The sequence below is a fragment of the Tachysurus fulvidraco genome, chromosome 2 (assembly GCF_022655615.1).
Source record: "Tachysurus fulvidraco isolate hzauxx_2018 chromosome 2, HZAU_PFXX_2.0, whole genome shotgun sequence".
Classification (NCBI taxonomy): Eukaryota; Metazoa; Chordata; class Actinopteri; order Siluriformes; family Bagridae; genus Tachysurus; species Tachysurus fulvidraco.
The window spans coordinates 25,778,519-25,921,932 of NC_062519.1; the positions used below are offsets into that span (position 1 = coordinate 25,778,519).

Below are 143,414 nucleotides of genomic sequence, written 5' to 3' on the forward strand. Positions count from 1 at the left end.
ATTATTATTATTATTATTATTATTATTATTATTATTATTATTATTATTATTATTATTATTATTATTATTATTACTGTTCTGTATTGTTATTGTTGATTACTATCAAACATTATATCTCCACTAGATTTCGGCTAAAATAAAAACAATCATTTTTAGGCAAAGAAAACAGTTTCTTTAGACGATATAGAAAATCTGTTTCAAATGATTTCTGCATGGTTAAATTGGTAATAGAATTATTAATGGGTGAACTGTGCAGTTAACAAAAGAAATGAAACTGTGATTATCTGTAGCAGAAGTTATTTGGCAGGAATATTATAATTCAGGAGGTAATTACTTTATTTACTAATTACATTCATATTTAATCTTTAAACTGAGCTTTTCAATATCAGTGAAATGAATTGAAATTGTTCCTTCCTTCCCACCTTTCTTCCTTGTGATTATTATGCTAGTCAGTGACGAACAGTGGATACAAAACGTGATTATTTAAGGGTTTAACCATTTAATTCCTATGCAGAATGTCAAAATATGACTAAATATGACTTAAAACTTTCCAGATGTGTATAGGAAGAAAGAAGGTTTCTTCTGGGTTTGGCAGTTGGTTCATTGGCGGCTGTGTGTGTGTGTGTGTGTGTGTGTGTGTGTGTGTGTGTGTGGGTGTGTGTGTGTGTGTGTGTGTGTGTGTGTGTGTGTGTGTGTGCGTGTGTGTGTGTGTGTGTGTGTGTGTGTGTGTGTGTGTGTGTGTGTGTGTGTGTGTGTGTGTGTGTGTGTGTGTTTGTAGTACCCTGGCAGGTAAAGGCTACAAATATATATAATACAAAAAAAAAAAAAACACATAAAATGCCAACCAGGTTTAATGCATTTTCATTTAGCATATCATGAAACATAAAGACATCAAAAAGGTGATGCAAATAGTTACAGCTGATCCTAATATATCTCTTATTGCCTTTCTAAACTGATGCAAAGTTATTAAGTTACTCATATTCACATGACAAGCTTTTTTTTTCCAACCTATTATGATATTAATAAATATGTACATCACAGTTTATGTTGCATTTGTCATTTCAAAACCACAGAACAAGACAAATAGTCCAATATTTATTTTACACCATAGGTTTGTGCTTCTTTATCTTTTATTTATGGTCCTTCACATAATATTATTAGATAAACAATGTACCTGCTTTAAAATTGTAAACGCAGTGTCTGACAAAATGTTTCTGTAAAGGTTCATTTTTAATGTTCTGAATGTGCTCAAGATTCTAAAAGTGCTTTTATATAATGTATTGCTAAAGCAATGGCATTAAATATTTAGAGGATATATACACACTAAATAAAGAAAAAAAAACATGAACTTTACAAGGGTATTCAATACAAATGCGATTAATACACATTTAGATTTCACGCACAGGTTAAATGTTTTAGTTAGTTTAATGATTAATGCATATTTTGCGTGCCACCAACATCGGGAAAAAAACTGCTTTCAATATTTAAATCTGCTTTGCTGTGCTTTGTTTTAAGTAAAGCTCTGTATTTGATGACAACTCTATTATCACAATGAGTAGGAAGGTACTGTAGGTCTATATGATCAAATGTGCATCATTCACTATTAATGTTTGCTAGTTCAAATCTGTTATTACTATTACGAAGCAAAAGAAAAGTCTGTGAACCCAAATCTTTTAATTTCTAACATGCTTTTGTACTGTTGTAATGTCTAATTTGGAAGAGCTGGATAATGCGGTCACCTTGTTTTCGCCCATTGAGAACATGATAAAGTGCATAACCGGTTCAAGACGTTTTTCTTTTTGAGTTTTAAACAAAATCCTTTAACGAGACACAAAGCCCTATCAATGATTGTGATGATGATCAGGGTTGTTTTTTTTTTGTTTTGTTTTTTGTTTTTTTTTACAGCTTGAAAACAAACCTTGTTGAGGAAAGCTGTGCATGAGCAGGCAGAGAGGGGAGAAGAAGAACAAGTTAATACTGAAGATGTCCACGTCAACTCAATCGGATGGTAGAGGGATTTGGGTGAAGTCAAAATTAAGTCTTCATTTAAATTTAGTGGTTGGTACAGGAACCAAATAAATCATTTTACGAGAAATAAATGAAAGGAGAAGAGAGTCTGGTTGGTCAACCGTGCACCGAAGAATACCTGATTCAGATCCAAAGAAATGGGACAAATGTGATGAGTGACTTTTGTACATTTTCATCCAGTCATGTCATTGATGAAATGACTCTGCTCCACCTTTCTGCACCACTCGAACCCTCTCTACATGATGCTGCACTTGGCCTTTAGCTTGTCGGCCCTGCGTTGCTTACTTGAACGCATGTTGAGGCTCATGTCGCGCTTCTTGTCAAGGTTGAGCAGCTCCTGGAAGAGCTCAGTGACATTGTGGTTGGTCTTGGCCGACGTCTCCATAAAGGCACACTTCCAGCTGTTGGCCTGTGCCTCCCCTTCCTTGGTCTCGACCTCACGTTGGCTCTCATCACTCTTATTGCCCACCAGCATGATTGGGATGCCCTCCACATTGCCCTTAATAGCTAGTACCTGCTGATAGATAGGTTTGAGCTCCTCCAGTGACTGGCGGCTCGTGATGGAGTACACCAGGATGAATGCGTGACCCTTGGAGATGGACAAGCGCTGCATTGCTGGGAACTGGTGGCTGCCTGTTGTATCAGTGATCTCAAGCGTGCACACACTTTTGTCACAGCTTATCACCTGCCGGTATGTATCTTCCACCGTGGGGATGTATGTGTCCCTGAACGTGCCCTTCACGAAACGAAGAACCAGGGAGCTCTTGCCAACACCTCCAGCCCCAAACACCACCACACGGTAGTCATTGCTCTGCTCAGGCATGCTGGTACGGTCCACTCAGGGTGCAGTCAGTGCTAAAACTTGATGTATTCCCTGAGATCTAGAAAAATACAAATTGAAGAAAAAAAAAACATGCGTTTAAATATTTAAATATTAAATGTAATAGAATCACTCATGATAATGTTATTAATATCTAATGCATATTTTGTTTGCACAGGTCCAAACAACCACACATGATCCACAAAATCCCAGGTTGAACGTCTCCCAATGTTCAATTGTGTCTGGCTAACAATGTAGGCATGCGTTTATCCTTGGAGCTCATTCAAAGGTAAAATATAACTGTGTATAAACAATGGATGATAAAGCAGCGCTCATCAGGAATGTAGAAGAATGATATCCTCTAAGGCCAAAAGTAATTGGACACCTGATCTTCACACGCATATACGGTTCTTCCCTGGTCTGTTGCCACAAAGTTAGAAACATGGAATTGTCTAGAATGTTATTGTGTGCTGCAGTATTACATTTTCCCTTCCCTTTCATTGTGACAAAGTCACAAAGCATGCTCCATGAAGCCATGGACTATGAGAGATGGACTGAAAGATCTTGAGTGTCCTGTGTTCCAAGCAGTGACTAACTCAACCTGATTGAACACATGTAGGATGAACCGAAACATCTACTGGACCCCAGACAACCTCTATTTATTGCTATTAATGTATCTAAAACAATGTCAATGCACTTAAACAAACACAGTAAATAAAGCATTATAATTGTCCTGTGCTTGCATGAGTAATGTTCTATAAATATATTGTATTTAGCTGTATGACAAGGATGAGTCAGTATACTTATATATGTCACAGAATATATAAATATATAATACAGAATATATATGCCGCTCTCAGCTGTTTTGTGTCAAATCAGTTTGAAGGCAAAATCGTTTTAATTGTTTGTTAATTGTTCTTATAAGAACTGAAACCACACACACACACACACACACACACACACACACACACACACACACACACACACACACACACACACACACACACACATCAACCTCAAAATACTTCCAGTGCATTGGACCGTTTGCTCCATAAAAGGTTCTACAATGCACCCCAAAAAGCAGGGAACATCTATGTTCAATTATTAGAAAGGACATCATGTTTTCTAAAACCTTTCAGTCTGAGAAAAAAGAAATAAAAAATGCCGGACTAAACTTTACAGGACCAACTTTGTCTAGAAATGAGAGTAGCTTGTTATCATTGCTGCTCTCATATGATTACTTGCATTAATAATTTTTAACTTTATTTGCTTTTCTATACACCGTTAGTTTGAATCTATCTGTTTTTGCTGACATTTGTGTTAAAAAATCTGCAAGTTAGAAACATCGCAAGGATATGTACCAGAACAATAACATTTTTCATTATGTACTTTAAGCAACATAAAACTATATATCAGTCCTGTCTGTTGTAAATAATGCCAGAAGTCACGTTTTACCATGTACGGAATGAATCAGGTCATCGGTGTCCCAGTGTGTAGTGAACCAGTCTTTGTGCCTGAACTCGTTTAAACGATATACCTATTTACAAAGTGCTAGTGAACTGATCAAAAAAAGTTGTAATTTGTGCTTTCTTGTTTTTAAGGTGCTTGGAAAGCGCCAAGCCGGACCACAGGAGGTGTTTCAGTATCCTATGCTTTGTCATGTTTATGTAGGCGGTGATACCTGTCCATGTTTCCTGCCATTGCACCTGATCCGTGTAGACTTTAATTAGATGCCTTATATATGTTCATGCCATTGTGATTGTTTGTAGCTGTTGTTACTGTTGTTGTAATATCGTTAGCACGCTTTCATGTTATGTCAGTAAGTTTTATGTTATTACAGTAGGATTGCCAAGTGATGTCAGGTTATAGATTACTAAATCATGTCCAGGTCTCATGTTTATTGTAACTGTATGTAGCTGTAGTTTCAGGTTTTGTTTATTGGACGGTCGCCGGCTCCGATCCACCCGTGGACGTTACAGGCTTCTTGGTATAATTAGCTGCATTTCTTTGTTGTTGTTGTTATTGCTTAGTTATTTTAGCATTTGTTTTTCTTTCTAGGTTAAAGACACTATCCCTGTGTGGTATGTGGTATACAATTTTTTGGAATAAAAAGAATAAACCAGTGCACCCTAACATGAAGCATTGTTGACTATTTCCTGTTTTCCTTTTCCAGCACACCTACGGTACTTTATTCCTTACATAAAACCTGTTAATGTAATCTACTACGCCTTAAAGTGTGACACAGGATAAACTGACTATATACAAAGTTTGGGAACAGGTACAGTTCATTTTAGAACAATACTCCACTTCTGAATACTACTGTACCTTGGCCTATTGCACCGTACATTTTCCATGGACTGTTTAGCCTCTACTTGTGGGTGAATGTGCAAATAGAAAATAGTGCATTTCTCTGCATCCATCAGCACCAAGGTCAGAATATATTAATGACTCACTCATCACACTCTGGAGCAGATGTAGCCATTGGTCTCCTGTGTATAGCAAGATCAAACTGGCTATTTCCAGTACTTAGAATACATTTCTCTTGAGCGTAGAACCTTATCCTTATCCTCTCTCCCTCACCTGAGCACCGTGTTTGTTAAAGTGCACTGTGGTTACTTTGCTCATGCATCTGATTATCATGAAAAGTGTGATTAACAACGCAAGTCTCTCTGGTTTGAAGAGCTGGTAGTGCAAAGTAGGTCATGTGTTCAAATCAGCCAAGATAAGGGTGTGATTATAATAATTAGAACTATGCCATAATAAATGATGCTAAATAAATATCAAGCCTATTAAAGCACTCCTGAGGAAGTTGATGTAACAAAAAAAAGAAAAAGAAAAAAAATACACAAAACTGAAATACTCTTTCCTAATAACTAAGCTCGTTATTTTTCATGATCTTCAAATCACACTTTAAAATCTTACTAACTGCACAGAATTAGAAACATCTGTATTTTTTTATTTATTTATATTTTTTTCATTCTAATTTTATATTCCACTTATTTTGTACTGAAGGATAGTCATAAAGCATTTCCCTGTGTATGTTGTGTATTTGACTAATCAAATCTATAATGCTGAATTGAACCAATTTTTAGTAAATTAGTACACATTTTTTGAACCATTGCATATAGGTCACCAGTTGATGTATAAAACAATATACTGCATGTGGCTTTATGCAAATTTCAAAAACGTTGAAGTTTCCAATGTAGATGTTTCCAAATATTACAACTGGCAAAAACAGTGCAATTTCATGACATGAACTTTGAAGAATTGCTTTTTATATGCCAGTCGTCCCATGTGTCCATGTTCAGGGATCCTAGTAAAACACGACGAGAAGGATGATATAATTGTGTTCTTTCCCATCACTAAGCAACATATCAACAGAGAATGGAGTTTTCCGTGTTGTCCCATGAGAAGCCTGTTATTGTTGCAGGACTGGCAACTTAAAAATGCTCCAGTGTTGCATGCAATTAACTGGAATGTTTACTGTATATAAAGTAGTATATATAACCAATACATGACATTAAAAAAACACAATGGTATGAAAAAGATGGCAAAGGAGGCAGGGAGACTAGAGGAGTATCAGAGGCGACTGGACTGAGGCTATGAATTCCAATTTGAGAAAATTAAGAAAAAGATATAGTACAGGAGTATGATGCATATCATTCTCCTGTAAGCGCACTCAAATACGTATCTTATGAGAGGGAGGGAAAGAGAAACGCTGCAGTGCAGAATCACCAGAGGAGAAAGATGAAGAGGGTGGGCCTCTGGTGTCATACGGATGCCCGAAGCACCTCTGCTGCAGTGCTTGACTAAAAAACTTTTTTCCTTTGTAATCATTTTGCATATTTACAACACTTGCAAGGGATATTTCTTGTTTCCATCTGTATTCTTGGTAAAATAGTGATCTCTCCTAAAACAGTAAATCATAGCACGATGCCAATAAGTACATTCAAGAATCAGCTATTCTTCCTTCATCCGCATCCTCGTGACGTCTCAGTTGTGCTTCTTTTCTGGAACTCTGGGAGTTCGCTGGTTACTGTGGAAACATACCACAAGGGCAGGCGTGATATAGAAGAAAGACCATGTGTGAGAGAGGATGTAAGCTGGGATATTGATGAAGCTTAAATGATAATGAGCAAAAAAATAAACTCCTCACTGACACGCGGAGACAAAAAATAAAGCCATTTCTCTGTTTTAACCCTGATAGTCAGTCAACAAATGCTGGGTTTAATTCATATCACAGAAACTTTATATATGCTTATATAAGTAGTCTATTTCAGCTACTGTCTATCAACTTGGTCATGATTCATCCCAAATTGCTGAACCTTACGAAATTCTCTCCTGCGGTGAAAGATGGCAATATGCAATCATTTCAGAAACTGCAAAAATAAGCATCGTGTTACATCCTAACCAGCACTACACCATAATGCTGAGCAAATTTCTATGATAATCTCAGCATCACATCCAAACCAACAAAGAAATCCGCCCACTTTAGATTAATAGGCATGAGAAAATATATATGATATGTAACTAAAGAAATAAATCCTCACTAGGTTCTAATTCAGCTGTAGCAGAGTGCATATGGCACACCACTAGACCTACAAGATGGTCCTGCTGTGCTTCCAAAAACAAACCTGCCGTTTCATAATCCTTACCAGCATCCCCACGATGATCCTTGTAATCAGCACTTAATAATTTATGCTAAACTGTTTGAATGAATATCCAAAAAATGTCACCTACAAAAATATCCACAGAGGATGACATTTCATTAAAAAAAGCCAAACATCATCAACTTAAAAACTACACATTTTTGTTTTAACCTCAAATTAAATACCCCTAATGCCACAACAGGCACTTTGTACAGGTGTGATCTCTACCACGACCTGATCATCAAATGTGATGCATCACTCCAACAAATGAATGGGTTTTATTTTAAAGATATGCAGTGATCATGACGTTCCTTCTGATATCTCGCAGTTGCCGATGTGGGTGTTTCTGTGGGTGATTTATTTGTTGTTGATGAATCACACTATCCAGGAAAGATGATAAACGAGAACCTTTACGCATCACGTGATTTTCTCTATTTTAATGCAACACGGTTTACGTTGACGATGCTCATAATAATGCGCGCGCGTTAGAAGTGAATCATCCACCGTCCGGTTCACTACAGCGCGTCACGGGCAAGGCGTTAGATAACGCGCATTAGAAACAAGACTCGATCCTACCAATAAAAACAAACAAATAACAAAAGAAAAAACCTACAAGGCTGTGTTACACTATCGCTTAACTGTTACAGCACGGATACCGTCCTGAAACGGGCGTATTTAGATGCAGGGTCCGAATAGATATCGAACAAAAAAGGCCATGTCGGGTTTAAACGGTGAAAAAAAAACAATACATATTGTTTCTCACATCTCGTGTCCTTGCGTTTACATTTCTGCACTGTGATATTTTTCTTTTGTTCAGCTGCGTGACCGTCGCGCTCCATCACACCAAATAAGGCTTTAAGGCTCAAGGACGCGCAGAAGATGCTCGTTACCGACCGCGCGAATGCGCATCCTTTCCCTTACAAACAGCCCATACACGCGTCCGCTTACCTCGACGTTGTGCTGCAGTGTCCCGAAGACGTCAGCAGTAGACTATACGAAGCGGCGAGGAAGCACACAAGCGACGGATGTCTTAGATTCTACGCCATACCAGTCACGTAGCATTTTGCCTGGCGGTTTGCATGGCGTTAAAACGGAAAGATGTCGCGGAGAGCTAAAGGTGCCGTTATTGCTGTTGGAAGGCGCGCGCGCGCGGCTACGCTCCTGTGTGGTGTGACGCACGCGGACACCCCCGCTTCCTAAGCGCGCACTGTGACGGTGCGTTTCGCGCAGCTCAGCACTGCCGCTATCAGGACCATGAGCGCAACAAAAAAAAAAACCCACAACGTTTCATTCAGTTTATCCTCGGAAGATGAGGGCGTGGATGCATACGGCCCGTGAAAACTACACGAACGTTAATTCTATAATAGTGTTTATGTACTATTATCACATGTTCTATCATCACATGATACACCGGAAACGGAATTTAAACGTGGGATCTTTTATTCCACACGTTAAGTAGTGCAGCGTTAATTATGCAAATCTTAGGAAACTGGGGTAGGAAGGGTAAAGCTTATATGTTGAGAAAATCAATAAAGTCTGTCTAAGCTCAGAATGGGTCTGTCTCCTTTCCCCAGTCACAACAGTAATAAATAAATAAATAAATAAGCTAACAACGGTAGCAGCCCCTGATGTGGAACATTTGACAACCCAGAAAACCAAATATGGCTGCTTAAGTAAGACAAAAACAAGTTCTTCATAACATGTGACATTCCAGAGTATGAGTAAGATATCTCAACACAACACAAGTTATCATTACACAACACAACGCTTTATCTTACACAGAAAATGAAGTGATTTGAAATGATTCAAACATACTATTTATTACCAATTTGGCACAAAGTTCAGTTTGATGACAGTATGACATGTAGTGAAATGCTTTGTGCGACTGTCCTAAAAACAACCAATATTAGTGAAAAGTACAGAATAAAGGAATAAGGCACAGATTAATACAATATAAGAAGAAATAAATCTATATATCAAGTAAACACATTTAAGTATATATACATATATTTTCTTTTTTTCTTTCGGCTGCTCACTGTTCTGGGTCGCCACCGCAGATCACATGGTCTGCATATTAGACCTGGCACAGGTTTTATGCCAGATGCCCTTCCTAACACAACCCTCCCATTTTACAGGCTTGGGGATGGCACTGAGAGTTAACTCTTCAGTGGCTGGGTTAGCTCCCTGAATCGATCTCGATCTTGATCAGAGTACGTGATCCTGCCCCTGGACCACCCAGAGGCTTTATAGATAACACGTTTCTTTTCTGCATCCAGTAAACAAACAAAATACAAAACCTGAAGAATCACATTATGATTGTAATTGTTTCAATAAACATGCATCCTCATGACAAATGAAACTCTCCTATGGAATTAATAAAAGAGAACATAATTCTCATTCTGACGATCCACACTTGCCAAAAACACACAGGGGGCCTAGAAACCACTTTTCATGACTCTTGATTAAACAAGATACCTACATGTCAATAACACTGTTCTCCAGAGAACAGTCACTAAATATATCAGTCCATGAGTCTGTAACAACTGTCTGTAGGTTCATGTTTACTGGAATCCATAAATAAAGGGGGGCTAAGTATAGTATTGCTTTAAGAGTGGTAGCCATGGAGTCAATTCTTTAGGATATACAGGAAACAGCTGTGGTGTGGTCTGGACATTAAAGCAGGAGGGAATGCCAAGTTTATCGTGCCAAGTTGATCGTGCCTCTCTTTTGGTGGCAGCTGGTAAGATTGCTCATCAGCTCCATCACAGGCACTTGATGAGAAAGAGCCAGTACTGTGGTACTTGGTACTGTGGTGCAGGCTGGCATTTCTTTTTCTGTCTGGTTTTATCAGTATGAATTGTATCTGATTCTGACTCAAAATGCAGGTGGTCACAAGACATGAGCGGGTTCATGTGCAAAACCCTGGAGGGTCCTCTTTCTCTGGTTTCACTTCATTAATAAGACCCTATTTGCCTCACTACAGTGTGAACAGTGTACTCCCAATAATTACAAAGTCTCCTTTCAGTGTCAGGCTCTTGATTAGGGCTTGCTCACCCGGCTGCAGCACAAAACCCCTAGCAGAGCCCCTATGTTTGGCATAGTACTTTTTTACTCCGTTCAGTGACTTTCTGAGCATTTTTGTCTGTGATGGTGTATGCTTCTTCCATGTATTGTCTCCATTTATTCACATACACTCTGTGGTCACTGGAACCTGACTCAAAAAGCAGAATAAGAAAATAACCTGTTACTTCACACCTTGTGCAATTGTAGGCATACATCAGTTTCTTCTGGGACTTCTTCCAGTTGGATTTCTGTATCTCATTCAGTTTCTTCAGCATTTGCAGCAATGTCCTGTTCATATGCTCCACCTGACCATTCCCTATCGGATGATAGGGTGTCGTTCTGGAACCACCAACTCCACTTAGTCTCTTTAATTGACTGAACAGCTGATTTTCAAATCCTCCTCCACATGATGAATGTGGGAGAGAAAACCAAACCTCAGGGCAAAGTCAATGAAGAAGATGTTTGCAGCACTTTTCCCTAACTTTGATTTAGTGGCATATGCTTGTGCAAAGCTTGTAAAATGATCAACAATGACGAGGATATAATCATATTCTCCTTTACACCTGTAAAGATGGGAAAAAATCAATGGAGACTACTGTAGTTCAGATAATCAGGGGAGCTCTTGTGTCATGGTATGGCTTTTTCTGTTTAATACAGGTGCATGCTTTGGACACATAGTGTTCAATCTCAGTTTTCAAATAAGGGCAGAAGAAGTGGTCACGTATTAGAGAAACTGTACTGTCTACACTTTGTGTCCCATGTTGTTGTGTCATTCTTCCAAAACCTTCCTCTTGTATTTATCTGACATTGTGTTTTTGGACTGAAAATTTTCATTTCTTTTTACTGGTGGCCTGGAACCTGACAGTTTGCAAATTAACACAGGGCATATGACTGGATCTGATTCTTCTGTGCTGCTTAATTGTCCCTTGGGTATAGGCCAGAGTGATGCAGCAGTTGGCTCCACTGTTTGCTTCACTGAAACTGACAGGGATGCAGCTGTTTACAGTCTGTTGTAAGAAATAAAAATGCGTAGTGTAAAAATAAGATGATGATGTTGAAGATCTTAATAAAGAACAAGAAGTTTATTCCAGCATAGCAGTGACAAAATACATGGTGTACTTTGGGTTCGTCTGAGTTGGTCAGAACCTAGAGCAAATTCTGCTCAAGCCTTATATACAGTTTTCCCTTTTGGTCATTTAAATGAAGTTCCGCTTTGAATGTGTATTGAGTGTAAAAACTGAATGTCTCCCAAATGGCTGGGCTACACCTTGTTGTCTAGCTGATGTCTTTAAATGTTAATCATGGTCACGTACACCTTGTCTTGGTATTGGTACAATTGCTAGCACCCAAGTGGTCACTTTAAATGGTAATCGCAGCCACGTAGACCCTTTGTTCGTGGTGATCCTTAATGTCCTGCTGCCGTACCCATATTTATAATTGAATCACATTTCTACATTTTGAGTCCTAAATGTATTACCTTATAATACTTCTTAGGAATGAGCTCTTTTAGATGTGTACCTTGGAGTGGAATTTGGGTGCAATTTCTGTAATTTGTGGTATGGTATCAGTTAATGCTCTGCCTCAAAATCAGCAGGATCCACTCTACTGCCTTTGAAAGAGACTACCCTGCTTAAATAATGCACTTCTGATTGATACAGATCACACTTGCTAGGTTTGAGTTTAAATCCATACTCTCTGAGCTGCTGCAATGCTCTCTGTACATCATTCACATGGTCATCAAAAGTCTTTTAGAAAACATCATGTAATCTAGGTATGGTACAAAGATGTTATTACTCCTCCAGACTCCCCTCCGTACACCACTGAAATGCTACAGGGCGTTTATGAGACCAAAGAGAATCTGTAGCCACTATGAGGTAACAAAAGCTGTCAATGACCTGCTTTCTTCAGAGATAAATCCCTGATGGTATGCCTTTCCCTGATCTAGTAGGGAACCAGGAATTACCACCAAAACTGATCTATTATGTCCTGTACCCGAGGACTCAGTTGGTGATCTGGGCGGGTCTTCCAATTCAGGCCTCTATAATCTATGCACAAATCATCATTTCATTACCAGCATTGGGATGATCAGTCCTTCCTCATGGTCAGTTGCTGAGAGTAGCTGGAATGTTGTTTTGATCTATTATAGATAAGGCATTTCAGTTCCATTTGCTGCAGTCAGTGTAAGACCATCAGGTGAATCCAACTCAATATCACATGTTGTCTTGTCCTGCCATGTATTGTTCAAACTCTTGTACCATGAGATTTTGATTCCATACAGAGATTCAGGCTGTGGTCCAAACCGTGGACTAGGGTACTAAATAGTATCTTTGACAAATAATACTGTCCGATTTCTATAGTAACACTATATTATTTGCAATAATGTTTGGTTTTGGTTGTGATCTAACTTTAGATGTAATAGCCAATTGCAAGCCGGGGCAAGTTGTGGCCTAATGGTTAGAGAGTTTAACTCGTAATCCTAAGGTTGTGGGTTCGAGTCTCGGGCCGGCCACGACTGAGGTGCCCTTGAGCAAGGCACTGAACCCCCCAACTGCTCCCCGGGCGCTGCAGCATAAATAGCTGCCCACTGCTCCGGGTGTGTGTTCACGGTGTGTGTGTGTCCACTTTGGATGGGTCAAATTCAGAGAACGAATTCTGAGTATGGCTCACCATACTTAGCCGACTTTGTCTCTTAGTGGTTGAGGCAAGTAACTTTAATAAAAAATGGACTCCATTACGATTAAATATGTACATAGCTATCCATTTATTTATCTAGCATTTCACAACTTATAGTTGCAATAACAAAAACAACAACAACAATAATGTTCTCTAGCATATCTAGGGGTGCGTGATTGTCAGAGTTTAAAACAAACATTTAAAAAAATTCAGTGTACCTGTATAATGTTTATTTTTATTTTATATTACATACTATGTTTATATTATATTATCAATTTGTTTATTAACTCTGTAGCCTATATATTTTACAATTATTTAGGAACGTGTATGATTCTTTCCCTCCCCTCACTACTAGGCCAAAATCAACAAGTGTTTTAAACAATAGAGTCCTGTATGAACAAGGGTAAAGTCAAACACCAGTTTTACTCAGTAATCTCAAGTGGGATTAGAATTCAGGTCTCTCTGGTCAGAATCCATCATGCTAACCATTATACCAGGAAAACTCCCCTTACTGTAAGTAAGATGGTATTATGCTTATTTTGAGTTATGTTTAGAATGATTTGAAATCAGGTTTTCATTATGCTTATCATTACACTAGGACAGACCCCCATTATTGTACTTGTATTATGTTTATTTTCAGTTGTGTTAATTAATTTGTAGCCTATATATCACAATGATTTTGGAACTTGTATGATTCTCTGCAGCCCAAAATCAAAGAGCATTTTGAATAGCAGAGTAAATTCAAACACCAATTTCACTCTGTAACCTTGAGTGGGATTTGAACCCTCCGATCTCCGTGTATGCAGTGTGACTGGAAGATGTCCTGGATAGAGGGAGGGAGACCCCTATAATCCTCTCAGATGTCTTCACTGTGTGCTCTAGGGCCTTGCAATCTAAGGTTTTGCAATTTCTAAACCACACAGTGAAGTTGGTGTTAGTAAACCAGGTCAGGTCATTAGAAATGTGTACCCCATGAAACTTGGTACTACTTACTCTCTCAACTATGGAGCCACTGATGAGCAGGGGAGGATGGTTAGCTGACCCTCTCTGAAGTCAACAAAGATTTTCACTATTTTCTAGTTTAAATTCCACCTGTGTCCCAATACAGTCATGTCATCAGCAAACTTGATGATGAGGTTGGATTCATGCAGTTGTGGGTGAGCAGCGTGAACATCAGAGGGCTGAGCACACAGCCTTGAGGAGCACCTGTGCTCAGTGTGATGGTGCCTGATGTTCTGCTACCAGTGTGCACTGCCTGCGGTCTCTCTGTCAGGAAGTCTAGAATCCTGTTACAGAGTGGTGTTGAGGCCGTGTAGAGAGAGTTTCCTCATCAGTTGTTGGGGAATGGTCATATTGAATACTGAGCTGAAGTGAAAGAACAGCATTCTGACCTATGTGTCCATTGTGTCCAGATGAAAAAGGACAGAGTGCAGAGTAGCACCATCAGTGGTGAGGTTGGGGTCAAATCGCAGTGGGTCCAGTGCTACTGGGTGGTAATCATTAAGAAACCTCTCCTTTGACTTCTTTGGTACTGATAAGATAGTGAGCTTTAAAAAGACCATTATTTTCTCAGTGCCAAAGAAGTCAAAGCTGACCAGCTGGCAGGTCAGCACGGTCCCTGTGCACTCTCCCTGGTATGTTATCTGGGCCAGCAGCTTTCCATGGGTTGACTCTAGATAGTGTCTTCCTCAAGTGGGCTGTGGCCAGGCAGAGCACCTGCTCCTCAGGGTAGGCATAGATTTGATTGCTCGTGTGGTGTTCAGAGTTTCAATTCATACACAGAAGTCTTTTAACATGTCAGGGAGATGGCTGTCACTGTTGTTGGCATGTGATGTGATTTTGTAGTTAGTTAGGGCTTGTATGCCCCATGTGTCTGGGATCCATAGTGTCACAGAAGTGATTGTTTCTTTTCTGTGCAAAACGGTATTTTGCTTTCTTGATGGCTTTTGAAAGCAGAGCCCTTAGTGAACTTCTTGAAGGCAGTATTCTTCTGTCTGAGCAGGACATGGACCTCACCTATCAACCACAGTTTCTGTTTAGTTTCTTGCACGGTTATGGTTTTTTCAACAGTGACGTCCTCAATGTACCCGGTTACAGTCAGTGTATTCTTCTAGACAAATGTGCTGGTCATATGTGGCAGCTTTGCTGAACCTGTTACAGTTCGTACTTTCAAAACAGTCCTGTAGGGGTGAAATGGCTCCTTCCGGCCAGTGGGTAACAATACACCAATATCAATATTGTTGCTGGAATTGGAATCCATTGTCTTAACCGTTACATCTTGAAATTTCTGCTTGTTTTAATGGTGCTAATTTGCTATTCTTATTGAGCTGTGGCATTTATATATTAAAACTTTTTTTTTTTTTTAGAATATTTAAGATAATTTTTTTCTGTCATTGGGAACCGGGATTTGAACTCAGGTTGCTGGAGACATTCAACTAACCATTACACCAGAAAAATTCCATGTTTGTTTTTTGGGTGGTAATTTGCTATGTTTATTGTGCTGTAGCATTTTTTCATTATAACATAAATGATAGTTCTATTATGTGACTGCTAGCTCAATATTATAAAGTGTTTTGTATGGCTGGGTCACATTGAGGTAAGAGCTCTGGCCAAACATGTCATACACCAATTCAACTCTGAACGTTGTTAGCAATGAAACCTCTGCTTTTGTTTATTGGTGCTAATTTTCTAATTTGCTGTGGCATTTATACATTAAAATGATTTCAAGATGCTTAATCCTGTCACTGCTGATTGAATTTGATTTCAGGTTGTTGGAGGCAGAGGCCAGTGTGCTAACCATTACACCATAAGTGCTTGGCTTTTATACCCTGGCACTAATTTGCTATTTGTATTGCATTGTGGCAAATACGTAACTATAATTATGGAATGTGTAAGATTTCTTTCTGTTAAGGCTGTTTTTTACAGCAGGGCCACAGTCCAACAAAGGCAAGCACATGCTCTAATATACTATATACAGTATAAATTATGAGCAATTAGGTCAGAGGAGAGAATAATGTATAATAATAATAATAATAATAATAATAATAATAATAATAATAATAATAATAATAATAATAATAATAATAATGAATAACAATAATATCACAACACATGAGAATATGTTTTAAAATCATAAAAAAATTTATTCAAATTATTATTATCATTTTTTTATAGCACACACAGGAACTAGTGAAAACTAGTAAAAAACAAAAGGAAGCATGGCCACAGTTAATTACCAAGTCATTTTCATTATGCTGGTGTAATTGTTGTAGAAACGCCCAAAACTCAACATTTGTCATCAAAGAAGAACAGAAAACATGTTCTTGTCTCACCGTTTCGTGAATATCCTATCCTGGGTACTACAAATTCGTCAATCCTGTGCACATACCAGGATTCTTTTTCCCCATAAACTCACACTTTCACATAATTTTAATTGATTACAAATATAAACAGACCATATACTACTCTGCCGGACACTCACTGACATTGACAGAACCGAAAACACTGCTGATGGATTTAAATGGAAGCGCAGCCAGGTTTATTTGCACGTTTCTCAAACATCCCATGTAGGAGCTCCACACAGGCACTCTTTTCCTCTTGGACTCTGCATTGACATTATAAATAAAAATCCATTAACAAATACTAGTGTACAGATGTTATTACCACCAAACATTTAAAAAAAAAAGCATTTAATCTCTCCCTACATATAGGTAATAAATAAAATGGACACGTATTAATAATACATATTGTGATACAGTTTATATTTAAAGGGTACTTGAGCAAATAGCAAATCTATTTGCTTGAGTTTACCTGGTACGCCTCCGATGTAAAGTGTGTGATGAGTTTTAAGAGTGAAGCCCAACACTTGAGGCCCAACGGCACTGTTGGATTTGCGTCCCATCTTCAGCTTAATTACGTTTCTTTTTTTTGTCACTAATGAAAAAAAGGGTGTTAAAAAAAGATTCTTGTCCTATCATTCCTATACTACCTCCACCAATTACTAACCCAAAAGCCCTATTCGGACGGGATTAGTTTTACGTGGGGACGTGGAGTAATGCAATTTTACCTCAGGACGTCTGTAATATTAATTGGCCATTTCGCACGGGACAAGACAACTCAGTAAAACTAGCAGAAGTGGGAGGGGTAACTCACTTTACGCACCATAGTAACCTCCTTGTCGTCATGTGCGTATGACATTGCTTCCTATTATCATGTGCACAATGCAACCGAATGCTTCTTCAAGCGCCTCCATGCTTGCAAAACGCACCAAAAACTACTTTTAAACAGGAAATGATGGAATTTTACCGTACATATTTACAGCGGGTCTATTCGGACGGGATTAGGACCTTTTTACAGAAGGTAAAAGTCGTCGTAATCTTTACTGACATTGTCCATAATGATTACCGAGATGGCACATTCGGACGGGACTAAAATCACCAAGAAGCTCTGGTAATAATTACTTTACCCCCACGTCCCCACATAAAACTAATCCCATCCGAATAGGGCTTTAGTCTCAGTACTCTAACTGCCCTCTTCCACTGACAAAGTGGTGGCATCAGTGTCAGCCTAATCCCAGGTCACTCTATGTTGTTCTATCACAAAATATTCAGTTCTGAAGTTACTTAGGTTGTTAATAATAGATTGCAAAATCAACCTGATTCTAGTGCAGCTCATCTGAAACTCTATAGGTTAGAACAGCATTTGCCAAATGAGTAAAAGGTGCCTAGTGTAGTGCTAAAACTGACACTTTGTACCAATATACACCATTTAATACCAGAAACTATTAATAATTTGGGCCCATTTCAATTCAATTATATACTAACCTGGCTGAGATCAATGTACAATGGAACATTTAGAAATCAGTCCTCTGGGATGAAAAATGTCACCTGTCACGTGATGGAAGGACTTTGCACAGAGCGGTAATGGCGGTTTCACCGAGGTGCTGTAGTCTCCTGCACCATCATTCATTTGGACCACCATCTATTATCACACATGCAGGTCAGCACAGTAAAATAACAAGCTCTTGTCATTATTCAAAGAAAGCAATTCTAAAGGCATAAAACCATATTATACATAACGGGACACATTTTAGCTGTAAAAGTTGCATAAATCTTGTTATAATTATTTCCCATAATACCCTCAACAATTTCTAACCAGGGACTCACAGTGCCTTTCTTCAGGAAAACACTGAGGCTGTGACCATGGTGACTTTGACAGTGAAAAAGTAAACCTGTCATGCTTCTGGGACGAACTTCAAAAGTTAAATTGAACTCAGCACCCAACCTTATGTGTTTCTCTGGAAAAAAAAAAAGTTGTTCCATTAAACAGTGAGTGAAAATGTCATTCTGGTAAAGACATAAAGTGTGACATTGGTATATGTATTTAATGAGGTATGTCTAATAAATCATAACTATTAAAGTGTACTACATGTTTATATAACACATTTATATTTTAAAATCGGGGGATGAGAGCATTTCATGCTTTCCCTTATGTTGGTTTTCCTGTCATTTTTCTATCATTAATTTCCATCACAGTATAATTTAACTCTTGCATTTAAAGTTTTAAACAAAAATTAAGAATTGTGACAGGTTTCATGATACTGCTCCATATGAAATGCTCCTTAAATAAATTGAAATAGAATTTTGTAAACAAAGTCTTAACCTAAAATCATGTAAGAGCCACCACCAGCAAAGTACACCCCTTCCTCAGCTATCCCATCAAAACAGGGAGCTCCTCCATGATTAATAGCTGGTGCTCCAATATGGACATCATGAAACCTGATGTTGCGGATACATCCTATCGCACTCTTCTGTGGAAAACGTTTGCCCTGGAAAAGAAAGACAAGCAAAATATGTTAGAAAAAAAATTTGTATAGTTCAATGTACGGTGTATTTTTAATAACATAGTATAATATCATACCTGTGTGCCAGTGAGCAATTTAATCTTTCCAGCTCCAAAGTAAACAAGAGGATAAAGCTCCACTGAGATCCCTTCATCTTTCTGCAGCTGTCCATCCGGCACCCGAAAACCATCCACCACCAGATGTGTGACGTGCTGTTCGATACTTAACCTGATCTGTCAAAAAATGACAAAATCCGGATGACTAAATATCCTTTTTGTTTAAAGCTTATAGTTGCCAGCAACAAGCTTTACACAAACTATAGAGTACAACTTCTAATTCTTAGAAACACGGCATTTAATATTTTGGGTTTGTTTTTTTTTCAATCAAAGGAACTTGTGCTTAAGAGTGAAACATCAAATCTAAATCACATGCTCTACAAGGTTACAATCCCATAATGTCATTCTGTACTCAAAGATCATGGAGTCGGTGACGTACTTTGTGCCAGGCACCATTATTAATCTTCTTTTGATAGTAGATCGGTGTTCTGTTGCCGACAACGAGTTTGACTCTGCCGCTTCTAACAAACAGGATGACACGAGCAAATCCTTGCTTATCCCTGATGTGAAGCAGCAGGCCATCGGCTGACCTCGTTCGCATTTCCAAGAAAATATGAAGCCTTGGAGACATGAGACAGTTTAAAATGGGTGTTAATAAACTACTAAACTAGAGCAGTATGGAAAAAAGTGTTGTCTAAGGTTTATGCTTTATTTTGTTTACTCTGGTAGAGCAAATGTGTGAAAAATATGATAGATAATCATAGATAGATAAAAGATATGAGAAATATGATAGATAATCACTAGTGCTGTAGCAATGGATGTTTCACATCATGGGTAGAAATCTATGATGTATGCAATAATCTAAGCCCAGAGGTCTTAGAGTTGTGTCCATAATATAATGTATTTTTACGATATTTTTGGTCCTCAAAAAAAAAAAATCTGTCAGTAGTCTCTGTTGCTGAATTCTGGCAAAAAGCTGAAAATTAAAAACTCTTTCCAAACTCTGTCTTTTATTCTTAAAATGACAGTCACGTTCCTGTGCCAAACCAGAATGAAGTTTTTAGTATAAAATGATTTGTTCTGTCCTTTTTCCTTGGAGATTCAATCAACACGTGCTGAAACATTTTATAATATGCTCTCTACAATAAATATTCAAAACTAACTCACCTGCTCAGTGTGACTCACCTGTAAATCTGCTCTTCTGGAGATATGATGTACTGCAGTTGACTGTTCATGTTGAGCTGATAGGCCAGGATGTGACCGACTGGCTCACTACAGTTTTCCTGAGAGTAAATAGCACAAAACAACACTTCACAACACTTGCACGGGCATCCAGCTCTTTTCAAGAGGTCATTTCCTAAGACATTTTCAGGACATTTTCCATGAGTGATACCCAGATGGTAGGTCATCTTATAATATCTGCTAACAATATGTACAGCATACTTTACATAAGTAGTCAAAAATTGCAAAATGTTTGCAAAAGTTAATATATTACATAATTTACATAAAGTGTCCATGTTTAAATATGCATTTGAACTCTCCGTTCACATATGATTTCCATGACTGTGACAGCCATAAACTTGCACTGGGCTATCAGAAAAAACTGCAGATGACAAATAAAATATAAGTAACACTTTACCAATACAGTACATTATTTATTATTACTTAATGAGCAATGACCCAGCAGGTTACTAAAGTATTACTATGGTGTGGGGCAGTGGCGGCTCAACTGGTTAAGGCAGTAGATTGGTTGTTGATCGGAGGACCGCGGTTCAAGGCCCAGCACAGCCAAGCTACCACTGTTGGGCCCTTGAGCAAAACCCTCCCTGCTCCAGAGGTGCTGTATCATAACTGCCCCTGCACTCTGACCCCAACCTCCTCAGTTGGGGTATGTGAAGAAAAGAATTCTACTGTGCTGTAATGTATATGTAGTGATAATAAAGGCTTCTATGCCCTGTTGTTCTTCTTCTAAATAATACTAAAATAAAGTTACCAAGGTGTTACTAAAGTATTATCCTTTCATACCTAAACCCATCACCATCACCTATAAGCTATTAAACAATGTTGTAAAATGTTACTGAATTTGACACAGAATTTGAGTTGTGTGCATTTATGTGTACATGATTCTTATATTGTTTTGTATTCTTGGTTATACCTTTCTGAAATTGGACTTATCATGCCATCTTCGTTTTAAACCTCTTTTCGCAATGATGGACAGAGGCTGTTGCTGAGTGTTACAAAGCCCAAAAGACACATCTCCCATCTGAGTAAAATTACTCAGATCAACTGGGATGTATCTGTTTTCCATTCTAGACACAGAGGAATCATTAAAACACGTTAGACCTTCTCAACAGTCTTGTTTTGATTAAAGAGTTATGAAACGAACTAAACATGTGGACACAAACTGGTAAATGTTTATGATCCGCACTATTAATGCTATTTATACATATTTATTTTTAATGTTACTATCTAGCTAACTTCAGGTAACCTGTCATGTATCTGGAAAAAAACTATCCCAAAGACATGCCCATCAGTGTCCAGTGTTGTGGCTACAGGCCGACCGTAGCTGTCCACAGGAAGTTTGTAGTCTCATACCGCTGCTCTACCTGGCTGCAAGGCGGGGCGTGGACAACCACAGCGTTGGACAAGTTCTGTTTCTTCATTTTTTTTTTTATTGTTTCCCCCATCCCCTCTCTTTCTCTCCCACAAAGATTTCTCCTCTTTCTCAGCTATTTCTTTCTTTCTCTAATTGTAAGTAAAAATGCATATGTTTGTGCACTAATCCTTGCCCCTGTGTGTTTGTGCTCAGACCTCCCAGCTGGTGCGTTACAAATATGTACACAGAACACACTCTTCATACATGATTGCTACACACAAATCTGACAATGCAAGAAAAGATACAGTGTTTACCCCCTCATGTAAAAGTTCCTTAGACAGCCTCTGAATGTCTCTTTTCCTAAAATCACATTAGTTTCTTGGACTAAAGATCCCGTTGCTGTCGTCTGTGAATTTCCTCGGTCTGTAATGTCAACATTTAGTTCCATTCTGGAAATAAACACAAATGGTTTTAAATAAAGATTTATGCTGGGAATGACTAGACACTAAATACTTATTTAAATGACTTATTCTGAAAATGCTTATTTCATTCATTACCCGGTGCTGTTTCTAAATGCTGTCACATAGTGCCACATTCCCTCATCGTATCTGTGTTTGGACTTTATATTGGTTGTACTGTCTGTCATCTCGACATGACCGTCAACAAGTGACAGTTCAAATCCACTGATCAAATCCTGTTGATCAGAGGCAAACACCCTGAGTAACTGTATATGAGCTTGATCTGTACTGATTTTATGCATTGACATGAATGGCGTTACACATATTCACAGAAGCTCTAATCACTCCTGTTCATCCAGAGATGGACAATGGTTAGAGATGGCTGTACACTCACCATGTCCCCGGTGTGCAGTAAGACACCGCTGCTCTGTGTTGATCTGAAGCCCAGTGAAACCATTATGGCTGAATTTGGCATTGTCATATTAGCAGTAAGTGCCAGCGAGCTTCCTGTCTCCAGAGTAACTTCGTGTACACCCTGAACAAAAACAGTTATCACTGTTCAATTAACATAATAAATTTAACCTAAGATATTTAATTTAAGGTTTCTATTGTAGGTCAGAAGTCACAAGACTTTTCAAATTCAGTAAAACAAAGCTCTTGTTTTGAAACTTCTATATAAGAAACTGTTCACTCTGTACACTCCAGGGCCACTGCGGTGACAGGATATATATTTATTAATAAGTAATTAATATACTGAATGCAAAAGACAATAATTTGAGACCACAAGCTAAGTTATTTTGAGTGAAAGAGAGAAGAACACACTGGATTACAGTATATGAAGTTTATTTAACTCATTCTTGGTGATTTCTGCACAAAAAGGCAGATGTCAGACTGTAACGCAGTGATTTTGAAATAATGCTTTAAATACATAAATTTGAATTCTTAAGAATAAGCCTTACCAATAAATCTAGTGGACAACCAGGATGAATTCCAATTGCTTCTGAAAATTTTATGGAAATGTCCACCTCAAGCCCTTTAAGACATCCTCTGAGTGCTGGATGGTTAATATTTAGTCTGGAATAAAAAGATGTTCAGTTCAATCAAAATTAATGTATGACCATTCGTTCAATTTATTAAAGGAAGTCTTTTAAGAGTGTGAAAGAGTACCCAGTGCTTCAGTGTACTACTGGGAACAGTGCTGAAAACCTTGTAATCCAAATGTTTTTAACATGTATAATGTTTTGCTGATCATTTATGATTGGCGTCTTTGTTCACTCTACTCAGAGCATGTTCAGATGATTTTCAGATGACACTGAGTACAATTTCTATGAAAACATTGAGAACCATTCTTCTTATAAATAAAAAAAATTCTCTTTAATTTATGTTATATAAGTGGAATAAAACACTTCAGGATATGCTGTTAGGGAAATGAATTAACATTGAAGAGGTAACAGATCACACTGTCATATCATCCTGCCAAGGGTAATGTTCCTATTAATAGCCTCAGGTTTTTGTATTCCTTAAATAGCAATAAATCTGACAGTAGCTCTGGATTCAATATATTATATTAATGTACTATATAATAGCCTTTTAATAGTAACAACTTACATAGAGACTTGTTAGCTGGATGCTCTATATAAATGGATTAAAAGTGTGTTCATGTGTATGTAATAATGATATGAATATTTCTGTAAGGAAACAGGATATTTAGCATCCATAGCAGACTCCCACCCCTCCAGATCCCACATCCCCAGGTACTTCCACCCCCCTTCCCCTCCTTCCACTTTATCTGCCATGTGCCTTGCGCTGCTTTATTTAATTTCTATTTTTTAGTATTATCTGTATGCACCTTGGGACTGAGAGTAACGCAATTTCAATTCTCTGTTTGTATATACTGTACATGTGGAAGATTTGACAATAAAGTAAAACTTGAACTTGAGACTCCAGTGTTAACATCAGGTTTTTGGACACAAGAGAGCCTTCGGCACATGATTATGTCCCGAAGGCTCTCTTGTGTCCAAAAATAATATATAATGTACGTGATAATATAACATCCACAGCATTAAATATACGCCACTCAGTCGTTGATTATTTTCCCTTTCATTTGACTCATAATAAAATAATATTATAGGATATATCATGTATAATATTGGCCATGTTAGTTTGTCATTTTCCACCAGTTCAGTCCCATTTTCTATTCTATGGGGTAGAAGTGCATGTCAGAGTGTGATATTTAAAATGTTTTACATGGGATTTCTGTCATTCTGACATTTTAACAGTAGGTGGCAGTAGTTGACTATTAAAACTCTGGTTTACATCACAAAAAAAGTGATGTAATTTTAATAAATAATAAAAATAAATAAAATAAAAGTGACTGGATCAGAATGAACATGCAATCAGAGCTGTGGTAGAGAAGTAAAGACTTCTCCAAAGAAAATTCACAATTCACAGCCAAAATGGGGCAGGAAGTGTCTACAGTCATACGTGTGGGGGCAGTTGTGGTTAAGGCCCGAGTGGTTAAGGTTCTGGTTTGATTGGAGGACTGGGGTTCAAGCCCCAGTGCTGCAAAGTGGCCACTGTTGGGCCCTTGATCAAGGCTCATAACCCTCTCTGCTCCAGGGATGCTGTATCATGGCTGTTCCTGTGTTCTGAACCCAACCTCCAAAGTTGGGATGTGTGAAGAAAGACTTTCACTGTGCTGTAATGTATATGTGACAAAAAATAAAGGCTTTTTTCTTCATGAATGGCAACCAGTGTTGTCTACCTTTTTAGATCTCCAGCAAGGTGGGTTTAGGAAGAGCAGCATATACCCAATGCTGGTGTTGACTGAAATCAACTTAAGGAGACTATCTGATGCTGCTAAACACTGCTCATCTGTGTAGAAATCCATTCAAAAGCGCTCCTTTTGTTTGCCCACAAAATGAGAGGGTGTTACTTTAATACTTGCTACGTATTAAACATGTTTTAATTGTTCTAGTGTGATGCCTTATTTATTTGTTATGGTTTGTACTTGTAGAAAATGTGCAGCTGGTATAATGCCATCCAGGTTACTCATATTACAATTATTGATTATCTTATAGATTTTAGGTCAATAAAGCAGTGTAAATTGACCTATTTAATGTATAAATGGGGTAACAAAACTATGTATTAAAAATAGGTTTTAAAGTATTCAAATTTGGAAGTCAGACTTCTATCTCAGTCTGTATGCCTCAAGAGACAGTAAATTAAGTGAAATGTTGGTCTGCAATGGGTGCAAAAATAATACTGTACCAGCAAATTTCTTGAAGGTCATGCCTCTCTCCTACAGCACTCCCACCTGAGCACTGATATTATTATTTTTGGCCATAACAGTAGAAGCTAAGTTAAGACAGTGACTGGTTTACATCGAACTATATTACAAATGTATTAGCATTATACCACTAGGGCACAACTGCCCCTGCACAAATATACAGCTGTTCACAGATGTTACAAATACTGATGTTCTCTTTTATGATCATGCAAACAAATGTATTTATTGCTTTTTACAATGAGACATTTCTATAGAAGAAATCTTGATTTTGACTTATGTGTAGAATTCATACTTGAACAGCCATTACCTTTCTGCAATCGCTTCTGGGACTCCTCCTATAAACGCTTGTGTATAGACCCTGTAGTTGATCAGAATATTGACCCAAAACCTAGAAACATTCATCTCAATTTGTTTTGCCGACTGGAGGATTTTAATGTTCTGGAAATATGCCTGCAAAAGAATAAGATAAATAAAAATTTAAGTGTGTAAATGTTATTTATAAAGATTCTAAATTTATTCAAAACAAAACAGTTGACAAAAATGCAGAATATAGAATGAGATATTAATAAATACATAGAACTTTATATATTATAGAATATAACAGTAAGCCAAAAAGTTAATTTTTTGTGTTTTTTTATTTTTTTTAAGCTGTAACAGATGGAGTACATCTGATGTTTAGTAGGAGGGTGTTCCACAATTTCGGCACAGCCAATGCAAAGATCTGGTTAAGGTAAGCATTTAGCCGAGATGGTGGAACAGCGAACAGTGACTGCTCTCAAGACCTCAAAGAGCCGGGAGCAGAGTATTGGCACAGTAGGTCTGAGATGTAGGGTGAAGCTACACTATGAAGAGCTTTAAAAACAAGCAGTTAAACTTTAAACCGGACAGAGCCAATGCAGCGCTGTGTTCTGATGATGGTGCTTTTGAAATAGAGAGAAATACAGTAATGACTGTAACATTAGTGATTTTTAGATCAAATTTGAAGTGACTGTCATAAAACACAAAGGTTCTTAACTTGTGCTATAACGTATTTTGCCAATACTTTACAAACAAAATGAGACTAAATGGAATAAACTGGGTGTCATCTGCATACCAGTAAAAGGAGAAATGGAGGAATGAAAATGACCAATATTAATGACAATGTCCTGTGCCTGCGACAGGATCTAATCCCTTTCAACACATTAAACTGCAAGCCAAAAATTTGCTCAAGGCGTGCAATAAGGTATATCACGATGTATATCATGATGAAGGGGTAAAAATTAATATTGAGGAATTTCTATACAATAAATGAAATAATAATATGTAATGTTTCACTTCAGTCGTTAGGAAATGACATTTTTTACTAAAGCAACTACTTACCACAGGAAAAACTTTTCCTTTACTCCTTAGAATTTGAGTTCGGTTATTCTCTGTGTGCCGCAAAACGACAAAGCCTCTTTCAACAGTTAGAGTGAAATGAGATTCCTGAAAAAACAAACAAACAAACAAAAAAAAAGCATTCTTTCATTTGCTAGTTCACTAAAATGAATATATACACTCACATTCACTTTAGTAGGATCACCTGAACACCTCAGCATCCATAAAATTATGCAGTCAGCCAATCATGTGGCAGGAGTGTAATGGAAAAAATCATACAGAACCAGGGTCAAAAAGTTTAGAATAAGGAAAGTGTAATACATCTACATTTATATTTATGACATTTGGCAGAGGCTCTAATCCAGAGTGACATATAAAAGTGTGTTGAAGTCTCAACCAGTGAATAAAGGAATACATTAACATGGGTTCACTAGGTCACAGACTTAGGAAACCGTCATCGTGTAATCTCTGTGATTATACCAGTGGCATGATTGTTGGTGACAGCTGGGTTGGTTTCATATACTGCTAATCTCCTGAGATTTTTAAACAAAACAATCTAGTCTTTACACAGAATGGTGCCAATAAACAAAATCATATAGTCGGCAAAAACTGGGCAGAAATGGCTAGACCTACTGTACGTAAGAAATTTACAACCATGGTGAGCAGAACACAATGTAAGCAACTTAAAAGCATAATAAAATGCCTGTTAGGGTTCGACCTATTTTATTATATGTCACTACATTCAGCAAATTTCACCCTAATAGCCATGTAAATGCTGTAAAGTCATTCTTTGTAAAAACATTCATCCCTTACATCTACACGTTGCATATACTTCTCCAAAAAAAAATAGAATAAATGCAGTTAGGAATAATCTTTAGATTCTCAGGATCCTAATAAAAATTCTCTAATTAACATTCTAACATTTACTAGCTCACCTCATTTCCCATAAAAATCAGCAAAGCATTCTCTTGTCGACTTAAGACAAAGAACCTGACAGATCTGCTGCTGATCACATCAATCTTGCCATAGCCCGTACCATCGAAGTATTTTGTCACTTCTCGGGTCTCGCCTCTAAAAGATCAAACAGTATTATTACATCACAGCATTTGAACTGAAACATTAAAATCAGAGTGATGTGGCAAGGATAGTTCCAGTTACCTTAGACATCGGTCTGTATTTTTGATGTTCACAGCACGCTGGAAGTTGTATAGGCTAACAATATATTGATTTAACGTGTTAAACTCGATGCATCCCTTAAATTTGGGATACTGGAGTTCCTTTGGTGGCTGATATCAGAAATGAATAATGAGAAAAGAAAAAAACGGGAGAGAATAAAAGTAAAAATAGATTTGTGCAGCCTAACCGTGAGATAAATTTCTTAATCAAATTTGAGGTAAAATGGACTTACAGTAAAGTCATTTGGATAACCTCCCACATAGAATACAACCTCATCACCATCCAGATCCAGCAAGTTTACAGTTGTATTAGGTTGATTCGTGAGTGTTGGCAGCTTCTTAGGTTCTGATGAGGTGTAATGCTGGGTAAAGGTGACTTCAGCATCTTGGTAAATTCTAATTAGGGCATATGACCAAAAAGTAACACAAGATTCTCGTGAACAAATACACTGCAAACTGTAATTGAAATGGACATTATCCAAATATTCCCAGATTGTCTATAGGCAAACTGATTTTACCTACGGAAGTCCACTCTGTCCATAAAGGAGCTGTCAATGCTGGATTTGGTAAGTTCTTGAGTCTTTATTTTGTAGGTTATACCCCCCAATTGGTAAACACAATAAAGGACACCATCAATAACTACCATTCCAATAAAGTCTCTCTTCATCTGAATGGAAAAAGATTACAAAAACAACAGCAGATGTAACTGTTGCCAATCAAGAGTCACTAAAATTAGTTCTTATAAACAACAAACAACATAATACAACAAGATGATATATCTTATGGGACATGCTGACACTGGAGACTCAATTATATATCATTATTCTACAGTTTCTAATTAAAAAAAGAGCTAGATGTACATTCTTGTTTCCCAGATAAAGGACAAAAAGATTTTCTTCCTCTTCACTCTGGCGTTGACTGCGTCTTCCTTTTTTGGGACGATGGAGCATCAGATCCATGGCAATGAATGCTTGTAGATCAAGCTGGTTTTTAGGAGGACGGAGCTCTATATGGCTTTCACCAGAGAATAAAATGGGTCCCCTAATCTGAAAATACAGAAAAGATGTGGAGTCAGAAGAGCATGAGTTTAAATCTCAACAATGCCTGAGTCATTTAGGGGGAAATAATTGTACAGACGTTTGAGAGTCGTGGGATAATAAAATTTGAATCTACATTCTGAGATAGAAAGAAATCAGCCCCAGCCTCACTTCATCATTCTGTATATTTCTTTATATTCTTTTTCTCTTCCAAAAAAGTCCAAATTCCAAAAGGCCAGAACTGTACAGCATACAAATTAGGTACTTACTGTGTTTGCTAGTTCTCTGGTTCTCTCAATCATGTCTTTGATTCTCATAATGCTATCAGACATGTTGGCTCTGCTGGGCAGCCAGCTGCTCTGATTCTCCACTTTAGCCAAAGTATCAGTCAGGTTTGGGAAGGAATAGTTCAGTTCATCCACTGAGACAAAACACAAAGAATTTTGGTCTAAATACAGACCCCTTAATAGTGTTATCTCCGACTGACTACATGAACATAGTACCAACTGCAGTGACACTCAGTTGAATATCTCAAAACTAGATCTCAGATCTTTTACGTCTCAATGATTTATGTAGACTTAATTAATCCTTTCTAGCACACGATGAGCTGAATCATTACTGTAATAAACAATAATTAGGAACTGTAAAGCAAGATTGAAGCCAATAATACAAAGTCAGTGCATTGTCGAGGAACAAATAACGAAGTTCTGGATATGCAACTTTATCCTAGACAGTATCATTAGATACACACCCTTTAGTCATTTTACTATAAGATTACAATAAGCTATTTTGTATATATTTTATATTCCTATATTTTTGGAATCTCACATGTTTTGTTGACACCATTGAGTATGTTGTCCACGCTTGAATCACCGCCACTGGGTATTTTCATCATGTCCAACTCCTTATTAATCGCCCTTAAATGTGCTGTATCATTGTTGACTGCTTTGTTGGCAGCTTGGACAGCATCCTTAGTTTGTTGTAGAAGGGCACCAATATCATCTGAAGCAAACAGTCAATCCAAAAGCATGTTAAACCATCAGAAATAATTTTGTAGTATGTAAATGGTTAAACTGAAATAAACATACAGCCAGACATCTCACCTCGATTAATTATGTTCAGCTCCTCCTTGAGAGTTTGGATATGTTTTTTCATATTCCTTTTTTTGCCCTTTGCCTTGCTCAACTTCTCTTTAATGGTATCATACTTTTCTGTAGCCTCTAAAGGCCAAAATGAAAAACATTAAATAAAGATGTCTACGGTTAGATTTGTTAGCTGAGAAGAGAATGCTTAACTGAGGTTTGAATATTGCGTTAATAAGTAAGGATTAAAACATGATAGGAACAGCTCACCATAAATTGTTTTACTCATCTTATCCCAGTGCAATTAACGATTATATATTTTTTATTAGTTATTAAAGAGCAACACATTGAAATTTGTATTTGTTTATAGTTAGATTTAATACAGTAGTTTTTGTTATATAGCATGTAGAGCATATTTGTTTTACATGAAAGTTTCTATGTAGACACATGTTTATGTGAAACATCCCTAATAAAAGTCTCTATTTAAGCTTTTGACATAGAAAAGATAAAGTATAATGTAGAATGAGTGGGTTTAATATAAACCTGTGATCTGTTTAGAAAATTAATCAACAACCTCTGAACAATTTGAGAAAACATCACTGATGCAGTATAAAAAATATTAGGTTCACCATTAACCTTATACAACAATAATCATTATAACAGTCATCAATAGCAAATTAAATAAATTGCATTTATCACAAATTATCTACAAAATTACCTTTTAGATTATTTTCTGCTTCCTTAGCTTTTTCATCTAGGCTGTTTGTAGACTGTTTTAGTTCCTCCGCCTTTCTGGTAAGGTCTTGTGCTTCTACATCCTAAGCAAAGAATAAAGACCATCAAATTGACCACATTTTAAACATATTCTTTTAAATTTACCATATTTACTGATAGAAATTTTGCAGCACTTACCAATAAGGCATGGTCTGCAGCTTTGTTTGCTTTATTAGCTGCTGTCTCAGCTTCTTTAATAGCTCTAACTATGTCTTCAAAAGTAATAATGATATCTATTGCCTTATGAACAGCTGAAATGTTGGTGAAATTTAGAAGAGACCTATAACAAAATATCTGGGTAATAGTGTTTCTGAACAACAGATATTATTCACACATGATTTGTGTAATCAAACTTACATTTGAAAATGCACTGCAAGTTTCATGAGCTCCTGTGCATGCTCTTCAGCCTTTCTGACAATAAAGTCCATGGCTGTGGCATTAGAAAGCTCAAAAAGTCTCTGATTCAGTTGTGACTTTGCTCCATCTAGTTCAGCTGCAAGATTTGCATAGTTCTAATAAAGAAAAATATAAAAAAGGTATGTACAGTAATAACTCATGCACTTACTAATGAACATGTTCTATAAAAACATATGATGCATTGCAATGGCAGAATCCTACATTTTTTAGGTTGTTCATCATCCTCTGAAGTTTCTCTGTGTCTCTCAGTGTTCCTCTAATAATTGCTAGATAAGACAAGATGTCACCCTGCTTGTTCTCCAACATCATGCGGTAATTCTGAGGACATGATAAAGTGAACTGCAGCTTACTGAATAAATGTATGTAACCATCGTTATACAAAACCTTACGAAGAACAAATAGAAATACCATAGTATCAGCCAGAAGCTCTTCATTACCGACATTCATGAGAATTGTTTTGTTTACAGCTTTCTCTGCCTGGTTCAGTGTTTCCTTTAGCTCTTTAAGTCCAGTGTTCCAGGACATCAGGGTTTGAGCAATTTGTTCTGCAGTAGTCCCTGTACTATCCAGAAGATTGGAGAGATTGCTCATGATGTAGTCTAAGACTGTAGAAAAGACAAACATTCACCATAAGAATTAGAAGAACTTTAAACCTTAAGGTTGTTGAGGGTATCGTAGTGCTAATATAATAATCTAATTTTATAAAATATAAATTCCTTTAAATTACTAATTATGGATGTTATTTGAAAGTCCAAACCTTTTAAAATGTTGAGCAATCAAATGGAAGCATGCTCACTGTCTTAATTAGTTATTTTTGCACCAAGTGGTCATTAATGAGAAGGCTAACAGGTTCAGAGCCAAATTGGTAAAAAAACAAACAAACAAACAAACAAACAAACAATAATAATATTAATAATAATAATACACAGCCATATTTTATTTTATAGCATATATGTTAGGGATCAGCGCGGATCCGTTAGGGATCAGCTCAGACTTGGTGCCATGTGCGTTTGTTGTTTGTTTGTGTCACGTGAATGCCCCGTCCACGTCTGCTCCTCCCCGGTCATCACACCTGTTTCCCGTTGTGTGTGATTGTCCGTGTCACTATATATGTGATGAACAATATATGTGAAAAAATATATGTGAAAATATGTGAACAATATTGATGATATTGTTAGTGCCCCGTGTGTTGTGGTTTATGTTTGTCTTCCTAATGTATTAAACCCCTTTCATTTTGAAGCTATCCTGCGTACGGGTCTGTCTCCAAGCCACCTCTGCCAGGGTCCTGACAATATAGTCTAATTCTGATATTTAATCTGTTAAATGTAATTATATGTAATATGTCATCATCTCTCTGGAGTATACAGGTGAAATAAAATAGTTTGCAAATGTGAACCATAGGTTTACTGTTACTATGTGTGCTATACAGTATGTCCCCATACTATCTTAAATTTCTGTTTCTAATTGCCATCAGGAAAAAGGTATTTTTTCAGTTATATTATATAAACAAATGTTACAACTGTGTTAAGTTTAGTGTGAACAATTCCAGTAGGTGAAGGAACATTTTTATTATATATATATATATACATTTATTTATTTATACAGCGGATCAAATGGTCCGCATGTTAGATTTGGCACAGGTTTTACACCGGATGCCCTTCCTGACACAACCCTCCCTGAGAGTTAACTCCACAGTGGATGGGTTAGCACCCTGCCTGGGAATCGTATCCAGGCCACAACAACGAGCGTGGGATCCTGCTGCTGGACATAAGTCATGCCTATTAATTTCTAATAAGAATAGAATCCTAAATCAAGGACAAAACATCTTAACTTCAAAATACACCTGTACAACATCAGGACAAACCTGAACCAAAATGAATGAAATGATTACGTTTCTGTGTTTCCGAGAGTTCATTGTCAGCCAACCTCCTCTGCACCTTACAATTTTGCTTCTGCATCTTGACCACCATCCATTGTGCCTCCTCCAGCATGCCAGCTAGCATCTTGCCAGACAGTGGGGAGTCGAAACCATTTGAAATCCTCAGATGTTGCAGGAATTCTAAACAATCACCAGGTCAGTCATAAACATGAGTTTAAAACCTAAGTAACACTTCAATACAACAGAGTCACCTTGATTTGCTACTGCATGATATAAGTGGAGTTTTTCAATAATCAGTGAGAGTAACATAATGGGGGCTCAAAATAATTCCAGTATGCCACTTCTAAATGTATATAAACATAAAGGTCAAATAATTCAAAGTCTTCTGACTTACCTTTTATTCTTTTCAAAAGTTCTTTAGTATCAGTAAGCAGGTTTTTTCCCTTTTTGTATGTTTTTTTCAAATCCTTTAATAAATCCTTACTGGTTAAAGAGGTTAGATCTGCCTAATGAACAATGAACAAAATTTAAATTCAATTAAAACCATTCAGTGCAAATCACTACTGACATATAAAACTTCATTTAAATCCATAAATCCACATAAAGTATAAGTCATAATATCTATTTAAAGTAGTAGATTTTACTACTATAATAGAGAAACAGTTCTGGTTTTGTTTTAAGCTGAATAAACAGGCTGGTGAGGGAACACATGTTCCCAGATATGGATTCAGAATTACAGGAATTTAAATGGGAAAAAGTGTGACATTCATATCCAAGAGTAAAGTTTATTTTAATGATGATAAGGAGGATGAGGATGAGGAGGATTATTATTATTGTTGTTGTTGGCTAGATTGCGATTAGAGAAATAAAAAACACCAGAAAGTGCTGATGTAGGAAAATGATCAACTTAAGAGTGCAGTAATTCTCTATCCTTGAATATTTTCCAATAACACCACACCTTGTCCTGTTTACTTGTTACATATTTAATATACAGTAAGTATTTACTGCAGGGGAATCTTTGGATTCCAGATCCTTTGCTAGAATACTTTATGGTTCTATTTAAAATAAGGGAAGCTTTCACGTTTAGAAAAGCCAGATTTTTAAGGAAGATAAATCCCTTAACCAGCAAAAGAACCTCTAAGATGGCATTATATTTGATTATATAATAAATAAGGTTACTGTTCTGTTTCCCAGTTTACAGTCCTAGTACTTATTCATTTATTTTGTTCTTGTAGTTTTCACTGGTTTGTGTATTTAATGATGTTGTCTGCTGATTATCTGACCCTTTTGACATATGTTTAAGTGTACCTTTAACCATTTAATGAAGAGTTTCAGCTTCTTTCAGTAAAAGTAAAAATGTAACAGTACATATACCTTGAGCTTAAGTTTCATCATGTGTTTTCTGACACCATCCATGTCGGCCTTAAGTTTATTCACCTTTTGCTTTAGCACTTCAACAGATACTCTGTAATTCTTTACTAGTTCCTGAAATGATAAACATAAACTTTGCTGAATGTGAGATTTGACATTAGACCATTTCTATAATAGTGAATAATACAATCTATGCAGTTGTATATTAGTGACATTTTAGCTACCTTTGTAGCAATAATGCCATCTTCTAATGTTCTTAAAGCAGTAAGAATTATGGAGATGTTTTTCTGAAACTTGAGTTGGTCCTTGAGAATGGAGAGCTCATCATCCATGGCCTCTAAGGCATCCATTAATGTCTGAAAGCAACTATCACACTCTGTAAGCAAACAATGAAAACATTGAAAGAGGATATTGTAGCCAGGGATGATTACAATCCATAAGGGTCCAAAGTGCTGCATTATAAAGACGAGTGAAAATGCACTGATTCTACATGCTCCGTCTGCTAAAGTGATTTTTTTTTTCAACACTTAACAGCAAGTCAGTTGCCAATTATAGCAGAAGAGTTATATGATGGCTTTGCATGCCCATTTGTATGGCATGAATTAAACACTTACCTTGGCAGTCACCATCAGTACCCGGCTCATTTGGAGATTTACATTCTAGAGAAACACATCAGATTTACCTTTACAATATAGTAATTCATCTGAATTTAAAAAAGGTAATTTACAGCGTAGTATCAAACACAATTAGGAGCTCAGTATTACCTACCGCCTGTAATGGGGTCACAGATGTATCCATGATTACAGTTGCAGAGCTGACAAATCCCTCCATCTGCTAGTGGGTCACCATAATAACCAATGGCACACCTACAGTATGACAGGAGGGATGATGAAAGCAGTGATTCAGCAAGCATGAATATATTAAGATGATGTCATTGGCAGACATTAGTGGGAATTTTAGAGTTTGTGTTTTCACCTACAGTATATATTTACATTATGTATGTACTTATGGCACAACATGGGGAGGCACCTCCAACACCCCTCAATTTAGACTCACACCCACCTTTCACAGCGGGTTCCAGAATAACCAGCCTTGCACAGGCACTCAAAATGATCGGCAACATGCAGACAACCAATGGCAAAACTGTGGAAACAAGCAAAAAATGTTTAGAACAAATGGTCTGAAAGATTGTAATTGCTTACAGTTCGCCACGCTGTGTGTGCATTAGAGGTGTGTGTGTGTGTGTGTGTGTGTGTGTGTGTGTGTGTGTGTGTGTGTGTGTGTGTGTGTGTGTGTGTGTGTGTGTGTGTGTGTGTGTGTGTTTGTTTGTTTGTTTGTTTGTTTGTTGCAGTATGTTCCTACCTGTGAGACGGATGTGAGAAGGGACACGGACACAGTCTGCATGTCCTGAAAGCAGCGTTTCCATAGTGTCCCTCAGCACAGCGCTCACAGTGATCCCCTGCTGTGTTTAACTGGCAGTTCTTCATAATCAAAAGAAAAATCACATCTGTACAATATATAGTTCGGTATCATTGTCAAAAATGTATCAGTCTTCACAGATCTTCATTATGAATAAGTCACTAGACCAGTAATATATATGGACACTTCATTACAGATCATTCAGATACGTATCACAACTGCAATATTTACAAAAATGCTGACAATGTCTTTGCCCTTTACATAAAATTCCCATTGTAGTACTGTATATGTGTTATTAAAACAACTCTAATTTAAAAATAAATACCTACCCCTGGAAAAAGAGAATTTGTTTCCCACAAAAACAATTCCCCTCCTTTTATTAAACTTGAAGACGGACAGAAAGGTTATCTCATTCTTCCCTGCATCCGGTATATAGCTGAATATTAGAAGTGCACTTAAAAGCACATAAAGTCTCTTACCAAGCATTTTCCTGTGTTTTGGTCACACTTATTGGAGAGACCATTGCAATTACAGGGCACACAATGTCCTCTGTATGGTCCCCATCTCACCCTGTACTTTCCAGGCCCACAGTCCTGTAGAGATTACAGTGAATGTTCTAAAATGAGCTTTTTATTAACAGCTTTGGGTATTACTCAAATCCTTCACAAATGCAGGTTGTGTAGCTTATGGAATATCTTTTGTCAGGTTAGCTCTTTCTAACTAACTAGGAGAATTTGTGGGAATGTTTCTTTTTTCCACACAAACACCTTCATTTACAGTATATGTTTATAATCAACACATTCCCATCAATGATCTGGAAGTGATGTTCATGTACACCTTGAAAATCCTTGAAAAAACTTCAAATTAGTTTCTAGCTCAGTTTTCATTTAAATCCCAAATCCTGCATGCATTAAAAAAAAAAGGTTTCATAGCATGGGATCGTGGATTAAATCTCAAGAACCCATATCAAATATCATTCATCCACTATAAATAAATCCAAGGAGTTATCTGCTGGTTACATACTTTTTACAACTAATTACTGAATCTGTTTTTTTTTTTTTGTTGTTGTTGTTGTTGTTGTTGTTGCTGTTGTTGTTTTATTTGTACAGATTTGTAATCCTATGAGACTGCAAGTTACTCTTGAGCCATAGTTATCCTGACAGTTTCTCTTCACTCCATACATTCAATTAATATAATTTCATGCAGTTGCTTACCTGTATATCTCCTCCAGTGTGATTGTTGTATGTATGATCACAATATCTTCTAGAATGAGGCCTTGAAAGTTCCTGGTTGTTCTCCAGTTGTACCTGACTGTGCTGTGATCCACGGCTTGCGAGACCTAATCCAGCCAAACTGCAGAGCAGTAGGAACCATAGATTGCTCATCCCACCTGCAATCTCCCACCTGAGTTCAGACATAAACTTTCAGAATAAAGCAATTATAAATACATTATTTAAGTTCCAAAACTCTGCGTTTTGAAATCTACTCCAAAAGCCAATTATGTGCAAAAAAGTGCAATTTATTCAAACTGCACACATAAAATAGTCTCCTTCCTCCTCCTAGAGTTTGGCTTGGGCTGGGCTAGGTTCAAAGATCGTGTTTTATCTTCTTGCATATTCATTCAGTGCTGATAGTCAAGCGTAAAGTATAAAGGCATGGCAGAGATTGAGTTTCTTATATGTTTTTTTAACAGGCGTCAGGTGAAAGAAAGCTCTTTGTTAATGTTTGATTTATTAATCTTACAAAACATGTTTATGAGGAAGTGTTTACCTACTTTTTATTCTGCTTAATGTGTTTCAACAATGTGTGTCAATAATTATAACATCAAAATGATTAATAGTTCTGCACACTGAAAACTGATTGCTATTGCAACGTATCATATATCCTAATCAATTCAACCAAAATATAATTTGTTTGTTTCCACTTGTAAAATGCCTGTGGTAGACTCCAAGTTTATCTGTGGTTGCTGCAACACTGTGGGAAAGAAAGCAATGTTTTGGTGTTAAATGTCCCCAATTTGCCCAAACATCCCCAAACTAGACACAACACTGCAGCATGTAGCTTTCTCAGGTGACAAATCTTTTGAGGTTTCAGCCTGGCAGAAGGGAAGGTCATTTCTGAAATAAGTGTGTGTACAGTGTGGGTGTGGTGGGAGTGAGAAAATGTAAGATGAACGTTTGCTTGTTTTATGCTGATCCAAGATCAGCACCCATGTGAATGAAAGAGAAAAAATAAAATGTCTCAGATCTGCTGCACTACACCTAGCACTGTATAACATGCATAGAAACTCAGTATCTGCTCCTGTGGTTCAACTGATGTATGTGTGTCATAACACCTGAGCTGGAGGTTGTTATGTGTTTCATGTGTTCAGCAAAGTTTTTTTCAGGCAAATGAACATCTTATCTTGCAATCTGGAAAAGGAGTAGCATACTGTATAACTTAAGTAAAGCCACAACTAACATAAATAGCTAATGTCCTGTACTGTATGGCTAACATTTAACAAATAAAACATTTTTGCAGAGAAAAGAGATATTTCTTAATTTGATAATGTTGGACATAGACAAAATAAATAAATAAATAAATACATTAATAAAATGTATTAAGCAAGTAAGATATGTAGTTATAACAAAAAGGTTTGCTAAGCATTAGCTTGCAATCTTCTACCTGTAAATTTTGGCTAAGTGTGTACCTCACTATACCTTGTTTTTTGTGTGTGTAATTCTGCTGATACATCATATTCTGAGATAGATATTATGTGCTGAGAAATCCTGATACAAGTTTAGATCTATTACGAAAAATATGGCAAGAAAAAAGAGTATAGAAAGCGTTAGAAGTGTTGAAAGCATGCTCAGTGATGGAGTCTTGTGGTGAGCACAGGTCTTTATGATTACAGCAGCAGGTCTTAGGTACAAATCTACAGTAGCCAAGTACAATTTATGCCCCATTATTTTAACAATCACAGGCTCTCTAGTGGTGTAGTAAGCAAATGCACAATGCAGGATTGACACAAAACTAGAGTGGTGTTTGTAATGTTGCCTGCAATGTACTTCTCCAATGTTTACTGTCTTTGAATTGGTAAAACTCTAAGGTGTAAAAATCTAATTTGACTGTAAACCAGATGGCAACTTTGTCCATTTGCAATTATTTCAAGACATTACAAATTTAGGCTTGGCTTTGTCTGCACCAGAGTTAATACCAAATAAATAAGTTAACTCGTTCATTTCTGTCATGTGCAAAGGTCATTTTAAATTGAGCCTAAATCTCCATTACAGATATTATAATGTATATATTCAACCAAAATATAGTGAAATGACATTTATTGATTTCAAACACATATAATTAATCTTGGAAACAGAGTCAAACTCATGTTATTTATTGATAGATACAAAAAGATCTCATGCAATGGGATAGAGAGCATAGCTAGCAATGCCGCAGGTGTTGCTGCCATTCCGGATCATGCGCATGTATCCTCCTTCACCCCAACTGGTCCCCCAGCTGATAACAGAGAATTGGTTAAAGTTTCTACCACAATTTCAGTCTTTCAATCCTGTACAAGTATAATGTTTTACTAACAAAGTTTAGTGGGTTTTCCCTTTCAGGCTACACTAACATGCATAATTCAGCTCAATTAGAGTATGTTAGAGCAAGGAAAATACTAGAACATCAAATTTTAGCAGTTTTGTCTAAGCTTGAGTTCTCTTAAACTGGATATTTATGTGAATATTGAATGTGCATTGACATTTATGACAAGCCTTTTCTTTCTTTCCTACCCAATTAAACTGGCCTTAACATTTAACCAATCTAATGCAATATATAGCATAATTATTATGATTAGATTAGGTTTTCAGGTTTTTATGTTTTCCCTAAGTTACACAGCTCATGCTATATATGTAATTATAGTCTACAGCATTTATTAATGTATCAGTATCATTTGTCCATCCTGTAAAAGATGCAATTAATTTACATTTTGTAAAAAATTCACATACTGTATTGTATACTTGAGACTTGAGCCCTGATTTTCTGATTAACAACCCAGGGCCTTAACCACTTGAGCCATCACTGCCCCATTTTAATTAGTTGCAGTATTTAGTAGTGTATGGCAATGTGAGAGACCACCAATGCAAATTACTCAAGACATAATCATCTTGGCCTAATTCTAAGATCAGTTATTACAAAGATCATTATACTGATTTATAGTAAATGACCTTTTTTGAATAAATTTAGAAGACCATGTTCTGACCTGTTTTTGATGATCCAGTAGTCTCTGCCACCCTCTGAGCCATAGCCAACCAGAAGCATTGCATGGCTCAGGTTGTTTGGATTGCACATGGGCTCATCATAGATCCCTGACACAACATATCACATGACTTTAATGTGAAAGAAAGATCCACTTTCATTTATGCATCATTCATTACTTAAAATGATACTAAAATACTGCTGATTTAGTACATTATTCAACTTTGTGGGTCATAAGCTAATAATCATTATGTGTGATTCATTTTTCTGATTCATGCAAAGAATAAATCACTTAATAAATCACTTGGGGTGTTCTGCTATGTCCTAATAATAAAATAGCTTCTCAGTAATGTGACCTACTACATTTGTTATCTTTGTTATCAAGTTCAACAGATAGTAACAAAACATTAAGTAGCTTTCATTAATATAGAAATTATATCAACTAAGAATATCTGCAAACTACTGTGTTATAAGGGCATTTTAATCCATAAAATTGTTATTGTCAAGTTCTCAATTTTGAATCTCTCACCTGAGCTATAGAACATAAAGCTAGTGTGGTCAGAATCAACCGCTATAGCGATTGGACCAACAGTTGCCAAAGCATCAGCCAAAGCTTGTTCATTTCCATACGGAATGTACTTGTATTCACTGATTCGTGCCACAACTTTGTTGCTGTCATAGAAGCAGGGCTGCGTGTCCTGAGAAATATGTGAAAAATGATAATACATTTCAGAAGTGATTTAAAGGAAGCAAGGTTTGTGTTCTGTTTACTACTTAGAATATTTTACATTTCTAGTCAATATTGATATTGAAATATTACAGTATTGTTCCTAATATATACTATAAGGACCTCATATCTCTATATTTTTTATGTTTAGGAATAGAGAACATTTTGATAATATTTATGAAAAGGAAAAACACACAAAATACAGTACATCCCATAGTTGGAAGAATGTTGCAAAAAGGAAGGAATGGGAAAAAAACTGCTTATACCACCCGGTCTAATTTTCAGTTATCACTTGTTGCTGTTTTTTGTTTTTTTTGTTAAAGAGATTATTTAACAGAAGACAATGATTGATGTGAAATAGACACCTAACAAAAGGAGACACAACTCTCTGAATCCCACTCACCACTGAGGTATAAGGGTATGTTTCTGAGGCTTGTAGCCCGTTGTTAATCACATAGTCAAAAGCGCTGGACATCCAGCCCCCGTTACAGCCGTATGAGCCGTAGGTCCATGTGCAGTCTAACAAATTCTGCTCACTTAAAGACACCAGTTGACCTGTTTTCTTGAACATTTGTCCCTCTATGGCACCTGTAGAGCTGAAAGCCCAACATGACCCACAGTAGCCCTGAGTGAGAAAACAACACACTTGTAATGTACTGATACAAATATACAGTATTTACAAGACAAACATTCTGAGGAAGAATGTTAAGAATGATGAAGTTCTCATAAAACTCTTCAGGGTATTTCATATTTAGTAAGTGTCTTATTGCATGTTTTCATGAAGAATCTAACAACCCTTACCTGGTCTTTAACCTCTGTAACATATCCCATCAATCTGTAATCAACCGATGTGTACCCTAGGTTCTGAGCATTGTAGCGTAGCATTTCTGCGTTAACTGTCTTTTCCACTTTGTGTACATTTACATTAACACTGGCTCCCAGTAATTGTTTATACTCCATGCGAGTCTATGAAAATAGAAGCAGGTTTAACAAAGATTATTTAACTTTTTTCTTAACACAACATTTAAAATGCAAGTGTGTGTAAAAAAACAAGATGACTTACCAGGTCTCCATATTTGTTCATTGCCATAGCAAATGCTGACTTGCCCGAATAATATTTTCTATTGTTATCCTCAATTAGGTTCTTGTTTTTCTCCCAAATGCCTTGTCTTTTAATATCATCGCTCTTTAGAAGAAAAGAACAGAGACAATCTTATAAGTGAAAGGACATCATTTTTATGTTAAAATTTGTTTTCAATTCATCCTGCTGCAAAAGTGGAAACAAACCCTGCAGTTTGGGTATTGAGGTACAGTACAGTGTGCAGAATGTAAATGAACTGTTATTTGTCATACATACATACATATAAATATCAACACAATCTATCTTAAAAAATACGGATATTTTAAAAAAGAAAGACCTCTTCATCATAGTCCACGCCATTAGCTTTCTTCCACAGCTTCCATTCTGCTACTACTTCCTCATCTGACTCTACTGCCAATGAGAGCGGTATGTCCACAAATAGGCTAAGCACAAGCATCCTGTTAATCAGAAATCTCCAAAGGACTTGACCCATATCTGCCCAAACAAAGCATTATATACAGCATTATATACATATGTACCTGCACCATAAAAATACTTTAAAGTTACATCTTTATCTTATGGTTACACAATCCTGATGCTCAAGACTGCTATCCATTAACTCTAAACATCACCTTAAAGAAATGTCACCATATAAAAGATTAAAGGTTATTCTATCTTAAATGACAACTCATTATGAATTATTTTTTTAAAATAAAAAAACAGATCCATCACACACACATCCATCACACTGTTAGATACTGCAACTGAAACTGTATATGTTGGTGTTATGAGTGAGCTAAAGCAGCTTAAGTCACTTTATTACACACACTTATATTGCTGTGCGACCTTGTAAATGTCCAATTACATAGTAAGAGCTTTCATCACATATTTTGAACACAGCATTACTGCATTGTTCAATGCAGTGAAACCAATGTATTTAGAAACCCTGCAACATCAGATAGGCTCATCAGCAAAACATAGTACCATGTCTCATGAAATATGTGTTTTTGATCGTTAATCAAGATCTATATATGAAAAAAAAAATTAGAACTAGATTTAATACTCACCTGGTATTTTTTGATATTTTTTTGTAAGTTCAGAGGATGATTGTCTGCTAAGGACTAGAGGAAGATCCCTTACAGAGGTAACTACACTACGTTTCAATGGACGTTTATATACAATGTAGAAGGTGTGTTTTCATGGTCCACTTAGTCATACCACTCTAAGTCCTGACTAGCTCTTAAATAATAAGCTATGTGTGTCAATTACACCCTGCTTAAGTGAATGATACATCATTTGCAATTTTTTTTCAGACAGCCTTGCACGTCAAATGCTGTTCTCAGATTATATGACACAATCAGCTGTTTTCATCTGGCCCTTCATTAACTTGCTACAAATGTTATTTCACCAAATCATTCAATGTGTTGTAAATCGCCACCAAAATCAAATGGATAGTTTGTATATTAAGTCCATTCACAAATAAATCCATGCTTATAAAAGTCTAAATAGCACAGGCTGATCTTCACTTTTCTAAATCTCAATACAATGATGTTTATACAGACATAATGCAGATATCAGCACATGATGTCATGTACACTGGTAACATCAGCATAGTATCTGTTATTACAACTGAGCCTGTCCTATGATGAACATTTGTACTTGATGAACATTGAGCCTTGTCTGTTCTGGTTTCAGGTGCTGTAGTTTGCACTTTGTGAGATTTTAAGTGTTGATTCTTAAGTTATACAGATCTGTGTTATTCATTGTCAAGTATTGGAGAAATGTTAGCTTAAGTGTGACAACCTAGGAGCAGAATATATATATTCTGTTATATAAACTATACAACACATATATTAAACAACATATATACATTATATATACGGTTAGAATAAAAAGTGGTCCAAAAGATATGATAGACACAGACACTCTGTGACAGTTAAAAGCGTCCTCTTCCGTAATCTTATCTTCTATTTGTAATAAACTACATAACTCTTTATGGGTTATCGGTTATCTACTGACACATTTGTATCTGCAAATGTTGTGTCTAGACAATGCAGAATAGTACACCTTCAGCTTTGAAGAGCTTTGATACACACTACACACTTTGTTTGGCTCCTTTGGCACTCTCTTAACTAAATTCAACTCAGAGGTAACGGCAGCAGCGACTCAGACGTCTCAGAATTTAAGTGAACCAAAATTCTATCGAAAAGGTTTTATTTTGAGTAGGTATGGCTGGCATCAAATACAGGGGTATTCGAAAATATTTAGCACTAAATTAGATTCAAATGCTCTACTAGTTTCAGACCTTTGGACCCCAGTGCATTCAAATTCACAAAACTATTTAATTTTAATGAAACTTATTTTTACATTACCATTATTGTATTAGAAAATAGTGTGTGTGTGTGTGTGTGTGTGTGTGTGTGTGTGTGTGTGTGTGTGTGTGTGTGTGTGTGTGTGTGTGTGTGAGAGAGAGAGAGAGAGAGAGAGAGAGAGAGAGAGAGAGAGAGAGAGAGAGAGAGAGAGAGAGAGAGAGAGAGTTGGCTGATGTAAAGGACACCTCGTGCCGCTATTCTGCAGTGAGAGTCTGTGCCTAACCAAGTCCCCATAAATCCCTAAATCATCTGAGCTCTTAAAGGGAAAGTGGAATGAGACTCCAGTGATCCTAGCATGTCTTTCAAGGTAAATCACTTCGTCTCGAGCATTTAGATTGAGGTTTAGGCTGTAGGGGAATATGCTCGGTTAGCATGTTTTATTTTTCAGCTCGGATAGAAACCTGATCTGTGATTCCCCCTTTGCAGTGATCAGGCTGCAGGAGCTGGAGAAACGCCTTCATGCCGCCTGTCACTGTGCACTTCATGGGCACTTATTAAAGCAGAGGGAGAAGGATTGTGTTATTTAAATGTCTGTTTATTTTACATGCACTGTTACGTACATATAATTATAACATCCGGAAAATGAAACTTCAATCCGTCTTCAAACCGCATACAACTATACAAATTTGTCAAGATACAGATTTCTTTTTGCATTTCTGAATGTCACGCAGTAGCCTATATGTTACGTTACTGTGTCATATGCTCGTATATGGTGTCATGACGTCATCACGACCCGTGATGACGTGCTTTTATGAACGGGCATGAATTGTTTACTCATTTGGCCATAATGTACGATTAGGTTATAAACAGTCTTTATGCCGTTATTGTTACAGACCTAGTGACATCCCTCTGTTTATGTATGCTTGAAACACAATTACTGTAGTAATATAGTGTTATATAGCATTACAGTAGTATAGTACAGTACTATAGTATAGTATAGTATAGTAATCTAAACATTGTATCTATAAGAATACGTGCGTGTGTGTGTGTGTGTGTGTGTGTGTGTGTGTGTGTGTGTGTGTGTGTGTGTGTGTGTGTGTGTAAAGGCTTTAGGCCATTATTGTTACAGACCTAGTGACATCCTTCTGTTTATATTGTATGCTTGTAACATAATTAGTAATATAGTATAATATAGCATTACAGTAGTATAGTATAGTATTATATAGTAATCTGAACATTTTATGCATATATGTGTGTCTCACAGAAGGAAACTCCCTTAGCCAACGCTGCATTTTGGGCAGCCAAAAAGGGGAACCTGGCTCTCCTGCAGCTGTTGCTGAACAGTGGTCGTGTAGATGTTGACTGTAAAGATAGCGTATGACAGCTTCATCTACATCTATTCTTACAACCATTAACTTTATGCACGCTGCATTGAAGATGAACTAAACAAACTGTAAAACAGTCAAACTGTGTCTTAAGTCATTCTTTATGATGATTTTTTCGCCAGCATGGAACCTCGGCTCTGATGGTGGCCTCCTACAGTGGCCATTATGACTGCGTGAGGGAACTGATCATGCAAGGGGCAGACATCAACCTGCAGAGGGAGGTAAGACTGCTGTCTCTGCCAGAAATAGTGCTGCAATGAGTACTGTGTAGCAGAAATGTCTGTGGTGATATTGAAAGAGTTCTGAAAGTTCTAAAATACCTGCATGAAATGTTTGCTGATGTTTCTGAAGATTTTTCTTTTGAGGATTAGAATAAGAACTTTGAGTGCAGGAAAGAGTCAATAGAACCTGCATTATTAATGTACATAATGTTCCACTGTCATAAAAGTTAAAGAGAAATATTTTTACTGTATTAGAAAGGATCAGGTTCAGCTACTTTTATGTGTTTGGATTAGTTTATTGCCTTAGCAGAATATGACACAGTGTTCAGTATTAAGGCATTTGAATTTACTTATTAGCATCATTTGTCGATGATTTGCTTAGAAACATTGCTCCACTGCATTTATTGCAGCATTGCGAACAAGCATTGCAAACAATGCTGAACTATAATGTTTAATGTAGAAGCTTTTTCTGACTTGCCCAGTGTTTAACGGTTGTGTGTGCTTGTATAGGCTGGTGTTACAGTATTGTGTGTGTGTGTGTGTGTGTGTGTGTGTGTGTGTGTGTGTGTGTGTGTGTGTGTGTGTGTGTGCGTGCGCGTGTGTGTGTGTGTATGTTTTTTCAGACAGGTTCTACAGCCCTGTTCTTCGCAGCACAGCTGGGGCATGATGAGATCATCAAGCTCCTGTTTGAGTTTGGAGCTTCCACAGAATATCAGACCAAGGTAATAAAGTTGTGCTTGATTAAAAACACATAGCTCTGTATGGGCCACAGTTTGCCATCTTTATAGTCATCAGCAGCCTGCATTACTCTGTAAGTTAGTACAGATGAGAGTGTGTGTCTAGGGATGCAAATTTTTTGACAATGAAGAATATATACTGTAGTAAGCAGTAAGTCATAGTCTGTTTTTATGAGATAAAAAGAGATACAGTGAAAAAAGTGAGTCAGTGAGCCAGTCACCAGCAATTAGGAGGCAGGAAATCTGCTGACAAGTATTACCAGTGAGCTAATACTTGGTTTGGCTGCACTGCTCTAAGACTGCAAGGATCTGCATTTATTATAGTGATTACCTATCATAGATAAAGCTAGCACTTTTGTTACTGACACTTTTAATGTTAATAACAAAATATTTTCTACATTGCCTGTAGTTGTTACAATATATCTGTAGGGTTCTTACTAACTGATACAACTGCAAATGACACTTTAATATAATCTATATCTTTCTATATCTTTAACCAATATTTTTCAGCATTGAAGTTTTTTTTGGTGGTAATGTCCTATATATTTCTGTATACTTTTTTATTATTTTAATGACTTGCAAACTGTTGTAAGCTGAATCACTGAGCCAGTTATCTTCTTGCCACAAGTGCCTGTACCTCATTGTTTGTTCTTCAGTTTTTCCCTCACATTAAAATAAAAAAATGTCATAATCACTGATCTTCCCACACTACCTTACGTTAATTATTTGCCTTTTTAGTAGTTTTGGTGTACATAATAGTGCTTGCAGATGATCAGACTCATGCACCACAGAATAAATCTGAGTGCTGTTAATCATGTTACTTTGTGCCTATATCACAATATATATCACTATATCATTCGAAACATGTAGAGGACGGGTCAGAGAGATGTAGGCACTAAGGATTGTCTGTTCTTTAAAGAGAACTATAGGTACAGTGCAAAAACTGTAGCTATTTCTATACTGTACATGTTTCTAACACCCATTTAGATTTGGAATGAAAAGTATTTTCTTATAGAAGCATCGTGATTGTACTTATATATTTCTTTTGCTCTTCCAAACAACTAGCCGGAAAAAGGATCCGGATTTGTGGAACTTGACTGTTGACTTGACTTGACTTGACAGCAGATGAATTTCTTGAAAATTGAAAATGAGTTTCCTTTGCTTTACTTGTTTATATTGGCCATACATATCATATTCACAAAAGTGTTGTTTTTTTTGCTGCAGGATGGTGGCACGGCCCTATGTGCTGCCTGCCAGAGTGGTCATTCCAAAGTAGTGGAAACACTGCTCAAGAACGGAGCTAACATCCATGATCAGCTCAGCGTTAGTGCACTCTGTTCAGTTTGAACAAACATAACTTCTTCCTTATTCCTGATTGCCTGAAAGGCTTGAGTTTCTCAGTGATTCTCAGACTGCTGCTATTCTGCTGTGTAGAATTAATTTTGGACAAAAGCCTAAAAACATCAACACAAAGAAAAATTAGATGTAAACCTATGACTTTAGGGATGCAGGGTGAAAGGAGTTCAAACTAAAACTAAACAAAACCTTTCATTTTAAAACATACTAGAAACAAAGGTGTATTATAGCTTTTTTTTATAATCAGATATAATTTTATTAAAACTATAACAGTTACTTTAACCTTAAAAGAGTGTACTCTTTTTACAAAGATTCATTTTGGCCATGCTGTATATATAGTGCTATGTCTGTATTATTTAATATATACTGTATTTCAATATAGTGCATGGAGTCGTTCCCTCTGTTTTAAATATAGAAGCATATCTTTTAACCACTTCGCTTATTAAGCATGCAGTCACTCTCTCCTATCACATTTCAGGATGGCGCAACTCCTCTGTTCTTAGCCTCTCAAGAAGGTCATGTGACCATCGTCCGTCAGCTGTTGTCATCTGGAGCCAAAGTAAACCAGCCTCGGGAGGTGGCAGCCATTCTTTAACCTCTCAATACAATATGCATACAGTTGGATAAATAAACAAACAAATAAAATTATATATATATACAATGATTTGTTCCATGGGTTTCACCTGGTTGTGTGTGTACCAAACTCAGGATGGTACCACACCCCTGTGGATAGCAGCCCAGATGGGACACAGTGAAGTTGTGAAAGTTCTGCTACTACGTGGTGCAGACCGAGAGGCTGAGAGAAACGTATGACACTGATTATACTAATAAAGCAAAAAAGAAAAATCTTATTTCGTGAATAAGTTGTTACAATAGAATCCATAATGGAGCTTTTGTGTATGCGGTTATTAAATTGCGGTTATGATCATTAATAATTAGTCACAAACTTCTGGTCAGTCAAATTGACAAATTCAGCAGCATTGTGCCATAAAATGGGTATAATATAGTTCAACAATTAAATTAAAATTATCTGCATGATAAACTTAGTAATTATTGCATTAGCTGTTTTAATTAATGAATGTTTTTTTTTATTGCGTGCTGAAAGGATGGCTCTACTGCGCTTTTTAAAGCGGCACACAATGGACACTGCAATGTCATAGAGGAGCTTCTGAAATTCAGCCCATCTCTTGGTCTTCTGAAGGTAGGAGATAACATGTCAATATTCTGCCTGTATTTAAGATTATTTACATCTACCCAGATTCGGTTTATTCTTATAATACATAACAATCTGCCAAGGTGTATAATAGGGGTCTTGCATATCTATTAGGGGTCTTGAATTCTGGAAGCATTGTTTCTTAAATAATGGTTTCTCTATCTAGAATGGTTCCACAGCTCTTCATGCTGCAGTCATGGGTGGAGATCCAAAAACTGTGATGCTTTTGCTAAAAGCGAATGCTGATCCTACTTTACGTAATACGGTATGTGATAATTGTCCATAGGTTTAACACAGCACAATTATGCAAAACAGTGTGTATTCAGCAGAAGTTGGAAATTGACTCAGCATCAATATGGAATTATGGAATTATAATTGCATCTATAAAATGTTAATCGATACTCCTTCTAGTACTTTTGATTATTTTTAGATTAAAAACGTTATTAAATTGAATTCTTTTAGTTCTGTTTAATTCGTTTAGTTCTTTTAGTTTATTTCCCTCCCTTTGTCACTGTATCTTAAACACATTTCCTACAACTTTTTGGTGGTTCAAATGTAAAGCAGAAAGAAGCACACATAAGTAGACTGCAATCTGGCTGATGATTTGTGGGATTACCATCTATTTTCTGCAGTGCACCAGTCCATTTTTGTGTAAAATATGGATACAACATGATGCTGCCACCACCATGTTTCAAAACTGGGACGGTGTTCTTAAGATTAAAAGCCTCATTTCCACCATACAATGAACCGATTTTTTTTGGAAAACTGAAAAGCATAAGGCTAGTGATCATCTACAAACTTTAATATAAGTTTTTATGCTGATCATATAGTAGGGAATTCTTCCTAGCATGACAGCTTTTTTAGGCTATGCCAATGTGGGACTTTCTTAATGGTGGATGTACATACTTGGTACCTGATGCCTTCAACTCCTGGGGTTCCTTTGGCATCTGTCTCAGTAAAGGAGCATTGGCTTGGCCCAGACCTAGTCGGAGAGGCCTGGTCTATTCTTGTCAGTTCTTGTGAAAGAGGTGTGGTATCTGTGTCCATCAGTCCTGGTAAAGGATGTGTGGTTTCCCTGCCTGCCAGACCCTTTAAATAAGGTGTAGCATCTGCCGTGATGATGATGATGATGATGATGATGATGATGATAATGATTTTATTTTTTTTTATTATTCTTTTTTACATTACATTGTTGTTTGAACATCAACTGATAGTTGTAATCATGAGTAGGCTGGGCATGTATTTTGACAATTTTATGAAAAAATACTTTACCGTCATCAAATTAAATGACTCTAAGCACTAAAAATGCTTCAAAGAGTTTCTAGGAATATGATTTTAGGATTCCAGGTTGAGGAAGAGTGGTAGGTGTACAGCAGTATAACAGTGACATCTAGTGGACAATATACAGTACTTCACACCCATTAGCTGTTGTTTTGTTATCAGATTTCTAATAATAAGCTGCTGTCTTTCAACAGAATAATGACCTACCAGGGGACCTCACAAAGAACGAGCGCATCCTGAGGTTTCTTCGGCCGCCTATCTTAAATGGACAAAGTTGATGACTGTTCCTCTTGGCCCTTAGAGTTTTATAGCGATTTTGTTTTTTGTGGCCGGAGAAAATGCACTACACGAAGCCAAAATAGAAAGTACACTCATAGCATTTTGTATTGGTGCTTGCTTCTATTTACAAGAAATTCATAATTGAGCAAATAATAATAATAATAATAATAATAATAATAATAACAATAGTAACAATAGTTATTGTTACTATTGTTATTATTATTATTATTATTATTATTATTGTTGTTGTTGTTGTTAATAAAAAAATATTTGTGCTAATAAAAAATGTTGCTAGACATAAATCAGTCTAATTTAGCTTTACAGATTTACTCGAAACAGATTTACTCCATGTTTCTGTTTGAAAGATTGGAACTGTTTCTTCCATTGCAGCTTCAGAGTAATTCTATTTATTATCACAAAACTGCCATTGTTTGATGAATTTTGCTAACTGTGTTCCTTATGACAAAGAAATATCAAATCCAGTCTAGCCATAATAACTAGAGGAATCTTATATCTGTGTAAGCCTGAAGCTTCAGTTTTTTAAATTCATTTACTTCTGAAATACATTTCAGATTTTTTTGCATTTGGTATTCTAAGTACTGGTGCTGTAAAATTGTAAAGTATTTTGCAAAATGTGTCAGTGAAAGTGTGTCAGACTGTATATTTGTGAAATAAATACTGAAATGAAATATAATATGAAATTTGTTTCTAAAGAGGTATTGAGAGGTATCGTGCATACTCCCTGTATATCCATAGTTCTTATAAATAAAATAAATAAAAATCCACTGCTGAGATTTTTTAACAGGTAAAGGAGCCTCTAGATGAAAACCCTTAAATAATAAAGTATGTTATAACAATGTATATAATGCATTTTGTTTTTATAAAATATACAATGAAATTGTATTCAAATCTCAAAACAGTAATAAAAAAAACACAAAGTAGGGGTATCAACCAATACAATTAATTTAAAAAAGGAGGAATTAACAGCATGTGCAAGGTCCACAATTTTGATAGCTTTTCGTCTTGTAAGTCCTGTAAAAAAAAAAATCGAAATAAATTTTTATTTCCAGCTTAAAATGAATAAAGTTTGGTGTCCTTTCAGACCATGCATATGAAACTTTCCAAATAAAATAAAAATATTAAAAATAAAAATATGACATTTTGCTATTTTATTTTCCCGTTTATAATGAACATGGATGTGGGGCTGGATTACCAAGTGGAAGGTTGTGAGTTCGATTCCCACGTCCACCAGGCTGCCACTGCTGGGCCCTTGAACAAGGTCCTTAACCCTCAATTGTATAAAATAATAAAATAAAAAACGTAAGTGGGTCTGGATAAGGGCGTATGATGGAAATATAAAATAATGTTTTGTTTGAAGAAGCTATTTCTGACGTCAGATTAGGAGCATAACTCCTATTGGCTCGGTTTGTGTGGCGTCATGTAAAACATTCTAAGAGGAAGTACACAAACAATACAGACTGGGGAAATAGGCGTACAGAGAGAAGACGCTAAAGATTTTTAAACGTTTAAATTAACATTTTCGCCAGTTTATTACTGAGCTTTGAACAATGTAGTAGCAAGAAAACATATCATAGGTTCAAACCGTATGTTCAGTATTTATAGAGACGAAAGATAACGACTGCTATATGGCTAATAGTAATTTACAGGTAAGTCTCCTATGAGGATCAGTTTATTGTGTTGCGTTGTGTACTAATAAAATCAACGGGGAAGATTTCGATTCATTAAACTTATAATCGACTTCTTATGGTTTAGTTGGGATTACATTTCATTAGAATTAGCAAGAAGTTAGTTTGTTGTGTGTGTTGTTTTTTTTTTTTAAATTATTATTATTATCATTATCATTAAAACATATTAATTTAGTTCATGCGTCCATATTACTTCATGACATCATTCTGGTCCAAACTTTTCCCATGAACAAACTTGAGGATGAGTTCTTTTTATTTCTATATGTGTGTTCTGTGTGTGTGTTCTGGTATGTTGTGACAGTGTGTCCAAACTTGTCAAACCAGTCCTAGATTTTTGTTTTTTTCTTTTCACAACCAAATACAGCCATATTCTAGAGTCAGCTTGTGTTTTAACATAATTTTAACATATCACGGGAGTCTCACAAAACTGAAGGCTTTCAGAAGATTTGAGATGTTTAAAGATACCACTGAATCTGTAGTGATTCGATTGGATTGTAGGTTAATTTATAATCCATTATAATTCATTCATAATCAGTAGTAATCAGTGAATACTTGGATAATTTAGAATCAGTCGTTAGTCCTAGTTTGGGGACATGAGATCCAGTGAGACTCTGAAGCGACCCTGAAATAATTGTTACAGATATCGCCTGATTGCTTTTATTTATTTGTTTATTTATTGATATGTTTTTTACAATAATACAATGCCAAAAAAAAAAACAGATTATATAGTTAGACCCCTTAGATAAGTTACAAGGAACTGGAACATTCAGAAAACACCTCATGGTGGTGGCATGTCACAAAAAAATAAATAAATATATAAATTGTATGTTTTTCTTCACTAAATAATAGTTTAATCAATCCTAAGAATGAACTTCCTACAAAAAAGCTCTTCCTTTTTTGTGCAATAGAAAGCCATTGACTTGGCCACCAAGGCTTCGGAGGAGGACAAAGCCAAAAACTACAAGGAAGCTTTGCGCCTCTATGAGCATTCAATTCAATACTTTCTACATGTGGTGAAGTGTAAGTGAAACATTGTGTACATTATTTTTATGATTTTTAACATTAGCTTGACTCTGTGTATTTATCTAAAAGTTTTGATGTTTAGATCTGTCACTTTATTTTGAATACAAATGACCACATAAGCATTACAGTATGTGTATTTCTCAAGCAGAACACAGACTAGTGTATATCCTGCACTACATATTTCACTTTCTAAATCTAAACAGGAGGGTGGTAACCTAGTGGTTAAGGTGTTGGGCTACCAATCGGAAGGTTGTGAGTTCGATTCCTCCATCCACCAAGCTCACACTGATGGGCCCCTGAGTAAGGCCCTTAACCCTCAATTGCTCAGTTGTATAAAAATGAGATTTAAAAAAATGTAAGTTGCTCTGGATAAGGGCGTCTGCTAAATGTTGTAAATGTAAACACACCTGTGTCTTCAGGTCCCCACTGATGTCCCTTGATACAGTATATCATAAAGATTCATGACTGATTTTTCTTCTTTTTTTGGAAACATGAAGCTGATTATCAAGCGTTCTAAACTGATTTATATAGTCTGTGTCAACTTTACAACAAAATTAAATTCATGAGTTTAAAATCTTAACAGGATGCAACCCAGTTACAAGCAGGAAGCAGCTAGGTGTACACCAGCTCCTAGATTACAAACTGATTATTCACCTGACTGGAGTCCTTTATCTTTCACCTGTGGAATGTTACATGTGGCAGTAGACTTTGTTCTGTCCTGCAGATGATGCTCAGGGTGACAAGGCCAAGCAAAGCATAAGGGCGAAGTGTGCAGAATATCTGGACAGAGCCGAGCAGCTGAAAGAATATCTAAAAAAGGCGGAAAAGCAGCCACCTGCCAAACCTGTGAAAGAGTCCAGCGACAAAGGGTCAGTTTTGTTGCATAACCCAGCTGATGAACTAAATTATGAACTACCAAGAAGATCATTAAGCTATTTATTTAACCAGAATGTATTTTAACAGGAATGAGAGTGATGACGGTGATAATTCAGAGAAGAAGAAATTTCAGAATCAGCTTCAAGGTGTGAACATTTTTTTAGATGCTTTCATTTTATTACGGTGAGTTTTGTTTTAACCAGAGGCTTTAAACAAACACAGATTTCTGATTTTGTTATGTTCCTCAAGTTTATTATGAAATGTTGCAGTGTTATGTTAATAAGGAATGTGCTGTGTGCAGATATTAGATTATTTTAATTCAATTTTACAGGTGCCATTGTCATGGAGAAGCCAAATATTAAGTGGGATGATGTTGCTGGCTTAGAAGGAGCCAAAGAGGCACTGAAAGAGGCGGTCATTCTACCCATTAAATTTCCTCACCTTTTCACAGGTACTAAAGAAACAGTGAGAGTCTGTAAGGTTGCGTTCATGTCTTTTCTTTTTTGTAATTAGAAATTATGAGTGACATTATGAATGACATTAAAAATGACATTAAAATCATACAATCTCTTACTCCCAGGAAAAAGAACTCCATGGAAAGGGATCTTGCTTTTTGGCCCTCCAGGTACAGGGAAATCATACCTAGCTAAAGCAGTAGCTACTGAGGCCAACAACTCAACCTTCTTCTCCATCTCCTCCTCTGATTTGGTGTCCAAATGGCTCGGTGAGAGTGAGAAGTAAGTCCTGTTGCCACACCTGATCAATGCGGTGTGTTTAAGTAGCATGGCACAAACACTACAACCTGAATATTATGTAATGAGTTTTCCAGTATGTATGAGCCTGGGCCTGAAATCCAATTGTAGTGGTACATAAAACACAGTTCTGAATCATTCTGCTTTCTCCTCCACCAGATTGGTGAAGAACCTGTTTAGTTTGGCTCGACAAAACAAACCATCCATCATCTTCATTGACGAGATTGACTCGCTGTGCGGCTCCAGGAGCGATAACGAGAGCGAAGCAGCTCGCCGAATAAAGACAGAGTTCCTGGTTCAGATGCAAGGCGGGTTAAGGGCTGGGGACAGGGCTGGTGTTCAGTGATAGAAAATATCGCATGACTAATTTTGTTTTGTTCTATTGTTGTTGTTTTTTTCTGTAACCATAGGTGTTGGAAATGATAGTGAGGGAATTCTGGTTCTCGGAGCAACCAATATACCATGGACTCTAGATTCTGCCATCAGAAGAAGGCAAGTATCATATTCATTTATGTCTTTCCATTTTCTTAACAATTTTATATTCCAGTTTTATCAAGTACCTTAAACTTATTAAGGATTTTATAATTGTTTCAGTTATAAATTCTGATATTACATTTCATGAACTAGTTGACCGACAACAATCTCATTTGTAAATTTATAAATAACGTAACAGGAATCAAGATGTTGGTTTAGATCCATAATGAACAAGCCAGAGGTGACAATTAACAAGAAATAAACTGTCACAGACGACATTGAACGAAGATATCAAACTTATCGTCTTCTGCTTGAAACCGGTTAGAGGGATTATAACTACAGTATAAAGAAAACAGTACTTAGTGTGTTGAAAGGCTGTTTAATGTTTATAAAGGACAGTCAAGTTTTTAAGCATCCAGTAAAGAGAGTCACTGAAAGCAAGGTTAAAATTTGCATATAATCTTTTATTGGAAATCAGAAAAATATAGCATCCTTACGGTTTATAAGCTGTACTAGATTATATAAGATCCTGCATTTTTATACTGATTCTAGACTTTGTACATCCCTACTGTGTTTGTATGGCTCAGGTTTGAGAAACGTATTTACATCCCACTTCCTGAGGAACACGCAAGATCAATCATGTTCAAGCTCAACCTCGGTACAACCCCCAACAGCCTCACTGAAAAAGACTTCATTACGCTGGGACAGAAGACCGTGCACTATTCGGGTGCAGACATCAGCATCATTGTCAGGGACGCTCTCATGCAGCCCATCCGCAAAGTTCAGTCAGCTACTCACTTCAAAAAGGTGGGAGAGGACGTCCGTTTCAGAGAAGCCTGAAATCATGTTTCTCAATTTTAGACCCTGATCATTTTTAAGGCAAATGCATTAATGCTATTTATTCAGAGTGCAGTTTGAATACTAGTCACTCTGATGAAGTAATTATTTGCTTTATTTCCTCCTAAGGAAACTTTTTGATTATAATGGATATATAATATAATACAGTGCAGAGAGCAAAACTATCACCCCTGGTAGCTTCTGATGTGTATTTCAGTTACAGAGTCTGTGTTTTCCATGTTATCTAGTTTGTATATTTTGTCATACATAGAAAATATGGATAGTGTAAGCAAAAGTAGAGGCTGAGCATACACTCAGTACAGACACACACACACCTCAGTCACAGGCTCATTAAAATGGATTCTCCAGCTAAACTACCTAACAGCTGGGTAATGAAACTCTACAGTGAGCATAAATAGGCTGACTGTCAACATTCTCTCCATCATTTGGTGCCTGTCATTGTGTAGTTCTTTTGTGCCTGAATTTTGGGGTGCTATCTGAGGTGACATCTGACATATGAAATGACGTGCCTATTTTTCTGAAATATATTAATACCTTCTCTTTCATGTACAGGTCCGTGGAAAACCGTGGAACAATCAGGAGGTATTAGAGGATGATCTACTGACACCTTGCTCTCCAAGTGACCCAAACGCAGTAAAGATGACGTGGGTAGATGTGGAGGCTGACAAACTGCTGGAGCCCATCGTCAGCATGGTGTGGATGAGATTCAATGCATATTGTAACTCAGTGCAATCCTGAGCATAAGCAGCACATGAGCTTATAGTATCTTATAGCAATGTATATAACCTTAGATATATTCCCATATCTGGGATGAAAGTTTGTAGCACCATAATTCAGCACTATGTTTAACTTTAACAAGAAGTTGTATGAAGACAACCACTATGAGCAATAATAGCCCACATGTAGGAGTGACAGATAGTTGGATAGTTAGTTTTATACTAAACCTTCACTATTAAGTGGTGGAGAGATTATATTTCAGATTGTCCATCACTCTGTGCGTCCGTCCAAGATTCGCGTTCAATGTCTCATACAATATCTCAAGAATGAGTAGTTAAATGTTTCTAGAATTTAGATGGAACTATACATTATATAAAATTGGTACAAGATATTGAGATATATCACACACACATCCACATAACCTGCAAACACATTCAGCAGAATGCTAGAAGTACGTTGCATTAAAAACACAATATCAACATTGTTTAGCTTCTATTTAGGTATTAAAATTGTGTAAAACTGTATGCAGTGCTCATTTATGCAGTTATTTATGTATTTTGTATGTTCGTGTCTGGTCTCCAGGAGGACATGCTCAGGTCGGTGGAAAAAAACAAACCCACTGTGAACGATGAAGACCTGAAGAAGCTGGTGAAGTTTACTGAGGACTTTGGCCAAGAAGGCTAACTACAAAGCAACCATAATATACAAAAAAACACCCTTTGTACTATGCTTTTTTTATTCCATTTTATTTTTGTACTCAGAGTTTATTCTTAAATCTATACTCTTTAATAAACTTTGTGGAATAGAAGCTATATTAATGTAGCTTGTTGAACTGTTTACTACTTTATATAGTGTGACCATGGAACTGAGATCTTATTTATTGTATGTGGGAGTTAAATTAAGCTGTGAGTGGGTACTTGCTAAAATGTCTTATTTTTTTTATTGTTATTATTATATCTAATGTATATGTATTGGGCATGCACTTGATTGCTGGTTTAATTAAGAATTCTATGTTAATACTCATTGGACATTTTATTATCTAACATCCCAGAAAGAATAAGTATTATAAATGTGTTTGGCCAGAAAATGGCAATTAACTTTAGCCTCCTTTTTTTTTTTTTTTTTTTTTTTTACAGATTTTGAAGAATATAAATGAAAAATTTTGAATATTTGGGTTTTGAAATTTTAAATTATTAGTGACATGAGACTTCCAAAACAGCAGTGATTTAAGAAAAGTTTGCGTCTGTATGCGTGTCTGGGGTTCACCTCCTCACTCCTATTTCACTATTGACTATAGACTGTACTGTGCACAGCGCTGTACAGAGCAGCAAAAAGGGAGGCCGAGTTTAGATTCAATAGATAAAGATGTAAACATTGGCTATAGAAATACAGTTATTTACAGCATTTGGCAGACACTCTTATCATAAGCAACTTAGTTATACAACTGAGCAGTTGAACAATAAGAGTCTTGCTCAAGGGCTTAGCAAATGGCGGTCCTGGGATTTGAACTTGCTAGCTTCCAGTCAGTAGTCCAACACTTTAACCACAGAACTACCACTTTACATGAGTACATTTAGGATAGAGGTTCTTTACAGTGACGGATAGGGAAGCAGACTCTGGCAAACTGTAGGTATTTGGTTTGCTACTGTGCACAGAGTCACCTGTATCTCATGTTTGCAAATAAATGTTCAGTGGGTATAGCAACATTTAAGTGTTCTTTGTAATTTGACAAACAAGTGTATGTGTTAATATGTATGTCCAGTTTTCTTACATTAATGACTATTAATTACATTAATGGCTTTCATACTGCTTAAGACATTACTGATATTTGTATACTCCGTCCAGGGTGTATCCTGCCTTGATGCCCGATGACGCCTGAGATAGGCACATGCTCCTCGTGACCCGAGTAGTTCGGATAAGCGGTAGAAAATGAGTGAGAGTGAGTGATATTTGTATGTTTAATTATGTGTGCAATATCAGAACAGTGTATAGGTTTGCAGACTTTTTGTTTTCGAGCGCGTGTGTGTGTTATGCAGTCTGTCCATACAAAAAATGGACAGTCAGCACAACTTTACTCCCATGCTTGACCCAGTTTCTTACAGCCCTTCACACTCCTGTATCTGGACGGGTAAATCAGACATCAATACATTTTTTTCTCCCTAGTTTTTTTCTGCCCTTAATTAGGTGCCAGCACACAATTACACAACGTCCATTACACAAATATTTAATTGCAAAGTAAACAGCTGATTTACACTCCGTCTTACAATGGATCGCACATCAACGCGGTTTGATTCTTGTAATGGATATTCATCTCACCATGCATATCAAAATCAGCTTTCGTTAAAGCTCCTGTTTTTATCTATACATACTGAAGGTGTACTATACATACTGTACATACTGTACATATAGCCATTTGCATACTTTGCATCCCTGTGCATGAAAAGAAAGCTTGAGAAATATTAATAGATATAGTATTATTAGTACATACTAATTAAGACATGTCTATATATAGTTATGTACCATTTACAGCATTTGGCAGATGCTCTTATCCAGAGCGACTTACATTTAGCTCATCTGTACAGCTGAGCTATTGAGGGTTAAGGGCCTTGCTCAGGGGCCCAGCAGTGGCAGCTTGGTGGCCCTGGGATTTGAACTCACAGCCTTCCAATCACTAGTCCAACACCTTAACCACTAAGCTACCACATCCCATGGCACACTATATTAATCGACATCTTCACCATAATAAATACTAAAGTTAGATAGTACATAATGGTGAAAATGTAATAAACCTATGGTAGTGACTTCTCACCTTTTGTACTGTATATACTGTCTTCTGTTCAACGGATTCATGTCAAACTCAGTTTATTTGCTATCCAAAAAGAAACTAATAGAGAATGTCCTCCTTATTAGATGGGTGTGTCTTAGGGAATTAGTGAAAAAAATACATTCTGTAATGCAACTGTAATGGAATTATCTTGCGACGTGTGGCTGGCGGTAAGCTAATTTTCATTGAAACAGACCTGTCAATCAATTTTGAATCCACTCTGTAGCAGTTACTTTAGTGTAGATATGCAATATTCGGGTCCAGTCAGGTTAAAAAACCAACGGGTCGGGTCAGACTCTGGTCTAATTTTTTCAGGTTTGTCTCGGGTCGGGTCTTTCTTAAAATAAATAAATAAATTATGCACGTCGGGTTCGTGTAAAAAGTGATTCGGGTTCGGGTACATTTCTTTATACCCGAGAAGACCTCTAGCCTGGATTTAGGACTAGATGAAATCAATATCATTTGTCATAATAATCAGTGACACTTTCCAGGTCTATGACATTTCAGAAAGGTAATTTTTTTTTAAATAATAATGCTGAAAGAACACTGGTTCATTGAGAACATGTACACTGTAAATCAGTTGTCACTTGCTTTAATTAAATTCATGATAGTATAACACAGAAAGGCAAATTGGTTTAGCAACAAATAGTGTATGTGCAGGTATAATATTGGACAAAAAGTAAGAGAATAAAAGTTACGTACATATAAAACGACAACAACAAAAAAAGGATCCTCAAAAATAATTAGATCTATATGTTTTGGTATTGGTTCAATATCTGTAACAATCAAAATGTGCTAAAATTTTGAAAGGAATTTTATTAAAAATAATGACCTCAATTTACACCCAATTAAACATACAGTATGTAACAAATGTAAACAAAAAGTATAGCGTTCAAGTTCAGACGTTAAATGTAGTCAAAGACTAATATGGTCTAACATAGACCATAATTGATGCTACAGTTTATCTAATGGAAAACTGACTACAAGAAAATGTAAAAACCCAATGCCCTGTGTACGCCATGAGCTTTATTTTGAGAGGTCAAATTCCTTGGATATTACTCAAAGAGCATATTTTCACCCATTTTGTGTTGTGTGTTAATAGGTGCTGCTTCATTCAGATTTCTTCACCAAACAATTAATAAAAATAAATAATGTAGAAACACAAAAAGGCATTAAAAGACATTTTCCACAAATACAAACCAAATAAATAACACTCGAACTGAAAGTAGCTGTTTTAACAATTATTTTCCATAAAAGAGACAAATATCATAAATTCTAGTATGATTATTAACGGCTTTTCAAGTTCTTCAGAATGAAAACTTTAGAAGTGTAGAGTACACTGATAATCACACTGGAGAGTAAAGCTAAAGCCAGAAAAAGAAAAAGCTCTAACACCAGTGCAAACCTGGAGTGCTTCTCTGATATTCTAAAATATATTAAACATCATTGCTCCTATGGAATTTGTGGATTCTGGTGTGGAGCTTGAACGGGTGTATTTTCTGACTGTGGTGGCAGTGTTTATCAGTTCATAAGGAAAGGATACTGCTATGTAATCACTTTATTTGGTGTAAGGCATAGTAATTATCTAAAACACGATGAATTAATGAGTTACTGTTTGTGTTAACAGATAACCGAGTATACAGACTGCATTTACCCTCCAACCTAATTCAACACAAAATACTGGGTCATGTCCATTCCATGATTTTTTTAATTCACCACTGCAACTGGTTAAAGGACTTTTTTTTAGCTTGATAAAAATCTCAACATATTTCAGCATTTATAGCATCATGTCTCGATTTCTAGGTCTCCTTGTAAGGCCACAATGGAAGTATGTGCATGTCTTAAAGCATCCAAAATAAGGCCACCACTGACCTGTGCCGAAATAAAGATTAATGGTTTCCACACACTGATCGCTTTGTGGTTTCAGGAATCATCAATTGATCATTCATGGCAAACCTAGAGTTAGTCTTAACCTTCAAGCAATTGTCATCTAATTTTTGACCAGTCTGATCAAACATCCCAAGGACTTAGGGAGGGAAAAAAAAATAATAATACAATGGTATACAAACTTTTTAAGCCATCATAATGAAAAGGAATCACCAGTCATATTTCATTTCACTGTGTATAGCCTACAAAGCAATCTAAGCAGATGACAGCAATTTTCATTGCAGCCACCCTAACGCCCGTTCAGTACTCTCTCAGTTCACAACCACTTCATTTTATTTCACAATGTACAGGTGACATAAACTCACCAACACCAAGCTATGAATGCTACCATGAGGGTTTGGTTCATACAGTCTAACGTGTTGAGGAAGCTGTGCTGGGGACGCGCTTGTGATCTGTTAGACAGTTACGGTCTAGTAGATCTAACAATTACATACAGCATGGGGGTGCAGCAAAGATAAGAGTAGTAGCAAAAGACTAGTCCATCCTCTGTTGGGACTGATTGAATATTAAAATACAGAAAAGAGGGAACCGATAGCCAATCCAGTTGCAGCACCAGTTAGCACACCTAGAGCGATACCTCCTGCATCGTTACGCCGGCGCTCCTCAATGATCACATGGTTAACTTCATGTGCAGGGGACACTCCTGTGGGACACAAGTACAAAAACAGCTGTTTACATCCATCTACGCACAACTCAAAAATGAGTGCCCACAAATTGCAGCAAACTGGCTACATTCAGTACCTGAATTTAGGTCAGGACCACTTTGTCAATGAAGGTTTATAGCGAACATATAGTTAGTGTTGGCGGGATGGTTCTGCTCTGGGAGAATTTTTCCCACGCGCCTGTCCAGGGTGGGGAGGCAGCGCTTAGGAATGAAGACCCCCCATTACAGCTCAGAATCAGAACTTGAGCGAAATGCGAAATTGAGCGAATTTTTATATATATATATATATATATATATATAAATGAGGGGGGGGGGATGTTGTACCTAATAAAGTCGCAAGTAAGTTGATATGCTCAGATTAGCCAAAACATTAAGACAATCAATGATATTGATTCACCTTTCAGTGGTTTTAAAGGCCCGGCTGCTAATGTTTTGGGGTCAGATACCACAGCACACCTTCTGAAGTATTATGTTACTGAGTTCATGCTTTCATAGGTCAGAGCTGTTTTATTGGCACAAAGGGGACCTACACAATATTAGGCAGGTTGTTTTAATGTTAGTACTGAGTGGTGTATATAGTCTGCCAATATGACCCTGTCACTGAGCAACTATTTGTCCCCCCTTGGACAACTTTTATTATGTACTATACACTGCATATTAGGAACACTCAATAAGACCTTTGTAGACGCTCTGACCCAGTCATCTACCTATTACAATTTGTCCCCTGTAAAAGTCACTGATTTTCCAGCTTCCAATAAATGATTCACTTTGCAGCTGTTAAAAACTTTTAGCGCAAAAGAAGGAAGAAAATTTAATGATCGGAATAATTAGTCTTGACTGAACTTGAGTCAGCAATACACTTTGCCTGCACAGATGATAAACTATATGACAAGTTGAATGAATAAATTAAAGTTTATATATGCATTCAGTGACAGCAGCAGCTCCAGCTTGGTTGTAATGGGGGAAACAAATGCATACTGTTGCTTACCTGCAGAGTACACAGGATTAGGGACATAAGGGGGAGGAGGATAAGGGACATAACCACCATACTGGTCCGGGTAGTATACCTGGCAAAAGGCGAGGCAAGAGTGTCAAAGGAAAAAAAAAATCACTACCATTCTGTTTTTTGGTCAGGGAAAAAAAAACATACAGAAAAAGCATATAAATAAGGTTTTATAAGATACAATTTTTCAGCTACTAACAGATAAACTAACAGCAAACAGCCCCAAATAATTTAATTATTACTGGAGTTAGTTATTTTCTACTAAAATTAACTTGACTCCTACCTGAGGAGTAGGGTTTAATTCTGCATAAGTAGGAGGAGCCGAGGCAATAACGTCCTGGGTAAAACCAAACTGAGGAGGTGCAACCACCTGCAAAAGAAATAAACAACAAAAAAAATTACTCTACAAGATCTTGTATGATAACCTAAAGGAAAAAAGAGGATGTGTTAAATATGGCACATTTATAATGAAGTAACAAAAGCTGCCATTTATATTTTATATCTACTACATAACAAAGCCATCTTTTGTGTACTCAGCACAGGGATTACAGATTTAAGTATTCCACCCTCGACAAGCTTCTTTAGGTAAGCAATGACTCACTGTGTTGATTCTGGCATCTTGAAGGGCCACAGTCCAGGCCCTGAAACAAAGAGAGCAAACATTAACATTATTCATACTGCACACACACTTTGGGTTACAGCATGAGTTTTCAGTCTTAAAACACAAGGTAACTACTTACTAAGTCCTTAGCTCTGTCTGCGTTTCTATGTCGCCCTGTCTGCGTTTCTATGTCGCCCTGTCTGCGTTTCTATGTCGCCCTGTCTGCGTTTCTATGTCGCCCTGTCTGCGTTTCTATGTCGCCCTGTCTGCGTTTCTATGTCGCCCTGTCTGCGTTTCTATGTCGCCCTGTCTGCGTTCCTATGTAGCACCATGTCCCTGGAGAAACATGGTCTCATTTCACTTTGTACTGCAACAGCTATATGTGGTTGAAATGACAATAAAAGCTTCTTGACTTGACTTGATCAGTGTTCATAATTAGTTTGGGTCTAACAGCTAGAAGAATAAATTCTATTGCACTAATAATCAGCTGACTCACAGGGCATCATCTGCACTGTCTGCACAGAGGCTAATAACGCGTCCATCACGGCACACAATTTGAAGAAGGGCTTCTCTCCCTTTTCCCTCAGGAGGCGTCAGATCTGAGGAAATACACACGGTGCGAAATAGTTAAAATCCTAATGATCAATAACGAATCTATAGATAGTAGGGTTAGATTTCTCAGCGGTATGAAAGTCTGACCTCGACAAGCATCGGCATTGCGAATGTTAATGCAGTCCACCCTCATATGGATCTCATCCTCCATGTCACGCCGTTGTTGGTCATCATAGAAAATTAGACGGCCATCTGACCAAAGGTCAAACCAGTTTTTCTTCCAGCGACGCAAGATGGTGCCTAAATGAAAATGTTGACAATATTTTCCCCAAAGTCTCTGGGCTGAATCACAAATGTCTGTCTACTTCACTAAGGAGGGTTCCGAATGGATCATTTCCTGCCCTAAGTAGGGCCCCTAAATAGGGATTATATATATAAAAAAATCGGATTCCGCCTTCAGTAAATACAAACAAAATATACTTACTCTGGCGGTGAAGCCATCCGCATTTAACAAACGCCATTCTTTCTTTAAAGAAAGGGATGATCTGTAAAACTGCCACACACAAAAAACGACAACAACAAATAAACAAGTACCTTTTATTTCATAAATAAGTGCGATGTAAACAAACCTTACCTTGTTTTGATAGCAGAAGCTAACGGCTTGTTTGGTCAGACGAGCAGCAACTACAAGCGAGAGACTTCGCTTTTAAAGGATTCGTTTTAAGTCGTTAATCACTTAATACGAAATATATTTAAGATCAACACGAGAAATAAAAATGAATATTTTACCGTTACGTCTCAAACTGTCGAGCTAGTAATGGACTCCTGGCGGTTACACGAGTGACGTCATCGCCATCAACCATCCCATCAGCTGATGATGGGGGCGCGAGAGGTTTCAGGAATTCACTTCCGTCAGTAATAAGACAACTGCTGGCATTCTACAGTAAATAAAATAAACATTTTTAAAGGAAACCTCCACCCGAAACATATTATATGTGTTTATTTTGAAATGTTGATGTTTTAGCTATTCTAGTGCTAATTGTTTGTCTTGTGCTCTAAGTTAAAAGTATATTATTATATTATTCGATGTATATTCAGGTGATGTTAGAGGACTGGAGTCTCATGGAGACATTGCTAGGACAATTATCATGTGTTGGAGACAAAGTTGTAACTCTGAAAATTCACCATCAGCTTGTACGCGTACGCGCACACGTCTGCCAAATGATGTAAATGTAAACGTACGCGCACACGTACTTTTAAATTTAGCTGTGTTTTAGGTGCAGTAATTTGCAAGCTGTAATAACGTTATTTCCACCTCCACTCGTTTTATAATGTGGGGTGATACGCTAAAGGACATGTTCTAATACAGATAATGAATAAATACTGAACCTGGAATAGATACAAAAATATATATAACATAAAAAAAACTGAAATGCCAGCCTGGTCATGAGTTCTTTCATTCTTTCACCACTAGGTGGAGCTGTTTTATCTCTGAAGTATTTATAAAGCTAGGCTGCTCCATATTACTGGCAGAACAAACTAAAATCAACAAAACATGTTTTATAATGATATATTTCATATTTTGTAAATTAAAACTACTAAACTAAAATGTTGGATGAATTTGGACTAGGGTGCCTCTGTCATATGCAAGGACTTTGAAAGATAAGTAAAAACATGATTGCTAGTTTACAATGGCTTCTTTTGTTTTGCACTAGGTATGGTGTCAGTAATGAAAGTCTAACTTTATTTGTTTGATTTTTTTTTTGTCAATTTTTGCCTCAAACTGGATCCAGTTCTTCAATTGGAATTTGTTTGTTTGTTTGTATGTATGTATGTATGTATGTTTTTTTCTCAAATAAAAATCTATCAAAATAAAAACAAAACTATGAATAAATGAATAAACCTGAATGTGGATCTACACTGTAACTGAATAATCGAATGCTCTACACTTGGTCTTGTTTAGATTAGTGATGTTTTTCAACACAGCTCCATGCATTTGATTGCAGCTCACAATATGGTCAAATTCAGACTGCTGTTTTACAAAATTGGCTGAGACTTTGTGTCATGTAAAGCCAGCATATGAAGATTTTTGTGTCTTTTTAAGATTTTGGGTGAGAGATTACTTGTTACAATAAACAACTAAGAAAGCAAACGGGAGAAACTAAATATTTTTTCACACATTTAGGGCAATGGTGATATTTTCTAAATCTGATCATTCATCGAATTGCTTTTTTAATAGCTGTGATGGCTACCAAATATTTATACTTTGAAGTTCAAAGGAAGTTCATCAGAAACACTTGATGAGGAAATCTCCCAAGAAATATACAACCTGTTACCATTGAACCATTTTACTTGTCTAAAAACATAAATCCTAAAAGAACAAAAAAGTTGTATGGAACTGTTGTTCTTAAGGGACTAGGTTTCAGTTACTGAATTAAGATCAATCTCATGTTCTAAGCATAATTGTTTTTGCTGACAGACGACTGAAGTGGTTTATGGACCTAATTTTAGCCAATGGTTAATGGATTGAATTTCATCTTAATCATTCTTGATTATCTGAGCAGATGAATTGTGTGACTGAGAAGTGTTTTGCTATACTGAAAGCCCCCTTGTCTTTGTGCATCTTTTTTGAGTGGCAGAGGGTTTTCTGTTTAACAGGTAATTATTACGTGTACGTGACCATATTAAAAAAAAAGTTAATTCCGTGGCAGTTGGAGTCTGTTTATGTGGCTGTTTCACAGGAGAATGAACACGGCTGGTTCTTGTTACAAGTAGGCAGTTGACACATTAAGTGGAGCAAAGTTGACGGAATGTTGAGACTGTTTCAAAATGAAGCGGAGAGAACAAACGTGATTTTGCGTGAGGCCTCTCGGTAAAGCTTCAGGTTTCAGCCGAGGATATCTCAGATTTTGCATCCTTGGCAGTGGCTGCACATAAAGTTCAAGACCCAGCCCAGTGATTTCTGTTACATTTGGTTTTGCTTCACTCCAGGCCTCGGTTCACAAAATCAGTTATACTTTCTATTCTATTCTAAAATTCTGCTGATTTTAACCATTGATTTTATTTTTCACCAAGACGGACAATATTTTAGAGAAGATCCATTGAGTTATAGCTATAAATCACAAAGCAGATTGAGACAACTGATTCAAGTACTAAAGTCTGAAATCATAATCAACAAAGGAAATTCTTTGTCAGATGGAGTATGTGCCTGGAGATTCCTGCACTTCCTTTCCACTGGCTGTTTAAGATTCCGTCCTCTTTTTTATTCTCCTTTGGAAGGGTAGAATTACGCTCCGCCTACAAGGGGCTGACCTTGGTGGCAATTTCACCAATAGCCTGTTAGTTTTGTTCCACTTAAACCTGTTGTCCAGCCTATCCATTTCCAGTGCTGGTTATGCTTGTCTCCTGAGCAACACAGGAATCCTAACACATGTGGATGTTTAAGAGACAGTCTCAGTCCCACGCACACCGTAGCTCACGGAAGAGGAACGTAGACAAGGCTAGCAAGGGAGAACAGTCAGAAGGATAGTCATGTTCTTAAGAAGTGGGAGTGTTCAGAGAAAACTCAGAGAACACTTTCTTCTCACTTGAGCCTCCAGAACAGCTGGAACTGGGCTGAGCAAGAAAAGCAGAGAAACAGAAACAGAAAGAACAAGAAGGGAAAAGCAACTTAAGGCATAGACATAAAACAGAAATTGGACTGATATTACTGTTTAGATGTGAATTTGTGGCATGTTTCTTAACTGACTTTCAGATGCTCGTCAACATAAAATGCGCTTCATACGTCAACAGAGAGAATGAGGTAAGATGCTGAAGTCCGCCATCCTTTTTTTTCCACTAACTACATCTTCAGTAGTTATCTGCAAAAAAAATTCTATTTGAATTTAAAGAATGGTAAAATAAAACTGTTTGCTCTATCCCTCATAACCACAGCTCTCAATCAATGACTATTGTATTAAATTGTTAGCTGTTTTAATTGTAGCAGTTTTCTTCTTGCTTAAATTATACATTAAATCCAACTATCTGAAAGCATTTTGTCAGTTTTGTTACTAGTCACGAAGAACAAATCAGATAGATTAGCTATGACTGGTCATACTGATCATTCTCAACACATTAACAGATTAGTACATTGGCATTAACCTCAGGCTCTCAGGCTTTAACAAACGCATAAAGTGTAATTGTGACATATAATAAGTGTTATATGTCAAATGTCATATAACGAAAGTGTTGACTTGAGAGTTTAAACATTAGTGGTATTGTCATACCCAAGTGACATCGTGAGAGACAAGTGAGTTTGGGCTTGTGGAAGGAGTAAAAACAAAACAGATTCCTTTGAAAAAGCCTCATTAGTTCCAGAGATTTGGATTCCAAGATACTGAGAGTTTGGTACATACATTGGAGCAGACAAGAGCAGTCTGTGTACCCTACACAAAGCTTTCATGATTTTTTTTTCCTTTTGCCAGAACTAATCACCACTAATAATTATAAGGCTGTCCAGTACATGAATCATCTTTGAAAGCCAAATAGAGTTTAGGGTTGTTGCTCAGTGTATATTCACACAGCATAATTCAACTAAAACATGGTAGACTGATTTTAGTCTGCCCTGACACCCATGGGTACGGTGCATCAGCACGGGATGCTGGATGGTCCCGGAAGAGATAAGCTAGAGCAAATGCTTGGAGCTCTAATTAGGAGGGGAATAATTAAATTAAATTAGTCTTGAGAAAAGCACAGCCATGCATGAACTTCTTTCCTCAGAGTGTGTTTTTTTTATTTCTTCTAAACTACATTCAATGATGGGAAACAATTAGGGCAAAAAGGAACATGGGTTTATAAATCTTTTGAATTTTAATTACTCAGTTAGCATGGCAAAGCGATTTGGAGTGCTATTTAGCTATTTAGCTCTCTGTATATTTTAGTGCTATTTTTTCACAGCTGTTTAACAAGAAATCTTTGAAAACTTGACTTCAAGATTTCTTTGCTGAAATCCTGCTCTAAGATGAACATTGTTTTTTAGGGATGATTTCAAAAATTCAGAAAATGTAACTACTATATATGCTTAGCACATGAGGGCATTAGGGACATATATATTGTTTAATGTTTGATGGATTCATATATAAGTACATTAATGAAGTATTTCAATTGTTATATTTAAGTGAAAAGTTAGTCAATGTGGAGTCAATGTTCATTACATCAGCCATCAAACCAGAATCTTCTTATTGGGCTTTTTGTTTTTCTTCTTATTTTGTACGGTGACCTTGAGTGTTCAGAAAGGCGCCTTTAAATAAAATGTATTATTATTATTATTATTATTATTATTATTATTATTATTATTATTATTATTATTATTATTATTATTATTATCAGTCGTGCCTTTAGTCACTGTGTGCCCAAGTTTCATAGAGTTTCTGTCCTCTGGCCTGACAGTTATTAGGTATTTTTTAAAATTCATTCATTACTCTAGTCATGGCAGTATTGTAAGTTTTCAAGTTATGTTTGAATTTGTTTCAGAAAATAATAAGGTGAAATAATAAGGTGTAGAGATGGAGGAATTTTTATTTTGAGGAATGTCAAACTCAGGTCTAAATTTTGGTTTGAGAGGAACCACATGAAAAATCATAAGGAAGAATTTAGTTGAAGATTATTTTTACACACAACTCATTCAGACATACAAGTTACAGCCAGAGTAACATAAAGACATACAAAAAATATTTAAATACTGTATTTTAATTTAAATCTGTTCTATTTTTATATTTAAATCTATTATATGATAACTAATTGTTTTAAACTGTTTTAACTATCTGTTGGTGAGAGTGTAAAATACCCACCAGATTATAGTTTGTGTTTAATTAGTGTTTAATTGTGTTTAATTTGTGTTTAATATTTTCATTTTTTTACTCAATTTCCTTTAACTCAATAACTTTTTCATGTCAGCTGTGCTCCAAAGCTGTCCCTGATTGTCAAGCATTTTATAACAGAGGTACCACAGGTAGCCCCGCAAAGGACCCTCATTTCTGCTACCCACACTCATGACCTTGCTGTTACAGTCACTAACCATATCTTGTGGGTATAGATGAGGATAGAGACGTAGGTTAGCCAGTAAACAGAGAGCTTTGTCCAAATTCGAAATTTTATTTTGTTTTTGTTCTATGCACTTTGACAATAAAGTTATATTAATTTTCGTTTAAAATCTGCTAATTCACTGAACATTTTCCAGATTAAAAGAGGGTTTAAAGCTCTTAAAGTCTTTACAGGATTAAAGTTCCTGAGCTTTTTCATATATAATAGTAACTGTTAACCTGGAAACTGGAAACCATTAAGTGACTCTTTGTTTACTATTGTTTCCATAGGCTCTATAATGCTCACCTGACTCTTTGAATGGGCCATGGAGGACATGGTTGTGCCTGACGAGAGCAATGCTATGGCTAATGACTCACATCTGATGGTCAGATCAGACCAGGAATGTAAATCCCAACCTCAACGGAGGCCCACCAATGTGCTCACATCAGTCATTTCCTCTACTCTAAGCTCCCACACCCAGCTACATCAACATGCCTTTGCAGATTCAGTCCTGCAGTCCGAGGTGAAGGCTCACTCAGATCGCAAGGCAATGTGGAAACAACATTTTAAAAAGAAAGAAGACAGGAGACTGGTACCTGGGTTCTACATGTCATCATACTCTCACACAGGTGTCTGGGGATTTAGCAGCAGTGATGAGGACTTGGAAGCTCATGCTGAGGATTTAGATATCCACACTGGTGAAAATAAAGGTATTGTCATGTCCATAGGACATGGTGAAACTGTATTTCTGGAGAACCTCACAGACGACATCTGCAATGCCAAAAAAGATAAACCATGGACTCCACCTGAGGATCTTGCCAAGCAAGAGCCATTGCTATCAAATGGAGGTGATGTTTCTGGAAGAGAGCAATCTAAAAGTGGGGTCATGCCTGGTCACATGGCTCTGAGAACAGATTCCAGCATTCAGGGAGAGATTAAACATTCAGACAGCAGGCATGACCTGGGCCTGGCAGTAGCAACAGGAAGTGAACTGTGGCATGCTGAGAGTCTAGAGAGCATCTGTAGCAGTGGAAGTTCTCTTTCACTTGCAGAGAGAGTGGAGATAAACCGAACCATCCTCAGACAGATGCTACAGAAAGCCCAAAGGAAGAGCTGTGAGGGGCAGCAGGCTAACATAAATGATCAGAGGATGGAGAATACACATAGCAGAGGTAGAGCCTATCTGTCTTCACTGAAAAGATATTAAGAATCTTTGGAATTTTATATTATCTCAAAAGAATGCTTCTGCAATGAGGTAAGGTATGTTTGGTATCAAATGATTGTGTCGCTCATTTCACACTGAACTTCCAGTGCTATCATAACACATTGAACTTATTTAAAGGTCATTTCCACACAGTCTTCCTTTTTTCACTCTTGAAAATAAAGCCTTTTCTTGTCACATTAAACAGAGTGAAATTCTGTCCTTTGCATTTCCCAGCTTAGAAAGTTGTGGTCAGGGCACAGTGTCAGCCATGGCACACCATTAGAGCAGACTGGGTTAAGGGCCTTAATCAAGGGCCAAACGGTTGCAGCTTGCCAATGCTGGACTTGAAGAGTAACCCAGAGCCTTAACCACTGAGCCACCACTGTTCTAGTTGTCATGTTACCAAGAGGTGCTTTGTATTGAAACCTTTCCTGTAAATAAAAACTTACTGACTGTTTCAAACTTACTGAGTGTTACGGTTGCTGACACTGGAGACTCCTTACTTATATATTAAAGAAAGGCCTCCTTACAGAAAGCTTCACCAATGATTGGACATTTATATTTTCTGGATAATAACACATTTATTAATCAAGTACTTTCAGTTATTAAATTAACATTAATAGCAATATAAAACTGTCAGGTGATAACAGCTTAACAGCACTGAATTACCTTCTGACCAATCAGAACCAATTGTAGAGTGGACCACTATTACAGCCGAAGATTTTAGTAAGTTTTAGACATTTTTGCGATTTGCACTTTTGCAATTCAATATTTTAACAACACACAGGGTGTTACCTTGTTTCTACTTCTTCTTTCCTGGTGTCAGTGTTGTGTGATTTGGGTGGATATAGCAATTACGTAAATGATTGTATGTACATTGTTTACAGTGAAATTCACAAATAAAATGATAGATTGTGTGTCTGTACAGGTGGACTGAATGACAGTGACTGGGATTCTGGGATTTCTCTTCAAGACAGTGAACAAAGTCAGAGGTGACCTAAAACACACAATATTATTGTTTTTGTTTTAAGGGCCTAACAGAATTACTGTATCTTCTTTTGGCTGATGCTTTCAGTTTGTTGTAGCATCTATATCAGCATATAGATCTACATTAAAATCGTCATCAGTATTCTTATCACCTCCCACTACTTTAATTTAAATATGGTTCTGTCTGTTTTTACTCCACTAAATGAAATAAATATTAATTGCAATTTCATATTCAAATTAAACATTCTGATTTTATCTAAAAAATATAAACCATAATCATTATGTAAGGAATAAAACATAGCACATCATACTCTTACAGGAAAAGAACTTGGTCCTTTAATTTATTAGTATGGCACATCATACATTTGATCTATTTACAGTTACAGACAAATAACTAAGATTATTTTGCTAAAGAATGACTGTTACTGTAAAATTGCTGTTACCTCTAACACTGGAGACACCTGCTATAAATTTAAAGACATCTTTATGGCTAGGTTTAGATTACTTCATTGTCCTCTTTACAAGACCTTTAGCCTGTACTGCCATCACAGTCATTCTGTTATAGATAACACTTCAACACCATATGACCAATCTGAGATCTGAGAGTTCAGCAGCACTGCAGTACTAAAAAAAGTGCTCAACATCTGGATCAGAGAGTAAGATGTAGTTTATGTTAGCATTTAGCTTGTTTTGTTTAACAGAAACATGTTGTCATGATTATCCAATCCAAAGCATAATTATAATCATAATCCAATCTACTCATATTAGCAGATATGTTCTCTCACCCGCCCACCCACCCACCCACCCCCACACACACACATTGAGTCCCATCAGGCTAATTAGTGTTGACGTGCTGCTCCACTTAATCCTGCAGTGTATGAGTGTGCCTGTTGTAGTAGCTGACGTCTGTGTGTGTGTGTGTGTGTGTGTGTGTGTGTGTGTGTGTGTGTGTGTGTGTGTGTGTGTGTGTGTGTGTGTGTGTGTGTGTGTGTGTGTGATTGGGCTACAGGCCCTTTGTCTCGGGAGCTGAGTTGCCGCTCAGTCCTCGCCATAAACAGGCCAAACAACTGCTGGAGCGTGCTCGCATGAAAGCCCGCTCGAACCCACTCAAAGCCGACCACACCATCCTACCCGTCCAGAGGGACAAGCCGTGAGTGCGCTCTCATTTTTTCTCTCTGTCTAGCTCCTTTGTAGAATATTGTGATCTGAAGTAGTGGGGGATGTCAACCAGAGGAGCTTAAGTGTTGAGAGACAGGGAGTGCATCAATAAAATAGGTCAAACTATGTCCATAATTGGTATTGTAACATTTTGTGTTTCAATTGTGAAATGTTGTAAAATTGTGTGTTTTATTTGCTGTGGAGGGTGTTATAGATGTATGAGGGATGTGGATTTGATGAAGCGGTCTAGTCCTTTTCAGCAGCAACAGGTCCCCCCAAACCCCCCCTCCATCACATTCAATTCCATTTTATTTATATTTTATTTATCAGTTTTAACAACTCACTGTCATGAAGAAGATTCACATTTATAAATATATTTTGTATGTTTGCACAAATATATATTTGTCAGTGAATTTCTTTGTATAATCTCCATTCTATTTACAGTAATATCATCATTAAATAGTTTATTCTTATTTAATATATTTAATATACATAGCTTGATGGGGAACTGCACTGCATCTCATTGTACAATAACAAAAAAAAGGTATTGGTATTTGAAAAGACTCCCTACTGAACAAGCCCCAGGTAAGAATGAACCTCTTGACACAGCATAGCGTGGATTTAAAAAGGAAGGCTCTGCCTCTGGTCAATGCCAGATATAGTGTAATTTTGATTTTAGACATTATACAACATATTTTGATAATAACCATGAACAATCTCGTTATGTGGCCACTTGAACATATTCTTTTTTCCTTGATAGGACGTTGTGAGGTGTTGACATCATCCCCCACACAAAACTGATCTTAATAGTGACAACATGTGATGACGGTTTTCAGTGAGTCAGATCAGAGCAAAATTGTAAATACCTGAATGAACCTGTATTTACCTTGCATTAATTTGCGTCCATTTTTATTGTGTAAAGACCTAAATCAACCAAGCAGAAAGAACTTGTCAAGTGTGTTATTGCACTCAATGGTAATGTTCCAAGATGCAACTAATGCATGCAACTAACTAACTCATGATGTTTTGTCCAGCTGCAAAGTGTGTCTAGTGTATTTAACTAGCTAGCTCATTGACCAATCAATGGCCTTAATTGTTCCAGCTCCTCCTACATCTTCCGTCAGTGCTTTTTGTACCCTGGTAACAAGGGTATCCATCTTAAGTAACCAATACAAAACAATACAAGACAAAATGTGGGATCATGGTTTTGCTATCATGTTGTACTGTACAGCTCTGTCTGGTAGAAAATCTTCTTTATTTGGTCCTAATATCATGAAACGTTTGTTTGCAGAAAAAGCAATCCCATAATTGTGTTCACTTATTGTTTGTGCTTTGTGAGTTTTGTGATATTGTCACTGTGCTACATCGTGATAATATCAAATGGTGAGATCATCTGCACTTGCTGTGTTTATGTGTTGGTTTTACATCTTTGTATAATAAATCCATTATGTAGTCTATATGTTTTACAGTATGTTAATTTTACAGTATACTGTTGTGTATAGAAGGCAATACAACTGTACTAGATGCAGATCAGCAGCCTTTTAGAGATAAGTATCAATTAAATTATGCTACTAAACAGGGAAGACAATGCCTAAACCTTTTTAAAGACACACGCTCACTTATGTTCCTGACAGATGAGTTATATAAAGCATGTTGAATTATACAATAATCACACAAGGCCAACGTCTCTGATCTTCATCTATTACCATCCAGAGCCGTATTCAATATACCCCCGTACACACATACATAAACACTCTTTGGATCATTTTAACAGCTACTCTGTGTTTGTTAAGAAAATCCCCCCTTTTGTGGAAGCATTCAAAACAGGTGATTTCTGATTGTTGTTTTTTTTTTTTTACTTTTTTCTTTTTGTTATAAAAGTGGGGTTCTACATATTGCCTATAGTCATTTAATTGCTACTTTAATGCTGTGGATAGGGTGTCTATCATGAGTTCAAATCCCAACCATACCACAACCATCCATGTCTGTGAGCCAAGGGAGCAAATAATTTGCCATATTCTCTGGGTGTAAGGGACGGCATTACTTTCTCCCCTGTTAGTCATACTGCCAGTCATGGGTGTGTATGAGCTCATGCTTGTGGAGGAGAGAGGAGTTCAAAAAAGGCGTGATTGGCTAGCATTATGTGTCATGGAGGTAGCTAACCTTCTCAGTTTGTAGCTGTTGTATGATAGTTTTATATGAGACTTGGAAGAATAACATTTCTTAAATAATAATAAATTAATATCGCTAAGGATACTGTGCCTCCTGAGATGACAATCATGTACCTGCTAAATGTTTTTCTCTCAGTTCTTGCGCTGTTGATTACAATAATGCTAAAGTGTTAATTATGGCTTGCAATCATATTTGCAGACGCTAGTGCACAGAAATGGTAGAAATAGTGGCTCAGTATTTTGTTATGCAGCAAGAGTGCATTATTATGAAGTATTAATATGAAGTATGCGGGGAATGCTGTGGTGTTTTAGTCAAAACAGGGGGAGGAATTCCAGAGGAATTTAGCCTTGAATCAGTATCTCAAAGTTGGAAATCTCCAGCAACTTTATCATGTGATCTGTGTTTTTCTTCATATGTCTGTCTGTTCAAGAGTTCAACAGCTTATTAAACAGTTTCTTGTTTAATTATAAAATTTTTAAATCATAATTGCATGTTGTTTTATCACCATCATCATAAAATCATATTGTATTTTAACTACATTATTTAATTCCTCAGCAAAAGGAGGAGCGTTTATCAAACTCTCGTGCTATGAATAGTATAATGGGTTTGATTTTGCAAAAAATGCAATGCTGAAGAAAAAATGCCAAACTAAAGAGCCTTACACCAAAGCACTGTTGATTTCTTGAATTTAGCTGGTCAGAAGAATAACTTACACAGTGACAATTTTTTTAGATTGTAGTTCTGTGTGAGTATATTTTTTTATTATTATTATTATTATTATTATTATTATTATTATTATTATTATTATTATTATTATTATACAGTTATTTAGCATTTATAAAAGGAAGCTATAAGTATAGACAGGTTAAAGGGTTGAGTTTGTCTATTTAAATTTCAGACAGATAATAAAGAGAGGCTGGTGGAACGACTGTGGGAAACTACAATAACATGAGTGACTAAACAAGTTTGGTTCTGTTAGCAATGTTTAAGACCATTAAATGTTATGAAAGCTTGTTTCTGCCTCGTTTTAAAAAGTAATAAAAGATCATGTTCACTTTATATCTCATAATTCTGACTTTATATCTCAGAATTGTGGCTTTGAATCTCAGAATTCTGCCTTTTTTCCTTGCAATTCTTGTATCTGTTGGTGTATAAAATATGCCACTTCTGCATTATCTTGTTTGTTGCCTCTATGACACTACTGTAATGTTCTTTCAAGAGTCCAGAGAAGATTTGCAAGGAAAAAAATCAGAATTCTCAGATATAAAGTCAAAATTCTAAGATATAAATTCACAATTATCTCTTATTATTTTTTATAACGAGGCGGAAACAAGCTTCCATAAAATGTAGTTGTAAATGTATAAACATTCATTATTTTAACAATTAGGGCAGTAGAAGCTTAGCAGTTAAAACATTGGTCTACTGTTTGGTAGGATATGGTTTCAAATTCCAGCTCCTTAAGTAAGGCCCTCAACTACTCAGTTGTATAAGTGTAAGTTGATTTCGATAAAGTTATCTGCCAAATGCCATAAATGAATAAAAAGTTGCTCTGATATGAGACAAACAAACCAACATTAGCCTGATTCATGTCATGAAACAACCTGTCACCAAAAGTGATGGCTACACAGACACCAATAATTCAATATCAAGAATATCTATATTATCCTTTCTGAATTTTAAAATTATATAATCTATGTTTATATTTAGCAGATTAGTGATGTTTTGTGTATATCTGTTTGTTTTTGCAGGGAGCTGCGTTCCTGGGTCGGCGCAGCTGTGCAGCAGGCTCCTCTTGCGGGTACGGAACGGGTGGTGGTTGGCTCAGGAAACCTTAGTGACTCCTCAAGCAGTGACTCGACTGGAGGCTCCCGTCGACATCGTACACATGGGCAGTCTCCGACACGTGTACGTTTTCAAGATGAGTCAGAAAAAGATGCTGAAGTGCGTTACTTGGAGCGGCAGCGCAGACGAGCTGGAGAGAGGGCACAGGGATTACTGGTTGCCAAACCTAGTTTGGTGACATATATCAACAGCCAGAGACCTGAGGACAAATACAAAATCAAGAGGGATCAGGAGAACTTACCCGATGCTAATATTTACAGACCTGAGACTATGAGTCAACAATGGAACTCTTGTGGAACAATATTGGATGGAGATTTTTCAGATCCCCAATGCTTTCAAAAGCAGCAATCTCCTGCTAATGGAGAAACTGAGGGCAGGATGGTACCATGCTGGGTTGCACCCACGTTGCCTAACCGCCTGGTGCGAATAGAGCAGATTAAGGAGACTTACATAGGTGCCACGAGCCCTGTCATTGTGGAGAGTGATGGCACACACTGTAGAGCCTCAGGCAGTGCGGGTAATGGTAGAGGGACTTTACAGAAGCAAAAGAGAAAAAGTCGTAAGAGGGATGGCAGTCCTGAGACGAAAGCCACTGCTGCCAATGGGCTGAAAACATCAGGATCACCAAGCATTTCCAATAATACATCTGTGTCCAATGGAGCTGTAGCTCTACCCCCAAACCCATATGCCTTAGAGTCTCTACAGCTAAAGGTGGAGGCTAGAACATGTAAAAATCTTGCTAACTTTAAAGACTGCGTGCCTTCGGTGGCCTCCAGAGGAGAAGTGCCTGGAGCTCAGTCAGTTCCCAGGCTCCCTCAGCCTATTGCACCACCTCTCCAGTCCAAAAATTCTGCACTGAATCTGGAGAGTCCCAGCAGCCAGAAAGTCATGCCTTCTCAACACCATCATCTCATGCACATAGACACTGTTCAGGAGGGTGGGGAGCAGTTACATTTGGAGGTTATTCAACAAGGAATCCCTGATACTCCAAAAACTACAACAAAATCTAAAAACTTTATGGTGAAGGAACTAGCAGTTATCAACAGTGAACATGGCCAGAGAACCATACCAGCAGACCTACATGGTTCCCAGCAAGCAGGTCAGTTCTATTTAAACTAGTGTACAATTACAACCCTATTTAATTGGAATTTGTACTACATGGACACTCAAAATATTTTTGGTAAAGGCATGTCTAAATTATACAGATACAAATACAAATACAGCTCTGCCTACAAAATTGGGCTAAGGACAAGAGTCCTGGTTGTCCACAATGTCTGCCATTTTACAGCTTTCAGTGGCACAGTAAGAATGTTTTCATGTATATTACAGTAAGTCATATTATGTACAAAATCGGACTGGAAAGTCTGCATTAAATTCCTCTCTGGGTTTGAAGTTTATGGGTAAGAACGTTTATTGGTGAGATTAATTAGCACAAATCTAAATACATGAACGTGGATCATGGAAGAATAGACATGTGACATTTTTATATGTAGTCAGTGAGCCAGGTGTTGAAAAATTACTACACACAGAGTAAACAGAGCAAATCATTCGCATAAGCATACACTGTTGCTGCCATCATTTTTATTGTTCATTATGTACGGAATAAAACACAGCAGGTTGAGCTGTTACTGACACAGAAGAGATACTGGTACCACCCCAAAGTTGATTATTTTCGAATACTCAATTATATTTCATACTACTACTACTACTATATTGAATGTTGTGGAAATTCCAAAAAAACAAAAAATGATTTCCAGTTATCACTAATATTATATCTATAATCAGTCGTTCCTTCATCAGCCATTCTCTTTTCATATTCTTAATTTAACAAGACACAAAATACAGTCACTTTACTGAGATTTAAAATCTGTTTGTCTGAAGCATCTGCCATACAAGTTACCGAGTAAGCTGTTAACAATAGAAAAGGATAATGTATTGCATTATGTATTGCATTAATAAACAGTACAAACACATGACCAATCAGAATGGAGAACTGAACAGCGATGTGATATAATTTGATGTATAAACTACTGGGGTAAATCCTGTCATGCTGAACATACTGAATGTTGATTGTCAGTATGGCGAGAGTGTGTTTGTGTCAGGCTTCAGATAGAGCAGGGATTTTGTGTCAGCAGATTGGTGGAGTCACAGGCTCTAATCTCTCTGAGCTCTGAGCACAGTGGGATGTTCAGCATGGCATTCATCCAGGCCTATTCACACTCACACTCACACACACACACACACACACACACACACACACACACACACACACACACACACACACACACACAGATTCAACTCCATGTGCATAATAATGTGCAGATTTCATATGCAATACCTCTGTAATCTAATTAGTAAACTTTTCCCCAGGTTTGCCACAGGACCAAATCAGTGTGGAGGTTGAAGTCAGCACTGCCAAAACATCTGTGAATAATGGACACGTTGAAGGACCTATCAGGGTCGAGCTTCAAAGGGAGGACAAACCAAGACTTTCAGTGTGAGTCATTAAAAAGAGAGATAGAGAGACAAATTCATAGAGAATATAACAGAAATATCTTTCAGACAGGTCACAACCATGGCAGTACTTTGCAATACTTTTAAAATCCTACTTTATTCTGTAGCTTGTTTGGCTCCTTTTTTCCATTTCTGGGCCACAAACCTACAAAGAGCTGGACCAGACTGGACAGAAAAGTAGGTCAGAAAAAAGGTCAGAATGAGCCAAGTGCTTCTGATCATGACATCACTGCTCCCTGGTGGTGAAAACAGGATCATACAAACCCAATATTGAAAAATAAAGAGCAGAATTTAGAACCATTATCATTCATTATCAACACGTTAAACTCCACATAGACAGCAACCACAGGATCAAATAATTGAAATCAAATTCAACTCTATTCAAATTCAATATTCAAACCTAAGTATTACATTATTGTAATTGTATCTTTTCATTTTTGGTTACAAAAACTGTCCATTTTGGATGAGTCTGTGCCAATGATAGCCTCAGCTCCTAATGTGGTGCCTAATGGGCAAGTCATGGCCTAATAGTTAGAGAGTCTGACTCATAATCCTAAGGTTGTGGGTTCGAGTCTTGGGCCGGCCACGACTGAGGTGCCCTTGAGCAAGGCACCGAACCCCCCAACTGCTCCCCGGGCGCCGCAGCATAAATGGCTGCCCACTGCTCCAGGTGTGTGTTCACGGTGTGTGTGTTCACTGCTGTGTGTGTGCACTTTGGATGGATCAAATGCAGAGAACGAATTCTGAGAATGGTTCACCATACTTAGCCATATGTCACTTCACTTCATGTAGCTCATCCAGATGCTTTTCACCTCATCATGGTTGTTAAGAGTAATTGTTTGAGGTCACTATAAACTTTCTGTCAGCTCAGAGCAGTGGTCATTCTCATCTGATGTTTCTCATCAATAAGCTGCTTAAGCCTGCACACAGGATTTCTTTTTGGCACAATTCTGTCAAAACTGTACAGACTGCTGTGTATGAAAACCCCAGGAGGTCAGCATTTGAAACCAGCCTGTCTGGTACCAACAACCATTTAAAGTTTAAGAGATTTTCGCCCATCCTGATGTTTGATGTAAACATTTAATGAAGCTCTTGACCTGCATCTGTGTGATTTTATGATTTGTGCCACTGCCACATGATTGGCTGATTAGATTTCTGAGTTCTGATTAGATTTGCAGATATTCCTAATAAAGTGGACAGTGAGTGTATATTTGGAATATCTTGGAATTTATGCTAGGACAGTCTATAAGTCTGGTGTCTACAGGCTTACTTGCTTAACAAGTGATCAGTTCCTTAAAAAATAAATGTATTTAATTATTAAAACTTTTAACTGTGGAAAGAAAATTAGCTTTATCTGTAATATAAATGTCAAATGCTTTTATACACATCATCTTATCTGTTTCAACAACACCTAACCACTGGCTGCTTGTTTTCCTGTTTTGTCACAGAAACTTGACCCTGGATGCTGAACAAAGAGAGGGTAAAGCTCAGCAGGCCCTGCGCCGCTTCTTTTCAGCCATGGGTCTTAATGCAAAAGGACGGCTTGGTAAGGGTCACTCCAGCAGCATGGAACAGCTTGGCCCGCCACTCAAACCCAGAACAAACTCTTCAGAATCCTCTGGCCACCCACTAAAGAAAGCACCATCTCTCCAGAACCTCCGCCTGGTTTGTCCTCTTCATTCAGCTCTGGTCATAACATTACCTGCATCCTCACAGTCCAGGCTGATATTTAATATTTTTTTGTTTAGCTAATAGACAATAAATAATAAAGAAAATAATCAAACATTTTTTTAGATAGTAGAGTAATTAATGCATTTAAACTAATAATAATAATAATAATAATAATAATAATAATAATAATAATAGTAAAAATAAGCTGTTTATGTAATGTAATAGCATTTTATGTTAAAATATGTTAAAATATTATATTTATGATAATCTAATACACCAAGTAACTACCTTAACTACTAGTAGTACTAATGATGATGATGATAATAATAATCATAATAACTATAATCATAACAACAACAGCAATAATAATAATACAACAACAACAATAATAACAATAATAATAATAATAATAATAATAATAATAATAATAATAATAATAATAATAATAATTTTTCCATTTGGCCACCAGGTGTCTCCCTTCTCTCAGCTGAAGAAATCCTCTTCAGTGCAGAATCTCCATTCTCCCAAGAGGAAGCCTGAGCGCTCTAATATGTATACACCAGGGGAACAGCCCTGTAGCCCCGCTCTCTCCAGGTACAGCACGCGCGCACACACAGACTGGGTGTAGTGCACTCTAGTACACGACCATTACGTCATTCGTCTGGCTCGAGCCACAAGTATGTTTAAAACATTCCACACAGGCTGTTTGTTCTTCCTCGAATTGTCCTTCTTTTGCTATCCTTATCGGCGAATAACACTATTAATAATGTCGCAATGTTGTGAATGAAGTGAGTGTGAAGCATGGCATGTTGGCAGTGTGTGTAATCCTCCAAGCAGCTGGTGTGTTGTGCAACGGCCTACATACTTTGCTCTGAGACACCAGAAGTGATTGCATCAGAGAGAGAGAGAGAGATGGCAAGGGAGAGAGAGAGAGAGAGAGAGAGAGAGAGAGAGAGAGAGAGAGAGAGAGAGAGAGAGTTAAATATAGAAATAGAGGAGAGGAGGGAGTGATATTTAACTCTCTGTCTGTGCCTCAGATTGCATACTTTTATAGGCTACTACTCTAAACATTCAGACACAATGAAGGTACATAAGAAATCTAGTACATTATAAATAGACTGGCAGTGTTTACTAAAAACTAGCTGATGTTTGCTCAAGTAATTAGCAGGAAGTCGCCAGGTGATTTTCTGGTTTTCGTTGTATCACTGTTATCATTTGCATAAAGAAAACTATATTACCTTAAGAAACCTGAAACTTTTCAGAAGACATTTTGTATATAGTCAAATACATGATCAAAATAGAAAATGACTGATTATATGAAGTCCTCTTAGTTTTTATATATTTAGTATTTATATATTTACATAACACTATATAATTCATGGAGAAAAGCAGGAATAGTAACAGAATCCTGCTCAATCGTTTAGTCATTTATGTAGGAGAACTTTAGTTATTTAAATTAATTCAGGAAGTAAATCTTTATTATTAAAGATATACAGAATGGTTGAAACCGGAGTAGATAAACATAAATACTTAGACTGGTTAGCCTTGTTACATCCTCAATCACATCATATTTGTGTCTGCAAACTGTAAGTGTAAAAAAGTGTACATTTATTAAATAAAAAATTATGGTAAAAGGAATACGCCAGTGTTTTACACCCTTAAGTACTGTATTTAAGTAGTAGTTGCTAGTTGCTTGCTGCATCAGCAAAAGGTGTTTCTTGGAACAAAATAAAGGCTGATTCAGATAGCAATAACAAATTTGAATGGGATTTTCTCTATGAATGTGATTATAATGATGAGGGGCTGTGACAGACGGAGGAGGACAGAAGATGGAGGGTATGTGACCTGCCGAGGCAGGCAGAAGGTGCAACAGACGGAGATTGGTGGTGCAGATGTGGTCTTTGCCAGGTTACTTTGACCAAGCCAGAGTGTTTGTGTCACTGAAAATGTAATCTGTTAACAAACATGCATACATAGAACATGTCTGCTGACCACCGTGCTTCAGTGAAAAATTATTCCATTTGTTTGAGTGAAGATTTGAAAAGCAAAGTGCTTTGTCACTAATGTTATTGCTTTTACTTCTGGATATAATTATTTTCACACAAATACATTGGTAACTCAATCACAAATTGTTCCCAATTTACATGTGAAAATGTAATTCCAGCTCTGAAAGAATGAATTAATCAGCATTTGAAGTGGAGATGAATAAGGATTCATAAAATGTTTAAAAAAAAATAAAATCTGTATAGATGTGATAGAATTTGATGGAACAGCTGCATTTAGACATCCTTATAATTTTGTTTCAAATAAATAGGATTTTAAATTAGGCTGAGAAACACTGGAGTATTCCTGGAGTATCACTGGCACTGAATTTAGTGCAAATTTCCTTACATGGTTTTAAGAACAGACATTACTAAGTACTAATATTATAGACTTCAAATCAGTACTTTTATGTAATGTGGTATCTGAAAAACATGCTTGTGTGTATGTGGCATTGTAGCTGAAGTGTCTGTCTGTTTTTGTGTGTGTGTGTGTGTGTGTGTGTGTGTGTGTGTGTGTGTGTGTGTGTGTGTGTGTGTGTGTGTGTGTGTGTTTGTGTGTGTGTTTGTGTTTCAATGGTCAATTAAGAAGGACAGAGCAGAAATTCGAGTAAGGAGTTACATGAGCCAGACTGCAGGTTACATCACCTTCTCTGAGTCAGTCAGCGAGGCGGCCGCTATAAACAGCTCGGGCTTTAGGGGGAGATGGGTGAATGGATGGAGACGGGGGGAGGGTGAAGATAAATAAACAGAAATCTGAGGATGTGTCGATCATTCTGATACAGATTTAGGACCTGTGTTTAGACTTCCAGTCCTACTTGACATATTTCTGTTATTAACTATAAACATCTTCCTGTATGCCTTTGATTTTTAAAACCTTACACAATGACCATATTCCTGACTGGTTAAATATGGAACAATGCATTTTTAGATGTGAAACTGAGATTTAGAAAAGATCTGTGTGTGTGTGTGTGTGTGTGTGTAGGGGTCTCCAGCGTGCACTGAGTGTAGAGGATGTGGGCAGCCCCAGTGCTATGCGATCAGTGGGTAGAATTGCTCAGGCGTTTCCTGATGGAACGTTTCTTTTGGAGCTCAACCGGCCTCCAGACAAGCCCTTTGGCTTCCTCATCTCCCGTGGGAAAGGCAGACCAGACTCAGGTAACAGAAATCTCTCAAACCCTGGCTTTGGAAACATCATATGCTGGTTATTATAAATAATAAGCCACAAATGTGTCTGAGCTAAAGAAGTTTTGTAAAGAAGAATGGTCAAAAATTCCTCCAGAACGTTGTGCAGTTCTGATCCAGATCTACCAAAGCACTTGTTTGATGTCCTGGCTGCCAAAGTAGACTCGACCAGCTATTAACTCCAAGGGTTTACTTACTTTTTCCTCCAGCACTGTGAATGTCCAATGGGTGTATTCAGTAAAGACACAAGAGATTTAAAATGTTAGTATGTTATCAGTTTTAGGACATTGTGTTTGTCTATTGTGAATTAGATGAAAATCGGATCACATTTTATGACAAATTACTGCAGAAAACCAGTTTATTCTATGGGGTTCTCCTTTTTTTTTTTTACTTGTGAATGTATCTACTGGTCACACCCTGATAACTGAAACTATCCACTTGGCCCCATACCCTTGGCCACTCCTTGGCCCAATTCTTTAGTGGTGTGTGTTATTCCCTAGCCCCAGTGCCACAGTTGTCTGGAGCTAACCACCTGTCCCTACCTCTTCAGCTCTTTTGAGTTATCCATGTGAGATCATCCCTTCAGGTCTCTGCATCTTCTCCCAGAGCTGCATTAGAATTAAGTTATACCATGTGCCCGTGTCTTTAACTATGTAAAATCAAGAGATTTCTGACTGTATGTGTTGGTATAGGTGTGTACGTGGAGGACATGGGAGACACCAGTACTCAGAAGCTGTATGCTGGACTGCTGGGAGTGGGTGATGAAATCCTGGAGGTGAATGGGGAGAAGGTAGCAGGGCTGAGTTTGGATTTAGTCACCCAACTGATGGTCCAGAACAGTACAGTGTCCATCCGTGTGCTTCGGCACCGACCACCTCACCATTAACACCGCAGATTAAGTTACAGTAACAGTATGTGGTGTACGTATTGATCTGCTGGGCTTGATCATAAACACCCATGTTCTGGCTCTGATCTCTTGAGCTTTACTGCTGACATCATGCTTGAATGAATACTGTAGCTAGGCTGTGGCTTGTGTACTTACTAGAAATGACAAAGGAAGTTTTTTTTAGCATTACCAAAACACAGATAATGTCACGTTACTCTTTTTTGACTGCATTTTGAGGAAGTGCAATTTTTTTTCCTCCAATATTACTGCACATATCTCTAGTGCGGTATTTTTTTTCTCTCAGTGGATTTCACTTCTTTCTGCTATTCTTTCCAACTCAGAGTTTTTTGAGGATTCTCCATCTTATCCTCAAAGACAAACCATTTTATTATGATTAATCAAATCAAATCTGTATTCCAGTCTCAATAATTATAACATGGCCACACCAAATCAAAGTAAGGTATTAAATAAAGCTAGCTGACTACTGTTACACCAAGGGGCTGTATTTGGAGTTGTTCCTGTCACTCTACAAAATGAAGTATTGAATAGATTAAAGTATTACATTAAAGATAGAAAAGCATACAGCACAGAAAACATTCTTGTGTTTCAGGTAAAATCAGGTTAAAAGTAAAATCACACAAGTATTAGATAAAAGTTCAGCAATTACTAATGATCTCAGTGTTGGTAAAGTACAATAACAGAGATTTGTCTATTATTTTTACTAACATATTTCTATTAAATCCTAAGATTTTGATTTCTTATGGGATTGTATCTGACACACCTTTGGCACAGCACAGACTGAATGGTCACTTGGATGAGAAAAGGGCCTGCAGTAAAGTGAGGCTGATGTTAGCTACATACTGTAAAGGTAGCACACACAGAGGCATTGAAAATAGAACTGATTGAGCTCTTGGGTAGCACAACAGAACAGTGTGTGGGTTTGAATATCATCAGTCACTGCACTGAAATGATCTGGATATCATCAAACACCGAACACGCCACGTGTGCACTTCCTCAGGTGCTTGATTTGAAAATGTCAGAGTGTCCTTGAGGATTAAGTTGGAAACCAGGAATTTTAAATTGACTGTTCGCATGAAGGAATTTTTATTTCAGCAGTGCAATTTAATTCACAAATCCCTGACTAGATGCAAAGGACATCTTATGGTATAATTGCTGAATCAGATTTCTCACTGTCTGTTATTCATTAAAACAGTAAAGAAAACAGGATCTCTATTAGACATCAAGATTGGTTCTAGATCCACACTGCTGCTCTGAAACGTTTCATAAATTAACCCCCAGGTTAAAAAGTAAAATCAAACCTCATGAGTCTTGTGCAATGAGATACTACAGGGTGATGGGTTGCCTTTCCTTACTTGAAACTATTTGCCAAAATATATATATATATTATATATTATATATATATTAAACTCAGATAAACAAACAATTTCTCAGTCAATATCGTTTCAGTTACGTATAAAGGATTTCACATGATAGTAGCATGCTTCTTTTCCTCAGTGGGGTTAGGGTTAGGAATTGGTAAAGCAGTGAAGGTCAGAATGAACCCGCCATAAATTAGAGGTTTGCATTGTAGGTGTTTGAGCGGTGGATTAAAACAGTGAAGCAGACTGAAATGAAAGTAGCTAAGTGCAGTCTAAAAATATTGAGATGAAGCCGGTTTCAGTCAACGGCACAAAACGACTCTGGGAAGTTTTTGTACATGTTCTTTTGCTTTAATGGGCCATGGGCACTTCGATTTTAGTTTGCAGAAAGAGGAGAGAGGCATGTGCTTTACTTTTTTAAATCCAATTTGTGCCTGATCCTAAAGGAAATCTTCCAGCAGTCAGTTACTTTAAAGCTGAATAATATTTTAAATCCCTTGTAGTGAATTCCTGTCAACAGTGCTGTGTGAAAAAGCATTTTTGAAATTACGTGTTGCACATCACTGTCCAATCACAAGTAGTATGTTCGAGTAGAGTCCGAACAGCAGCACATGCCATTGCAAAAACTCTTATCCAGACTCGATTTTACAGCCTCCCAGACACTGCTGTAGATTTATTTAAAAAAAAATTTATTTTTTTTTGCTTTAACCCTGGAAAAGTTTACCTTTAATGGTTAATATGACTATTCAGAACTAGATGTCACACAGCCTGGGCCATAAAAACACGCATGGTACCCAAGTTCAAAAAATATAGGCTCCCATTGTCCCAAAAGAACAATTCGAGTGCCCAGTTGTTAGCTTTTATTTTTTCTTTTGTTGATAACATGCACATTTCTCACAATGCATACACAATGAAAAATGAAATACCAAAAAAGTATTATATCACTTACTTTAACTTCAGAACTGGAGCAAAAACACAACTGTTCTGACTGCAATATGAAAACAGGAAGTTAGAACAGAGCTGCAATACTGACTCCAGAATGCATAGTAAATTATTTAGGCGCTTCTTTCAGTGTTATGACACATGTACCATGACTTTCATTGTGTTTTCCTTTGTGTATTTATATTTACTGTCTTATGAAATAAAATAATTGGATACAATGCATGTACGTGTTCTGTTTACAGTAATTTGCCAACACTGTCTTGCAGGTGCAGCTCACGTACAGGTTTATATAATAGGTTGCTTTGTGTATCGCTCACTCGATGGCGGAAATGTTACATATTCATCATTTTGAGTGTAATCCACAGGAAATGCTAAGCTTCTTAAATTACAAAATGGTGAATCTGGTGATATGTTTCCCAGTCTGGACAGCAGGAATGGGGGAGGGCTGAGAGATCAATATTCCTGCCTTTCCAGAGAGAATAGGTAATGATGGATCTCATCGAAACAGCTGCACACACAAGAAACTGCACATATATTCTGGATTTCTTTATTATCTCACGATGCCTTGATTCTATAAGTCCAAGCTACTTTTGATTGAAAGGTTTAATAACAGCACACAAAGGCTCTTCATACAGTATATGTTTGTATTAACAGTGTAATAAGCGAGTCTTATGATTTTACTACACCATAATATGTATAAAGCAATGAATCTGTGATGTGACCTTGATGAATTTTGATCTGCATCTGTAGCTTAAACATCAATATAAGAATTTCACCACTTCCCTGTGTTATAAAAAGAACATCCTGAAGACTTTCCCATGATTTTACAGCTTTATCTCTGCCTGCTTTGAAATGCTGACAATGAAGACTCCTTTTAAAATGCTAAACAAACAGAAAAACGTGTACATCGATGCACGTCAATCATTAGATGGATTTTTTTTGGTCAAAAATCAAATAAATCTATTTGCTTTACAGTGAGAATTACTGTCAGAGCTGCTGTTAGAAAATGAACCAAGAAATAAACAGAGCTGTGGAACATCTATATAATTAAGGAGATTTTTAGGTATGACAGTTTTTTTCTACATAGGAAAGAATTTGTGGTTCTGCTTTACTAATGTAAAGATATTTTAACTAACCAGAAATACAATTTTACTATACTGTATTGCTCCAGTGTTAATAAACTCTGTAAGAACGTTTGTTAAGAATCAGAAAGGTCTAAATCAGAAGTTTGAGACAATTAATGAATTTCAGACTATAATATTGAACCAGCTTGCATTCTTTTCCCAGCAGAGTGATTAGTGTTAGCGGTTGTTATAACCACTGTAACAGTCCTATAATTTCAACTTCACCAAAGTTGTATGTCTGCCTAAAACCTCCAGGATCCATGGTTTGACCCTGTGCTACTTTAGTTCAGCATGTTCTTCCCCTGGCAATATGGGGTTTCCTTTGAGTTTTTAAGTTTTATTTTACTCTGCTGTTTACTCTGGATTCACAGCATCCCTGACCAGACCCTGACCCCTTTTCCGCTTGTGACATCATCACTACATCTCCAGCATTTCCAACCTTATCCAGAGCTAACATTATTTATATAATTTTATACAATTTAGCAATTGAGAGTTAAGGGCCTTGCTCAGGGGCCCAACAGTGGCAGATGTGGGAATCGAACTCACAACCTTCCGATTGGTAGTCCAGCACAATAATCACTAGGCTGCCACATCCACATCACTACTTAAAGACATTGTTTCAGGAACACCCGAATAAACACAATCAGATTGTGGTTTGTGGATCGTTACAAATTTTGCACCTATGCGCTACCTAATGTAGTTTGTACCTATTCCTCTTTCATCTACTGTCCAAATGGCACCTTTATAAACACAAGCAGTTTCAGCATGTCAGTGGTGCTGTTTTGTGGATGCAAATATTTCTCCAATAAAGTGCATCACATCCCCTGTGACTGTAAATCTCAGAATTCGTTTGAATGTAGCAGACGATATGTTTTTGGAAGTGCTGGACAAATTCAGTCTAGCAGTATCTATTCTCAAAGGAACGGTTTAATGCTGTGTGTGCACGTGTGTGTGGGTGTGTTCCCAGAGTCTGTATTGCAATGCTAATGAGCCAAGCTGTCTGAGGACTGTCTCCCACACACCATCCCCCACCTCCCCATGGGGCAGTTGGGGCTCAGCTGTCCCCTCCACTTACCCCCGGATAAAGGAGCTGAATGGAGGACCTGCATCCTGCACCTGCTGCCCCCAACACACACACACACAATAATTAGCACCCCTCCAGCTACATATGATGACTTGTCCTCATCTGATTGCAAATGTCACTACAATTGTGCCAGAATATTCCTTCATGTACCACAGGGCTGCCAGAGAAACATTACAGTGAAGAGTCAAAACATAATTTGTTTAAAAAGCATAGAACACAAAATATTCAAAGTGAATCAAACGTACAAAAATAATGAAAAAATAATGACATTTACGGTAGCTCCATTAGACTGCCAAACTATATACTGTAGGTGTGTATATTTCTAGGGACAGTGTGCATATGGTAACAATTTGGACTGATATCATTAGGCTTAATGTAAAATATTCCACAGCAGAGGGCTCAGGTGTGAACACTGAAGCTGTTCTCACTCAGGGCACAGATAATGGGGGAGAAGAGAGCCACCTGTCTGAAGAACAGGGCTGAATGGCTGCATATTTGAATCTTATGATCATACTTTTTACTTTTTAGACATTTCCAGCAGAATGGATCAATAGACATAAACTGCATCAATCATATACAGGAGTCATGTTGTACTCTTGTCTGACTTCTGACTCCTGTCAAGGCTAGTGTAACTGACATATAAAGGATGCTAATAATGACCAGTTTGGCATCGTGTCTAAAATGCTTATAAAACACTCTCAGTAATGTTAGACTTACTTATGTGAAGATTTATCATGTCAACAATTTTGTTCCTGTGCATTGCATTGATAGGAACCTGTGATTTAGATTAGAAACGGAAGTATTGTGAGCTGTGATAGAAAATGAATCAAAACCTTCTGAATAGCCGAGAGTGGGAATTCAGGTGGTGCTGTGTATAAATCATTTATACATCTTGGCTGATCTACATTTAGATAAAGGGGAAATAGTGTACATTTTGTTTGGTTTAAATACTTAACCTCCTTGACAGGACACTTGGATTATGTCTTATTTGTATAACATCAAATTAGTAAATATAAATCTAAAAAATAAAACGAATCAGTAAACATTTTATAAGAACAGATCTACAGAAAACAAACCAGTCAACACCAAAAGACACAGAGTTACAATCTGCATTTAATAAGATTCAGAGGGAACTCAATTGCACACAGGGATGATGGGGAGAATTTCATAAAGGGAAGCTGATGGTCAAAAGGGAAACAACAGGATATCATTTCATTCTCACACAGTAACCAAACATCAAATTAACAAATAATCAACTGTACCAAATTATACGGATTAATAAAAGCCCATTCGCTACCATATTCTCTCTACCAGTCACCGGTCCAGTGACGTGATTGTGCAATTTTTCCTATTTGTTTTTGTGATACTTTGTACAACAACATGATCATCACTCTTCATGGTCACAAGCTCAGCCGACATTTTTCCGTCTTGTTTTTGGGTACAGAAAGAAGACTTTTTCTTAATTTATTCAATATTCTGTCATGATTTTTTTTTTTTTAAATCAAAGTGACTTAAAAATAAGGAGTCAGAGTTTAAAAACAAATAATAAACATAATGTCAGCAATTTAATAAGAACAAGATAACAGTATATCATATCGCTGTTTAGACAAATGATAAAATATGAACACGGATTGCAAAAATTAGTTTTTTTGTGAAAATACTGAATCTAACGTACACTTCTGAGCAGCAGAAATGGAAGGAGGAACATCCTCCCTACACTCTTAGACAGAAATAGGTTCTTGTACAGGTAGCATTTAAAGACCTAAATGGTTTCTATTTGGAACCAGTTATGACCGGTAAACACTCTGCTGAAGGCTTTTATGACAACCGTTAAGAGAAACCAAACTACCTTACAGGGTTCTAGATGTGACCTTTGTTTTCTAAGGTTACATTCACATATGCAGTGTCTGTAGAGTTTATCTGATGTGTTCTTCCTCTCACTGTGTTTTCTTAGACGGGTGACAACACAGTAATCAAACAGATCAAAACAACTGGTCTAAGACGCAGGTCCGAGTGAGATCTAGCATGGTTCTGGTTTAATGAGAAAGCAATTTGACTCCGAATCGACCTGACTGAATCAGCGAACAAAAAGACAAGTTCGAGAAATAGGTATCTAATGCCTTAGCACTAGCATGGAATTCTCAACAATCTGTTGATTCTATTGATTTCTACACACACTTGATTTTTAGATGTACACAACCCCCTCAGCTAAAGTTGTTTTTATGTTAACCTTATTAACAAATGAACCAATTTCTCTGATTGAAATTTAGCAAATGAGAGTAAAGAGACGAATCTCACACAAGGATTTCCATCTAAAATGGAAGATAAGTTAAGTTTTTATGACAGAAAAAAAAAACCCACCATGTTTTTGCCCTCCTTTCTCTATGAGATACTAAGGCACTAGCTATGTAGTGTTCTGAACTTCACAGCGGCATTTGGTCAATACTTTGATATGGTATTGTGCAAGTTGAAATCTAGCAAATAAAACGTGCCCAAAACGTCACTATAATCTATTCAGGTGATACAAAGAGATATAGATAATCTTTAAAGAGTCTTAAGGAGCTTTTCCTGGGTCATACAAGTCAATCTCAGAGGAAAAGGAACACGCTTTCAGATTGTGAGAAAAGACTGGAAAGCTGAAATTCTTCTGAAATGAAGTTTTTCCACTGCATATTTAGGGAAACAAGACCTGGCCCAAGCAAGGGCCAGTAGAACATCTATCAGAACCTACAGTCAATACACTACTGCTAAAAACTTGCCTTTATTAGCCTTTCTGTCCTACATCCTACATATAAGCCTATCAATCACAGGATACCATAGACATGGTGTTATCAGGCATTTCAGACTTTACCTTTTATGTAACATGATACTTTATCATTTATTTGGTCATCAAAAGCATCTGAATGCAGTGGATTGACGGATCATTTGATCCCTGTGGATTTTGCTAAAATTACAAGCTCAAGAGATAAACTTGTTTAAAAATTAACTTTACTATAATACCTAATCCTGCATTGCGGTCACAGACATGGGGTTTTCTCTTTATCTCAGAATGTGTATTTTGATCAATCCAGATTGGCTGGTGATGGTGAAATTCACCACCCAGTGTTTGATCGACGACCATGTTATGCACTACTGTTTATGAACCTACCTTAAAAATGTCTGTGGGGAAACTGAATTCTCTACCACGTTATGCTTTAGGATTGACTTTAAACCTGCAGCGATGAGAGAAATTGTGCTCAGCATGGTGTTGGTTCATCTCCACCAATTTAAAAACAACTGTAATTTTCACAGTGAAGATGGTGAAAGGAAAGACATTCCACAGTGTGTTTTTGCTGCCCACAGCATGTTTTTGCTGTTATTAACATGGAAAACTTTACTTAACCTGTCCAGGTAAGACATTAACATTTCTGGCATTTAACAGACACGCTTATTCAGAGTTACATACATTTCATTTCAGTTTATACAGCTGAGCAACTGATGGTTAAGGGCCTTGCTCAGGGCCCAGCAGTGGCAACTTGGTGGACCTGGGATTCAAACTCATGACCTTCTGGTCAGTATTCCAACCTTAACCACTAGACAACCACAATCATTTCACAACCATTTCTGTTGTAAAAAGTTTGGAAGCTGCAGTGGGAAAAGCACAACGTCATTGTATATTTAGTCTTTTTTTGTAGTAGGAATAACAACTTAATTCTCCTTAAAAACAATCTATATATTTTTGCGGTGTTTAAGTCACCTATTTGCTTTGTAAGTATATCGTATAATGTCTGAAAGACAGAACTAAAATGTGCACTCCTAATATTTTTAGCTGAACAGTTTGATGGATAAAAATGAATTCAGCTCAGCTTTCCATGCAGAATTCATTGAGCCGTATAAAGCTGATTTCAGCTTGATCTGCAAACGATTTCTTCACATGCTTTATGTATTAAAATGAGGTATGTAAACGGATGAGAATAAAGTAGTGTTTAAACCCTGTTTAAAGCTGTTCTTCATTTGTGATGATAGTTCCTGAACTGTCTTCATCTGCCTCCATGTTTTGTTGTTGTTTTTTAAATGAATTTCATCACTCCTCCTGTTAGGAATAAGTGCCTTTGAGCTGAAGCACATCAATGCAATATGAAAACATTTCAGGGGAAAATGCCCGGCAGGAGTGTTTTTAAATCAAGAAGCTGCATAATTACCTCTCTGCTGCATGACTTGGAAAAAAAAATCAATCTTTATGCAGCAAGACCATTAATTTTCTGCTAATTGTCCAGTTCTATATTAGTTACTGACCTGACAATCAAACATGCTAGAAGTAAATAAGTTCCAGTCAAGCTCATTCAGTCAGTCTCATCCAGTCTGAAATTAATTCTCTACTACAAAACTGAGACAGGATGAAAATAAAGTCATAAGCATTTGCAAAAGAGATGTAGGAAGTGGTTAACTTATCATTAGTGCCATTAATCAAATACCCGCTTTGATAAAAAAGAAATAATAATAATTTGGTTCCAAAACAAGAAACCAGTGTTCAGTGATCTTTAACTTCATTAATTATCAGCAGACATTATCACTGGAATCAGCACTGAGCTGTTAGTTCATCATTAGGTACATCTACCTACACTGACCTAACTGGCAACTTTATCAGTTAGATCACTCTGTATGCTGTAGTGACATGTAGTTGACATGTACACTTTGTCAACTGCCTTTTCTATCATTAGAAAAGGGTCAGTGGTGATATTTTGGTGATGGATAAATTTGCAGCACCTGTACTGTAGGTGTATATGATAAACCAGTTATCAAGCAGGACAGGACAAACGATGACATTTTAGCATAGAATTTTCCAGTGGGAAATTAGCCCAATATTATTTCAATAAATCCCTCCAAAGCATTAATTAACACAAAAGGTAACAGTAGCTAGACTGAGTGTTACCCGGACTCAGGACACTAATTCAATTCTCGTTTGACTTCTAACACACTTACAGAAAATGTAAGTGAAGCAGAACGCACAACTGTAAGCCTACTGAGCTTAGGGTTTTTACACTTAAAAAACAAACAAACAAAAAGACATAACAGATATTTACAGCTAAACAAGATGAAGTACCAGAAAGGTAGTATTTGGAGTGGCAGAAGTAAGCGCAACAGTCGGCAGGTAAGAGTATGACTGAACGAGTGGAGACCAAGGCGATTTCCTTTCCTTAAAGCACCTTTGTTTTAGTCAATTCTTCAGTTGGAATGAGGAAAGCTGTGGTGGTCAGGAACGTAGTGCAGCTCACAGAACAATGAGGAGGATGATCACAACGAATAGGATGGCCAACAAAATGCCAATAGCACACCATTGTCGCCGGTCTGTGAGAGTAAAGAGTGCAGAAACGAGGTGACGACACAGTCATAAACATCCAGACCATGTTCCAACATGGCTATTCATCCTATTTTAAGATATCCTCAAAAAAAAATCTCTTATGTACCCCAAATATAGTTAATCAGCAGGGCATACATTCTATCATATATTTATTAGCTCACCCATTAGCTCATGTGTGATGCCCTGCTCCATGTTTTGTTTACCTGGAAGACTAGGTTAGGTATTGTAGCTCACATCATGTAATAATGTTTAGTGAGGTAAATGCATTTACAGACTGAAGGAAAGTCAGCATTGTAGTTAAAATATATTTGAGTCAGGATGACATTTTAGATGTTATGTGACAGCTTGGTGCTCAACTTTATTTTGTTTCCACTTGCATGTTCCTGATTCTGAAGAGAGTATAAAGTCTCTATCGTCATCTATGCAGATTAATTACCAATTCTGCAAAGTCTATTCAACAGAATGGAACAGCAATGGACATTTCTTTACAGAACACAAAAAGTTTACTATAATACAAAAAACTTCTAAATTAATATCAGTCTTTGTATTTATCCCCAATGAACAAGCCTGAGGTGACTGTGGTAAAGAAGAAACCTTGAGAGGAACTAGACTCAAAACGGAACCTCATCCTCATTTGGGCGACACTGGAGTGTGTGATTATAAATATACAGTCTGGCAATCGTGTATTAAATGCAGTCTGAATTTCTGACATTGCCCTGGTTATATTACATTGTGTGCAACTGTCACAAATGTCACAGTAAATTAACAGGATCGAATGCTGTTGTATAAGCTGTTATAAACAAGGGTAGAAATAACAGTTAAAGCCCATTTTCAGTTATAAATGTGATCGATACAACAGAAAATGTCATCTTAGTATACTGATGCATAAATATGCATGTGGTCTGTGTTAGTCAGTAAAGACTATGATTAAAGAACTAACAATAATGATACGAATTGTAAATTGTAGGTTTATAAATAGAAATTGTAATTGTATTACAAAATGTAGATCCCTATATTTATGTAAAAACATTAATCCCCGCTCAGATAAACAGCTTCTTTTGTGCCATTTTCTGACATTACACGACTCAAGAATCGTGTAAATTTTCACAGTTTATTCTCAAGTTTCCTTTGAGAGTCCCCAAGGTCAGACTTCCTGTTCTCGTCGTGTAAAACCTCTTAAAAGTTGCTATCATAAGCAAGCCGGCGATTTCCTTCCGCTAAAGTCTGTAACCTTCTTGACCTCAGGAAGCATGGGGTGGTTCTGTACAGGAAGTGAATTCATGGCTGAATTCTCTCAGACGTTTTCTGTCAGTTTACCCATGCATCAGCGTCAGCTTAGTAAATCAAAGTCTATCTAGTATTTACGCTTAACGTCTTTCTTTTTAGGAGTTGTACATGCTGTGAAGAGGTGTAAGAGCTTTCCTGTTACTCACCACTAGTCATGTGGGAAACTTTAGCCAGCTTTTTCATCATATTATCCAACCTGGACTGGGTATTGTCCATCTCATGAGAAAAATCATCCAGCATTCTGCAAATCAGCATGAGAAACAGATAAAAATACAGCTTGTTTTTATTTATTCACACACTATAGTGGTAACTAAATTTCATATGAAAAATTTTTTATTTGCGTAATGTTTAGGTTTTAAACAATACATTTTCTTTGCAAACTGATACAATTTAGGATACTTTTTTTTTTTTTTTTACATAAAATCAGAAAAAAAAATCTCTGAATTTACAGCAACAAGCAAAACACAGACCACTAATTTCCTGTGTAAATTTTAAACACGGCTCAATAATAATTTCAACAAGTGACACATCAACAGATTAATAAATGATTAAACATTTATGCACGTTATTCTCTTCTGTAAAACGTAACAACAACAAAAAGTCTCTGGGTTTGAATGATCTGATAGTGGTGACTCCGAACAGGAAACAGCTGAAGGACATCAACAACATCTAGACACATGTATGAAACGGTGCCAGTAAAATTCCTTTATAAACTTTGTGATACATTTTTCAGATTATATCATCCCCTGATTAGAAAACTAACATGATCTCTCTACATCATCAGTCAACATGATCTGCACTAGTGAGCTTGAGTAAATAAGAATATTTTATAATTTTACCATATGTGCATCTGTCCTTGGATGTCTATGGTTGGGAAAGCACTAAACGTTATGAAAATTACTTCACATTATGAACGCTGATCTGAAATCACCACCAGAGAAACTCTCACAAAGTGTGATATCTGCTTATGATAGAAAAATCAGCCCAAACAGATTACAACATAAAGACAGTATAACATGTTACTCAGAGTGAACAGAGGTCACAGAGCTTACACTGCCTGTTCGTCCAGCTCCTGTCCAATCCGTTCAGACATGTTCTTCAATACGCCAATGGTCCCTGACACCAGCTCCAACTGCTCATCCTGCTGCTCCGCCATGAGCTACAGAAACAACATACACAAGTCACAAACGTATGAAACAAACCCTTCTGTGACAAAGTGACAGTTTCCTATGCAATACTTATACTTAGTCAGTTTATATCACCGGCATGCAACTACAGTAAATATAGACAATTAACAATTAGTTCATAATTAGAAATAAGACCATTTGAAGTGGGTGTTTTACATCCTAGCTGCACATGCACATGTTGTTAAAGTACAAACCAACAAATCATCACTTCACAATATTCTCTATACTGTGGTCTTGATTACCTGTTGCTGAGATTGTTGCTCGTCAATAAACTGAGAGTTGGCTGACTGCAGTTCTCGGTCTAGACGTGTGTATTTATCTCCTCCCGGTTGCCAGATCGGTCCACGCGACCCTCCTTCTCCCATCAGAGTCTAACACAGAAACAGATTTACACACAACAGCTTGTAATAATGAGGAATCAACATTATGATCACTGTAATACACAGAATCAGCGAACAGTTCGATTAGCTTGGAACTAAGATCAGTACAAACCTGTCTGCTTTTCTTGTCTGACAGAGACATGGCCTGATTTGCCATTTGATCTTTCATATCCTGGAAAAAAAATAAATAATCCTTAATATTTACCAGGCTGCAAATGGGTCCCAGTTCAGACACATTACACCCAACAGGACCGAGTAAAGATCCTTTACAAATGAACACATTCATGATGCACAATTATTTGAACAGGGTTTTTCCTGGGTCAAAATTGGTCTTCGGTGGTGTCTGCCCGAGATGGTCATCCACACACAGCAAAGAGTACCCTAGTGCCCACATGATCCGCATGCCCAATATTGACAATAAATGTTAAATTAAAAAAAAAAATCCAAAGAAACAGTTTGTGATTTTTCCACGACTGGCTTTCATAGTTTTGAAAGATAAAATCCTTTTTTGATAGACCTGATAATTATTTTAATATAATCATACAATTAAAAAGTAGCATTAAAAGGTGTAATAGTGTACTTTTTTACCATATAAAATGTAATAAAATTAGCAGCTAGCTAGCAACAGCTTCCTTTGATCTAGTTTCATCTCACTATCATCTCATCTGCAGTCTAACTTTAAACTAAATGATTTTATAGGTAATTTACTACACACTGTCATAGGCCTATACATAATGTGGATTATTAAGGCTAAATTTTACTAAACACTCTTGCTAAATGGGGTAAGCACACTTACTTTCTCATTTCAGATGTGTATGTTCTTCTAAGAAGTAATGATCAGTTATACACCGATTCAGACACTGATGGGCAGACCAATTGCTTTAACCATTCATTATAATGAATCGGTTGTGTGGGAATCCTGGCTGTTAGGACATCGCGAAAGATTTGTCAACACACACAAAAAAAAAATTAAAACTTCATAACTGGGAATGCTTGTCACAAGTTGTAAGAGAAGATAAGGCAACTTTTTTTGACTGCAATTCACACCCAGCAGTAACTCAGCAAAAAATTCTCCGAATGCACCACATGAAACATAGATTCGGTCTTCCGACCTTTAGGATCAGTTGATTTTGATGCGAGGGAGAGAGCAAAGACAGAACTGAAGACGGAGAGTGCCCGCGTGGGGGTGGATCGCTGTGCTCGTTCTATACGTCACTTTGTCAGTAGCCTGCTTCATTCACAAAACCCAATTACACATCAAATAAGGCTTTGGCGGGACAAAAAATGGTTATGGCGGCCGCCAAAAAATTTTCAATGTAGGAAAAACCCTGTAGAAATATTTAGTATTCAATACATATTTGCATAATTAGATAGAATTTTACACTGGAAAAAAAAGAATAAATATCAAGATGATAAATAACATTTGCATCTCTGTCTTTACAATAGTTATGTACATTTTATATTTTTATTATGTACATTTTTATCTTCATTTTGTGTTATGTAAACATCTCTAGGTCCTTCTTCCAAATTCTTTTGTTCTCTTGTTTCTCATTTTCCTCATGACAATACACCGTAGAGAATCTGGTGAGTTTGCTGGCCAGTCAAGCACACCAACACCATGGTTATTTAACCAACTTTTGGTGATTTTGGCAGTGTGGGCAGGTGCCAAATCCTGCCTGCTTGAAAATGAAATCTGCATCTTTAAATGGTCAGCAGAAGGAAGCAGAAAGTGCTCTAAATTTCTTGGTAAATGGGTGCAGTGACTTTGGTTTTCCAAAAACACAGTGGACCAACACCAGCGGATGACATTGCACCCCAAATCATCACAGACTGTGGAAACAACACTGGACTTCAAACAACTTGGGCTATGAGCTTCTCCACCCTTCCTTCCTCTAGGACCTTGGTTTCAAAATGAAATACAAAACTTGCTCTCAACTGAAAAGAGGACTTTGGACCACTGGGCAACAGTCTAGTTCTTCCTCATCATTAGCCCAGCTAAGATGCCTCTGACATTGTCTGTGGTTCAGGAGTGGCTTAACAAGAGGAATACGACAACTGTAGCCAAATTCCTTGACATGTCTGTGTGTGATGCCTTGACCCCAGCCTCAATCCATTCCTTGTGAAGTTCTTAAATGGGTTTTGCTTGACAAGCCTCTCAAAGCTGCGGTTCTCTCGGTCGATTGTGCATCTATTTCTTCCACACGTTTTGCTTCCACTCAACTTCCTGTTAACATGCTTGGATACAGCAGTCTGTGAAAAGCCAGCTTCTTTGCCATTGAATGCATGTGGCTTACCCTCCTTGTGAAGGGCATCAATGATTGTCTTCTGGACAACTGTCAGATCAGTAGTCTTCACCATGATTGTGTAGCCTAGTGAACCAAATTGAGAGACCATTTTGATGGCTCAGGAAACCTTTGCAGGTGTTTTGAGTTGAGTAGCTGATTGGCATGTCACCATATTCAAAATCATCGCAATTAAAAGAACCAAAGATTGAAACTACTTCAGTCTGTGTGTACTAAATCTATATAATACACAAGTTTTACTATTTGAGTCAAATTACTGAAATAAATCACTCTGGACCCCTCACATCCAGCACACTCCCTCTTTGAACTGTTGCCATCTGGTCGACGCTACAGAGCCCTGAGCACCAGAATGACCAGACATAGGAACAGTTTCTTCCCTCAAGCAATCCATCTGATGAACAATTAACACCATGGAACACACAACACCTAATATTTGTACTATGTAAACTTCAAATGCACATTTCATACTTGCACATCTGTACATACATATTGTCTAAATGTTTACTGTTTACTTCAACTGCACATTTCACATTTGCACATGTGTACATACAAATTGTATACTGCAATTGCACATCTCACACTTGCAAATTTGTACATACAAATTGTCTATATTTGTATATGTATTTTTCATATGTATATTTAAACTGCACATTTCACACCTGTAAATGTGTACATACAATTTTGTCTATATTGTATATGTCATTCTGTTACACTGTGGAGCTTCTGGCACTAAAACAAATTCCTCGCATGTGAAAACATGCCTGGCAATAGAGCTGATTCTGATAAATGAACTTTTCCACGACATTCTAATTTATTGAGATGCACCTGTACTATCAGTTAATATATTGATGCAAAAAAGGAAGTCTAAATAAACTTGAAATACACTGAAGAACTCACCTTGACAGTCTGCCTTGTGTTGGTTATGAAAGCTTTCCGCTTGTTCAGCTCCATGGAATCAAGATTGAACTTCCGTGGATTTGCTTCCACAATACGTGAAAGTCACTGTTAAGGTACTGTTATAACATAGCTTACAAGACAAAAATAGTCATTAACAACATAATAAACTTAACATGTATAAGAATAGTAAGGATATTAATGGTCTCATCCAAGTCCTCAAGATCCCATTCTATAGACCTCAAGCTGTTCCTCAGCTCATTGGTGGTCCAGTCGATCTCCTCTTTAGTGGCACTACCAGGGTCCTGCAACAGTTCGGTCCATCTCTGATACAGACCCTGGGCAGTGTTCACCGCCTTCTGGACCTCCCTAAGGCATAATGAACATTATTAACTACAAGTTAGAATAATTGCGTAAATAGAGGGGAATAATCAAACAATGTTTTCAAAAGAAAACAGGGCCCGATATCTAGGGTATATTTAATGCTATATAATACATGAACAATCTTCCACATGAACATGGTCTTCGTTGTCAAAAATTCCATTGCCATCAGACCAGATGTTTTGTAGAATTTGACAAGAGAAGCTATTTTACTGAGAAATATCCAGCCATAATCTTCATTTAAATACTGTATCTACTGATGTGATACCTGGCTAATATGCTAGACTTCAATTATAAAATATTTTCTAATCAGATTCACTGTATTTTGACAAATTACATAACACCTTCATAATAAAGGCCATAAAATATATGAGCTTTTAGATTTTATGGCAAGCAGCCCTAACAATAATGCAGCTGCCAGGTCAATAACAGGATTATATTATATTCTGTGCTTCCATACTAGTATCTAACACAGAGACAATAATTATTTATTTGATGTTTTGATTGTATTACATTCATGAGAGAGAGAAAAAGAGAGAACAGTGAGAGAACATTATAGCTGCTATAACATAAGTGATAATAGGAACCTGTTCGGTGGACAATCCACAACATTAAACGTAACTAAACCTCTAGAAGCATGATGTGGTATTCTTGTTATGGTATAAGTGGGAAAAAAACACTTCAAGTCACTAACTTTAAGGTGGCAAAAGTACCATGACATTGCATTGGTCCACAGAACACCACCGAATCATTGATTATTTTCCTAGAACTGCACTCCCTGTCATGTTTAATTCATCAGCATCATATATCAGCTGAGTCAGAATCTAATATCAGTTAATCAACACACCACTAAAGGAAATAAATTAATTTCATTTTGCAAAATCGTACATAAGTTACCTACTTGTTTTACTGCTAATGTGTAAACATGACCTTGTTTACGTCTTACTAAAGCTTCTTGCTCCTTATTTTCCTCCTGACAGAGTTCATCACCATCCTGCATGCTGTTAGTTCATGAATGATGTACTAAGCGTCTGTTTTGTCAGTTTCTATCAAACTTCACGACTAAATAAACAAGAAACAGAGTTTGGACGTTAACATAAACATGTAGTAATAGTTATCACCTAGATAGCGCGATTGTACTAAAGCTGTGTGGCTAAAAGGTTGAGTTCGGTGTTGCTTTGTGTATTTATTTTATTTCATTTAGGTATATTTTTAATCCAGGGAGAAATAGTAGATGAAGTTAATGTGAGTATTTAACGGATTTACCTTTCGGTACCTACTTAGCCACACTGAGACGTGTAGCTGTTGCTACGGTTAGCTTGCTAACGCTATTGTTCTATAACATAATTAGCTCAGTCAGTGGAAATACTCACCCTTTCACAACAAAAAACGGGTCTTCCATCGACATTGCTCTATTCACATAAAAGACCCTTTATGCGAAAAAAGACATGCCCTAATATTCGGCTATTATTCTCTGGCGTTCTGTCGGTATCATGCACAATCGAATGGATGCGTGTGTTGTTTACATGCGAAATAGAACACACGTTCTATTTCCGGGTCAGAGGTCAGAAAGTATTCTTATTCCTGGACCGTTTACAGCACGTTTTGCTCTGTGTTCAAAGCAAGACATCGAAGTGATAAAAAAAAAACCTGTACTGTTCTCTCAGTCTATCTATTTATCTGTCCAATCTCTGTATTTGCCTGTCTGTGTGTCTGTTTGTATTAGTGTTTCTGTCTGTCTGTCTGTCTAGCTATAGGGTATTTAGGGAGGTTGTGATATGATATGATATGATATGATATGATATGATATGATATGATATGATATGATATGATATGATATGATACTTTATTGTCAGAACATGTCTGAATTTTTTCTTGCATCACAGTATATTTTCTATGTTTGCATATATTCTGTTGTCAAAATTGTCAAAGCCATTTCAACAGTATCCAAAAACAATACAGTATTAAAACAATTGTATGTTTTCATGATACAGAATCAGGTTTATTGGCCAAATACGTTGACACACAAGGTATTTGGTTCCAGCTGTTTGTGGCTCTCAAAAGTACAGACATAAATAACACTATACTATACAAACTATACAAGACAATGCAGACAATAGATATAATATAGACAGAATGAGTATTAAATATGAATATAGAATATGAATGATCAGTTATGTACATAAAGTGTGGGAGTGCAAATAGCAATATTGTGCAATATTATGCCTTTTGTACAATATATATCAGCAGTAGTGTGTGTAATATATACAGATGATTTGATGACTGACAGTCTTGTTAATTACATTTACAGTATTTGGCAGATGGCATTAGACAGAGTGATTTACATTTTATACAGCTGAGCAGGGGAAGTTTGGTGGAGCTTGGCTTCAAGCTCATAACATTTGGATCAGTAGTGCGACGCCTTAACCACCAGACTAACACATCCCCCATAATGTGATGGAAAACATGAAAATGTTTTAGAACATGTTATGACATGCCCGGACATGCATAAAGCTCTATCTGTCTGTTGTTGTTGTTTTCGCATTTAAAACAAATTATGACATGCACAATAAAGTTTTACTATTTTACTAAGTTTTACTATGAATCACTATAACAGCTTAATTCCATACAACATTAGATAAGAAAAGAGTCTGCAAGGCGGCTATTGTTTTTTTTTTTTACCAGATATCTGTGTTTTATAAAGATGATGTACATTTATATTATTGTAGATTTCTAATATTCTTCCTATACGTATTATTTCAATGTTGCACTATGAATGTGTGTATTATAGTATTTCCTGCATCTGTATTTGGAATTTAATATTCTGTAAATTACTTTACAGTATTTTAAAAGTATTCTGTAAAATACTTGCAAACAGTTTAAACATCGTTCTCAGAGACCTTTTCAAACAAGTCATGAAATGCCACATCTAACTCCATTACTGTAAGTTCCTGTCATCACATCTATCCTTGTACATTATTAACCGCAGTGCTTAAAATAATTTAATTATTCATATTGCTCACTCATTATCTGCGATATCAACACCATGACCTGGCAGCAGTTGCTGATTACTGCGTCTTGAATATCACCTATTCAATTAATTGAAAAGCCAAATAAAACCTCCATCAGACATAATTAATTTATCCTTAGGCAAAGTTTAACAAGCATATTATGTGTAGATCTATCACTTAGTGCCTAAGCCTTCTGACACTGTATTTTATATAATACTAGTATTACACTTTGACAGTTGACATTAGTAATGAAAGCAGAAAGTAAGCAGTACACAGAGTTTATGCCCAAAGGACCTTCTAGACTAGATCATTTTCATATAAATGATGCAACATCAAGTAATACTTACTTGGTATATCAGTAAGAAAGATTTGGTATAAATGCATGAACAAACTGTATCTTAGCCATACACATCACTGATATCAATACATGTTTTCCTATAAATGTAGACCATGAGTCTGATTCCCGTATATGTAATGAGTTAAATTAAAGTCATTCAATTCAATTTATTTGTATAGCGCTATTAACAATTCCCATTGTCTCAAAGCAGCTTTACAGAAGTATAGAAAGAGAAGAGAGAGAAAAAAGATTATTAATAAGAGAAAATATGAATAAAATTAAATAAATGGATATATACAAGTTTAAAATGAATTTAAAAAAATATTAACTTAAAATTTAATTATATATATATATATATATATATATATATATATATATATATATATATATATATATATATATATATATATATATATCCCTTTCCGTAATGAGCAAGCCAGAGCTGACAGCGGCAAGGAAAAACTCCCTGAGATGTTATGAGGAAGAAACCTTAAGAGGAACCAGCCTCAAAAGGGAACTTCATCCATATTTGTGTGTCATGCAATGGGAAATACTGTAAATGTAAATAATGTCCTTTGTACAACAGTTTGTAATAGTGCAACCGAGAACTCCTGAGGAACTAATGTGTAAGGATAGTCATAAACCTATGCTTATTATTCTAGGATATAGATATATTTGGCAGCATAGTCACACTCTTTAATAACTTCTAGATGTGAATGAGTGTGTGAACTGGAGTATTGACTGGTTTATTCCTGCCTTTTTCTCCTAATGTTCTCAAGACCTTGGAGTAACTGAAACTGACCAGGGTAAACCACGTCTTGAATATGAATGAATGGATCTATTTATATGTGTGTTTGGCACTGAACCAGTGCTTTATTGGAATGTACTTTAACACGTATTAAATGGGAAACTTCGCACGTCATGTAATTCGAGTCTAAATTCTATCCATGTAAAGAAAGACATCAGCGTATTACGTCATTCTTAAAAGCGTATTACGTCATTCCGTCTGTTTTTGTTTATGAGCCTCAGCTAAAACAGGCTCTAATCATAAATAAAATCAATGATTTGGATTTAAATAGCCTTTGAGAATCGTGTTTCGCCTTTATCTGTTTAGTGAATGTGACATTGGGTTAACTGTCTCCTAAAAACAGACCCCTTGTCTCCCCTCCCCCTACACTACTAACGGCTTCATTCACATTTCCACTGTCGGGGTTTGCACAATAGTGGTCACGTGACTCTGCTCCAGCGCGCGCGCGCGCACACACACACACACACACACACACACACACACACACACACACACACACACACACACACACACACACACACACACACACACACACACACACACACGTACACAAACCATTACATCAGTCCAGGAAGTTAGAGGGGGATTTTTCTTAAAGGAGACGACATCATTTTAATCTCGACCTACATAAAACAAGCTACATCTGACCAAAAATAATTTCAAAGATCTTCCAGTGTCATCACCGAGTGTTACACTTTATAACTGCTTGAAATTTGTAAATTTATTAAATTCAGATTCGTTTTTGAAAACGAAATATTTTTTCTCATTTTCTCTGTAAGTAATAATAAAATAACATAGTAGTTTTTTCATTATTCATTGTTGTTGTTGTTGTTGCTGAAATAATCATTAAACAATATAACAAAATAAAACATTGGTTAATAATCTCCATTAGCGCACGTCTTAAATCATTTTCTGAGTTCGGATGAGTGAGTAATAACGTAGTAGTTTATTAGTTGTAGTTTTTTATTTAGCAGTATATGTATTTGTTTCTCATCCTAAAAACATACCTGTCTTTTTAAACCATTTTCCACGCTAGTATTTAAATATATTTGATTTGCATATCGTGTTCCTATTGGTCCGTGTCGATTTGGCGGGGCGGAAATCCGAACGTTGGTATCGTTTATCTCGTGACGCGATTGGCTCTCATTCGACGTTACGTTCGAATATAAATGGGGGCTAAAAATAGAAACGGTCTCATTCCTCTCTAGGCTGTTGTTGGGTGCGTCACAGAAATACGGGTTTCTGATTCTAAATCTAATCTCGAATGATCACCCACAGTAACATAAGGTTAGCGAGGCGATCCTTCTGTTGTTATTTATTTATCGTCGCTACGTTGTGAACCGAATCCGCCCAAACAGAGGAATAAAGAAATACTCCTGAAACAGTTGGTTTTTGTTATAACTGTACATCAGGAGTTATTTTACCGGATGATGTTTTGATGAGAATCGACGTCGATCGGGGATAAAAAGTCTGAGCTCATTTGACTGACGTTTTTTTGGACCTTTTTTTTCCCTCTCCCCTGAACCTGTTTGATCATGGAGTACAAAGTGGAGGCGCACCGGATCATGAGCATCTCCTTGGGCAAGATCTACAATTCCCGAGTCCAGCGTGGAGGCATCAAGCTGCACAAGAACCTGCTCGTGTCTCTGGTGCTAAGAAGCGCCCGCCAGGTTTACCTGAGTGACTACTACGGCGGAGGATGTCTGAATGCCCAACAAACTAAAGACTGGGAGCTCACAGAGGCCGCAGAGTCAAAGGAACCGCTTCAGACCGGAGCTGAGTGTGAGCGGCTCGAGCAGACCGAAAGTGGCGAATCTGCTGAAAGCAAAGCACAGATTGAATCTCCACTGGACTCTGAGGTTCATGTGGACGTTTCGCCGTCTTCGACAGAGTCTCCTGTAATTACTGAGACACGATGTGAATCCAAAACGACCCAGGTGGACTCTTTGAACCGTGAAACGAATTCAGAGGAGCCTCCGAAACCCGCCGCCTGTTCAAACCGGAAACGGAGCGCTGAGAAGTCGCCATGCGGCACTGACGCGCCTCTAAAACGGATTAAAGTCACCTCTCCGGAGCAGGAAGAAAGCGACGAGATGGACACAAGCAACGTGTCAAACCTCATCACCATCTTTGGGTCTAGTTTTTCCGGACTGTTAAGCAAAGAGAGCGTGAAAGAGGAGACACAGGAGGACGCCGGGGACTCGGGCCAAATCTGCTGCGATCAAATGCTAAAGAATCTCAACCCGTGGAGCACAGCCATCGTTGCGTTTTAAGCAATAAAGAACAGTGTTTTGTTCACACGTGGTGGTTTGTGCCGGTACTCTAAAACACGTGGTTACGGGACTTTCCCCACCCCACGCGCGGTGCTGTCGAGTTTACACCGTGGCCCAGAGTCTCAAATCGGCTTCGGTCTGGTCACCTATATGCTCAATATGCTATACACTATATGGTGTACTCGTAAGGGGACTAAGAAGCCGTTTGGAACACGGCCCGTATTGTAAAACCGAGGAATGTTAACATGTTGGTGCTACTACAGAGAGCTACAGCGTCAACGGAAATGACGTCATTGAACGGAACTAAACTTTTTACAGCATTTGTGAGCTGAGTTGAGCTCAATCAGCAATCAGATGATCATGGCGGACTAGTGATTATTAGTGTGAAGTGTTATGCTCATGACATTTGTACAAATGAAAAAATGTTACACTGATTTAAGACCTGCCTACAAACCAAGAGTCTGCAAGACTGAGGCTACTGGTTTCCCCCAGATGTCTTTGTTTTATAAAGACTTGTACATTTGTAACATGTTCCTGTACATATCGTTTTCAATGTTGCATTATGAATCTATGTATTTTGGTATTTACTATTCTGACTATTACGTGATGGTCACGTATTAAAAAATGTGAAATGATCTTTCTTTTTCTCTGGTTATTTCTAATCGCACATTTGAGTCAGGCAACACGTTTAAAAGGTGTGTGTGTGTGTGTATAGTAGGAAATTCATCAGCAGTGAACTAACCTAGTATAAGAAAATAAAGTTTATATATTAAAGTTGTTAGTTTTGACTACTATGATGCATTAAATAATCATGAGCATTTCTCTTATTTAGTGTCTTTAGGATCTAGGGTACTAGACTGAAACATCCAGCCATTAAATACAACCTTACATGTACTTGGTCTCAGACTTCCTTTAAATTAAGCAGAACTACCCATAAGAGGAAGACAGCGGTGTGATAAGAACCAGACAGTGTTAAGTGCTCAGTCCCTGTCTTACTGAAACTGAGAGATTCTGTCTTCTATTTTTACTGCTTTACTACCCCAAAGAATTCACAGAATGCAGGATTTAGTATCAATCTAGGCTCCAAGGCATATCTTAACTCTGCCTGTTTAGTCTGATTAAAACACTAGGCCATTCCTCAGAAGTCAAAGTATGTCTGGTTTATAAGAATTTATATACAGCAGTAGTTTGATTTGTAAACTGTTAGTGTAGAAACATAATTACAGATGAGTCAAAGTTCAAATAGCTACAGAATCTTATCTCACTATCAGCATACTGTTCTTCTTATCCAATGAGTAAATACAAACACTAGTTTTCAAACATGGCCTCATGTCCTGTATGACCACATTCTTTCACACAGACACGACATCTTTCTGTAGGGAAAACCCAGAAGCACTGGGCAAAATATGGGTCAGTCAAATTTCAAGCCAGCTGACCACAATCCCTCAGCGTTGTACTTTCAGAGGCTGAGCTAATGTAGGAACACTGTGTCATGCTTCTTTGGGAACTTGTAAACTAATCAGAGACTTTTTATTTATTTATTTATTTATTTATTGAGTCCCAGAACAGCTAGCTTCCAGCAAGCATGATGTCAGTCAAGTTGGCCCTTTGCATGTCATTCACTGTAGGATGTATAATTTATCACTATCCGTGATGTAGTTGCTGTGGTTTGCTTGATGTACACAGTGGAACACTAGAAAGAAGGTGCATGTGAGTACATGCCTGAGCCAAGCTAAACACATGCAGCTGTCCCTCTCCTTCACCAGACTCTCCCCCTCCTCCTCTTTTTACTCCTGTGTTCCTCATTCCTGGAAGGAAGAGAGGGGGAAAAAAGTGTGATTGCGAAAGTGTTTCCTGGCGATATCCACAGCAGGAGCACATGTGTGTCTGGAATGTTGGGTGGAAGTGGAGAAATACTGAAGTGAATTTCACATGATATAAAACACACTTTTACAGCACACTTTTGAAAACAACCCAAATATGTAGCAAATGAGTCACTTTTTTTGGGTTAAAATGTGTAATAAGATGAAACCACATGAAATACATCAATCTATTTTAAGTGCTATTAATTATTAATTACACACTATGCGCTTCTGTTTGTGCCTGGTTTAATGTGGTCACTGGTTGCGCCCTTCTTCCGCAAGAGGAACTGGGAGAAATCCAAAGCAAACACCCGCCTGTAAACATGTAGAGACAAGATCTGCTCTAACAGAGCTTTTGTTCTGCGAAAAAAGAGAAGTAAAGAAACAACTCCATTCCTCTCTACTTATTCAACAAGATGGATATCTTAAAGCAGGTCTCTGAAGAGAGCAAATTAATCATTTTGCTCATCAATCAGTTAACCGTCTTAAACCAAATGAAGCTTTCCAAAGAAGCAGAGAATATTTGTGATTTTACAACATGTTAGACAAATAATTTTTATTTATTAGAAAGAAGGCCAACAGTCTAGTTAGGTGTTTGGTTTCAATAAACAGCCTGAATACTAAAGTAAAAACGTGTGATACCATCACGTAATGTATTGTGTTTGTGTGGAATGTTAAAACCCCTTCCCTTAAGTATGTCCTACACAATGTATGTATTATATATGAAAAATCTATTTTAAATGATCTTTTGAAAAATAAGTTGTCATTTTGTATGTAGCTTTGTTTTAATTCCTGTTAATTTTCACCACCCTCTAGCTAGTCCTTCCCTACCACACATCTATAGGCTCAGGGAGACTGAGGATGTAGTACATGATTAATCCCAGACACATGAATCCAACCTCTGCACAGTTTAAACTGCTGCTCATGCTGCATCAGTGTACAGCACAACACAGAAGAAAGTACTGTCTAACCTCTTCTGAATACATTAGCTCACAGATGCCGGGTAGTGGTTAGTGATGTTTTTATTGTCATTGTAAAGGATGTCTTTCCATTTATAGGGCATGGCCAATTTTGCTCTGTAAAATCCTGACCATTATGGCTGTTACATCATTAAGATTCTGAAGTTTGTGATATTATCGTTATTGATATTACCTATATTACATGGGGAAAACACTAACAAAATGAAGTACATAGCATTACATAACTCAGCTAGCCCAACACGTGGTCGGTTAAACATATCAAGAGAAAAAAAGCTATCTAAATTCAAATAAAATCTTTTGCATGCGATGCTAAGAGGACACCACAAGCATATAGTCTTATCAATTGTTTTTATTGAGGGATCAGACATGTCTTGCTACATGATTATATAGGACTTATTTTCCTTTGTTTGTATTAATACACTCCAGCAACTACTAACTAATCATTAAGCACACCATTTGTTTAACTGCCACATTTTAGGGTTGTCAATTAGGTAACCAAAATCAAACATTATTTAAGGTGTGAAAACATGAGAAACCTACAGGTAGTAAATGGAGCTATAAACCTAACCACCCCTATTCACCACCCCAAACACACATACACACACACAACAAAGACAACAGTGCAGTGATTCTTAAAAGAAAAAGAGTAAGACTGAGAGAAAAAGAAGGCGAGTGAGCCCTTGCTTTGGCCCCTCCATTCATTTCATGTGACCTCCGCTGGAGCACAGACAAACTGAACTCTTTGTTTGTCTTGGGAACTGGCAGAGGACAGGAGGAAGAGATGGGTGGGGGAGGGCAGAGGGACAGAGGAAGGTGGAGGGAGCCAGAGCAGAAAAGGGGATGGGTGTCAGGGTGGAGGGGTATCCTGGGAAAAATGCCAGCGTGGGATCAGTAGCAGGCTTCCTGAAACAGGAGTATGTGTAGGGGGAAGGGGTGGAGGGGTAACAGGCCACACGACAGCGGCTTGCACGAAGAACGGATACTCATGCCAAACACCCACATGTATTCACACACAGTCTAAACTATGTGATGAGTAAAAAATCCCCTCCAGGTTAAAAGGTGGGAGCAGATACCATGACTCATATGTTCACACTATTAAAACCTGGCATTTGCAATCACAATGGTTTCATAGTTGATGAGTGAGATTGTATGTGCATGTACACTCTTACAAGTCCAGACATGTTTAGTGAGAGTATGGCACAGAGCCAATGGACGAGACAGATGGTCCTTGAGGAACAAATAGCCGCTGCACTTTTCTCATATTCTGTTAAGACAGGAATAAACGGTGCTCCACAAGGAACTAGCTACATGCTGATCTGCTGAGAGGAGTAGCATTACATTCCAGAGGAGGGTCAGCCAGTTTGCTCTCTCGCTGTCTTTCTCTTTCACTCAGACAAACACACACACACACACACACACACACACAACACACACAGACAAGCCATTAATGCCATCCAGGTGGTCACAATGTTCAACAAAAAGGCCTAGTTTTTAGTAGTTCTAGTTTTTAGTAGTTCTGACCAGTGCAAATAAAGACAAAAATTCTAAATGGGTATTTAGGAAATGACCCTGTTTCCCTAAGCCCTAAATATCTAGATTACATGTGAAATCAGCTTATAGAGTAGCTTAGAAAACCTCAAATTCTACTTAACTGGAAAATAAGCAAGCACTGGTGATTACAACAAACAAAAGTCCCTAACGCTTTACCTCAGATCTTTACCTTCTCCAAACTTTTTCAAAGTCCACTTTAAAATCTGATAGTTCTACCGCATGAGGAATGTTTCAGTCAGTGGCTTTACCCACTGTTATTATGTGTGTTCTAATGCTGTCTCACGCAACAAAAAATACACCCCAGTGACACATCCAACCGTTGGCGCATGAGCTGCCGTCACTGTTTATCAAAGAGACTGAATTTCCAGCCACCAAGCTATTGGAATTACTGTGGATTTATGTAATAAGAAATATATTTAAAGAAACAGGACAGTCTAACATGCCTATTCACTTTAATATGTAATTCATGTTTAGATGTTTTTGAGTGACTAAAGGAGACTCATATGGTCGGAATTGCTGGTTTGACAGGAGAGCTGAGTGTTTTCATGCTGCCATGTTACTAGGAGACAAAACATGCCTTGCGCTGTGCTGCATAAATGGCCTAGTAACGTACAGCAGCTGCCACAACAAAAAACACGACGGCACTCAGCACACCACTACACGTCATGTAACCGGAGCTCACACGTTTCCATTCAGACTTCCATGAAAAGGAATTATGCCCTTCATAAAATCACATAATTTAAAAATGATCTGATATTAAGTGGCCTGGTTTATAAATGATGTGATGTAATCACATCAAGTCTTTTATACCTGGCACATATGCTATCCCACAACACAAAGGTGACATTGTATCACTGCAACGACATTTTAACACGTTTATATCAGCTTGAGTATATTATATACTACAGGGAGACAAGCCAGGTGGAAGTTATAGAGATAAAAGTGTTTGAATGTATTGCTCGGTAACTAAAGGTAGTTTTCCAAATCGATCAGCAATTTTGTATTTTGATGAGAAATGGAAAATTCAGAACTTCAAAAGATCCTTAATCTTCAACTATAAGTATGTTTAGTTTGTGTTCTGACTCACTACATTGCTTTGGCTTAAAGCATCTTTAAAATGAATGGGCCCTTTTTACTTTCAGTTTTTTGGTGACAAAAGCATTCTTCTCAGGTTAACTTTACTTTACTTTACTACAGCTACAAAAACAATGTGCACTTTGTGTGATTAGTGATTAATCATGCTCACAACAAACATTAGCTCTGACTTAACTACAAATACACCAAGCTAATGTTAGCAAAAGGAAACTATCAATGATTCAAATTTTACTTTAAAGGCTTTTCCACCTTTCCACAATTTGACCATTTTATGAAGCAATTAATGTATATACAGTATATACAAATCAGTAAACACATGGTAAGTAAGTTCCTATTTATCTTTTCATCATCAGGGCTATCATCTCTAATAGCTGAACTTCATGATACCACAGAGAATTGATATGCTTTATTCAGCATGGAATCCTGCAATGAATCCTTGAATATTCTCAACCATTCTAAACATATTTTAAGAGATTAAGGTGAAAACTATTTTCATTGAGATATTGACAAGGTTTTCTGTGCTAAACAGTTGGCTGAAAAGCTTGTAATAATGAAATAAGTTGTTTGTGTCTATGTACTTTTGTTTTTTGTGGAATGTATGATATTCTCATGAAAATGTCTTTGTTGGTATGTCCTTCTCTCGTCTAGCAGAAATGTGTCCTAATCTTATAACCACCATCTTTTCATACTGTTTACTAGAGAAAGCCAAGAACTGCACCACCCTGTTAACTGTCAGTGGACAACACAAACAGATACGGTCAGTTGATGTTTTTTCATGTCTGTCTGTGTTCAACTGTACTTTCTGTAGGCATTGTGCAATCCTTATGCTAATGCTAAGTCAGGCTTTCACTTAACCCACGTGTTTGGGTTTCCCCACAGAGTTTCCTAATGTGTCAAGAGAAGATTCATTAAATTATGGTCTGCCCACCTTCCTGATGGTGACACCAGCCATTTGGTCCAGACACCTGTCAGTTGTCAGGTGCCTTTTTTCTTTAGCTTGTTAACCAATTTTCTTCCAAGTCAGACATATTTTATTCCAACCTGCTAGATGATTGTATCTTTCAGTCAGAGTGAATGCCCACAATTGGCTTCGATTTAATCAGTGGTTTGGTTTATACCTGATTACACACCAAACCAACAAATACTTAAGGAACCTTAAGGATTTTTATATGAAGTATAGGATTAAAGTAAAGCAGAAAAACTGAGGAAAGGAAAGAATCCTTCAAGTTTGGGATCAGGATTAAAGAGATTCACTTCTAGTAGTGTTAATTTTGCATCCACCTCCCAGCAATTAACTTTAACCCTGTAAATCAACCAGTTTTGCTCACAGCTATTTTTTACAATTCTATAACTTTATTATTATCTACCATTCTGCCACACGTCTTTTATAATTCACTTTGAACAACAAGTGAAAAAGATGTAGAAAATCTGAAGTGAAATTAATGCATCGATATTGCCCATGCTTACATCCATGGAACAAACCGTCAAGACTGTGACTATTTAAAAAGGGAGAAGAACCTCAATTTTCCTGTCCTGAGTTCCTGTTTCAGTGGAAATTACGCCAACACATCAAATAATGTTGTGTGTTTCAAGACACTTCACAGGGACTTTAAACCTGCACATAATTAGTAGCTCCCTAGACCACCCATTGTGTTCTGTAAAGGAGATGGCTAGAAAAACTGATCTCAGAACAGAGACAGATGAACCAAAATATACATCAGCTCACTGAATGATCAGCAAAGTCTGGACAGCACACAGAACTACTAGACAGTAGACGGTAAATGTGTGACAAATTGGCAAAGGTGGGAACTAGGTGGTGAATTAGGCAGCTTCTGTGTGTCTGTGTCTGTGTGTGTGTGTGTGGGGGGGGGTGCTTAGCTAAGGAAACAAAGACCAGAGAGGGAGATCAAAGGGACACAGGAGCTTGCAGCGGGGTGGAGGGGGTGGTGGAGGTTGACAGATGCTCTCCCAGTGTGACTTCAGTGAATCTGTGGCAGTAGTGTGGGGGAGGAGGAGTGCAGCCATGTTTGACATCAGCAGCAAATCTCACTATAGCACTTATGAGATTGTTTGTTTATGTTGGCGTCCATGCACGTGTAGACAGGTGAGGTGATGGAAATGAGGGTGGCTGAAGTGTGCTCATTCATGATTGTGTGGGAGTTTGTGTGAGATAGCAGAGAGGAAAGGGTGGGACTCTCCTACTCCTTTATGTCCACAGTCAGCCTAGATATAGATGGAATTTTAGGTGTCATAATTTTTTTAACAAAGAGATATTGTGGTGGGGGTTTGGGGTGAAAGGGGAAATCAGATAGACATACACACGTGGCCATGAGCATCCTTTCACACACAGATTTTTGTACAGGAATTCTACATTAATTAAAGGGAGAAGTGTGAACTCCAGATAAAGATAGATCAGAATTCTGAGAACATAACTCCTCTATTTTGATTTATCAATTGGTTTCAATTCCCAGGGTAATATTATTCTGTCATGTGTGAACAAAAGCTGATACTTTGAAAGATGACAGTGACACTCAAAATGATACAAGGGAAAGTCTTCAGTCAACTCAGAACATAGGAATTTTTTTAAACTTCATTAGATGAATTGCACTCAACCCAGTATGCGACATTTTGTGTCAAACAGAATACCCCAGGACAAACACAGAATACCTCAGGACATTGTTTAAATCCAGCAAGATTGACAGAAGAACAGGACAGACATTGGTAAAGGAAATGTCACCAATAATGTCCATTTGAGTGTAAACGCTATAATACTGTGACAGGAACGGATGTCCTTCTAACCAATCTCTGGCCAATATGTAGCCGTTTTATATATATATAAAATATAAAACTAATAAATATAGCTAGCAGTTTTGGTAATGTTTAGCTATGTCCGTGCTAGCCATTCTGTGTTAACTCCAGCTTATTTATTACCATGTTTCATCTAATAATTATTTTTATAATGTTGTAGCTAATTTTTTCACTTATGTTTAGTCATAAGTGACAAGCCCTCTGAGTATAATGTTAGTCAGCTAGCTATATTTAAGGTATCTTATGGTGCTCTAGATACCTAGCTATTCATACTACTAGCTGACCTACTGTAGCTGATGTACTCCAACTGTAATGCCTCTCAAAATGACACCGGTTTAGTCAATTCCTGTTTTGAAAACAAGCTATATTTACCTAGCTAATTATGTTTAGCTGCTCCACTCATGTCCCCTTGGTGAAACACTAGCCAACTACATATGTTTAATAGCCAACTACATATGTTTAATACCGTTCATTAAGCAATCAATCTAAAAACAAGAACAACAGTGAAAACATTCAAGTCTGAAGGGTTTTTTCATCAAGAATCCCCACATTTTACAAGTCGATCCATGATGTTTTTTTAAGCTATTGCTAGCTGTATACAAGCATTTCATAGGTAACTTGTGTCTTTACCTGATAAGAGCTGTGCATAATTGTGCTACCGTGTGACCTCTGTGTAACAAGGGGCAATCAGAAAAACAGAGAGAGAGAGAGAGAGAGAGAGAGAGAGAGAGAGAGAGAGAGAGAGAGAGAGAGAGAGAGAGAGAGAGAGATGGAAGGAGACAGAAAACAGCAGAACTTTTCCCCTCCTATGTCTGCCTTTGTATTGCTGCTATAACTGTAATCTTTCACTTCCTGAGAACATTACTCACCATTCTCACACACACACACACACACACACACACACACACACACACACACACACACACACACACACACACACACACACACACACACACACACACACACACACAGCTCTAGCACTCAGCTCTTTTCAACATCAGCCTCCCCCCACCCCCCAGCCCACATGCTCCATTTTTTTCTCTTTATGATTACACTGTCATGTTTTCTTATTCCCTCTATGTCTTCATCCCTTCATCCTTCTCTGTCTCAGCCTCCACTGTCGTCTTTTCCCCTTTGATGCCTTCGTGCTTTAACTCTACCTTTCTCTGTAATTATCGTTCATTCTCTTCCTCGCCCTTCCGTCTCCGTCTCCATCTGAGTGCGTGGAGATCAAAAGCAAGCCGTGAGAGCACTGTGCCCTGTATTAGCTACAACTGAAATTATATAACCACGCACATAGTGTGTGTGTGTGTGTGTGTGTGTGTGTGTGTGTGTGTGTGTGTGTGTGTGTGGGTGTGGGTGTGTCAGAGGTATTGTAATTCTAAATGTCATGAACAGCTGAGTATGTTTATCCTGATCTCATCTGTTTGTGTGTATGTGTGTGTCTTGTATGACTGTTACTATTTATGTATGCAGCAAAGTAGTAAGCCAATCCAGTATGAGGGTAGGAAACCAAGGGCATTTTAAAGTCACAACTGTATGTTTTGTGTGTGTGTGTGTGTGTGTGTGTGTGTGTGTGTGTGTGTGTGTGTGTGTGTGTGTGTGTGTGTGTGTGTGTGTGTGTGTGTGTGTGTGTGTGTGTGTGAGTGTGTGTGTGTGTGTGAGTGTGTGTGTGAGTGTGTGTGTGTGTGTGTGTGTGTGAGAGAGAGAGGGCAGTTCAGAACAAGGGATAAAATGACAGAAATTGTGAATTCTCTTCAGTTTATTAACTGAAGCGCAATTGAGACAAAATCAAAATAAGTAGCAGCTTTTTAATGAAGAGCAGTTACATGTTCTGACAAAGTCAATACTCATAGTTTGAATTTCATAACAGGCTTAAAATCAAGACCCAAGCTCACACACAACCAAACAACTTATATACCCTTCAAAGGAGTGTTATGAACATTAGTCATGAATCACTCTGTGATACAATCTTATCAGTCTTATCATTTACATTAAAGTCAACAACAGATGATGATGAATTGGTGATGTAATAGGTCATAGTATCATGTAAAGGTCTGAACAGTACGGTTCTTTTCCACTATAACAGTGACTAAGCAGTGTGATAAGGAAGTACCTGTTTGCATAAAACATTCTGATAAGGAAGTGCTCAGTTTGTTGTCAAGGCAACATGTGGAAAGAAAAAAAATCTAATAGTGCTCTGGAGATTCAGGTGTTCAACAGGTTCAGTGAGAGTGATGCATCACAAGCTCAGAGCCAGGAAATCTCTCACTAATGCGGTTCAACTTGTCAAGCAAGGGTCTGGCCTCCACACCTACCATGACACTTCACACAGTCATATTTAAATATCATGTGAACCAACACAGGTTTCACTTAAATAACCACACTAAAACCACTTGTTACTCTTCCTCTTTTGCTGTAAATGCACAAACACCAAGAACGCTGGCTCTCATTACGTGTCATGAGGGAGAAATTCCCTAGTGCTTAACTTTCTTTGGCCTGATTCTGTTCACATTTATTCAGCTAAAATACTTTTGATATGGTTTTAGAGCAATACTTATCAGATTTATGATAACTGTGGTCGACTGAACAACCTTCACTTATCTTGTAGGAGAAAAGTATTTATCAAACTGAGTGAAAGAAGCTACAAACACAATCTAGATGATACATGATCAAAATCAAAATCATATATTGTGTTATATAGTGTATCATATTGTAAAGATGAGGAGTACTTAGTGACTCTCAAGCTGTGTAAGTGACAGAAATGAGTATCATAAGATAAAGGGGAAAATACAGCTTTTTCCTGAGGGGAAGATTAACGCCATTGGGTAAACAGTAACAAACAACCCAGACGAGATGACTTGCTGTAAGTTTGTTTGCATTTGTTTGTGAGAAAAGTGGCATTAACAACCCAAACATTGTAATTACATCAAGAGCTGCTGGCTGAGTGTGTTATTATTTCAGTGACCTCAGAGGACCCATCACACCCCTAAGGCGTATGGGATATTATCCTTTTAACAACACACACATTCTCTCTGAGGGAAATGAGGGGGATTTAATGGGTTAATTTCACCCAGGAGGCCACAGATAAATTGTAGGAAGAAATTAGTGATATAACTGAAATGGCTGATATGTCTTTAATGACATATCTGTGTGGGTGTAGAAGCATTAAATTAGAACAAATTAAACAAAAAGTTCCAACTGGAAATGACGAATGGCAGATGGAAACGGGCCAGAAGCAAGGATGAGTCACTGAGAGCCACCAAACTTTAACACTCCATGGCGCAGAACTTATCAAAGAGTCAAGTACTGATGAGAGCAACAAAAGGCCAAAAACAAGGGGGCCATTTTAGAAGAGCCAACCACTACACCAGGGTCCATCCTGGGAACTGTTATGGGGGTCAGTGTCTGGGGAAGGGATTGTGTGTGTGAGTGTGTGTGTGTGTGTGTGTGTGTGTGTGTGTGTGTGTGTGTGTGTGTGTGTGTGTGTGTGTGTGTGTGTGTGTGTGTGTGTGTGAGGTAAACACATTCTTGCTTGAGAAGCTCTGGCAACCTCCCATCCCCCCACTCCTGTTACAATACACAAACAGCATGGTCTCCCCTCCTCCCGCACCCTCTGCCTCCTTTCATGCCCCCAACTGCTCACCCCAAACCACCCCCACTCACACCCTGGGGGCAAAGGGGGCCGACCTCCTGCCGGCAAGCTGCCTCATTGTTCAAAGCCAGCCAACGATTAAGAGGACAGGATAAAACACATACGGAACATAATCTGTTTTCACCTATGGCTGGCTCACACTCTCACTGAGGACGACTGCTTCATTTCTACTGAAATTACTTTTTCCATCTTGCTCAGGAAAGCTTATGGGGGATTATTAAGGGGATATTCTCCAAAATTGTCACATGGAGCTTATAAAATTATAAATAAAATGTTTCAGAATAAATGTTAAATCATGTTGGTTGTGCTAATGCAACTTAAAATCTAATATCTGAACATTTTTAATAAAAGTTAAATTATAATTATGAATCAGATTCATAAGATTGTTGTCTGAAACATAAAACATTTTTTTTAAAACTTTCTTTGTAATTTTGTGGGGAAACAAATGAAGATAAGATAAATAAAGCTATTTCCAACTTATACTCATGTATATATTCATAGATCTTTATATTATGGAGAGATGTTTTGAATTTCTTATGTATTCAAATATATCAGTATTTAAAATGTATTGTAATGGTTTGCAATAACAAGAAAAAATGCAAATGACACTAATTCAATTTTATCGTTGTTTGAATTTCCTTTTTTTGGTTCCTAACGTGCTAATGATGGCATCTAACGTGGACTGCATTAGCATGACTAGCATGTAAAAACACATCTCGCCATTATGTCTGTGGGGGTGGGTGAGAGTGATTGCGTGTACAGAAACGTGCCCTGTGGCGGGGTAACCGCTCGCTTGTCAAAACAGCATCTCTTAAGACCTGTCTCACCTCAGACAGTTTTGTCTGACATATAGTCGCCCCTCCCCAACACGTCCAGGAGCCAAGGGGTCAAAGTTCAACACCTGAGGTTCATGAGAACACATTTCCACACCCATATAGACTTACACAGAATAGACTACACACACGTACACACCAAAACACAGGTTCATTCCGCCTTCAAGCTATGTGTTAGGATGCTAATATGAAAGATGGTCCATAAATAATAAGCGACGTGACAGACACACAACACCCATGCACATGGAGCCGGTCCAGACTTTGCTTTATGATTCCGCCACATTCCTCTGTGATCTTTTCCCACAAGACACAGCAGAGGCTGTGAATAAGCCTCCGTGACCTGGCTGATGATTCAGACAGCAACACAGCAAGGAGAAAGGTTTGTATGCATCCACTATAGGGAGGTAACTCTGAGCTGCAGCGCCCCCTCCATACCAAATATAGCGTGGGCTGTGTATTTATAGAGGAGAAGAGGAGGCGACTTAGCTGCCTGCTGTGATGAGGATGACTCACTCTTCTAACCTGGAAAGATGAGAGAGAGAGAGAGAGAGAGAGAGAGAGAGAGAGAGAGAGAGAGAGAGAGAGAGAGAGAGAGAGAGAGAGAGAGAGAGAGAGAGAGAGCACATCTGCAGACTGCAACACACTCCTCCGCGGGTTCTTATCTCATTCCTTGTTCAGACACTCATTGACATTCCCACCCACTGGAACCGACTCACACATCCCAAAATAGACTTTTTATAGCACGGTCTGTTAATTTGTGGCGAATCACATGATTCTGCCAGTCATAAACATTTTTATTGGACAGCTTTGTGAAATAATAATAGAGGCATGTACAGCTTGTTTACTGTCCATCATAGCTGTCTATCATATTTCACTGCATAACCTGCAGAAGAGGTGGCTAAGAGGGTTGGCTACACAACAGGCTACACCTTTTCTTTCTCACATAATTGAGTGAATATAGCACCACTCTAACTATTATTTTTATTCCATTTAAACTGATAATTAAATAGGATACACTTTTGCATGTGCAGTATTTATTTGTCTGCAGAAGTTATCTATTCATTTGATGGTATTCTCTTTATTCGGGTCAGACTGGTCCTGGAACACTGGGTATCTGGTAGTAATCCATCCTAGTGGAGATGTCAGTCCATTGCACCATGCACACACATTCAGGCATTTTTTTACACCTAGGGGGAAGTGTAGCCAGTGTAGTGTAGCCAGACTGGCATGTATTTTACAGACATGAGAAAACTCCCATGGACACAACACACAGACTGTAACATGAGCTCAGGTTCAACCTGAGCTAAGGTGCCTGGAGGCTGGCAGCACTAGCCAATACACCATAATGCCATCCTTACAGAGTCCACTTCATTCCACATTAACTGTTCACTTCTTACAGGTTGACCTTTTCATTCACACCACCTTAATGTATAATGACAGAACTGTAGTGTTTTATCTGTACTGTTAAGGCAGATGTAATGTATTTTGTGTTCTGAACAAGAAAACATAATTTTTAAATACAGAGGCATGTCTTAATTTCAGACTTCATGTATAATCGTATTTCCCCTATCAGGATTTGTGGCACAATAACATTTTGTGTCATAATGTAGGAACTGTGGGGCAATATTGTGAAAAATTGCATCCTGTTGAGCCCCACTCGAGGGCAGTCCTTGAACCTGACACCGGACAGGTCAAAACATATCCCTTTTCAATAGACATTAAAATGCTCTAAAATAGTACGAAGACTTGTTTGTGAAACAACAGCTTCAAATTGACCCATTTTGCCACTGTTTATGTAGGACACATGATCTCATTCTGCTTCTCCTCACACAACCGGTCTGAAAACCAACTCACTCCCTGTGGCTACTTTAGTACACACTGTGTATTTATGTAGTATAGTGTCTGTGTTTTGTGCCCACATGTGTCAATTAGCAAAACCTATGCTAGTACAAAAACAATTCACATTGCAAGAAACGTTTTGTTAAAGTAGCTCAGTTACAGGTTCAGATCAAACATGAGGACTGACTACACACTCATACTGAAGTTTGTTCTGGTTTTGATTTTTCTGCACAGGGAAAAATACAGCGAGGGTAATGAAGAGGCTGACATATGGACCTAGTTGCTCTCGATTGAGTGGTTGGAGAGCAAGCGTAAGGCACAGTGAGTAAGTGGGTGGATGAGTGGAGGGGTTGGCTAACCTGGTTTGAGTGGAAAGTATTCCTTCTCTACGAAAATGACTTTCCAGAAGCTCTCCATGTACCCCACCTCTCTCCCTCGGCCTACCAAAGACAAACAGCATGGCCTTATACGGACAGAGAGTGTGGGGAAGACCAGGAGTCATGCTCATGATATCTGAGATCTTAGGGACTGTTCCTGGGTCGGTTTGACCATTTTGACTGGGATCACGACAAACAGATTCCTGAAGTGCTTTCTCTGTGAGATGTATTACTACATGTGTAACATTTGTAAGTAGAGACAGAGAAGAACTAATTGGTGCATGCTGCCATCTAGTGGACACCTTAGAGTACTATACAAATCGGTCTGACTATTAATGAGACATTCTTTATGCCTGACATGTAAAAAAAAAACATATAATCATGTAATATAATATAATAGAATAGAATAGAATAGAATATATATAATTTTGCTTTTTTTTTGAAAAACCTTTAAAGGTTCTACAGAAGGGTTGTTTCCCTTTGGAAGAAACTCTAAGACCTAGAGTTACGTTACTATGAATGTTATTAGCAAACCTAGATTATTAAGTACCTGTTCTAATTTATTTATATTTGTATGTGTTTATCTCAAATATATCAAACATATCTGTTGTACTTTATAATACATATTTCCACACAAGTACGTGCAGTTTATATTTCTTTTACAATTCTATATACATGTCTATATACAATAATATGAATTATTAACAAGGCCAGTGACCAGAATTGACAAAAGAAATCAATTTCTCCTTTTTTTTACTTCTACAATCTACTGACCAAATCACTTCCTTATCATCTCCTCTCTCTCTCTCTCTCTCTCTCTCTCTCTCTCTCTCTCTCTCTCTCTCTCTCTCTCTCTCTCTCTCTCTCTCTCTCTCTCTCTCTCTCTCTTTCTCTCTCTCTCCTCTCTCTCTCTATCTATCTATCTCTATCTCTCTAAATATATATACATATATATATTTTACAAAAAATAAATAATTCCATTTATAAATTCCAATTATACATTTTTTGTATTATATATATATATATATATATATATATATATATATATATATATATATATATATATATATATATATATATATATATATATATTTAATTTTAATTGTAAAGTTGTCAGCAAACCATTTGAACCTAATTAATTAGTGTGTGTTACTGTAGAAAAACAAAACCATTTTGGACCAAATACTGGTTTATATGTTTTGGACTCTCACTAGCGCCATCTAGCGGAATAAAAATGCAGAGAACGAGTGAGAACCTTCCATCTGGTGTTACATATATTAAAATGTTTACTCACTAATAATATAATTATAAATACATCCCAATAAAACATAGTGATATAATTAATGTGGCTAAAAGTCCCGTTGTTTGTTTGTCATCAACATTATGTTAATATGATGGACGCATTCAGATGTCATATAAACAGATGAGTCTATTACGCAAACCTTCCGTTTCCATGGAATCAGCAAGCGTTCGTACGCACAACTTCCGCATTCGCTTTGATTGGTTGGAGAGCGGTTTACATTGTTTTCATTGTTTATTATAAAAAAAAACAACAGGATTTCCTTTCCTTTATTATGGTTCTGTTGTTATCGCGCTTCAGAGAGGCATTAAAAGGCCAGAGAGTCCAGTAGAGTTAGGAGTCAGTGGGTCATTAAAGGTTGGTTTATTTGTGTTTCTTTGTTTTAAATCCAACCTTATATTGTAAGCGATTCGAAAAGAAATGTATTAAAAATAGATCTAAGCTTTGGTCTAAAAAATATGAGGATTTTAGTCTCAGTGAAAGGGACCAGTGTAACTATGCACTAATACTATAATATACTATACTATATACTATAATAATGCTCTTGCTAGATTTCACCAGCAGGGGGTGACACCGCAATATGCTTCATTTTTATCCTGTAATTTTCACTCTTGTATGTATTCCACATTTACACCTTAGTGGATTCAGAAACAGACACTGACTTGTCAATCATTAGTAGGATAATGCTATATAATACATTCATCCAAAGCATAACATTAACATTATATAATAACTTTAGCTATAGTCAAGTCAATGTTATTATATAATTACATTATCAACATTAACGTTATATAATAACATTAGCTATAATATACCAGCAATGAGCAAACTAATGAATTAAAGAACGATATTGTCTGATTCTGTAGCCTGGAGCGTTTTACTATTTGTACTTTTTTTTGTACTATTAGTACTATTTTTACTATTTACCTCATTAGGAAAATAAAGATGTAGCCTAGTTGAGTTTATTATTTGAGAGACAAAATGCGAGCTGTTACATGCTGAATGAAACATGGTTTTGGGAGGTGTAGCCACATCACGACTGACTGAAAGCTTCCTCCCTTTTCCAATAGTCAGGAAGTGGGTCGTGACCATTAAAGTCCTTTAAGACTCCCGCAGGCAGAGAGTCGTGACTTCACCTATACAGAAGTCTTAACCAGTTTTGGGCACTTAAGATCTTTTTCATTTCTGGCGATCTACAAAATTAATAAAAAAAATAAATAAATTACTCCTCCTAGTGGTCAAGGCATTGGACTACTGACCAGAAGGTCAGTATCCCAGGTCCACCAAGCTGCCACTGCTGGGCCCCTTAGCAAGGCCCTTAACCATCAATTGCTCAGTTGTATAAATTGAAATAATAATAAAGAAAATAAAAAAAAGTAAGTCACTATGGTTGAGGATGTCTGCTAAATGGCAGAAATATAAATGTAAATAAACATCTTATTACACCTGAATGAGTGAACATATTGTGAAGTGGTGTAAAGAGGTTAATATACAAACTTAAACCTATCAAAACGCATCTCAAATAGCCTTTACACACTTGGTTGTAAGAATGAATTGTTTGATAGTAAATGTTAATAAACTGTATAAACTCTAGACATCAATTTTAAATGGTCAATAATTCAGTTGTTCAGTTGTTATTTGACGGATCTATTTTGGAGAGATTTGTGTACAGAAACAGTCACTAAAGGTTTGGTTTTGAATTCCCTAAGTCATCGTGTGGAATACGCGATCTTCCTCATTCGTTAAAATCCAGATGTTTTATAGTCCATTAAAAACAGTAGGTGTTAATGCATCACTGGGTATTAAATGTTTTAATTAAAAACATTCAGGATGGAGGAATATCAAATGGAGTTTTAAAGGCATTTCAACATTTTCCACATTTTGCATGAAACAGCTCTGCCTAAATGTTCACATCCTGGGCTTAGATCGTAAAATCTGTGCTATGAAACAAATAATGGTTTTGAAATATAGAAAATCCACATGCAACAAATCTTCCTGTTTTTAGTTTGGTGTACGTATAAGGTATTAAATCAAAACAAGTGATTGGTTTTGTAGCTCCCACTTATCAAAAAACTATTCTTTTCCAAAATGAAGATATTTGCCTTTATTGTGGTATAATGGATATTTATTGGTGATATGATATAGACTGTGTAATAATGCACATCATTCTGTCGGTGTACATTACTGTAGTGAGTCTGTTCTGACTGCTGGCGGGATACTTGCATGTTCAGCTCATTCAGTGATGTTAAACGTTGGTCTGTCGGTGTGTCTCTCATCCTCAGTGTGATGAGCTCGGGGTCTCGGTAGCTCTGATACGGTCTTATCGCGGCATGCAAGCTGCAGCTCCGGGATTCACACCACATCAGCGAATCTCCCCTGGGCATCCTGTCCAAATGACTCAGATCCGCAGCAATGAACTAACAAAAGACAAGAGATCAAAGGCTACCCGATAACTGAGCTGATTTCACCTCTTATTTAAGCCTATTTTATGCTTATTTTATTCATGAAGATCTATGTTCATAATGCTGGGTTATAGCGGCACTGTATGATGAAAACGTCATTTCTTATAGTTTCTGTTACAGAGTGTTGTTAAGTATTAATCTAGTCGGAATATGTAGCGAATTATGGTAATGATTGATCATTTAAATCAAATTTCACCTTATATCAAACAAACTTCATCAGTCAAACCGTGAGTCACTCGACAAGTCAAGATCATCATCATCATCATCATCATCATCATCATCATCATCATCATCATCATCATCATCATATCGACATCATGTCCAGGGACCTAAAAATCCATGTGGACAGGCAATTCATTACAGTTTGTACTTTCCTAGAAAAAAAAAAGTCATCAGAATTGGACCAAAGAATATGAATATCTGATCATCTGCTACAAATGCTAAATATACAAGAATGTGTGGTTATAAGTTATAGTGAACTTTATATATTTTTATCTATTAAAGCGTTTGGACTATACATTGCCTGCTTTGGGTAATATTTAAATTGACTAAATATTTTAATTGAAATTATAATCAGGTGTAATTCTAAATCAATAACGAACAAACACAAACAAGTAACATATCTGATCTAACACTTGCTAGTCTGTTACATGGAAATGGAGTGTAATGTATAAAGCTATATTTTGTCCCCTAAATTCAATCCATCTTTGTATTAGATGTTCTTACACAAACACACTCAATGGCACCTTCATCGAGTCTTCATCCCGCCTTGTTATGACTTCAGTTCAGCTTCCTCAATTGCAGGAATCTAATTTGTTTCAAAAATTTAGTCTCTTGTTTAATAATTTTCAGCACCTTAGGGAGAATTTCACACACCTGCCTACTATAGATGTTAAAAATAATTTCCCTCTCATAGTTACCTATTTTCTATGCATATACATTTACAATAAAAAGTATATATATTTCTCGTGCCTCCTTTACATTTAATAATAATAATAATAATAATAATAATAATAATAATAATAATAATAATAATAATAATAATAATGAATGGTTTGATAAGTAATGGCTTTAGGGCCCTTATCTGGCACAGCCACATTTGCCCCTGTGTTGTTGTGCAGTGTGTGAGGGGTGATTATAGAGAGCTTCACTCCCACTTCCACACAGTGCATGGAAAAAAAAACTCAGACATGGACGAGCCTGCACAAAATGGCTCCTCACACACACTCACACTGACCACAGCCCGAGCACGGTAAGACCAATATATCAAGCTACATATTCCTAACCATATTTCAGAGCTATTTATCTCAGACAGAGTCTAATAATTACTGCTAATTAGGTGGTATCGTCATTTAATAGATTTCATTTTATTCTAATTCGATTTTGTTCTTTTTCCTCATTAAATTGCGCTGGAGATCCCGTACAGGCCCAGTCCTTTATCGGATGTGCACTTAGCAGTTCATTATTATAATGCAATTAGGCTGGAAAATATGAAGAATAAGAAGCAGGTTATTCTATGGCATCTATGATATTGGGATTGTTTCAAATAGCACTTTTTTTGATCGAACGAATCTGAGCTTAATGAACCGGTAAAACAAAGCAATCACGAGAATATTAATATTAAATAACATCCTGAACAGCATTGTGCTTCAAAACGATTTTAGATTAGATGTAGAATAACTAAAGCTCTTTTGGTTGCCTAAATACCAATTTTTTTCTTTCTTTATTCATATGTGTTTGGGAGAACACAACAGAAAATGTGTTACTGTTAAAACTGCAATCATTCGATCAAAAATAAATAAGATGAATCCTAATTTTGTGGAAAATTTAAATTCGAACATATACATTTTTAGTTTTTGTTGTATCAGTGCGGGTGATACAGATGTTATTGACCAAAATGTAGTAATTCTTATTAAGCTATTAAGTAGAATCCATTTTTAAGTGACAATTTATAACAATTTTGGATTTAAATGGTCGTCATTCTAATTTATTAATATATTATATCAGTCTTTTTTTATTTCTTCATGCAATTTTGAAAAAAAAAAACTCTCATGCATAAATGAATTAATGTTGAATATTAGACCATTCAAATGCTTCATTTATTGTTTTATTTTTTTCAGTGACAGTTTTTTGTCGAAAAAGGAAATTATTTTCAAAACTTTACATGCAGAATTGTAAATGTCTTAAATGTCAGAATTGCAATTTCTTAAGCTGAAGTATAACTAGACAGTTTCATACATTCAAACAGACAATTTGTGCAACTTATATAAAACAATGCGTTAATAACATTATCAAATACTTCATAATGCGTGTTAAGAATTATGATCATTATTAACAAGCACTGCTTTTTATACTGTGAGTATCCCCAATCAAATAAGGCCCTGTATGGTAAAAGCACTACATTATGGTACAGTATGATTATAAATGCATTGTGGCCTATACAGCGGGGCGGTTTAAAATTATATTCTGTTGTACCCAAGAAACACTGTTTCAGAGAGATAAGCTCCCTGTCGACTGAGACACTGGTATGGCTCCCTTATCTGCAGACACCATGACCAGAATATTGATATGATGGAACAAGGTCACGCAAAGGAAAAGAAGACACTTGGTCCTTATGCGAGTTTAAGCCATATGACAATATTTATGTAATAGATTCAGCTTTAGATGAACGCGCCCTGACTCTGCTTTCGATTCGTTCTGGTTAAAATAACAAGTTAAATCCATTTCAAATAAGTTATATTGTTTGAGAATAATTTCTACACAATACACGAGCATGTTTGTATCTTTGTGGAATATATAAACTATATATTTATACAGTTTGCCTGACATGTTTGGTCCAATTTCTTTATGCTAGTAATGCACTTTACACAAGCTGGCCTACATTTATACCTGCCTATATTTAGAGTAAATCCGTGCGCCACATTAGTATACAGTGTGTGATGATGTGCATGGGCTGTGCTATGTAACACACGCTCATCCTCATGTTGTTATATACTGTACTGCTGTACTACTGTCAGTGTTTGCAGTCAGGCGCGCAAAGAGGACTGACAGGATTTGAGTCTGAACACTGCATATATGGTGTGATGCACAGTTTTTTTTATTTATTGGTTTTATTTCCCCCCCGATGTAAACACACTGTCCAGTGATCGAACATGTTCCAGCTTTTCTTAAGGTGAACCGACGGGGACGCGCGAAATCTTTGGATTATCCATTACGCATCCCACACTTGTGGCCACAGTGCTGCTTTTATTCTTTCGCATCGCAGAGAGACAAGATGATGGAGAAACTTAAACGTGAGCGCGCCAGAAGTAGTGAGGATGAGCAAAAGGATTGCGGATCACCGGGATGCGACACTGATGGGGAGGAGGGCGAGACACACGGGAAACAGGAAGGCACGACCACCACCACGACGCGCACGACATCCGAGTCTGCTGAGAGCGTGCGGAGAGGCGCCCACCTACTCCTCCTTAATGGCGTTGCCAAGGAAACGGCGCACGGCGGCTGCGAGCCAAAACAGGAAGTGGCAGTGATCGAGCTGGCCACGAGAGGCGATATAAAAGGCTCCGAGTTAGAGACGAACGGCAGACACACGGTGCAGACCACCGAGTTGCGCAGACCACCAGTTCCTCTGCCGCTGCCCCCGAGGGAGCCGCTAAACGAAGCCAAGCGAATGGTGCAGCTGAGTCCAGCCGCATTCCCTGCTCTGCCCGCCCGCGCCATGCTCTACAGCAACATGGCGCAACCGCTCGCCACTCTCAACAGGTAAGCTCGGGGTTTACTGAATTTATACAGGCATGCTCTGCTTTTTCCACTATTACTGAGTCTGATTCGATTTTTTTATATATATTTTTGACATCAAATAAGGAACTAGACGATACATCTGTATTTCTCTGGGGTGGTACCTGGGGTGGTACCTTCAATAACGCATGTGTTCTTTCTTTAAAGTCTATAATTTATCAAGAAGATCGCATGGATATTTAAAGCTTTATTTTACTAATATCTATTTGTAAAGACAACGAAAGAGACAGTTTAAAAGACTATTTCTGTACTGTGTGTTTAGCCTGTGCCCTTTTCTTTTGGTGCCAATATGGTGAAAGTAAAGAATTTTTTTCAAGACTGTAAAATGTAGCTCAATATTAACTCACTGGTCATTTATGTATTTCTATATTATCCATTTAATTTGATAAGGATAAGACTTAAACACATGCACTATTTCTGTGTGTCTCACAGTAGCAGTGTCTAAGCTTAGCTCATAGCTTACAATGCAGTAACCTACACAACTTTGAATGGTATTGCATAGCGTTTTAAGAAAGAAAGAAAAAAGAAAGAAAATAAACAAATAAACAAATAAATGTGGTATTAACGTTTTGACTATTACTCAAATTAAAATGGTGCATAATAATAAAAACAAGGGATTTTATAAAAAGGCTACCAAACCTCAATGAATGCAGTGTTAATGCAGAATAACAGCAAGGTGTAACTAACACACATCACCATATAGTTACATTAGATAGCGTTCTATATCTATATTTTGACATTATTATCATTTGACATTATTTTAACTTACAGTACACTTTCGAATGTGTAAGTTGTATTATGTAGCATACATTCGTTAGTAAGCCTTATTGCACATAGAATTCTGCGTCAGCTGAGCTAATGATGGTTCACCTCATTTCCGGTGCAGTGGCTTCGCCGGGGACGCGGAGCAGTACGGCATGTACCCCAGTAACCGCCTGAAACGCAGAGCTGCGCCCTACGAGATTGAGATCAACGATGGTAAGACTACTTTAGATCTTTGTTTCTATGTTAAGCTACTCTTGGCTGTAAATGTTTTTTGCCATTCATTCATTTGAATCCATTCATGTCCACCTTTTTTTCTCTTGACACCAGACAAAGCATTAAAATCCTCAGCACCGTTCATCAGCAATTTCTATTCATATATTCCATTTTCTGAATTTGTAAAAAGGGAATGAACCAAAATTTTGCTAAATAAAATTAATTGGATGCAACCTTCTATCGAAAATGTACAAATATTTACCCAGACAGTGATTCGCAGAGATTTATAACCTGTGGACAATGATTTAATAAGACTATTAATATTCTCCGTTAGTCTTTTTATAGCCATGCAAAGATTTTTTGTTTACTTTTTAATGCAATGATAGCTATTATAAACTTTATCATTATATATGTAGATTTCAGTAAGACTTGTATTATTCATTCTTATTCAGACTTGTATTATTCATCATTCATTCATTCATTTTCTACCGCTTTATCCGAACTTCTCGGGTCACGGGGATCCTGTGCCTGTGCCATCAGGCGTCATCGGGCATTGAGGCAGGATGACTTGAAGTATTATTTATATTTAAATCAGATTCATTTTAATAAGTAATATTTTTGTAACGATTTTAATCATTTTCTTCATCCTTGCACCTCGTCATGTTGTCATATTAACAAACATTATCCTATAATTAAACATAAAGCTTCTGTAGCTCTGGATAAAATCCCAGACATGCAGTTCATCATAAAATCTGATGTTATTTAGTCAAAGATGTATAGAGGGAAATTATCAATGAAAAACTGGTAACATTATGGTTCCCTTAACTAGCATTATTATTAACTAGTATTATTATTATCTAGTATTATTTAACATGCACTTCAGCGCCAATAGACCACACTGTAGCAAATACACTAAGGCGCGTTAATGGACAGATGTTGGAGAGATATACACCTACACCGACTGTTTATTCAGTCCAAGAATAAAAGAAACCCATATAATTGTGCATTATTTAACATGTTTATATATTGATAAATTACTGAGCTCCAGGTCTCCAGGTGTCAACAATGACCATTTATTTTTTTGTCAGTATCATTAACATACAAAAATATTCTTTGAATTATTGTGCGTTTTGGTCGGGATTGCTTTGTTACTGTTATTGATGGTGTATTAATGCTTAAGATTCCTTGTTATTAACTAATGTGTTAAGGGACATTAATAATATGAATATTATATAAGCGATCCTCAATATAAAATGTTACTTGAAAAAAGCAGAACAATATTTGCAGTGCAGAGTAAATATTAAGCAGTGCCCATATATTAAAGGTGGTTTTGATCTCTCTATATAAATTCAGTTAATTATATTCTTGAAGTAAATCAGTGCATTTCATTAATTCACTCATTCAACAACCAGCAGGGTTGTGTGTAGAAGGAATTGAGGAATGTTGAATTAGCACAGTGTTTATATATGTCCTCAAAGATTTAACAGCTTATACAGAAATTCATTCACCCCTAGAGGTCTTGCTGGGTGCAGATAATAGGAGCTTCAGAGCTGCCAGCCATAAAAATGTAAATGTGAGACAAAGTGATTGGCTGCAAGCTGAGAGAAGGATTCAAGAGCAGAAATGTTTAGAAATTCCAAAAATGTTCGCATGGAAATAAAACCGAATGCAACACTCACTGAAGTGTAAAATGTGCTGCTGAATGCACGCCTGCCTAATAAATAGTGGTTTTCTAATAAAATGCTCTATTATTCTGCCTGATTAATAATACGTATCCAAGCTGCATGCACTCACTCATCAGTTTATTAACTGCAGCATGAGACAGAGCTGGTTCTGTTCCAAAAGAGCTGTCTAGGATGAGAAATGAGCTCGAATAATTGAATGTAAAATGCCATAGATAATAGAAAGGTTAATTAATTCTTTGCTAAATAGGTTGAGATAAAGAGCTTATCTATCGGTGAGCTGAGGAGAGAAGGGACTCTGCACCAGATGTGGATTCACAAGCTAAGTCCTGTTAAAGTCGGTCAGCCATTCAGAAATACTGGTTTGCTATAAGTGGTATAAAGTGGTATAAACATTCAAAATGTAGCACCTTAAGGATTTACTTTCAGCTGGAATCCATCTGTACTAAAAAGAGATTTTAAAGCCAATATCAGGATGATCAGATATCACCAGAGTTCCAGTATACCATGCTCACGCTATTCCTCAATTTTCAGGTTCACAGACGAAGGTTGTGCGGCGCATCTTCACAAACAGCCGTGAGCGCTGGAGGCAACAGAATGTGAACGGTGCCTTTGCTGAGCTGCGCAAGCTTATCCCCACTCATCCTCCCGACAAGAAACTGAGCAAGAATGAGATCCTGCGTCTGGCTATGAAGTACATCAATTTCCTGGCAAAGCTGTTAAATGACCAGGATGACCTGATAGGTGGGGAGGCAGCAGCTCGTGTGCGGGATGGACGGGATGAGGGTCTGGTAAGGGAAGACCTCCTGCAAGACATGCTGAGTCCAAACTCCAGCTGCGGGAGCTTGCTGGATGGAGATGGAAGCCCGGACAGCTTCACCGAAGAGCAGGACTCATCGGTGGAGTCCAGAGCATCTGGACGAGGACTGCACCACTCGGCCATGACTGTGGACACCAGTAACCAGCGATGACTGAGTGCTAATAGAGAAAGAGACTTGAGCAAATCACTGTGGTGTGGATACAGAGCTTCATGGAAGCTGATAGACCTGTGATGATGTTCACGTTGTGTGCAGTCATGACTGTCTTTTCCCCACTTTTCTTTATGTCTTGTCCTCCTCTCCATTTCGGACACTGCCCCTATGGGTAAACACTGGTACGGGGGAATGGTAATGGTAGCTTTTGGTCCATGAGATAAGAGTGCATGGATTTGAAACACAAGCCAGATTTTCAGAACGGTACCCTTGCTAGAATTCAGCTCCATCATTTGGTCAGGTACACTTGAGTTCACTTTTGAGTGATTTTTAAAATGCTGTGTGGGGAAAATCCCATTGAATATCCCAGGGATTTTTTTTCTTAATCCTCCATCAGTGTGGGAAATGATGGACAATACTATTACTGGTGTTGGAGGCTGATCAGACGATTTTATTTGTACAGAACATGATTCTATTAGACTCATGTTAATAACTGTACCCACATTAGCAGCTAAATTAATGCAGAACAAAAGCTGCCATTTTGTAAATGGCATTTATATATGACCTTATTTGATAAAACCTACACATTCATCCGCACACAAACAAATATGTATAAGTAAGAAGGTTGTGATGGTCAGAGGTACAAGTGTGACGCTCCAAATGTACATATATAAACATAAAAATGTTGTACATGTGTATCTAAAGCTGAACCCCTCACATCTGTACTGTTCATCTTCATTGTGATTATGGTACAATGAATAACACCTCCTTTTCTTTTCCCCTGTCCTTCATATCCCGACCTAAATCATTCTTAAAGAATCCAGTAAGTGTGTTATCACAGTATTTAAATTTTATCCAATTGATCTGCTTTTTCAGCAGACTATTGAGTAACCAGTCTTGGTACCTTTAATTCTTTTTTCTTTGTGTATTAAAAAAACAACAAAGCTGTTATTTTAATGTGATATTTAGTAGACAGACCTTTGTTGTAAGGTGAAGATGAAATCTATCTATAAACATGCAATGTTATATCTTACAGAATTTTATAGAACATGAAATAAAAATGAACAAACAAACATGAAGTCTAATAGTAATTTTTACCACACACACACACACACACACACACACACACACACACACACACACACACACACACACACACACACACACACACACACACACACACACAGGCACTTCACCATATAATTATGAACAAAACACTGATAAAATAAGATATCTGTTTTTAATTAAGTGCCACTTACACCATGAATCTGTTCACAAGAGCTAGAGGCCATTTCATTTCCCCATGATGTCACTTCAGGTTAATCAGCCAGCATGGTGTGTGTGTGTGTGTGTGTGTGTGTGTGTGTGTGTGTGTGTGTGTGTGTGTGTGTGTGTGTGTGTGTGATATAGTATTCCAAAAATGCTTGCAGACTAGAAACCTGTAAAAAAAAAAACATACACAATTATTACCCTTTTTATTTAAATTATTTATTTATTTATTTTACACATTTTCAGGTCCACATTTAATTCTATGTGTGTTTGGCACATACAGTCAGCTCCACTATACATTGGAAAAAACTATATCAAAATATTTTCAAACCAAAAAAGATACTGAAATTAAATGCTTTCATTTCAATTTTGCCTTTTTTCGTTGTGAATAATTGAATAAAACAAAGACATATTTCTACTATTCCTCTTTAATATATAAAATACACTTTGTATTTGACTCTTTAACCTAGATCTGACCATAAAGCTGAGCAGTTCACAGCTTTGGGCTTTCTTCAAGTCCTGGGATATGAACTGATCACCTTCCTGTCACTGGTATGGATGCAGAACTGAGACTGTTGTTATTCACCTTGTTGAGATTTCTTGTAAAGATATGGATATGTTGTTGCACAGCATTATTATCCAGATTATACTATTTATGGTTATTGGGACCTTTATTTTATTAAACATTTCATAGATGTTATTTAATAAATAAACAAATAAAATCATCATTGTGAAATAGTGAATTAAGAAAAAAAAAAAGATTATTAATGATTTGAATTCTTATATGGCATAAAGCACACAAATCACACATACACTTCTACAAAATAAAACTAGACTAAAATGGAGTAAACACACCATCGGCCGTGAGTGAGAAGCAGGAGTGTAGAGAAAGGGGTGAGAGAGGGTCATTATTATTTGAGGCAGTGGTTCTGGCTTTATGGATTTAAATCGCTGATAAGGATCAAAGCCAATAAAAAAGTCATTGGTGGGCCGACTGGTCTCGAGAGACTGCAGAGGGAATGTGAAAAAGAGATCCAAGGACAGTTCTCACCATCACTGGGAGTTTACACACGCACGCACACACGCACGCACGCACGCACACACGCACACACACACACACGCACACACACACACACACACACACACACACACACACACACATACATACATACATACATACATATTTACTACTACTATTACTACTACTAATACAGCCAGAAAGTGGTAGATGTAGTGTATAGACGATTATATAGAGCTTGTATAGTTATAAAATATATGAATTATAAATACTTAAGGATTTTGTCAATTTAAAGATTATTATTCCTTTTCTCATACTGTAGAAGCCCACAGCTGGTGCTTTAAAGAAGCACACATTTATTGTATAGTATTATTTCTCTCTATCTACATTCCAGTGTTAACTGAAAAGCCTGTAGGCTGTCTATGTTCCTTTCCTGATCTTTATGACCAATTACTGCCTGAATCAGGGGATCATTCATTATGGACAGTCCGAGATCTTTTCATCTAGCAAGAAAGTTGCACACATTAATCAAGAGTCTGATTGAAATCAAACCATGTCGAGTTGTTTAGTATCTCTCAGGATCTGACATGGCATGACAGTCATATTTGAGAGAAACAATGTTAATCAGTTAAAGTCATTTTGTACTACAGTTAGTTACTGTCCACTGGACAAGTGACGGTCCAAGACTGCTGATATTTAGCATAACAGCATTAGCACATTTCACTTCATACATCACTCTGTTTTTTTGCTTTGTTTTGTTTTAATGACATTGAAACCAGTACTACACTTACTACTGGCCTTCGGTCATTCTGAGGGTTGGCATGGTACCATGCAATCCAGTACTACACTTACTGCTGGCTGTCAGTCAGTCTGGGGGTTGGCATGGAAACATACAATTTTATATCTAGCCGTGTTTTCTTTTTTTAATTTTTTTTGTTAAAGAATGAAAGTATTTCCCATTTTGAATATGAAATAATAAGTTAATGAATTATGATTTCTTGTTTATAAAAAAAAATCTATTATTCTGTGCTTTATTTCTTCATTGTACAAATGCTATTACTGGGGTAAAAAAGGTCATCCAGTTGGTGCTCTTGCTCCAGAGACTCGAGTGATGATAGACTAAATCCAAGCCTTGTTAAACCAATGGTGTGTTTGGTTTAGATAAAAGTGTCTGCAGAATAAAATTAATAAAAATGTAATTCTCTAAAATGTATATAGCAAGAAAGAGTTAGTAGAGAGCTATCCACACCTGGGGAGTGTAATTGTGTGTTTTGAGCAAGAGAAGGTAGTACAGAGCCGGACCTCCTCAGCACTGCAGTGCGACTCCATGAGCTGCACTTTGCTCCATCAGTCATCCATGTAGAAAGAAACTGTTACTGACTGAGTGGTTTATTAACACAGCATCAGATACAGAGATCTGTACACTATTTGTCAGGCTTTTCCCTATGTGTCTAAACACAGAAAAGTCAGTGTTCATTGTACTAAACTTTGACAACAGCAGGATATATTGGTACATATATTTTCCACCTAGGATCAAAACTGTAGCTGTGCTTGAATGATATACTGAATGTGTGACATGACGATGTGCCAAAAACATGATGTTAATCATTTTAACAACATTCTTTTTACCACAGAAATTTGCCAATGCTAACAATTTTTTCTACAGTAAAGTACAGCATGCTGTACGTGTTATGCATTTTTACTTTTTACGTTGCGGAACTTCACTTATGTTACAGCAGTTATAAATAGTTGAACCTTCAAAAGCTCCTCTTTTCCCTCTACAAGTTATTATAACAAAAACGGCTTGAAGGTTAAGCTAGAATCTGCGAACCTGTCTTTCTGTAAACAGTTACTGCTTATTCTGTAACCGTTACAAAGCAAGGATACGGGAATAAATGTTGAATAAACACCACAGATTTTCAACATCAATCAATAATTCTGAATAATTCGTTTAGGTGGAGCATTGATCATACAAATATTGATGCTGCTGTTAGAAACATAATGCATGTTCATATAATTCTAAATAACACTACATTTGTCAGTGCTGCTGTTATAGGAAATTGATCAACACCTTCTGACCCAATCATCTCGGTGTGAACCAATAATAATGGAGAATAATGTATTTCCTCTCCATTTATAAATCTACTCTGACAATCATTACTGTTTATGAATACTAAAAACACCTGTCAAATGTGGCTGCTTTATATTTCACTAAAGATTATATCTACCATCAAACACCTCCAGCACAATCTAATTCTATTAAGCCCCTCTATTCATCTTGTCTGTGCATCTCACCACTCGAAACGACAGCCGGAGTGATGGATTCAACATGAGCTCTTTTTGACCGGAATTTGACAGCAGTGTTTCCCTTTTTAATTAACTGCAGCACACACTCCTCCTCTTTTTCCCACCAAAAACCTAAATGCAAGACAGAGAGACACAAACACGGATGCATTGAGAGATTGATGGATCTCAGAGGAGTTCGGTGACAACAAAGGACGTCCTCATGGATGGATAAAAAAAACATCATTGCCTATTACAGATAACTAGACGAGGAGGGGGGGATTCAATTATCAGACCCCTCCCTCAACCCGCCAGGGGCCGAGAGCGCTCCAGTGAAACCTGGAGGCCATTGGTTCTCAGAGCTTTGCTTTGGAAAGATCCAGCTCACAGCTCTCTCATGGCTATCTGCTCAGCCATCACCGCTGCATGTTCCCCTGGGGAGAAGCCCACTGTGTGTTGTGTGTGTGTTAACGAGAGGGCAGGACAGTTTGGCTGGTCATAAAGAGCTGCTAATTTGGCTGGTGGTGAAACGACCTTGGAGAGACAGACTCATTTCTTCAGGATTGTAGGATGCTCATGAGTCCCCTGAGTGCTGAAGGGGCGGATCCTGCTGTCCTTCAGCCCCGCCCCTTGGCCCTCCACTTTGCTCTGTTAATCAAGCCTCTCACATGGTGATGCTTTCTCCTCAGCCATAAAAAAATCTCATGCATCTAATTTTTCTTTTTTGATATCGTGCCTCAGCATTTGAGGAATTGGGAGTTACAATTATACACACACTATCACAATCGCAGAAAACGCTACACAGAGTTAATGGGCAAATGCCTTATTTTGCCTAAACACGATGTTTAAAACACAAATGTCTAATGTACAACTCTGAGGACACGCAAGACTGATTTTTGTATGTGATCCTCAGTCATGTATTACCAGCTGAAACAGACACACACATGAAACACAGAGCCAAAGTCCTCACAGAATCTCTTACATGCATGGGCCAATGGAATGTGTTTACTTTCTTACAGTATGAGCTTCCTGCTTTTGGGGAAGAGCAAAATCCTCCATGTGCAAACCACGACTATGCCACAGTATGTCTAACAAAACGGTGAACACAGTTATTAAATTGAATCCTCATCTACCTTACACTAAAAAATAAGCCGCACTAATAAATAAACACTAGTTTTCTGTTACGGCTGAGAATGATGACATGGGTAAATGATTGACTCAACATGAGGGGTGTGTGTGCATTGCATAGGGAGCTTCACATGACTCTGCTGGTCAGTCTGAGGCACTGATGATAAAAACAACCATCACATTTAATTAGTGTATTACATTAAAGACCAAAACTATTTATGTAAGGTATTTGTTTTCAGTAGAATTATTTCTGAAAAGATCTGAAATGGGAAAAGCTGTCCGAGTGCTTTACTGCCTGCTGCTGACGCTGGAGGTTGTTACAGCACAAACAGGTGAGAGTTGTTTAAACATTACTCTGTCACACTAAAGCAAGAATGAATTATGATTAATTTTTAAATTAACGTTAATCTTGAAGTCTAACTAGCATTGCTTTCTTTGAGTTCCTTTTGAATCAATTATTATTTTACCACCAGCATCTGAATATAGAGAACATTACACAGTAACAGTTGCCCTGAAGTTGATTATTTTCCTATATCAGCATATCCCGTATATGTCGCCTTCGGCTTGATCATAGCATTTAAATTTTATAATAATATTTTTAAATACATTTTAAACTTTAAATGTATCTATTGATTTATTTATTTTTATTCTTATTTTTTTCTTCTTCTTATATATTCATTTATTTTTTTCTCTTCTACAGTATTTCTATACTTCTGTAAAGCTGCTTTGAGACGATGTGAATTGTTAAAAGCGCTATACAAATGAATTGAATTAAATAGTACTGAACTGTAATGTCTTCTTCCTCTTATAACAGCAGCAATTTGACAGTAATTAGACATTTATAACAACAACAACAATAATATTTCATTGTGTTTTTCAGACACCATTAGAAAACAAGTTAGCTCATGTTATCATGTATGTTAGTGTAGCTATAACCAGCTGTCATTCCCTCAACACACTTTATTTTTCATTGCATGTGAAGTGATTAAAATAAAAAGTTTATTAGAGTTACTGACAAACCACACTAATTTCTGTAGACTCTCCTGTGTTGGCACAAAACACTGACACTGGAAACACTGGAAAAGGCCAAACAAACAGCTCATTACATCAAACTTCAGCTTATAAATGATTGTACATGTTTTGTAACCGTTTTTGTTAAGTTACAATCCCTGTGTAAATTGTTACTATGGAAACGATAACATATTAGAGTTTAGTGTTATAGAAAATTTATCAACACATCCAGAACACATTTGGGGGAACCAATCAGAACTGAGCATTTACAAATGCTTTTATGTTGTATGTAATGCACATACGACATGTATGCACTCTCCTGGATTGTGATCAGAAGGTGTTTATAGATGAACAATACCATGTTTTTGTGTGTGTGTATACTGTGGTGTGTGTGTTAGGGAGTGTTAAGAGTGCACTACCAAACTGGCTCACTGGCATCATCGCTGTTGCTGTGTTCCTCTTCATGGTCTTTATTACCTTCATTGTCAACAAAACCTGGTGTAAGGACTCAAGGTAATTACTGGAACATTACATCAGCCTGCTTCTCTGTCTAAACTCGGTTAGAAAATCTGAATGCTGAAAGTGAAGCATGATGCTAAATGCAGATTTTTAATGTTAAAGCTTTTTCAGTGCTCATCACTTCCATGCTCAGTGTACAAGCTGACAGCAATGTGTCTGAAAGAGTAATCAGTAACTCCCTGAGTCAACACATTTTCTTACTTCTCTATTAACAGTCAGGTGGATAAGGTCAGCATAACAACCAACGAATACGCCATGACCAATGGGTCAAACACAAATCTGGATTCAGTCAGGTAAGATTTTAAATGCATGGCTTCATCATGCTTCCAGATCTATTAACACATTAAACACTACAGTCTAAATAACTGAATGCTATATAACTTACCTTGTTCTGAATTTCAGGAGTCATGAGCACGGTAATGCTTATGAGAATGTGATTTTTCACAAACCTGAAGAAACTGTGACAGCCATGTGAATGTGGGAAAACGTTCGACAGTCTGTTGGTTGCGGTGTTCATCTGAACCAGGAGTAAACGCTAATCTAATCTGGACAAGTTACAAATTATTAATCATTAGAGTTTCTCTTACTTTTATACTTTGTACTTTTATAAATCGACACACACGGGAGAATTTCATACTCATTTGTTACCAGTCAGCACTGTGTGTGCTAATGGGACAATCAGTGGACTAAACTTAAACCATAAGGTTAAACACATGAATGCATTAATACAAATGTAA

At 37.1% G+C, this 143,414-nt stretch overlaps 11 protein-coding genes and 1 long non-coding RNA gene across 22 annotated transcripts in view; 6 read left to right on the forward strand and 6 right to left on the reverse strand.

Moving 5' to 3' along the window:
* Nucleotides 1-833: 833 nt before the first annotated feature.
* diras1a (DIRAS family, GTP-binding RAS-like 1a) lies at nt 834-8,704 on the reverse strand. The gene is made up of 2 exons (XM_027169641.2): nt 8,446-8,704; nt 834-2,909 (listed from the first exon to the last, which is right to left on the reverse strand). Exon 2 carries the CDS (start codon nt 2,849-2,851, stop codon nt 2,264-2,266), a length of 588 nt encoding a protein of 195 aa, XP_027025442.1. The 5' UTR covers nt 2,852-2,909; nt 8,446-8,704; the 3' UTR covers nt 834-2,263.
* Nucleotides 8,705-16,351: 7,647 nt separating this feature from the next.
* lama3 (laminin, alpha 3) lies at nt 16,352-37,588 on the reverse strand. Of its 2 annotated transcripts, XM_027169637.2 has the most exons (38): nt 37,199-37,588; nt 36,464-36,577; nt 35,928-36,046; nt 35,628-35,708; nt 35,334-35,431; nt 35,180-35,224; nt 34,790-34,941; nt 34,569-34,679; nt 33,589-33,700; nt 33,207-33,374; nt 31,724-31,920; nt 31,517-31,633; nt 31,256-31,410; nt 31,037-31,178; nt 30,843-30,942; nt 30,146-30,262; nt 29,871-30,044; nt 29,312-29,463; nt 28,866-29,051; nt 28,524-28,672; nt 28,239-28,401; nt 27,989-28,116; nt 27,766-27,901; nt 26,834-26,938; nt 25,782-25,924; nt 23,145-23,259; nt 22,580-22,720; nt 22,285-22,421; nt 22,042-22,176; nt 21,287-21,440; nt 20,317-20,414; nt 19,571-19,751; nt 19,153-19,308; nt 18,895-19,060; nt 18,399-18,529; nt 18,120-18,213; nt 17,044-17,166; nt 16,352-16,837 (listed from the first exon to the last, which is right to left on the reverse strand). In XM_027169637.2, exons 1-38 carry the CDS (start codon nt 37,400-37,402, stop codon nt 16,695-16,697), a joined length of 5,142 nt encoding a protein of 1,713 aa, XP_027025438.2. In that variant the 5' UTR covers nt 37,403-37,588; the 3' UTR covers nt 16,352-16,694. The 2 variants fall into 2 exon arrangements, with proteins under 2 accessions (XP_027025438.2, XP_047660818.1); XM_047804862.1 differs by lacking the exon at nt 37,199-37,588 and having other exon boundaries at nt 35,928-36,072.
* A 1,791-nt stretch (nt 37,589-39,379) lies between these two features.
* Nucleotides 39,380-42,521, reverse strand: cts12 (cathepsin 12). Its single transcript, XM_027170035.1, has 7 exons — nt 42,366-42,521; nt 42,011-42,133; nt 41,749-41,913; nt 41,351-41,572; nt 40,750-40,918; nt 40,225-40,330; nt 39,380-39,479 (listed from the first exon to the last, which is right to left on the reverse strand). Exons 1-7 carry the CDS (start codon nt 42,519-42,521, stop codon nt 39,380-39,382), a joined length of 1,041 nt encoding a protein of 346 aa, XP_027025836.1.
* Nucleotides 42,522-44,670: 2,149 nt separating this feature from the next.
* On the forward strand, nt 44,671-50,982 carry ankrd29 (ankyrin repeat domain 29). Of its 4 annotated transcripts, none has more exons than XM_027169639.2 (10): nt 44,671-44,707; nt 45,605-45,715; nt 45,848-45,946; nt 46,570-46,668; nt 47,908-48,006; nt 48,518-48,598; nt 48,748-48,846; nt 49,145-49,240; nt 49,419-49,517; nt 50,728-50,982. In XM_027169639.2, exons 1-10 carry the CDS (start codon nt 44,696-44,698, stop codon nt 50,809-50,811), a joined length of 879 nt encoding a protein of 292 aa, XP_027025440.2. In that variant the 5' UTR covers nt 44,671-44,695; the 3' UTR covers nt 50,812-50,982. The 4 variants fall into 4 exon arrangements, with proteins under 4 accessions (XP_027025440.2, XP_027025439.2, XP_027025441.2 ...); XM_027169638.2 differs by having other exon boundaries at nt 48,518-48,616; nt 50,728-50,981; XM_027169640.2 differs by lacking the exon at nt 47,908-48,006 and having other exon boundaries at nt 48,518-48,616.
* Nucleotides 50,983-52,257: 1,275 nt separating this feature from the next.
* On the forward strand, nt 52,258-58,315 carry LOC113657929 (vacuolar protein sorting-associated protein 4B-like). The gene is made up of 11 exons (XM_027170102.2): nt 52,258-52,479; nt 53,427-53,538; nt 54,266-54,410; nt 54,505-54,563; nt 54,749-54,868; nt 54,998-55,154; nt 55,329-55,477; nt 55,580-55,661; nt 56,231-56,450; nt 57,054-57,194; nt 57,801-58,315. Exons 1-11 carry the CDS (start codon nt 52,459-52,461, stop codon nt 57,900-57,902), a joined length of 1,308 nt encoding a protein of 435 aa, XP_027025903.1. The 5' UTR covers nt 52,258-52,458; the 3' UTR covers nt 57,903-58,315.
* Nucleotides 58,316-60,618: 2,303 nt separating this feature from the next.
* Nucleotides 60,619-65,709, reverse strand: plekhb2 (pleckstrin homology domain containing, family B (evectins) member 2). 2 transcript variants are annotated; one of them, XM_027170098.2, is made up of 9 exons: nt 65,599-65,709; nt 65,444-65,493; nt 65,294-65,362; nt 64,957-65,109; nt 64,754-64,856; nt 64,258-64,297; nt 63,940-64,026; nt 63,642-63,720; nt 60,619-62,632 (listed from the first exon to the last, which is right to left on the reverse strand). In XM_027170098.2, the coding sequence occupies exons 3-9, from the start codon at nt 65,328-65,330 to the stop codon at nt 62,496-62,498; spliced, it is 636 nt and encodes a 211-aa protein (XP_027025899.1). In that variant the 5' UTR covers nt 65,331-65,362; nt 65,444-65,493; nt 65,599-65,709; the 3' UTR covers nt 60,619-62,495. The 2 variants fall into 2 exon arrangements, with proteins under 2 accessions (XP_027025899.1, XP_027025900.1); XM_027170099.2 differs by having other exon boundaries at nt 65,444-65,512; nt 65,599-65,617.
* Nucleotides 65,710-68,195: 2,486 nt separating this feature from the next.
* Nucleotides 68,196-89,070, forward strand: si:dkey-121a11.3. The gene is made up of 10 exons (XM_027170076.2): nt 68,196-68,611; nt 71,160-72,041; nt 73,002-73,065; nt 74,070-74,210; nt 78,139-79,331; nt 80,603-80,729; nt 82,195-82,411; nt 82,887-83,011; nt 85,442-85,614; nt 86,334-89,070. The coding sequence occupies exons 2-10, from the start codon at nt 71,195-71,197 to the stop codon at nt 86,525-86,527; spliced, it is 3,081 nt and encodes a 1,026-aa protein (XP_027025877.2). The 5' UTR covers nt 68,196-68,611; nt 71,160-71,194; the 3' UTR covers nt 86,528-89,070.
* On the reverse strand, nt 80,877-104,385 carry stx6 (syntaxin 6). 4 transcript variants are annotated; one of them, XM_047806907.1, is made up of 8 exons: nt 104,203-104,384; nt 102,648-102,817; nt 102,452-102,546; nt 99,364-99,423; nt 99,114-99,242; nt 98,737-98,843; nt 97,831-97,925; nt 80,877-80,911 (listed from the first exon to the last, which is right to left on the reverse strand). In XM_047806907.1, exons 1-8 carry the CDS (start codon nt 104,235-104,237, stop codon nt 80,892-80,894), a joined length of 711 nt encoding a protein of 236 aa, XP_047662863.1. In that variant the 5' UTR covers nt 104,238-104,384; the 3' UTR covers nt 80,877-80,891. The 4 variants fall into 4 exon arrangements, with proteins under 4 accessions (XP_047662863.1, XP_027025880.1, XP_027025881.1 ...); XM_027170079.2 differs by lacking the exon at nt 80,877-80,911 and adding an exon at nt 88,706-89,356 and having other exon boundaries at nt 104,203-104,385; XM_027170080.2 differs by lacking the exon at nt 80,877-80,911 and adding an exon at nt 92,152-96,384 and having other exon boundaries at nt 104,203-104,383.
* A 3,786-nt stretch (nt 104,386-108,171) lies between these two features.
* ier5 (immediate early response 5) lies at nt 108,172-109,893 on the forward strand. Its single transcript, XM_027170084.2, has one exon. It carries the CDS (start codon nt 108,521-108,523, stop codon nt 109,256-109,258), a length of 738 nt encoding a protein of 245 aa, XP_027025885.1. The 5' UTR covers nt 108,172-108,520; the 3' UTR covers nt 109,259-109,893.
* Nucleotides 109,894-110,671: 778 nt separating this feature from the next.
* LOC125140752 lies at nt 110,672-118,808 on the reverse strand. Its single transcript, XR_007139997.1, has 3 exons — nt 118,715-118,808; nt 111,343-111,435; nt 110,672-111,066 (listed from the first exon to the last, which is right to left on the reverse strand). It is a non-coding gene; the product is annotated as an uncharacterized LOC125140752 (long non-coding RNA).
* A 10,327-nt stretch (nt 118,809-129,135) lies between these two features.
* On the forward strand, nt 129,136-136,522 carry tal1 (T-cell acute lymphocytic leukemia 1). 3 transcript variants are annotated; one of them, XM_027170069.2, is made up of 4 exons: nt 129,136-129,272; nt 131,182-131,782; nt 132,705-132,796; nt 135,013-136,522. In XM_027170069.2, the coding sequence occupies exons 2-4, from the start codon at nt 131,295-131,297 to the stop codon at nt 135,447-135,449; spliced, it is 1,017 nt and encodes a 338-aa protein (XP_027025870.1). In that variant the 5' UTR covers nt 129,136-129,272; nt 131,182-131,294; the 3' UTR covers nt 135,450-136,522. The 3 variants fall into 3 exon arrangements, with proteins under 3 accessions (XP_027025870.1, XP_027025872.1, XP_027025869.1); XM_027170071.2 differs by having other exon boundaries at nt 129,151-129,272; nt 131,286-131,782; XM_027170068.2 differs by having other exon boundaries at nt 129,187-129,272; nt 131,164-131,782.
* A 4,741-nt stretch (nt 136,523-141,263) lies between these two features.
* The window catches only part of pdzk1ip1 (PDZK1 interacting protein 1), a 2,282-nt gene continuing 131 nt past the window's right edge, over nt 141,264-143,414 (forward strand). The window contains exons 1-4 of the mRNA XM_047810589.1: nt 141,264-141,479; nt 142,557-142,671; nt 142,893-142,970; nt 143,080-143,414. The exon at nt 143,080-143,414 is cut by the window's right edge and continues 131 nt beyond it. Coding sequence (XP_047666545.1) covers nt 141,413-141,479; nt 142,557-142,671; nt 142,893-142,970; nt 143,080-143,152 — 333 coding nt within the window. The 5' untranslated portion in view covers nt 141,264-141,412 and the 3' untranslated portion in view covers nt 143,153-143,414. The remainder of the gene's footprint in view (nt 141,480-142,556; nt 142,672-142,892; nt 142,971-143,079) is intronic.

What these genes read in the sequence shown, in the direction of transcription:
- diras1a (XM_027169641.2), bottom strand. Translation starts at nt 2,851, where the DNA reads ATGCCTGAGCAGAGCAATGACTACCGTGTGGTGGTGTTTGGGGCTGGA.
- lama3 (XM_027169637.2), bottom strand. Translation starts at nt 37,402, where the DNA reads ATGTCTGAACTCAGGTGGGAGATTGCAGGTGGGATGAGCAATCTATGG. An exon ending in CCAGAGAACTAGCAAACACA is followed by an intron (nt 29,052 to 29,311) that starts GTAAGTACCTAA and finishes CTGTATTTTCAG; the next exon opens with ATTAGGGGACCCATTTTATT. An exon ending in CCAGAAGAGCAGATTTACAG is followed by an intron (nt 19,752 to 20,316) that starts GTGAGTCACACT and finishes CATGTCTCCAAG; the next exon opens with GCTTCATATTTTCTTGGAAA.
- cts12 (XM_027170035.1), bottom strand. Translation starts at nt 42,521, where the DNA reads ATGGGTCAAGTCCTTTGGAGATTTCTGATTAACAGGATGCTTGTGCTT. An exon ending in TGAACAAATATGGAGACCTG is followed by an intron (nt 41,914 to 42,010) that starts GTAAGTCATCTT and finishes CTATTTTCATAG; the next exon opens with ACTCGCATGGAGTATAAACA. An exon ending in CATACCCTTATACCTCAGTG is followed by an intron (nt 40,919 to 41,350) that starts GTGAGTGGGATT and finishes CATATTTCTCAG; the next exon opens with GACACGCAGCCCTGCTTCTA.
- ankrd29 (XM_027169638.2), top strand. An exon ending in ACATCAACCTGCAGAGGGAG is followed by an intron (nt 45,947 to 46,569) that starts GTAAGACTGCTG and finishes ATGTTTTTTCAG; the next exon opens with ACAGGTTCTACAGCCCTGTT. An exon ending in AAGTAAACCAGCCTCGGGAG is followed by an intron (nt 48,617 to 48,747) that starts GTGGCAGCCATT and finishes TACCAAACTCAG; the next exon opens with GATGGTACCACACCCCTGTG.
- LOC113657929 (XM_027170102.2), top strand. Translation starts at nt 52,459, where the DNA reads ATGGCTAATAGTAATTTACAG. An exon ending in CTTTCTACATGTGGTGAAGT is followed by an intron (nt 53,539 to 54,265) that starts GTAAGTGAAACA and finishes TCTGTCCTGCAG; the next exon opens with ATGATGCTCAGGGTGACAAG. An exon ending in CAGCTACTCACTTCAAAAAG is followed by an intron (nt 56,451 to 57,053) that starts GTGGGAGAGGAC and finishes TTTCATGTACAG; the next exon opens with GTCCGTGGAAAACCGTGGAA.
- plekhb2 (XM_027170098.2), bottom strand. Translation starts at nt 65,330, where the DNA reads ATGGCGTTTGTTAAATGCGGATGGCTTCACCGCCAGA. An exon ending in CGGATGGCTTCACCGCCAGA is followed by an intron (nt 65,110 to 65,293) that starts GTAAGTATATTT and finishes ATTTTCATTTAG; the next exon opens with GCACCATCTTGCGTCGCTGG. An exon ending in AATTAAACCCTACTCCTCAG is followed by an intron (nt 63,721 to 63,939) that starts GTAGGAGTCAAG and finishes GCCTTTTGCCAG; the next exon opens with GTATACTACCCGGACCAGTA.
- si:dkey-121a11.3 (XM_027170076.2), top strand. Translation starts at nt 71,195, where the DNA reads ATGGAGGACATGGTTGTGCCTGACGAGAGCAATGCTATGGCTAATGAC. An exon ending in GGAGAATACACATAGCAGAG is followed by an intron (nt 72,042 to 73,001) that starts GTAGAGCCTATC and finishes GTGTCTGTACAG; the next exon opens with GTGGACTGAATGACAGTGAC. An exon ending in TGTAGCCCCGCTCTCTCCAG is followed by an intron (nt 83,012 to 85,441) that starts GTACAGCACGCG and finishes GTGTGTGTGTAG; the next exon opens with GGGTCTCCAGCGTGCACTGA.
- stx6 (XM_027170079.2), bottom strand. Translation starts at nt 104,237, where the DNA reads ATGTCGATGGAAGACCCGTTTTTTGTTGTGAAAGG. An exon ending in CCGTTTTTTGTTGTGAAAGG is followed by an intron (nt 102,818 to 104,202) that starts GTGAGTATTTCC and finishes ATTATGCCTTAG; the next exon opens with GGAGGTCCAGAAGGCGGTGA. An exon ending in ACACAAGGCAGACTGTCAAG is followed by an intron (nt 99,424 to 102,451) that starts GTGAGTTCTTCA and finishes TTTTTTTTCCAG; the next exon opens with GATATGAAAGATCAAATGGC.
- ier5 (XM_027170084.2), top strand. Translation starts at nt 108,521, where the DNA reads ATGGAGTACAAAGTGGAGGCGCACCGGATCATGAGCATCTCCTTGGGC.
- tal1 (XM_027170069.2), top strand. Translation starts at nt 131,295, where the DNA reads ATGATGGAGAAACTTAAACGTGAGCGCGCCAGAAGTAGTGAGGATGAG. An exon ending in CCGCTCGCCACTCTCAACAG is followed by an intron (nt 131,783 to 132,704) that starts GTAAGCTCGGGG and finishes TTTCCGGTGCAG; the next exon opens with TGGCTTCGCCGGGGACGCGG. An exon ending in CGAGATTGAGATCAACGATG is followed by an intron (nt 132,797 to 135,012) that starts GTAAGACTACTT and finishes CTCAATTTTCAG; the next exon opens with GTTCACAGACGAAGGTTGTG.